This window comes from Labeo rohita, chromosome 22 (assembly GCF_022985175.1).
Source record: "Labeo rohita strain BAU-BD-2019 chromosome 22, IGBB_LRoh.1.0, whole genome shotgun sequence".
Lineage (NCBI taxonomy): Eukaryota > Metazoa > Chordata > Actinopteri > Cypriniformes > Cyprinidae > Labeo > Labeo rohita.
In genome coordinates, this window is record NC_066890.1 from 16,794 (window position 1) to 141,361 (window position 124,568).

The 124,568-nt window shown below is 37.7% G+C and overlaps 1 protein-coding gene, 3 long non-coding RNA genes and 1 pseudogene across 5 annotated transcripts; 1 reads left to right on the forward strand and 4 right to left on the reverse strand.

The window, feature by feature from the left end:
• Positions 1–300: 300 nt before the first annotated feature.
• LOC127153700 (uncharacterized) lies at positions 301–2,687 on the reverse strand. Its single transcript, XR_007825317.1, has 9 exons — positions 2,602–2,687; positions 2,343–2,462; positions 2,207–2,254; positions 2,034–2,117; positions 1,827–1,892; positions 1,024–1,368; positions 754–814; positions 457–507; positions 301–378 (listed from the first exon to the last, which is right to left on the reverse strand). It is a non-coding gene; the product is annotated as an uncharacterized LOC127153700 (long non-coding RNA).
• A 42-nt stretch (positions 2,688–2,729) lies between these two features.
• On the reverse strand, positions 2,730–3,939 carry LOC127153702 (uncharacterized). The gene is made up of 3 exons (XR_007825320.1): positions 3,903–3,939; positions 3,505–3,687; positions 2,730–2,855 (listed from the first exon to the last, which is right to left on the reverse strand). It is a non-coding gene; the product is annotated as an uncharacterized LOC127153702 (long non-coding RNA).
• A 36,790-nt stretch (positions 3,940–40,729) lies between these two features.
• Positions 40,730–44,105, reverse strand: LOC127154145 (uncharacterized; annotated as a pseudogene).
• A 5,820-nt stretch (positions 44,106–49,925) lies between these two features.
• Positions 49,926–115,325, reverse strand: LOC127154146 (protein NLRC5). Its single transcript, XM_051095554.1, has 23 exons — positions 115,261–115,325; positions 110,554–110,724; positions 109,688–109,861; positions 105,301–105,471; positions 102,818–102,991; positions 102,494–102,664; positions 102,084–102,257; positions 96,467–96,640; positions 96,096–96,266; positions 95,403–95,576; positions 94,233–94,406; positions 93,423–93,593; positions 92,420–92,593; positions 89,905–90,078; positions 89,095–89,265; positions 68,979–69,164; positions 68,138–68,311; positions 67,292–67,465; positions 54,534–54,707; positions 53,557–53,745; positions 52,767–52,940; positions 52,429–52,590; positions 49,926–49,956 (listed from the first exon to the last, which is right to left on the reverse strand). The coding sequence occupies exons 1-23, from the start codon at positions 115,323–115,325 to the stop codon at positions 49,926–49,928; spliced, it is 3,747 nt and encodes a 1,248-aa protein (XP_050951511.1).
• LOC127153701 (uncharacterized) lies at positions 97,338–99,747 on the forward strand. Of its 2 annotated transcripts, none has more exons than XR_007825319.1 (3): positions 97,338–97,352; positions 98,491–98,546; positions 99,706–99,746. It is a non-coding gene; the product is annotated as an uncharacterized LOC127153701 (long non-coding RNA). The 2 variants fall into 2 exon arrangements; XR_007825318.1 differs by having other exon boundaries at positions 97,340–97,352; positions 99,527–99,747.
• Positions 115,326–124,568: the final 9,243 nt, after the last annotated feature.

Here is a 124,568-nt window from a genome sequence, read left to right on the forward strand (position 1 = left end):
TCATCTGGATTTGGTAGTTCTTGTTCCTGGGTGACTAGTTGTTGGACTTGACTGTGGGAAGTGAAAAACATGTTTTAGACATTACAATGTTTTAGGCATGCATTGTTTATATATTGTCTGCATACTGGAAATCCACAGCATGGATGTTTAAATCAAAAGTATAGTTATCAATACCATACCTTGTCAGAGGAAATGTCTGAATTAACTGATAGCACCACCACTTCCTGATTATAGGCATGATAGCAATTGAAAATCTTAGTCTTTTTTTTTTTTTTTGAAAGTGTTCTTAGTCCTTTTTGCTTTACAAATAACCATAAATTGAAGCAAACTCACCGCAGCAAAATCAAATGGCTTTGAGAGCGTAACATGGAGTGCATACTAAAAAACAAAACCAAAACTTTATTAACAAATGTGGTGTTTAGCACACAGCTGTACAGCAATTATAAGACCACTTACCATCAACATGAATACCCCACAATCAATTCCTCCTAGCTGAAGAGGGGCACCCTGTAAATTATAGACAATTTACAATTAGACCATATACAATAAATACATTATATAGCTGTCATGTCCGGTAAATGTTTTTTGTTTTGTTTTGTCTTTATGTTTGTTTATAGTTTTGTTAAAAAAGTGCACTTTGTTTACTCAGTTCACCCATAGCGGGTTATTTGTGACATCTGTGCACTGCATTCTTTCTTAACACTCAACTACAGATATGAAAAGTTCACAAGCAAATAAGTTAAAAAGCTGTACCTCAAAATCTGCCAGTACAGACATGTTCCAATGGCCGGGTGAAATGTGACTTGCCAGTTTTCTAAAGGAATACAACAATAAAAAAAGGTTTATATTTACGGGCAGTCACATGTAAACAAAGATATAATTCACCATATTGCAATAAAAATGTTGGAGCTTTATGTTAGAGCCAGGGGTTTGGTTTTACCATGATTGAATTATAATTAGATAATACTGAAAACCATAACTGGCTGAAACATAAAAGTATGAGCTCAAACAGATCCACCATACATTTCATAATGCGCGACACATTTCAGTTCATGAAGTCGAATGAAAGTACTATTCCATCACTCTTCACACCTGTAAAAAAAAATACAATTTTATAGCCAGTTCATTTAAAATGTGGTAAAGACTATTACATAATAAAAGCTGGTTTGTATAAGAACACAGACATTCATTTGTGTTAGTATGAACTCCAAACACATGCATGTTATTAGTATGAACACAGAACAGTAGAACTTGAAATGTGCTATCCTCAGGTAAAAACCTGAAAATCTGAATATAACTCCCATGTTCAAAGTCTCCAGGGTTCATGGAGTCAAAAAATAAAATGTCCCTTGACTTTGGCTTGAGGATCTGTAAAAGAAAATGACATTAGAAACTGGTGATGGACAGAAGAAAATTCTTGGCCAAAGCAAAACTGGTGATACTGGACACACTGAGCTAAAATTGATTCTATTAATCTTAAAATACTTTACAATTGTAAAAAATAACTTCCTTCCATTAATGTAACTTATCATCTTGTTTTAAAACATAGTATGATGATGTGCAGCAAACCTGACCTCAAAATAACTTTTAAAGTTTGGATAATAGGCTACCAACAAACATACACCCTACAACATGAAAAGTCTGGTTTGTTTCCTGAAACTTAGGATTTCAGCTGAAATTTTTAGATTGCCAAAATTTCAGTGCATCCTTGAGAACTGGACCAATCGAGAGCCCGTAATGCACACTTGTGTAATTATGGCCATAACAACCAAAAAGTATGATTACATTATGCATAGCAGGCTAACATACGGAAAAATGTAACTTACACATATAATCCAGTGCCCTGACTCCAATGAGGGAAGTAAAATAAAGTCCTTGGTTGCAGCATCATCCTGTGAGATGAGAATCATGGTGAACCACAGTTATGATGATTAATATCCTATATATGATTATTGATTTCTTGCACTAACTATTCATATTGCAAAATAAGCAAATCATTAAAATGTGTGCCACAAATTTTAAAGGATACTAACAGGTAAAGCTGGCCAAGGATCATTGTTATATGGGGGCAACCATGTGGCCACCACATAACTGTTGACGGCAAACACATCTTTGCCCTGAAAAGATAGAAACACAGTGCAGTGTGACGTTAAACATATTTCATAACCCCTGAAATACTAAACAGAACAAAAGCTATCAAACTGACCTGTGAAGCTGCAAGTGCAGCTATGAGCTGAAAGCACTGATTAGCAATCTGGTAAAAAGAATGGATGAATATTAGTAAAGTTGCATTCATATCAACCCTGCCAACAGCAAAATAATGCCTATCAATGGACATCTACCATTGCCTCTAACTCATCAAAGGCCAAAGACCAAAAGTCACTTCTCTTTAATGTTTGGGCTGGGCTCAGCTGAAGTAAATCCTCACTTGGATCTTTGGCTCTATCCAAGACATAAGCCAGCTGATAAAATGAAATAAACATTGTTATATAATTCATACAAATATGAACAGTAATCCAGATAAAAATACTCATGACAATCATTGCAATATGAATAAATACAGTGTGTGCAAGTCACCCTGACTTGCTGCCGGACACGTACTCTTTTTGTTGACGATGCTGGAGGTGGTTCTGGTGCTGCTGATGCTGGGGATGGTGTTGGTGCTGCTGATGCTGGGGATGGAGGTGGTGCTGCTGATGCTGATGCTGAGGATGGTGGTTGTCCAGATGCTAAATTTTTACACATTTTAAAATGTGTAATAAGACTGTCACGTCTAATTACTGTTGATGTACAGTAACAGCAGTGAAAATGTGGTGATTGCCTGCACTTTAGACCACACTTGATGATGATAAAATCTAAAACGTAGAAAGAATAAAATTAGCACAATTGTCTTGTTTACATGTTTAATACAATGTATTGCCTATGCTGAAGTTTTGTGGTGAAACACCTTGCTCAAGAGCACAACAACATTAAGATCCTTTTTTTTAAATATATATTTTTACCACACTCCCACCAAACGCTAAGGACAGAGTGGGTGAAGGTTTTGTTCTGTCCAAGCAGAACACATGAAATTCTACCAAATAAAGCCCTGATTTAAAAACTATTAGCTGGAACAAATGCCTGACAGACTCTACATCAGCCCTTGCAGGCTGATTGCCACATAAAGAGTATTTATATACTTGTTTTTAATACTTATATATATACATATACATGATAATGATTCAATAATGATTCAGTTTAATACTTATATATATACACATACATATAATGATTCAAATTAAGTAATGTAATACAGAAATCTATAAAAACTAAAAAAACTTAAGTTAAGTATGTGAAATTAAGAATTCCCAAAGGTTTCACAACAGGAGAACACATTATTTGAACAATATATTTTAGTTTTAAATGCTAGAAAGAAATGACTATGCAAAAACTTTAAGGTTCAACAAGCATGATGTGTTTCTCACACCCACAGTACTATAATTAAAATAATTCACAAACACATACCTTCTTCTTGAACTGCATTTCGCATGTGATTAGCTACATGATTTCGGAGCTCATGTAAATGGTTGTAAACCGATTTACAGTAGGTACAGTGGTATTTTTGGCAGCACACTGTGCATCTCTGGATCGACAGGAGGGGATCCTGTCCTCGCAAAAGTATTGTCTGATGCATCTGTGCAGGTTAATCTGAAATTAAATAAAAAAAAACTATGATTATATAACAACACTACACAAGCTAAAATGTAGCATGGCGGATGGGAGAAAAACGATTAACGTTACTGTTTCAGGGTGTCAAAACATAACAATAGCAGTAATAGTCATCTCGAGACAGCGATAAATGTAAGATATAGATTTTATATACATTCAAAGTAAAGTTTATCTTTAAAGTACAGTGTTCTTACCGTGCGATACAGGTACATCAGTTCGAACGGACTCTACCTTTTTTTTTTTTTTTTTTTTTTTATTGAAGAACATGTAAACAACATTATTACAGAAAAACAGGCATAAAAAACAGAAGCTCCAAAGATGTTTAAAGAACAAAAATAAAACAAAACAAAAGGGAAGACATTCACAGGACGCCAAATACAGATTCGTAATAACTTACAATAGAAGTAGCTTTTACATTTTTCACAATTTTAAGAGACTTCATTAAAAAAGTAAGTTCGTTAGAAAAAACCTTGTATAAAGGAGGAGATTTTGACAATCTACATTTATGAATGAAAAATTTGCCATTCAGGATGATAAAATTTACAAAATTATGAATATTTTTATCATCATTTTCAAAATAACAAATAATTTCTTTCACATTCAGTGTTATCATTAGATTAATTTTAACTGAAAAAGCAGAAAAACAGTCTTTCCAAAAGGATTGTACATTCTGACAATCAACAAACAAATGACATAAAGATTCCTCACAGCTGTTACAAAAAGAACATTCTTTCCCAATATCCATAAAGTTAGAGAGCAACATATTGGTTGGGTATATTTTGTGTAAAATCTTTAAGTGAATTTCTCTTACCTTATTTGAAATACAAAACTTATAAGGAAGCAGCCATGCTTTTCTCCAATTAACATCCATAAGTATGGAATTCCAAAAAAATTTTCCTCTTGGTATAACTCTCTTTTTTTCATTAAAAACTAGTCTTATATCTTTGTTAGTACATTTTTTATCAAATACATTTTTACCATTTATAAGGAAATTACAATCTTTATTGTCAACTTTATAGTAAGTCAAGTGGCTGCACATTAAATTAATAAGCCCAGAGGGAATAGCTTTGATTACTACAGAAAACTCTTTAAATTTTATTGGAAAGTTAAACTTAGACAAAAAAGAATCATAAGAGTAAATTCTTAAAGATGAATCAAATAAATCACTCAAGTATATTAATCCGTAATCCAACCAATTCTCCAAAAATAAACTCTTGCCTTTAACTGTAATCAATTCGTTATTCCAAATTTTCATTCTGTGAGGAGAAAAATTATGCACAAAGCACAATTTCCAAGCCAACAGTGCTTGCTCATGGAATTTAGACAATTTTATGGGTAATTTAGAAGGCAAAAAATTACAAGTCAAAAGAAAATCAAGACCTCCCACCATCTTAAAAATATTATGTGGAATAAAAAACCATATTGAATCAGGATCAATCACACACTTTTTGATCCAATTAATTTTGAAAGTATTATTCATGTCTGTATAATCTAGCATTTCGAAACCTCCTTCAGATTTCTTCCCAGCTAGTAAATTTTTTTTAAGATGGTGGTGTTTATTTTTCCAACAAAAGTTAACCAATAATCTATTAATTTCTTTACACGTACAATCTTGAACAAATAAAGACAGACTAGGAAAAATGAATCTAGATAGACCTTCTACCTTTGTTAATAAGATTCTGCCTAAAATAGACAAATCTCTTCTTAACCAATTGTCAAAAATCATTTTTGTTTTCTTAATCTTATTAAAATTAAGCTGCTGCCTAACTGACAAGTTTTTTGATATATAAATTCCTAAATATTTAATACATTCTTTTACTGGAATGTTAAACATTTCTTGTTCAGAAGAATCATGCACTGGAAGAATTTCACACTTTGTAATATTTAAGTGGAGACCTGAGGCATCAGAAAATGTTTGAACTAATTTAATTGCATTCTTAATTTGATTCTTATCTTTCAGAAATAAAGTTGTATCATCAGCCAATTGTGATATTTTTATTTCTCTATTAAATAATGTTATACCGTGTAAATTTGGATTTTTAACAACACTAATTGATAATAGTTCCACAACAATCAAAAACAAAAATGGGGAAATAGGGCAACCCTGCCTTACTCCTCTATTAATGAGGAGAACGGACTCTACCTGCGCGGCGGTGCGTCTGGACCTGTGACGTCTCAAGCCCCGCCCACTAGATCGAGCGAGGGGGAGCTGGAGCTCCAGCGAGGGGGAGCTGGAGCTCTAGCTCCTCCCATTTGGCTCTGCAGCGAGTGTGTTTAAATTTTGGCGCATGCGCAAAAGCGGTATTGTGACATTCGCACACAATCGCTCATGTATTTTAATGAAATGCGTTTTAGTTCATTGATGATGAGAGCACATATGGACAAACAGTTACATGAAGTGTTTTGTCCCCCCTCAATAACTCTATAATGCATTCCTTTTTGAACAGGTTATATATTCATCTCTACTTTTTCTCCCCAGAAAACTGAATTGAAACAATTAATATAGTTAAGCAAAAATTAATTTTGTTATATGATTTACAATAAGCAGTATCTTTTAGGCATATATGCTTAATAAACTTGCATAAATTCAATATACACTGGTCAATATATACAAATGGTCAAAACATAGAGTACCATATATAATTTTGATATATATTGTTAACATATATGGTCATATCATATAATACAATATACCATTTTAATATATATTGTAAACATATATGGTCATAACATGCAATACCATATAAAAGTTACCCATATATATATACTTTCAATATATGTTTATATACAAATTGTACTATGGGAAATTCATGTTATAAACATATATCAACATATATCCAGAAGATGGATATATGTGATAATAATATATTGCCCTATATTTAACATATATGAGAGTAGCACTTCTGATATAGGGTCATACATTACATCCGTATGGGCTGAATATACATTGACACTTAAAACCACTTAAAAACTGATTTACTCGTGCATTATTTATCATACATTATAGTGCTATATAGCATTTAAATACGTTTTTTTCATAAAGAAAGTATTGTGGATAATTACAAATTTATACGTTATTGAATTAGTTTGTGTAGTATAATTACATCATTTTATTAGATGTATTATATGTATGTTGCTTTTTATAAAAATGTAAAACATTTTTGATCAGGCATTACCGCTGGGATCCTAAAGGGGATAATACTCTCTACATTTTACAATATATGAATCAATACAGCCATATATGGTCCATCCATATGGCTATATAATGTAAAATATAATGAATGTCATGCAAAAATCTGATTTGGAGTTTTGTTAATCAACCTCTCTGTAAACCTATGCATGAGTTTGCTTAACTCATAAAAAAATACTTTGTTTCAATAAACATACATGCAATAATGTAATACAGTTTTGTTTGTATATCAATGTATTTTAATAGAAAATATATTTCAATGTATCAGAAACTTCCTCATATATTTAAAAATATATAGCAATATATGGATGGACAACCTATTGCTATATATTGATTCATCTAATGTATTGCAATATAAATTCTAGTATATTGCAATATATTTTTGTTTCGTAAGGGTAATGAAAAGTCTCTAATACACTTTGTTTAAAAATTCTCAATGGTTTTGCAAAACAACACCCTTTTTACCTTGCCAAAATCAGCTCTGCAAAAATCATCTCATTCTAAAGGGTTGTTCCTTTAAAATGCAAATAAGCTCTGCTCACCCCGCCCCTCTCTTCTCGCTGTGGAAAGACGGTCTTGTTTACATTAGCCACATTTAGCCACGTTTAGCCGCTAAACTTCCTAACTACCACGTCATAAGGAAAGGCGATCGCAAAGATTCATAAAAAAACGCTTATACTCACTTCTGCTGTAAGTGAAGCTGGATCATGAATGATTTGCGCGAACAAAGACGGATATATGTAGATCGGGAGGCGCATTCCCTTCACAAACAAAGGTAATCTACTGCATCTTCAGCGGCTCAGATGTCGGGAGTAACTGACGACCACTATGTTTATTATTACATCCAGCAACACAACACACCAATCGCTTAATCGGAGACATTCTTGTCTAACTTACATCCCTGGCATCAAAACATGGAAAGTTACTGGACTGTTACAGCTGGTCTAAGGTAAGAGCTCATGTCAATCAACTATGGTGGGAGCGGCATCTGTTGGTGTGACGGCACACCGACTGGCATCTGAGAACGGCTCGATTTGAAAAAGGGGATATTATTTTTACAGATTAATTAAAAACCACTGCATGGATTTTTATCATTATAGGGTAAATTTGTACATACACTGCCAACACACATTACTGTTCAAACAACATGAAAAAGTGAACTTAGCATCCGATGACCCCTTTAATATAAAATTAAACAGAATAACAATGTGTATAAAATGTAAGAGAGATCATGAAAATGTATTAAGTAACATGGACATTTCACATTGTAGATTTGCTTTATATCTTGTGATACATTTAAGTGCTGCACTTGACAATCACATTTAAACATTTGAATCATTATGGATGAGTTTAATACAAATATTATTCAACTGAAGAGCCAGACAGACTCATCTGAGCTTCTTCCTCCTCTGTTCCAGCTTTAAATAATACAAAAATATAATTTGCTTGAATAAAGCAACATTAATCATTCAATATCACATGTTTCTAACACACATGCTGCATTATTTCTTTGTAGTCTGAGTCTCTTCACCTGTATGAATCACGTTCACACATTTATCACACATTTCTTTCTCCTCATAGACACAGTAGTGAAGCTCTTCTGTGGATCCTCACCTGATGTTTACTGCTCCTCTCAAGACGACTTCAAATTATGATATACAGCAATTATAATTTTTTGGTGATTGAACTACAGGTATTTTTTGTGATTTAACTCTATCACGGATTCTTCGTGATGAGACGGCCGGTGATTGATCTCTATCTACACTGTAAGGTGGAACAGAAGAGAAGATAATCAAAGTTCAGTGGAACAAAGTACAAATTAGTTACTATTTCAATCACATTTTGACTAAAAAAAAATTACAAAATCCTGTAACCAGATTACTGTTACAATTACTGACTCTACCTGATTTGAATACATATTTATTAGTGATCAACCGTGATTTTTTATTACCGATACCGATTATTTGCATAATTATGTGCCCGATAACCAATATGCAAAACCAATGTTTATTTACTATTTTTAAAAGTAAATCAGTGACTGAGTGAAGTAAGTCCATACTTCACTTTGGTTTCGCCTCCTTTCAGTCATCTTAAAGTGTTGAAAATTAGTCTTTTATGTTAAATTTAATCTTCATATTACAACAATAAACTCACTTTGTTGTCACATAGGTGTTTTAAACAAGTGAATCTTGTTAAAAGTTACATCTGGTGCCCATCAGAGCATCAACCCGGTGAGTGAACGTAGAGCCCTGCATTTCAGCCGGACTTTTTTTTTACGTCCCTAGGGCCGGGCTTCGGGCCAATTTTCAGGTCATAGCTCAGACCCGGGCCGGGCTTCGGGTCTGTTTTAAGACTTTTCCTTATTTTTATATTTTTGACATCCACAATTTATGGTGATGAAAAAAATTCCGCGCTGGTGGAAACAACACGAGACTTCGCTTTCACTTTTGAGACCGGCTCGGAAGGCATTTTGTCTCCATCAGCAGCAGCAGCAGGGAGCGCGCCTTCAGCGCAGCGGGAAGGGATCCGCGTTCAAGTGCACGCAATAGGCTAAAGCTTGCTGTAAAGCACCGCAAAAGTAATTACCATGAATGTGTCGAGGGGAAAAATAGTAAGGAGATTTTTGAATGTTTTATTAATAAACTAGTGTTTTCTGAATCAGTGATTTTAGGGTGAATTTGCCGATCCGGACTCGCCATCTTCTCTTTGGACGCGCCTTCAGAGAGAAAAGCATCATTACAGATTACATAATGAAAGCGTTTTTTCGTTTTTGATTTATTTCATTTCGTTAAGTAATAAATGAGCTAAGTAATAAAGTGAAGTGAGCTTTCTATAGGTATATTTATCATGGCTGTGAGCTTTGTATTCGCTGAGTTTCGGTTTATTTTTGTGAAGCGCTCCTGTTGAGACAACAGAAAGGGCATAATGATTGTTTTATAAAAGCACCGTTTGCCACGTTTTGTTGATATTGTGAGTGCACACAAATAGAAGTAGACCCTTTACAGTTCCGAATGATGTATTGCTCTATCTTTACAAGCAAAAATGACGGAATAATTAAATTGTTTCCACTGAAAGAAATGTGATTAGTGATCGCGCTGGCGCCCCCTGTCCTGTAAGCAGCTTTAGCTTCCACTCTCCGCACAAACCATTGGGTATGTGCATAATAGCTCACATTTATCCAAGTTTAACACTGAAACTAAAATTGCTTTATACTTTATACTTTATACTGCTTTATACCTCTTTTAGGCCTATAGATATGGCATGCAGTTTTAGCTTAAAATTTTCTAAGCGTTACTCGTCGTAATTGCATTTTTACTAGTAACAATTCAATTAGAGAGCTCTATAATTAAATTCTTACTAGTAACAATGGCAATTAGAGAGCTCTACAAGTGTATTCTAACTAGTAAAAACGAAATATATTCATTAGATGCTAAACAGATTCACAATTACACCCATTTCCCTTTCTAAATCCCGCCTGCAGTGATGCACTTCAAAATAAAAGCCCCTTAATTAATAGCATTTTTATTGTGTTAGAATGACCATAAAACTGATATAACAGCTTGGATATGTTTTGTTTTTGAAAAATAATATTTAATCACTAGATTAATTTACATATTTATAGTTTTTAAATACTTAAAAGCAAAGAAGACACACAAATGTTCTCTTTAAAAAAGCTAATATTGGTCAAAATGTCTGGTAATTATGAAGTTTCCCAGACAAAATTTCATATCATTTTTTTTTTTTCAAACATTGGAAAAGAAATAAATTTCAGTTTTTACTAGTAAGAATTCTAATTAGAGAGCGCTCTAATTCAAATTTTACTAGTAATAATTCCATTTAGAGAGCTCTCTAATTCAATTGTTACTAGTAAGAACTGGTTTAGAGAGCTCTTTAATTTAATTACAGATCTCTGCGATTAAACATATCTTTAATGCGTTTTTTACTAGTAAAAATTTAATTATAGATCTCTGTAATTGCATTTTTACTATTAAGAATTAAATTAGAGAGCTCTCTATTCGGAATTGTTACTAGTAAAAATGTAATTGAAGAGCTCTCTAATTGAAATTATTACTAGTAAAAACTGATTTAAAGAGTTCTCTAATTGGAATTGTTACTAGTAAAAATTGATTTAGAGAGCTCTCTAACTGGAATTATTACTAGTAAGAATTCAATTGTAGGGATCTCTAATTGTAAATGCAATTACGACAAGTAACACTTTAAGCTAAAATGGCTTGCCATATATAGATTTATTTATGCCAAGTCGTGATGATTTGAGAAGGCAAAGTTGATTAAACAGACTATGATCAGTTATCCGCTGGTCACTTAGTCATTACTTTAAACAACAAAAACGTATATTTAACAAACATAAAATGCTCCAAACGTTTTTCTAAAATAACTTAGTGCCTATATATGAGGACCGTGCAGGGCTCTAAGTGAACGGCAAAATAAAAGCGATTTCACGAGACGAATGATGAGCATAGACAACAGAGAGTTAGTTAGCTTAGTAAAGCTAGCTTTAGGTTTGATATTCGCCGATATTCCTCTAGGCTGATTCAGGGACCGTATGCAAATTTACCTCTCAGTACAAAACGAAGTCCAATAATTAATACAATTTGCCTTGTGGGCAAACTGACTGAATATATTTAGCCAATGTACAGTACACAAATAATTTTTGAAAAAATAAAAAAACATTAATGAATCAAAGTGGGGTATTTCATGTTTTAAAGGTGGTACTACATCTGTAGTTACATGTTTCAATAGCTGTAGTACATTTCTAGTGGCCAGACTGACTTACTACAGGTCAAATTTTGCCAATATCACCCTTACTGTACATACAGTAAATAATTATTCTTATTAAAAAAATTACTTTAATGCACCAAAAAGGTTTTTTCATGTTTCAAAGGTTGTAGTACATTTGCAGTTCCCACTCAGTCGTACACTACGACGTTACGTCAATACTGACGTATTTGTGGTCTCACTTGGGAGCCCAATTACCTCTGAGCTTAAGAAAACAGGCCAATGAACATTGGCAAGTGGAATTTGCATGCCAAGCCACTCCCCCGTACACATGGGTATATAAGGTGGCAGCGTGCATCCATGTTTCAAAGGTTGTAGTACATTTGTAGTTACAAGACTGATTTACTACAGGTCATATTTTGCCAATATCACCATTACTGTACATACAGTAAATAATTATTCTTAGAAAAAATTACTGTAATTCACCAAAAGGCTTTTTTTCATGTTTCAAAGGTTGTAGTACATTTCTAGTTACAAGACTGACTTACTACAGGTCATATTTTGCCAATATCACTCTTACTGTACATACAGTAAATAGCTGTTATTGGAAAAAAAAATACTGTAATTCACCAAAAGGGTTTTTTCATCTTTCAAAGGTTGTAGTACATCTCAAGTGGGCAGACAGACTTACTACAGGTCAAATTTTGCCAATATCACCCTTACTGTACATACAGTAAATAACTATTCTTAGGAAAAAAATACTGTTTTAAAATTAAGCTCAACACGTAACCTTCCCAACGCCCTGTAAGCCAGATAACGGCCCACCAGGGGTGCCAGGTATCTGAAGCAACCGTTGGGGGGCGGAGCACAATGACGAATTTTAAGCCATTATGGAAACTGGGTAAAATAAAATATCTGTTAAGATACAAGGGGAAACACGACCGACTCCCTGTCGGAGCACAATCACGGACTACTCCGTCCTAATCCGGACTGCGGGGCAATGGAGGACCCAGAGTTCCCTGAAGGGAACAACTAGGAGAAAGCGCACGTATACGTAAGGAATGGCGCAGCAAGCCGACACCGAGCCGTCCTCCCGCAAATTACCTGAAGTTGCATAATGCATGGGAGGAACGGTTCAGCACAGGAAAAAGAATTCTGTGCAAGTGATGGGTGTCGCCTGGCCTGCAGCTTCTAATATGTCTGCTAGAGAGGCGATGTGCACAACACCCAGGAGGAGTAACTCTTTGTAGAGTGGACTCGACTCTTAGGGGATACAGCTCACCTGTGCCAAGGTGAGGCAACTACCACCCAATGGGCCAACCTCTGCTCGAGGGCAGCATTCCCCAACTGCTTGGAGGATCTAAGTTCCGGGTGCGGTCCACGTAAACATGCATGGCACAAACGGGACACAGCAACGTTAAGGCCAGGTCTGCCTCCTCCAGGGGCAGTGCTGGCAGGTTCCTCACCCAAACTCGGAGGTGAGAGCCGAGTTCGGGTGAGAACCTTGGACACATAACCGGGCCGTGATCTTAAGGTCACGTGAGAATAGCCAGCACAAAATTCAAGGCACGATACATTGGTTGAGAATGCGTGCAGGTCCCTATCCTCTTGATAGAAGTGAGCGTGATCAGGAGCCAGGTCAGAATGACCAGGATTTTAGCTCGACTGAATTAATCAGCTCAAGGGAAGCTCCGCGTAGGCCTAGAAGGGCGACGGGGAGATCCTCAAGATGGGATGAGGTGCGGCCTAGGAGGACTGTGTGCCAGCTCATCCCTGCCGTTCCACTCAGAACAAAAGAGATGGCGGGCGAGTTGCAGCATGCGACGGGAGCGTAGACCACCTTGGTAGTAGGTGTACGATACCATGGCTATGGTGATCTTCTGGACTAGCGTGCGCTTGTCCCGCAGCATTGGTAGGAACCGGCGGAGGACAAAGCACTGCTAGCAACTCTAGGCCACTATTGTCGCTGCAGTCGAGGTCCTGTTCAGGAGCCCGAGGCTGCTTGCCTGTTGCACTGCTGCCCATAGGAATGCAGGGTGTGGGCAGAGCTGAGAAGGTGGCTACACTGAGGGGGACGCCAACCCGAAGTGTGCCACAATACCATGCCCATCTCAGCATCAATGTGTGGCCAGTGCTGAAGCGATCTCATATGGAGCAGCCGAACGGCCAAACCACGGCTACGGCTGCCATATGCCCCAGGAACCTCAGAAAGTTTAAATGGACCGCTGTCACGTGCCTGAAAGAATCAGGGAGTTCAGCACCGACCTCTTTCGCTGACATGTCTCGACCGGACCCAACTCCGTACTAAAAAAAGAGAGAGCTTGTTTTTATTTATTCTTTAGCACTCACTCTTCTCTCAGTCGACCCGAAGTCCCAGCGGCTGAGGTGCGAAGGCACCAAGTCCCTGTATTCGTCTCCAACAAATCTCACGAGTGAAGTATTTCCAGGTGCCTGTGCCCGCAAGTTTGTAAAGTGCACGGAAATGGATCACTTTGAAAAGCAGGGAGCCAAGGGGAGATCTGTTCCGATACGTCTGACCCCTGAGGCAGACCAAAAACTGCGACAGGTAATCGACATAACAGCACACGTCCACGTCCTTTATTTATATAGCACATTTCATACACAAAGGTAATTCAAAGTGCTTTACATAAAAGAAAGTAGAATAATCATAAAAACAATAATAAAAAACAATAATTCACAAAGAGGCAGTAAAATAATCATAAAAACAATAATCACAAAAAAAAAAAATAAAAAAATTTAAAATTATTTAAAAATTTATTTAAAATAAAATTTAAGACAGTTAAAAATGGAAAAGGATTAAACAGTGCAAGTAGTTCGGACGTAGCACAGTGCTCATTCATTAAATGCACAGCTAAACAGATGAGTTTTGACTCTAGATTTAAATGTAGCTAATGTTTTAGCACATTTGATCTCTTCTGGAAGCTGATTCCAACTGCGGGCAGCATAATGGCTAAAAGCGGATTCCCCTTGTTTTGTGTGAACCCTTGGTATTTCTAACTGACTCGATCCTAATGATCTGAGTGGTCTGTTAGGTTTATATTCAGTGATGTATTTCATATCTGCAATGTATTTAGGTCCTAGGCCATTGAGTGATTTATAAATGAGTAAAAGTGCTTTTAAATCAATTCTAAAAGTAACTGGAAGCCAGTGTAGGGACCTGAGGACTGGTGTGATATGCTCAGATTTTCTGGTTCTAGCCAGAATCCTGGCAGCTGCGTTCTGGATGAGCTGCAGCTGTCTAATGGTTTTCTTGGGAAGGCCAGTGAGGAGACCATTACAATAATCCACCCTGCTTGTGATAAAGGCATGAACAAGTTTCTCCAAGTCTTGACTGGAAACAAAACATCTAATTCTTGCAATGTTTTTGAGATGATAGTATGCTGATTTAGTTACTGCTTTAACATGACTACTGAAACTAAGGTCTGACTCCAGAATCACACCAAGATTCCTGACTTGTTTTTTAGTTGTTTGACCCCTAGATTCAAGGTATGCATTCACTCTTTGCTTCCGAATGCAATGACTTTAGTTTTCTCCTTGTTTAACTGAAGGATGTTCTGGCACATCCAACTGTTAATTTCATCAATGCATTGGCAGAGGGAATCAATGGGGCTGTAGTCATTTGGCGATAAGACTAGGTAAATCTGGGTATCATCAGCATAGCTGTGATAGGCAATTTGGTTCTTTCTCATTATTTGACTTAGTGGGAGCATATACAGGCTAAACAAGAGTGGCGCTAGAATTGAGCCTTGAGGGACTCCACATGTCATGGACGTCCACTTAGACTTATGCTCTCCTATATTCACATAATAACCTCTCCCTTCTAAGTATGACCTGAACCAACTGAGAGCCATCCCAGAAAGCCCGACCCAGTTTTCCAGTCTCTCTAGAAGAATGTTATGATCGACAGTGTCAAAAGCAGCACTAAGATCTAGTAATACCAGCACTGATATTTTGCCAGAATCAGAATTTAGGCGAATATCATTTATTATCTTAACGAGCGCCGTCTCTGTGCTGTGATGCGGTCGGAAACCAGATTGAAAATTGTCCAGGTATCCATTTGAGTTTAAGTAGTTGTTCAACTGATTGAAAACTACCTTTTCAATAATCTTGCCTATAAAAGGAAGATTAGATATTGGTCTATAGTTACTCAATATGGTGTTATCAAGATTGCTCTTTTTCAGAAGGGGCTTAACAACTGCAGTTTTCAGGGAGTTTGGAAAAGTCCCAGAAAGAAGTGAGGTATTTACCACTTATACTAAACAGTTTAACTGTTTAACTGTTTATACTAAACAGTTAAACAAACTTTTGAAAAAAGATGGGAAGTGGGAAGTGTGTCAAGGTTGCAGGTTGAGGATTTAAGGTGCTGAACTATTTCTTCCAAAGTTTGCAATCAATTTTGCACACACAGTGACTTCTTTTTGAAATTGCGGATGAATCTGTGTGACCTCTGCATAACTTGAGGATGTGCTAATCACCTTTCTGATATTATTGATCTTCTCAGAAAAGAAGGAAGCAAACTCATTGCATTTGCTGTCGGAGAGCATTTCACTGGGAACCTGACTTGGGGGGTTTGTCAGTCTTTCAACGGTAGCAAAAAGAGTTTGAGTGTTGTTTAGGTTGCTGTTTATAAGGTTTGAGAAGAACTTCTGTCTTGCTGTGGCTAGTTCCACATTGAAAGCATGAAGGCTGTCTTTATAGATGCTATAGTGAATTTCAAGTTTCGTCTTCCGCCACATCCACCCAGCTTTTCTGCATTGTCTTTTCATACTCTGTACTGCCGTTGATTTTCTCCAAGATGATTTTTGTCTGCCAGTCGTCTTATTGACTTTCACTGGTGCAATGTCATCAATGACATTCTTAACTTTTGAGTTAAAGGACTCCAGGAGAAGATCAATAGAGTCTGCAGAAATGCTTGGCATTGAAGATACAGCCTTCATAAACAGCACACTAGTGTTTTCGTTAATGCATCTCTTTCTGACAGAGACGGATCTAGATTCAGTGGTAGCAGAGATCAATATATCAAAGAAAATACAGGTGATCAGATGTGCTACGTCCTTAATGACAATGGATGAAATGTTTAGACCCTTACTAATGAGTAAATCAAGAGTGTGTCCATGTGTGGGTCCATGCACATGCTTGAATCAGGTCAAAAGTGTTTAAAACGGTTATTATTTCTTTTGTGGTTGTGATTTCTGCATTTTCTATGTGAATATTAAAATCCCCTGCAATAGCAAAACAGTCAAACTCTGAGGAAATCATTGATAAAAGTTCTGTGAACTCTTCAACAAAGGCTGGAGAGTATTTTGGAGGCCTGTAAATAATGATAAATAGAATTCGTGGAGCACCTTTCAGCACAATCCCTAGATATTCAAAAGAAAGGTACTGACCAAATGACACTTGCTTACATTGATAGACATCTTTAAATAGAGCAGCTACACCTCCACCTCTCCTAACAGCTCTGCAGACACTCATGAAAGTAAAGTTAGGACGGGCTGTTTCATTGAGGACTGTTGCACTGCAGCTGTCTTCAAGCCATGTTTCAATTAGAAACGTAAAATCCAGGTTGTCTGTGGTTATTAAGTCATTGATCAGAAATTATTTATTTTTTAGTGAGCGAATGTTTAAAAATGCTAACTTGATGCCATTACTTTTTGTCTCTAGAGCAGTCTTAGTTTGATACCTAATAGGCCGCAGATTAGATGGGTCAGCTGTACAGTAAACATACAGTAAATACAGTAAATGTTATGTAAACATTCCTGAGTGTTGTTGCTATCGGACCCGACACATATCACAGAGTTGTTATCAGTTGTTTTTGGTTTACCTACAGCAGATGGAGGAGGGTTTGGGCCCTGGCGTTGTGGCAGCGGACGGAGAGCTCTTGAAGGAGGAGGAGGGCGAGCTGGGCCCACAGGCTTTGGTGGTTGTGGTGCCTGCCGTTTTTTAGTTGATATTTGGGGGCTTGCAGCAAAAGAGTGGGAGAGTCTGGTTCCAGCATATACTAGTTCCTCCATTTTCTGTGAAAAGCTTAGAAGTGGAGATGCTGGAGAGAGGGATAAGGTGTCTGGTGAGCGGGGCTCTGGCTCTGGTGTTTCCGGTGGCTGAAATATGCTGTCTTGGCTTTCCTGGCTGTTTATCAGAAAGTCGTCCTTCAGCGCTGAGTCTTGGAGCTGTTGTGGTACGTCACAGTCTGTCTGTGATGAGCTCTGTGGGCAGTGCTCAGCCGGGATGGTGTCCATGAGCAGTGCTTGTTGTGGCTGTGTGGCGTTGTCAGTGTCCTTGTGGGATGTGTCGACCACATGACGACTCTGAAGCTGATGTGAAGTCCTGTGGTCACTCATACTTGTCCAGGTGTGTGAGTGCCGTTCATGTTGGGTGGACTGGCACACTCTACTGAAGGATGACGGAGTGAAAAATAGATGTTGTCCTTTAGCACTCTTGCACCAAGTTTGTTTGGGTGGAGGCCATCCAGTTTAAACAGTTGTATATGGCCCCAGAAAAGATTGAAGTTGTCAATGAAGCTGACACCTTTTAAACTGCAGGTTCTTTGTAGCCATGTATTCAGCCCGAGCAACCGTGAAAAAAATGTTAGTTCCCCTTGCTGGGAGTGGTCCACTGATGATCGGCTGAATTTCAAGTCTTCAAAGTGTTTCGATGAGTTCACTGAAGTCCTTCTTTAGGAGTTCTGACTGCTCTTTCCGAATATCATTCTTCCCCACATGGATGATGATTCGATTTGCAGTCTTGTGCTTCATTAGGATGTTCCGAAGTTCCCTGTTCACATCAGAGACGGTTGCTTGAGGAAAGCAGCATGTAGTTGTAGTCCTGCTACTGATATTTCTGATAATGGAGTCACACACTATCAGAGTCCTGGGCTCGGCTGCGCTCTGTAAACTGCTGGCAGTGGGAGGCAAAGAGTCTCCTTTTTCGTAGTATTATTCCAGTTACGAAAAGTTTTTAATTTAGTGTTTGTGCCAAAAATGTGTTGTTTGAGCACTGTGCTGATCTGCTGAGGTTAAAATCTTAGAAAAGTCTGAGAAAAGTATATACACGGAGCAAAGCGCGGAGCAGTAAGCAAAAGCGTCCGAACAGTAGCAAAGCTGTAAGGGCACTCTGTTCCCTTAGGCCACAAAAATGGACATCATCTGACCGAGGAACTGCGCCGAGACTTTTCAGTCACCGTATACAGGTCTTGCATCAACCTCGAGTCAGACCTACCCTCGTGCACGTTAGAATTATGGCCAGAAATAATGCAGGAGGGCCATAGCGTGCAGGGCGGAAGCGGCATGACCTGCAGCGCTGCGAGCCCAACTTTACAGCCAGGGCTGGCAGACACTTATAGGCTAATGCGGGCCAGGCCACCCCCACCCGCGAGGGAAGTGCGGGGGAAGAGCTGAGCACGTAGCTGAGCTCTTCATGAACCTCCGGGAGGAAAGGCACCTGGGGGGGAGGGTGCAGCAGGAGCCGCATCCAACGTCAGAAACCAATCGTCAGTCCGCAAAAAACCCAGGGGAAGGCAGGGAACCCAACCTCCAGCCTGGCGGTCAAGGCTGCCCGAGGGAACATAGCCGTCAACTTAGCCTCAGACTTCGACTGTGCAGCTACCACAACAGGGAGCTGCTCAGCAGAATCTTTGGCGTCAGAAGACGATAGCCCCTTCACTGATGCGGCGATAGACATCTTAACTTCCTCATGAGCACTAAACGAGACGTAAGGTTTGTGCTAGGACGGACCATACATCAGCATTCAGAAACTCGACGGTAGTACGCTGAGAGGAGCCGAACCTCCATTGGGACTGACCCGGCGGAGCAATCCAGACTATAATCCTCAGGTCTCCCATGCTTCTAGCCAATGCAGCCTCAGGAGTCTAGCGACCCGTGAAACTGGAAAAGGGTAGAACACAAAGGGGGCTTACATATTAAATCTAAGCTGTGACCGAGCATAATAATGGGTATGTCCACGCAGCGCGGTCATAACCCATCCACAAACGCCATCTCAACGTGCATTTGTTTATATCCCAGACCTGTGAGACAGCAATTGTGACCGTCATGAGGAAATAAGGAAACTATCGCTCCCTAAAAGCACACGATCAGAGATGCGTCTTGAAAAAGACACTCTCAATGATCGTGTATGCTGTAGAAAATTGCTCTTTTAGGCTTGATTGCCCAGGGGAGGACCGCAGCACTCATCTGAGCATAGTAGGGTGATCTCTCCGCTGAAATGCAAAGAAGGGATGTTCCACACAGCCGAGAAACTCCTGCAGCGATGGAAAGTTTTCTTTCTTCTTTGTAGAAGCAGCTCACAAAGCAATCGGCTCCGAAGCAAAAATCTGAATAAGTGGATGCACGCTGCCACCTTATATACCCATGTGTACGGGGGAGTGGCTTGGCATGCAAATTCCACTTTCCAATGTTCATTGGCCTGTTTTCTTAAGCTCAGAGGTGATTGGGCTTCCGAAGTGAGACCACAAATACGTCAGTATTGACATAACGTTGTAGTGTACGACTGAGTGGGAACTACAAATGTACTACAACCTTTGAAACATGAAAAAACCTTTTTGGTGAATTACAGTAATTTTTTAATAAGAATAATTATTTACTGTATGTACAGTAAGGGTGATATTGGCAAAATTTCACCTGTAGTAAGTCAGTCTGGCCACTAGAGATGTACTACAACCTTTGAAAGATGAAAAAACCCTTTTGGTGAATTACAGTATTTTTTTTTCTAAGAATAATTATTTACTGTATGTACAGTAATGATGATATTGGCAAAATTTCACGTGTAGTAATTCAGTCTGGCCACTAGAGATGTACTACAACCTTTGGAAGATGAAAAAACCCTTTTGGTGAATTACAGTAATTTTTTCTAAGAATAGTTATTTACTGTATGTACAGTAATGGTGATATTGGCAAAATTTGACCTGTAGTAAGTCATTCTGGCCACAAGACATGTACTACAACCTTTGAAACATGAAAAATTCTTTTTGGTGAATTACAGTATTTTTTTTTCTAAGAATAATTATTTACTGTATGTACAGCAAGTGTGATATTGGCAAAATATGACCTGTAGTAAGTCAGTCTTGTAACTAGAAATGTACTACAACCTTTGAAACATGAAAAAACCCTTTTGGTGAATTACAGTAATTTTTTTCTAAGATTAATAATTTACTGTATGTACAGTAAGGGTAATGTTGGCAAAATATATCCTTTGGTAAGCCTGTCTTGTAACTACAAATAGGGCTGTGACGGTGACAGATTCTTTTCACCGCAGTGGTAATGGACCAACTACCGCTGGTGACGCGGTGTTGATATATATCATTCATATATCATCAAAAACGTGCGTGTTTATTTCAGCCTACAAAACACTAAAGTAAATATCAAAGAAATTATGCATTTAAATAAGAAAGTAGCCAAAATAAGAACGGTAAATATTAAACAAACATTTGTTGCATAAATTCGTAACAACCTCGCCCAACCCTTGTCCAATGGCTCATCAAAATGACCGGCCCGAGTCCAACTAGAGCCGAGTCTTTTCTCTCTCTTTCCTATTACACTGTTGCATCCATTAAAATAGCTCAGTTTTGTTTTTAACAGGACCGTGTTTGTATTTATTTTCATTTCTTTATAAAGTTAATTTAGAAATGTGTTTGGAACATTTTTGTTCGTTAAATTAAGATTTTTGCCCTAACGAAATTAAGACCAAGCGGCCAGAGGCAGGCAGTGAGTTAATCACAGCCTATGTTTGATTAATTTTGCCTTCTCAAATCATCACGACTTGCCTAAAATACAATCTTCAAGCATATTCACAGTGTTATTTTAAACGTTTACCTTAGATAAATGCACGCCATTTTGTGTATACAGTCGTTTATTGGAGAGGGGAAGCTAAATGCTTTGCAGGACATGGAGGCGCCAGCGCAATCACTTGAAAAGAATTTAAACACACCGTAATCTTTGCTCATAAAGGTAAGCATGATATATCATGCGGAACTGTAAAGAGTGTAATATTATTTGTGTGCACTCACAATATTAACAAAATGTTGTGCTTTTGTAAAAATAAAGAAAACAAACAAGATGCGCTTTCTGATGTCTCGGTGTTGAACTGGAGCACTGCACAAAAATGAAACGTAAGTCAGCAAAGCTTTAAATTATTACTATACTACTTTAAAACTAAAAAAAAAAAAAAAAATCGAAAACAAAAACTCTTTCATTATAAAATCCGTGGAGATGCATTTCTCTCTAAAGTCGTGTCCAATAAGCAGATAGCGAGTCCAGATCGTCATCTTAGCCACACTGGCTCAGAAAACACTAGTTTATTATTAATTCATTCAGGTCCTTATTTCCCTCCGACACATTCATAGTAATTACTTTTACTAAAGTTTTGCAAGCTTTTTTTTTTTTTTTTATTCAAACAGATGAAAATATACAATCACCTTCAGGATAACATTAACAATGTAAAGAAGATAGAAATAAGAAGAGGAGAAATAAATTACAATAAGGGGGTATGTTGCTTAGAATAAGGAAAAAACAATCACCTTCAGGATAACATATAAAAATAAAATAATAATAATAATAATAATAATAATAATAATAATAATAGTTAAAAAATAATAATAATAATAATAATATAAGAGCAATGAAGGAAAGCTATCTAAACCTAATCAGAGTTAATAGAAATATTTTTTTTCATATATTTCCAAAAACCTGACACATTTATTATTGCTAGTCACACAAAAAGTTGTGAGCAGTGAGTCAATCTCAATCAGAAAATGTGAAAGAGTGGGAATTGAGCCCATAAATTTTTGCTTATGTATGAAGAATTTGCCAAACAAAATAAAAAAGTTTAAAATATATTCTTTAGGTTTGTTGGCAGAATCAGAGTAATAACAGATAATATCTTTTAAATTAAAGGATTGCGCACAGACAAGGGGTTTGTTTAAATGAGAATACAAATCAAACCAAAACTTCTGAACAAATTCACAAGAAAAAAATAAATGTATTAAGGTTTCATCTTCGTTGCCACAAAATGTGCAGGTACTAGGAATATCAAGATATTTGGAAACAGTTGAGTTAACAGGATATATTTTATGCAGAATTTTAAAGTGGACTTCTTTGGTCTTATTAGGAAGAAAATATTTGTGAGGCAACAACCATGTTCTTCTCCAATCTATATTATTAATTAAGGCAGCCCAATGGGATCTTCCTCGAGGAACAATTCGGTCTCTCTTCTGAAATATCTGGCAAACATGTTTATTATTACATTTCTTGTCATAAATGTCAATGCCACCCAACAACAAAACCGATTCCTGTATATCTTTGTTGGTGTATAAAATATGGCCTTTAACCAGATGCATTAAACCGGTGGGAATAGCTTTAAGAACAGTGTTGTATTCTTTGAAAGGAACAGGAAAGTCATGGACAGTCATGAAACGTTCATACGACAAGACATTACCAAAATCGTCAAATAAAGAAAAAACATAAATTAATCCTCTATTAAACCAATTAGTGAAAAAAAGAGATTTATTTCTAACAGTTATATCCATATTATTCCACAAGAGAGTTTTATGTGGTGAAAAGTTGTGAACGTAACACAACTTCCATGCAAGAAGAACCTGCTGATGAAAATTTGCTAATTTAACTGGGAGTTTATTATACCTATAATTACATTTTAAGATAAAGGGGAGGCCTCCGATTTTATTAAAGATATAATTAGGAATAAAGAACCATACAGAATTTGGACTTATTAAACACCTTCTTAGCCAATTTATTTTAACACGTAAACCGTATTATGAAAGTTTATAGCTTCAAGTCCTCCATCACTTCTACAATTAGATATCACTGCTTTTTTAAGTTTATGAGACCTGTTTTTCCAGATAAAATCGAAGAAAAGTTTATTGATACCTTTAATAGTACAATCATTGACATATAATGAGAGTGAAGGATAGACAAAGTGCGAAAGACCTTCTGCTTTAGAGAGGAGAACCCTACCATAAAGAGAGAGGTCTCTTTGTAACCAAAGATTAAAAATATTTTGAGTCTTCTTTATTCTGCTAGAAAAATTAAGTTGCTGTCTAACTATTAAATTTTTTGACACATAAATACCCAAAAATTTTATTGTGTCTTTTTCTGGAATAAATTGACAAATTTATGCAGTGACATTGTTGTGTCTGGTCTGAGCTGGGAATACCATCAGACTGTGACCACACCCCGGACTCATTCACATTTATGCAGTGACACTTATCTCACATTTGGACAAATTTATTCCGTGTTTAGTTTTCTTTAACCCTGAGAGCAGCCCTTCTTGGATATCATTCGAAAATTGTTTAATTATCTGAATGGCTTTTTGACAAAGCCTTGACTTTTATCCTTTATAAATGGATCCGCTCGTCCCTCGTCTCAGACATTGTCTCACATTTAATCAAATTTAGCTCTGAAGCAAAAATTTTTAATTATCTGAATGGCTTTACAAAGTTGACTTTTATCAAAAATGGTGTCATCAATTCCTTTTAAATTTCCCTTTAAATTTGTGCATAATATTTAAAGATAATAATTCAGTAACCAAAATGAATAAAAAAGGGGAAATCGGGCATCCCTGTCTGACCCCACGTCTTATAGAAAATCTTTGTGAGGTGAACATATTAACTATGACAGAGCTGGTAATTCCTTTATAAAACATTTCAATTATATTGATAAAGGAAGACCCGAAACCAAACAATTTGAGAGATTGCAGAAGAAATTCATGCTCAATGGTGTCAAAGGCCTTATAAAAGTCTAAAAAAGTATAACAGCTTTAGATTTCACAAAGTCAGCATAATCCAATAAATCAAAAATAAGTCTTATATTATTACTAATGTGTCTTCCTTTAACAAAACCCGACTGTGTTTCTGAAATAATATGACTAAGCTTAAATTTTAATCTATTTGCATAAACCAAGGCCAAGATCTTGTAATCAACTGTGAGAAGTGTAATTGGTCTCCAGTTATCTATTAAGAGAGCATCTTTTTCAGGTTTTGGGATAAGGGAAATAATACCGTTTCATTGATGAAGTCATTTCTCTCTGAACAATACATTCATTATACATGTAAAGTAAAGGGGATTGTATTAAATCCCAGAAATGAATGTAAAATTCAATGGAAAATCCATCAACACCGGGGGATTTCCTTCTTTTCATAGAAAATAGAGCAGATTTAATTTCTTCAATTGTCAAAGAGGCCTCACAAATATCTTTAAAATCATTATCAATGACAGGTATGTGATTCTTAATTGTTTCAAAGAAATTCTCACAATTATCCATATTGAATTCAGAAGTATAAAGGTCATTATAAAAGGCAGTAACAAAAGTAGAAATTAATTTTGGATCAGTGCATTTGACACCATTAATATTCAGAGCTGTCAAAGAATTTTTTCTGCAATTCCTTTTTTCTAAAGCAAAAAAGTAACTGGAATTGGTCTCTCCTTCCTCAAGCCATTTGGCTCTAGATCTAATAAAAACCCCTCTAGCCAAATCCAAATAAGCTTGATTAATTTGAAGATTTAACTCCTTTAAGTGCAATTCTTCTTCCTCAGTTAGTGGTTTTTGCAATAAAATATTTATTTTATTTAAGAGTTCCTTTATTTTTTTATTCTTTAAGGCTTTAAGATCTTTACTTCTTCTAATAGCAATCTGCCTAGCCTTATATTTAAAAAATTCCCATTTTACTTTATAACTGTCTTCAGTTTTTTTAGAGAATATACCCGAAAATAAGCTTTTAACACTATTATTAAAGGAAGCATCTTTTAAGAGTGAATTATTAAATTTCCAATAACCACGTAACCTTGGAATTTGATCATTTTTACTAGATAATTTTAAACTTATTTGTTTATGATCTGACAGAGGAGCAAATGAGTGAGAAATATCTTTTACAAATTAAAGAGCCAAGGAAAAGAGCAAAAAAAGGTCAATTCTTGATTGGGAGGATCTATTTCTATTGGACCAAGTAAATTTGTGTAAATCAGGGTGAAAAAAACGCCATGTATCAGTAAGAGAAAACTCCAAAACTTTACATCCATTTCACATGAATGTGTTTCCTGAAGGAGGATTATATCGGACTCACTGCTCTTACAGAACAAAAAAACTGCTTTCCTTTTTACAGCATCACGTAAATCCCTTACGTTTAAAGAAACAACAGAAAACGAGTTAAACACATTAAACACCAAAAACGATCTAATACCTCTTAAATCTGAACAGATAAATTTCTAAATTGAGATAGGAACAATATATAACCGAACATAATCGTTTAGCACAGAATATAATCTTTAACCTTGCATGTTACTCTAATTACGCAAAAAGAAATGAATGTCAGTTTAAATACAGAACATCATTAACTGTGACACTAAAGCATTTAACTTTGTGAGTTCAACAGGAGGAACCAAAAGTGATTCATAATTGCTTACTTTTCCACTAGTGAAGTAAGAGTAGACAATAGTCAGTTAGACCTCCTTCAAGTGTAGGCCAATCACAAAGTCAAGTGATGTCATCAAAGCCATGAAAAATGTCCACAAAGATAATATGGTTAAGAACCATTAACATTAGCCATGGGACAAGTCTATCTCACATCAACGTAATTGAATCTTTTCCCGTCAATTAATGTGAAGGATCCGCGAAAGGACGCTTTTTTGCCCTCATCTCTGGCTTTTTTTAACAAGGGGCCAAAGTTTCTCTCTGGCGATCCTATCTTCTGGTGAGAGTGCTTCGGTGAGCCGTAACTTGTTGTCGAGAAGGAATTTACAGCCTCTGGCAGCTTGCAAAACTGTGTCGCGAAAACGACAGAGTGCAAACAAGATAATGATGGATCTGTGGGAACCATCACCACTTTTCGGCCCAAGACGATGTGCAATATCAACGGCACCCCCAAGGTCATCGCTGATGCCAGGCACTACGTTGCTAAGGACATCAATCACAACTTTCCGAACATCTTCTCCATCCTTCTCTCTGACGCCGTGTAATTTTAATGTCCATTTCCAGCTGTAACGCTTGCTTTCTCCAATTTCGGCCTTCAGGGTTTTATTTGCGTTTTGGAGCTCCTGAATCTCCGTGGCCACAACTCTAAGAGACTCCTTATGCGTTGCTACCTCAGTAACAAGCTGAGTAACCGTAGACGACAAAGTCTCAATCTGCTTAGCCGTTGATCCAGTTGTTATTTCAATTGCTGAAATTTTCTGAAACATCTGGTCGTATTTTCCAGAGAGCTCACGAATGGCCGTAAGAATTTCCGTTGAGGAGTCATTACTGTCCATTGGATCTCTTTTCGCTTTTTTTTGTCGCAGGTTTTAAGGGAGTTGCAAGTAGAGGAATCGCAAGAAGATCATTCATATCTGGGCGTGAATCGAAACCAGTTGTTAAGATATAATCTGTTATCAGGGTTATATAATCGTCCTATTTCAAATTTCCTGATGACACCACCAAAAAAGCGTCCACCTATCACGCCGCCATCTTCACCTCCCTAAAAGTTTTGCAAGCTTTAGTCTATAGAGCTTGGGAGTTTACGTCACTGCGCGTTGCATTCTGGGTCGTCGCCGCCATGTTATAGGACACGCTAAATAACGTACAATGACAATAAATACAAATCACTAGAGGAAAAAACGACTGTATTTGCGTTAATATTTTTAAGAGCTGCTTGCAACTGCTTAGAATAAATGTACCAATAATTGGATTAATTGCGTTCATTGGAGCACTCAGTCGTGTGGCCACAACACACAAACACTCACAGAAATCACACGGCCGCCTTCTATTGTACCACACACAGGACCGAATTAATTTCCCGTTTGCAGTTTTTAATAACTAGGTGGCACTTATATATCTGTCAGATAAAATAAACACACCATATCTTGATCTCTGCCAGTTGATCTTGTAAGTGGCGCCCTGCACATTTTATGTGTATCTGTTCTATTCAAAAGTAAGTGAAACTTGAAATATTCCGCCCTGATTACAGTTCGGAGACTGTAATCGTATATGTTCCATTCAGTGAGTATTAAAGTGCGCAAGACATGAATTTAAATTGCATTTATTTACAATTATGTCACGCTTTCTAGTAGTCTGTGTAAAGACGCAGGTGGTGGCGTAGCGCAAATCCATGAATGAATATTCCTAAGTATTCGCTGATGTATTTAATCATATCGCCCTAATTTCATTAAGGGATGAAGTGCAATAAGTTTGACTAGACTTAAATTGAACAAATACACGATTTTTTACAAAGAGCTGCTGAACATTAAATCAGATGAGTTGCTTTATAAACAAGGAGCGTGATCTCAACGAGTCACATCACAGATTAAATTACATTTCCAAACGTGTCATTCATAGCGTGAGCAATTACAAAATCATGTGGATCGGAAATTATGAATCTGTAATAAATAATAAATACCAGCGACAAAGCCAGATTTTGAAGTTGTGTATTTTCATTGAGCTGCTTTCGCCATTGTGTTGTTTCAAGCTGAAAAGCATAAAATTGCGCTTCATTTTAGATCCGTTCTCCACTCCGGTCATGACAGCAGATCTCCATTCTAATGTGTTTTTAAATGTACAATATAAATTTTAACATCTACCTCCACTATTACCCAGTCTAGACTGTAGTGCCCGTGTCCGAAAGTCCCAGAATGCCGCACGTTGCTGACGTCACGCTCTCGTTCTCTATTGTGTGCGTATGAACGCGGATCTCTTCCAGCAGCTGTGAAGGCACTTTCGCTCGCTGCTGTTGCCGGCGGGGACACTAAACTAAATAATTGTTGTAGAAACACTATATTTTATGCTTGTTATAGATTGTGTGACATCACGTGCAGTACCGCCGGTGGCAACTGACCACAGCGGTGGCAACCGTCGACCGCGGTGGTGCAGTTGTCATTGCGACCATCACAGCCCTAACTACAAACGTACTACAAACTTTGAAACATGGAAAAAAACTTGTGGAAAATTACTATATTGAAATAATTATGTACTGTACATACAGTAAGGAAGATATTGGCTAATATCTAATCTGTAGTTTACTCTATGAGTAACACAAGCTTCACAGTTTGACAGTGTTTTATTTTAAATGTTGAAAGTCACTTTAAAGTGCCCCTATTATGCCTTTTCAAATATGTCCTTTTTTATGCAGTGTGTCATGTAGCTGTATGTGAACATAAACTATCTGCAAAGCCGACAGTGCACGATAAAAAAAAGTTATTGTCTATAAAAAAAAAAAAAAAGAGTCGGTTCACATTTGCCTAAAGGAGTCGTCAGGAATTCGAATCTTTTTCTGTTAAGGCCACGCGTCACGAAGTAACACATTTGCTTAATGCCCGCCCACGTTCTACATCGCGAACAACTTGTCCGCCAACAAACAGTAGAATTCCAATGTGGTTTACCTCACATGGAAATTTACAGGTACATTATACAGAAGACGCTGTATCATAGCTGTGAGTAAAACTGTTTTATATTCACTTCCAAAAGATGATGAATCTACAAAGATTGTATTTTCTGGCGATCGTTCAAAATACATAGTTGTGTATGTTATGTTGTGTAACAACCCTGCACATGTCTTGCTAACCGGCTAAATCACGCTTTTGTAGTTCTGTTGTTCAGCTGTGGACCCACTGTAGTCTGACAATTTGTGATTGATGCAGCTTGACTGTCTGTCTGTCTCATTAGTTTAAGTAATGATAAAGGATGGCGTACGAAGCGCTTTCACACCGAATGCGGAAAGCGCTGTGCTATAAAAACCCATTCGTTTCAATGTCTTGTCTGACCAATCACAGCAGTGAGGGCTCACGGAAAGGAGGGGTTTTAGAGAGACTGATTCTTCAAACTGCTTCGCACCAGTCGTTTAGGAATCATTCAGAAATGGGGTAAAATTAAATCTATTTTTGGAGAAAACTGAAGTGTTTTTTGACCTTGCATACATGTAAACCTGTTTTGAGAGTCTATTAAAACAATATTATCAACCTTTAAAATGGCATAACAGGGGCACTTTAATTAAAATATATTGGACGTTTTATACCCAGTAGGTGGAATTTTCAGATTCGCTGAGACAGCACCAAAAGCTTTCTCCGGTTAAATTTGCTGCTACAGTACATTTAGCCGGTTTTTAAATAATATTTTCATGTCGATATACAATTGTTGCATATTGTTAAAACTAATCATGGTAGTGGTATCTTTGTAGGACTGTTGATTCTATGGAACAGTGGCACGCGAAAGCGAATGTCCGGCGAATATCAAACCTAAAACTAACTTTACCGAGCTGAGATAATTAAATTCAGTGCTTTTATTTTCAACATGCTCTCATTCATGGCTGTATTATTACATTCATGCAAAGTTGCGTTTATTGGGACAGGACTTGACGGATTATCTTACGTGACTGTGAGTTCGTCTCTATTTCTTATGACGGTGACTTCGACTTCACGAGGCTAATGATGAGCAAATAGACAAAAGAGAGAGAATTAAATTCAGCACTTTCATTTCCAACATGTGCTCATTCATGGCTGTATATTATTTAATTCGGGCAAAGTAATGTTTATTGGGTAGGACTTTAATTATTTTATGTGACTGTAAGTCCGTCTCTATTTCTTAAAGCCAAGGTGCATAAATTAGTTACATATGGGGCATTTATGTATCACATCTAATATGACCATTAATGGCTATATTAAATAAAGTTTACTAATTACAGCAAAGCAAGAAAGTAGGCTACACTGTTAAAAATAAATGTAATTTTACATGTAAATGTCAGTATTTTTTTTTTACAGTATTTGACCTTTTTTCATTATACGATGAAATACCTGTTGTTTTACAGATATTTTCTGTATTTTAAAGTTCCACCATTAAATGTACAGATAATTGCTTGTATTTTGATATTACATACATTTTCTGTTTTTTAAAAGGACATTTTCTGTATTTTTACGGAGTAATGTGTAATTTAATTGTCATGTAATAATTACAGATTATTCCTGTAAAAATAAGAAAAAATGTAATCACATATAATTTAGTCAAAGTGTTTTTATTACCATTGAAGGTCGTTAAATATGTGAAGGTTAATGTGAGGTTTTAAGGTCAAATAATAGTATTTGTACAGTAGCCTACATGTACTCTTAATTGTTTTAAAATACTTTTACTACTCTTTTAACCTTGTCTTGCAAATATCCTCATTTTAATCAAATTTGGTGTTGTTTTCTGTCATGGTAGGTTTAAAGAGTGTGTGTACGCGCGTGCACAATCCGCTCATTCATTTGAACGCAGATTTAAATTTGCTGCTAGTTTAGCTCTGCCCACCACAGTTGGCTGAGTTGTTTCTGTATTGGACAACAAGGATGGAAAGGTGCGCGGGAATAATTTGAATTTATTTCAGGCCATCCATTTGGAAATGTGTGAGGAAATAAGGCGCACTTTCTTCAGTGAGCCTGTTTCACCAACTACAACAAATGCTACAGCAGACATCATGCCAACCACTGAGGTAAGTCTTTCATACAACATGTAAACAATATTTTTATAGTGTAGCATTTGTGTTATTTAGTTTTGAAGCTAACATTAGCATTTCTAAACAAGTTTTAGTAAACTTGTTATTCGTATCAAAATCTATTCGAGTGTATATAACATTGAAGTCTTTGCTTATCCGGAAGTACCCGCCAATTTTTCAAACAGTTTTTAGAGTTAAAAATAATTGGGTCTGTCATTCAGAAACATGGCTTTTCTTATTACTGCTATTGTAGTGACACACATCTTTCCCTTTCATTCCAGCTGGATTTTCTGACGGTTACTGCTCGCATCTCTGCCTCCTGAACAGAAATGCCTTGCTAAATCTGTGGAATGACCATCAACTCAACCTTGCCAAGACAGAACTGCTCATGTTTTCAGCCATCCCAACCTTGGTATTACAGTGGACACATATGAACTTCACTGACCACATCGCAGTGGCCCGATCCTGCAGATTTGCCATTATAAGGCATGCAACAGAACTCCTTGTCCAAGCTCTTATTTTCTCTAAACGGGACTACTGTCCTGCTGTCTTAGCAGACCTTCCAGCATGTACTACTAAGCCTCTGCAACTAATCCAGCATATGGCACTGAGTGCAGTCTTTAATGAGCTGATGAGAGTGCATGTCACACAAATCATCACTTGCACTGGTTGCCAGTAGCCATTCATGTCACATCCCAAACAGGTACAAATTCACTTTCACAGACCTTTACTTTGACTTTTTTTCGCTGTTGTAATAAACTGCCTAACTCTGCCCATTTTCAAGAAATGGCTAAAATCTTTTTTTTTTTTTTTTTGTTTTTCATGAACGCTTGACCAATTAAAGGGATAGTTCACCCAAAAATCAAAACGAGCCTATGATTTACTCAACCTCAATCCATTGTATGTTTACATGACTTTCTTCTTTCAGACAAACACAATTGGAGCTATATCAATAAACATCCTGACTCTTTTAGGCTTTAAATTGGCAGTGAATGGCTGCTATGAGTTTGCTCAAAGCTAAAAGTGCATCCATCCATCATAAACATACTCAACATAGCTCCGGTGGATTAATAAAGGCCTTCTGAAACGAAGCATATTTTACACCTTATAAAGTAAAATAACTAATGTTCAGGTCAAACAGCCATACAGAGTCAACTTAAACATGACTTGCATGATGTAGGATTGTAGCTTAGCATGTCATGTTGTAGCATTTTGCTGATGCAAGTTTTTTTTTTTTTTTCTTCATTTTTTTACTTTAAAAAGTGTAAAATATGCTTCGCTTCAGAAGGGCTTTATTAACCCCCTGGAACTATGTAGAGTACGTTTATGAAGGATGAATGCACTTTTAAGCTTCAAGCTCATGGCAGCCATTTACTGTCATTATAAAGTCTGGAAGAGCCAGGGTGTTTATTGATATAGCTCGGATTGTGTTTGTCTGAAAGAAGAAAGTCATAGAAACTTTATACTATCCCATTAATTATCCCTTTAATACTAACACGTTCTGTTTATTAAAAAAACTGCTATGTCTACTGTGTTAGACTAACTGGGACTTTGTATGTTGCTTTGGATAAAATGTCATTTTAAATGTATACAGGTATACAGCAGTTGTCTCTTGTATCTAGGTATTTTTGCATGTTCTAAATTATGTACTAAACGTGTTTCCTATAATTTTATTATTCATTTAACTTGACATGCAATGCTTCTGTACAATGACTAATACTGTGACTGTAGAATATGTTGTTAATTTTACAGAAATTGGCTGAAAATGTTGCTGTTGTTTTTATGTATTTCTAAGTACTGTGCTGTTTTCTCTACTGTCCAAACATTTTAAACTGTAATATTTCTGGAAAATGAATGATTAAAATGTATATCTACAGACATTGTCTTTGTATTACGAATTTACAACATTTTTGTTCAACATTTCTTGATTATTGTAGTTAATAATATCTGTTTTTTAACAAAATGATTCCAGGTAGACATAAAATAACTTCTAAATACCTTTTAATTTTTCTGTAAAAAGAAGGATTTTAGTCCTTTAAAAAAATGTGTTTACTGCATTTTTATAAATTATTTCTTAGTTATTGTACATGGACAAACGGTAGTTTAAAAGTAAATTACTGTAGATGGACACATCAGTTCTATAAAATAACTAATTAAAACCTTAAATTTATGGCAATTAACCTGAAAGTTGATTGTTTTTCTATGTAATTTAACATAATTTGTGTATATTATCAACAAAAATATACTGTAATTTAATGAGTTTTGACCATAAAGTTTATTCTGTATTTTTACAATTTTTGCAATTTTTTAATTTTGAGAAATGGTGATTTTCTGTAATTTAACATATCTCTGGAATCCCTGCTGCCAGTCTTTTTACAGGTTTTTGTTTTACAGTGTATGCTTTACCTTTGCACACCATTGTCCTGGTGTCTCCCCTCAGGTACACTGCATGCACGCAATTCTCAAAACACCCACAAGATGGCTTTATCGGTTTATCGGTGAACCCGATATTACACAACCGATAACCGATTATGGTAAAATGCTTAAATGTCGGGGAAAATATCAGTAAATTGATATATCGGTCGATCTGTAATATTTACAAATCAGTATTTGTGTTAATAATTAAATATAATTTAGAACATGAATTCCATTCTGTTTGCGTTTCTATTGAGTTAATATAAAGTGAAACACATACTAACGAGTGTACGCCACATATAATAAATGACTGGGAACAAATACAAATGTGATTTTGCCTAAAACAAAAACCTTTCAGTTAAATGTTCCACTAGTTAAAGCTGTTTGTCCTCTAGTTTAAACATGTTTGTATTGGTCTCAGTAAATAACTGACATTATTGCACAGCTCCTGGAATACTCGATTCTGATTGGTCAGTCGTGACTAGAGGTCGACCGATGTATCGGTTTTGCCGATTAATCGGCACCGATAGTTGATTGGCGGAGCTATCGGTTATCGGCAAAAATCCATGCCGATAGTTTTTCCGGGTCGGGTCCGTTGCTGGAGCGGCTCAGAATTTCCTCATTATACAACAAAGTCCATAGAGTCTTTGTTATACAGCAAGGGAACAGCCTCTAGTGGCAGAAATCATTGACAGCACGTGCCATTTGTTTAGACACATGACACTGCGCGCTGCACAGAGCGGGACACTTCAAAGGCGGATTTAAAACGTTGACAATGAAACGCTGTGTACAGTATACTGTAGTGCATGTTTTCATGTCATTACAAAGTGATGAATTGGTTGACTAGATGCTGCATTAGTGGAGAAAAGACGGCAGTATACTTTTGCCCGTTTGGTGATCAAATAAAGTCTTGTAGACCGCTGCTTGAACTGAATTCGATGCGTCCAGTGTGTGTGATACCGGATAGCTGCGAGTTCTTCTAGATGGCGCTGAACTTTTACCCATTGTGTGACTAATTATTTTAATATAGATAACCACAAATGTTCTAGAATAGAAGCAGTTAAATTGTGAAAGTACACAATATCCATATGTATGGAGTAGGGGTGGAGCCGAATACGGTATTTGGAAAAGCACAAATAGCGTGTTTTTTTACAAATACTTATTTCGAACAAATACTTTAAAAAAAAATTGTATTCAGGAACAAGAAAAACTTTATATCAAAAAGCTGCGTTTCCTCATGAGACCGCAGTGCATGCCGGCATGAGTGAGTGACATTCAAGAGTCGGGGGAGTGGGGGCAGGGCTCAAAATATATTTGGAAGCATTTGTGTGAGTGCGACAAATTGTTGTGGTGCGACTTGTTTTTATTTCTTTACAAAACTTTCGCTAGCCTAACTACTGCCCAGATTGCTGTAAGCTGATACAGTGAAAGTTTCGACGTTCTCTCCAACATTACATAACTAACTAAACCTGATCTTTACATTCTTAACTTTAATGCAGATTTTAGATATTAGCCGTCAATCAGTCCCTGTCACTGACACTGCGCTCCGCTGAAACTCGGAACCGGCCGTTTTTTCCTCTCTTAACCAACCTCTGTTACGGATTTGCACAAACTACATTGCAATTAGGGGTGTGTGATATGACGATTTTTGATTGTGGACAATTAAAATGTCTCCACAATCTGCTTTTGAAGAAATATACTATATTTCGTGCTACAGCGCACATTCTGTCAGACGCAATTCTGGCGCCTCCGTCTCAATATACTGTACAACGCGGCATACATTCACATCAAATGATAACTCCACTCACGCAGGGGCGTTATTTCCACTGGGGACACACTTTTCAAAATCCCGTTTGTGTCCCACCACTTTCAAATTGCTTTGTTAAATTAATGTCTTGTATTGTAGAATGCACGCTCAGCACCGCAGAGAGTTTAGCGCCATCGTTAAAACCAAACCGAAAGTAAAACGCGCGCGCGCGGATTCAAAAGCAATTTTAATACCCCACGTTTAGAGAGCGGCTCCCCAGTTAACCTTAGCATAGCTTCCAGTCACTCATTAACTTAGTTGAAACTCCTCACATGGATTTGGGAAACCAAACAGAAAAGAGTGTGGCTACTGCTGAGCCATCTCTTGGTCCACCAGCCAAAAAAAGTGTGTAGAAGTGTAACGCAAAAAAACTGGAATACTGTATTATACTGTATTTACTCGAATACAAATACAAATACTTTTCCCCCCCTCAACAAATACAAATACAGATACAAATACTGGCTGCTTTGCACACCCCTAGTATGCAGTTTCAATACTGTGTACCTTGTATAGATATTTAAAGATGGCCATCTTTAGCTTGATTGTTGATGTAATGGTAACACTTTACAACGAGTCCATTTGTAACATTAAGATTGATAAAAAGCTGTAGAATAGAAGTATTTTTTCCTTAAGTGTGTTAATTTCAACATTTACTGATATATTAAAAAAAATGTTAGTTGTTTTTGTTAATATTAATGAACAATTAACTAATGATAATGATCAATATAGAACTAATCATAATATTTTTTATTAATTTACAAAGTATGGTTTAGTAGGCTACTTTTTTTTTTAATTGTAGAGTACTATTTATTTTCCGTTCAGTATCCACTTTAAAAACTATCGGTCAATTAATCGGTATCGGCCAGTGTGGTCCAACCTAGTTATCGGTATCGGTAAAATCCAATATCGGTCGACCTCTAGTCGTGACATTCTGAGGTGTGTTATTCCCTGATAACAACTGTTGTCATATCAATAACACACAGTACAGGTATTTGAGTTCGGCTTTTCTTTTACTTCTCTCGTATCACACCACCGCGCTCTCACTCGATTCATTCAAACACAACTGCTATTAGCTTGTGTCTCAGTTACTGACTGTATTTACCGTCAAACAAAACTGAAGGAGAGTCATGCTGATAATTGTTGTTAAAGTTGTTAATTGATAAGAAGTGTTTAACTGAATCCAAATATCCTCATTCACTATTTCCTACATTAAACCACTAATACAGTTCAGTTGAAGGAGTGAATGAAAATGAGTGAATGCGGACACTGAGTGCACTGTCCACTCAAAAGCGTCCTATATGAGGATGATTTCTGACACATGGTTTGTCTTTTTACAAGGTCTTGTCCTCAATTTTATTTATGTGGTGAAAAGATAAGTAATTAATGGTACAACCCCAGATAGCACACGTCCGTTCTGTTAAAGATCACTTCATCTGGAACATCTGCTGTGTATAAACAGTTTTATATACATTCATACAGCGACTGAACATTATGTCTTAATGGTCCATCTTGTCTGAACTTCCAGGTTCACAGCCGTTTGTTAAGAACTGCTTTTCTTTGTGGAAGCTTTGCATTTAAATGCTAAAACATATTTCATCATAAATCAATAATTTGTGTCTAATTATTCACTTATACTGTAAAAAAAAAAAAAAAAAAAAAAAAAAAAAAAAAATTTGTTGAGTCAGCTTAAAATAATTTGTTACCCTGCTGCCTTAAAATTTTAAGTTCAGTCAACTAAAATAAGTTTATTTAACTTGAAATGTTAAGTTGTACTAAGTAACAACTTAGATATTTGTGTTTGCTAAACTTAACAGATTACTTAGTATAAGTCACTTAGTATAATTTAACATTTCAAGTTGAATAAACTTTTTTTTGAGTTGACTGAACTTCAAATTTTAAGGCAGCCAGGTTGCAAATTATTTTAAGTTGACTCAGCAAAGTGTTTTTTGCAGTGTATGTGGCAAGAAACCATATAAAAAAATAGGATAATGAACATTTAGCCGGTTGTTATCACAGAATAAGCCCCTTCAGGATGATACGAGTCCTGATAAATCTGTTGGGTTGATTCTGTGGTAACAACTGGACGTCCTGGATAGCTGGATGTACATTATACCCAGTGTGCGATTCTTGGAAAAACCAGAGGGCGTGATGTTTTGAAATGTTTTTATTCATAAACAAATCGCAAAGCACAGTGGACCTTTATATTTTTGTATATATAAAACTGTATCTTGCAACTATTTTACAGTAATTTTGAACTTTTATAAGAAAGAAAAAATTAATTACTCAAAGGGAGCAGTATTAACTGTATAGCTGTGCTGTACAGTGCTGTGAACATAAAAAAACATAAATAGGATATGCGTTTTTGTCAGACTAAGAAAACAGTCTGCTTTGATGACACACTTTTTTTCTGCTTTCCGGTGCAAGGATCATCTGCGGCGTGTAGCTCCTCTTTCACCCACATCTCCACAAATATTTGCGCAGGGAATGAGGAAACCCCTGCTCTGTTTACTGAAATAAACAGTAGGCTGTTCAGCATGGAGACATTCATTCTGTTTCTACCATCATTGAGAATATGGTTCATTGCATGAATCCTCATTTTCACTCGACTGTTGAAATTGTTAGTGTGGAGACAGTAGTGAGCACTTTGCACAGATTCTCTCTGATGACACCATGACATTTAAATTCATGGAATTCCTTAAGGCGTTTGGGACTTGATGTGGCCTCAACAGCAAGAGTCTTGTGTATCTTAAGAAGCTCATCTTTATCAGACAATTTGACCGAGCAGCTGCAGCAGAAATAATTCCGTCGTCATCCAACCTGCGCTCAGTGCTGTTGGCCAGAGAAACGAAAAATCGTTCACAAAATACCTCTGCCTTTAGATGGTCTCCGTCACTTGGTTGAGACACTTTTACATCCTTGTATGGAAATGGAAACGTTCAAATTCGTCATTCATGCATTTTGCGTTCACACCATCGGCTTGTCTCATAGAGCGCAGTGTTCTCAGTGCAATGCCCACCTCAAAATTAGGACTGACCACTGTGACATCTCTTATCTGAAGAAACAGGGATAAGGCCTGCAGGGTCTCTGGAGCATCTTTTACCAACGGCGCCAAAAAAAACCCAGGCCCTCTCCGTGGCAGATCTTGATTGGTCTTTGCTTTCAAAGAGTTTCACCAATGCTGGATAGGTTTCCCAAAGAGCTGTCACAGGACGAGGACAGCCAGCACAAGTCAAACGCTTCTCCTATCCTGTGAGTGTGTATCCCCAAGTCGGAAGCCGCAGACTCAAGCTCTCTTGTATTTTTGGGGCTTTGAGAGAAAAATGAGTACAGAGAGGCAACGAACATCTGAAAATGACTTGCATCTGTAATGTGTTTTACAGCATCATGGACGGCAAGTTCTAACTTGTGATTTATTTCACGAGTTCCCACTTACAAATAATAAACAGAGTAAAAGTTATGCGTGTTTGGCGTGCTGTCCGGGAGAGGGCTCCGAGCTCGGTAATCATTCCCGAACCCGGGGCACTCCCCCTGCCTAGGAAGAGGGGTACGAGCTCGGCATTTGGCCCGAACCCAATAAGCGCTCCCCCCGGGCTGAAGGTGAGGAGACGGGGAGGAGGAGGGATGCTGAAAAGACTAGAGATGAAGGAGGTAAGAATGCTTGGCTATTTATGGGGATTCTCTCTTGTGCTTATCGGATAGAGAGAGCGATTGCTGATGGTGAATTGGCTGTGTTAATTATCTGCTCGTGCTCCTCCCGAAATTTGTTAATAAAACATCACTTCACGAGTTCCCACTTACAAATAATAAACAGAGTAAAAGTTAATGTGTGTTTGGCATGCTGTCCGGGAGAGGGCTCCGAGCTCGGTAATCATTCCCGAACCCGGGGCACTCCCCCTGCCTAGGGAGAGGGGTACGAGCTCTGCATTTGGTCTGAACCCAATAAGCGCTCCCCCAGAAGGCTAATAAAATCGCAGGACAGCAGCCAGTTAACCCCCAAAAATTGCTAGCTTGGGCTGAAGGGATGCTGGACGTTAGTTATAGTAGCGGAAATGGGAAAAATACGGGAGGAGCTCCTGCGGGCACTGCTGGGGTATAATATAGAAAAGCTCCTGCGGTAGCAGGCACTGCTGCGGCGGTGGGGGACTAAGGATAAAGCTCCTGCGGGAGCGGGCACTGCTGCGGCAGTAGGAAGATAAGGGAGAGGCTCCTGCGGGAGCGGGCACTGCTGCGGCAGTGGGGGACTGAGAATAAAGCTCCTGCGGGAGCGGGTGCTGCTGCGGCAGTGGGGGACTGAGAATAAAGCTTCTGCGGGAGCGGGCACTGCTGCAGCAGTAGGGAGGTAAGGGAGAGGTTCCAGCGGGAGCGGGCACTGCTGCGGCAGTAGGGGGATAAGGGAGAGGCTCCAGTGGGAGCGGGCACTGCTGCGGAAGTGGGGGACTGAGAATAAAGCTCCTGCGGGAGGTTGCTGTGGAGGATATGGGGATCAAAATAGGCTGAAATGGACTGGCATTAAACGGGTTGGCCGACTAGGGTTTGGTGGGCTTTCTTGATAAGGGAGCGATCTGACCGGATATAGATCTTGAAAGCTTCTGATGACCAGCGGCCGAGTGCTTGGAGAGAAGCAGGACAGACTTAAGGTGTTTTTGGAACCAGAAGCGAGTGGCGGGGCGGTTGGAGTCGTCTGTAAAAAGGGGGTTGGAAGGGAGTTTGGATTGGGATTTCCTGAGCTGGAGGAAAGCTAGGAGGTTTTGGAATGGTTGGATGGGCGACTGGAGGTTAAAAATATAAATGAAGTGGCCTTTCTTTGTTTGGTCTGTCTTACTTTGTTTTATGAAGTAAGAGATGGTTTCACTGTCTAGCACTGCTAGATCGGAGATAGAGTGGTGGATGGCTGGGTTGAAGCCAGATGTAATGGCGAGCTCAGAGCATCTGAGGAAACCGAAGAAAGCCAGGATAAACATGGCGTCTAATGTGCGGACAGTGTGGATGGAATGGTAACCTTTACGGAGGGTGGAGATGCATTTAGTCAACATTTTTAAAGTGATAGGTTGTCTGGGGTCTGGGCGGTTGGGCTGGGTTTTTTGGATACCTTTGATGAGAAGGGAGGTCTGTGAATTGGTTATATGGGGTGAAGGCGAGCCATATAACAGTTTGAGGAAAAACTGGATTCCGCTTAGGTATCCTTTAATGGAGCTGGCTTGGAGTTTTTTGTTGGTGTTGAGATGGAAGATGAATGAGGTGACGGCGAGCAGGGAAAAATCGGGGAAAGGTAAGTTATAGGCAGAGTGGAATGTTTTGAAACATTTCCGTGCTGTAAGGTAGGATTGGAGTGTCCTAGGGGAGACAGCTTGAAGAATGGAATTGATGGAGGCTTCGAGGAGAGGTCTCAGAGGGTGGTTTACGGGAATATCAGTTCTGAATAAGGAGGAACTGGGGTTGGGAGTGGGTCCGCCTCTGGTGCCAGCAATCTGAATTTCTGGAAGGCAAAACGAGAGAGAGAGTCAGCAATTAGATTTTTTGACCCGGGAATGTGTTTTGCGGTTATAATGGTCACAAGCCGAAATCCAAATCAAGCGTCTTAACAAAGGCATTAGTGCGGGGGAATGGGAACGACCTTTGTTAATGCAGTGCATGATAGCTTCGTTGTCGCAGTGGACGACGATGCTGGTGGCGGACCACTCTTTGCCCCATAGGGAGGCTGCGGCCACTAACGGATAAAGCTGGAATAGCGCTGAGGACGATAGCTGTTGAGGCAAATCTGCCAGCTGGGGGGGCCAGGTAGAAGCGAACCAGCGGCCTCGGAGAAAACCTCCAAAACCGACGGAGGGGGCGGCGTCAGTATATAATTGGATATCAATTGGGGAAGAAACCAGGTTGCTGTAAAAGAAGGATAAGCCGTTCCATTGTTTGAGGAAGGAAATCCATAGACTGAGCTCGTTGCGGCACGAGTCAGTTATGGAAATGCGGTCCTCTAGTGCGTGGGGGGAGGATGCGAGGGAGAGGAGGTGGGAGATGAAGGGGCGGCCTTGCGGGATGATACGCATTGCGAAATTTAGATGGCCTAGAACGGATAACAGCTCGCGTTTGGAACAGAGTTGGTTAACAGGGTGGAGGCTACCAGAATCGACCTGTCAATTTTTTCTTTGGGTAGGGATGCCAGGAATTTCTGGCAAACCAAGCTGATGCCCAAGAATTCGATGGAAGTGCTAGGGCCCTCGGTTTTGTCTTGGGCGAGGGGAACCCCGAGCTCTGAAAAAAGCTTTTGGGTTGTCAAGAAGTGTGCGGCTGGGAGTCTGGGGGCGAGATAATTAAGAAATCGTCTAAAAGGTGGATCAGATAGGGAATGTTGTAATTGTTGGAGAGGATCCAGCACATTGCCTCTGACAACGTGTCGAAAATTTTAGGGCTGCTTCGGCAACCGAATGTGAGGTGGACGACGAAGTAGAATTTATTCTTCCAGCGGATGCCGAATAAGTGCCAAAAATCAGGGTGGATGGGCATTACTTTGAAGGAGGAAGTAATGTCGACTTTGGCCAGCCAAGCGCCGCGACCTGCGTCTTTACTCAGGGTGATGGCTTGGTCAACGTCATGGTAGTGGAGAGAGAATTCTTCGAGCGGGATGAGGCTGTTAATGCTCGGGAACGGGGAATTGTGTGGGGATGACAGATCGATTATGAGGCGTTTTTTTGCCTGAGAATTTCCTGGTGGCTACACCGATGGGGCTGACCCGGAAATGTGGAAGGGAGGGACGGCGTAGGGGCCGATCATGAAATTTGCGTCTATTTCTTTTTTGATTAGGAGGTCAACCGTTTCGGGTTCGGTGAGAGCGGACTGGAGATTTGGGCAGATGAGACTTTGGGAGGGGAGACTTTCGACACCAGGGTGGAAGCCGTGTGCGAGACCTGAAAGAACATAATCTGTAAAAAGAGAGTCAGGGTGGTGAAGCAATTCTGCAGACAAACGAGAAACATTTACAGGGGTCGATAAATAATTTTTAGAATTTTTATTTGCAGCTTTTTGGACGGGACAAATCAGGCGGGCGTGAGCGCCGCCACAAAAGTTGCATACGTGCATGAACCGGCAGCGCTGTCTTGTGCACCTGCCACTGTTAAAGACCTGGCTGTCGGTGGAAGGTGGGCGGCGGCGAAATGTGGGAGTGGGAGTTGCTGGGGTATCCATGAGGCGCGGGACATAGCTGGTGGATTTCGGTTGGGATGAATCGGGGCAGGGAGGAATGGATGGATTGATGAAAGGGCAGCTGGGGGTGGAGTGAGAAAAAGAGCGGCATACTGCGCAGGAGATGTTGCGGCAGCCCAGGAACACTCTGTTATGGAGCTCGGTGTCCAGAGCCCCCCAGTATGGACACTGGTTTCACTGGGCTATGCGGATGGCGCATTTGGCGGAAAACAGCTTGTGGTAGGTATAAAAGTGGGAACCCCCATATGTCGTGAGATAGTCACTGAGCTCGCATCTCCTGTGGGGAAAAGTGGCGCAGATGACTTCTGAGAAGCGGGTGAAAGCAATGGTGAATTCGGCAAATGACAAAATACGTGACTGGTTGTGCGCTGAATTTTTGAGGGTGACTGAAAATTTGCCGCAATTGATTTGGCGATCGGCGGGTGAGGGTGAAATTGGAGACAAAAGGGAAAAAAGATCCACATCTACACCTGCGAGAATTTGGGTCCTGACGGAGTTGGGTACGGGGGGTGGTTCCAGCGCTAGAGCGTTTGGAGGGACTGGAAAGGGCGCGGCTGAGGCTAGTGAAAAGGGAGAGCGGGTTTGAGGAAAAAAGGTGGGACTGCTGGTGGGGGCATGCCCGCGCTGTGGGCGTTTTGTGGGACGGAAGAAAAAGAAGGGAAAGAGGGGGAATGGCGGGAATCGGAGCCTGCGTTGTTAGGGGCAGGCTTGCGCTAAGGACAGCTTCTGGGGCGGAAAAAAGGGAAGGGAGGAGAGGGGGAATGGCGGGCATCGGAGCGTGCGTGATAAGAGGTAGACTCACGCTAGGGACGGCTCCTGGGGCGGAGGAAAGGGAAGGGAAGAGGGGGGGTATGGGGGGCACTGGTGCTTGTGCCATTAGCGGGGGAATGCTCGTACTATTATTAGACGGCGGTGCTGCGGGCCATGGGTAGGGGAGGGGGTTGGGAGAATAGCGGGGCAAAAGCTGCGAACGTGATTTTTCCGCCAGCGGGGGCGGGCTTGCGCCGCTGCGGCGGCTTGTGGAGGCGAAGACCGAAGAAGATTGAGGGGGAGGGCGGTGGCTGGCAACCGCGACCTTCGGGCTTAGCCCAGGCTCGCTGACGGTCTTTCGCTGCGTCCAGACGGCCGGGAAGCCATCCTCGGAGGAGTGGTGGTTTGCTCGGGCCGTGAGTAGGGAGCGCTGCGGCCCGTGCATGCTCTGCCCGAGGCCCTGGAGGGAGGAGTGGGATTTGGATTCTCCCCCGCTTGAAGAGAAGCGTAGAGCGCCTGGCGGAGTCCGGCTACGGTCCATTTCCCCTTGGCTGGGGCGGAGGAGAGGGCTGAATCGTACGAAGACGCTGGGGAAGATGGCTGGCGCTTGGAAGGTGGTGGTGATGGCGTGCTTCGGCACCTAGAAGTGTGAGTGGCGGTGGCGCGGGAAGGCCTGCGGCCCCGCATGCAACCGCGGGCTCGATTGGAGGATCCTGCGGAGCGCTGGTGGCCTGAGAGGCGGCCTGGTCGGCGGCCTGGACAGAGGCTGGAGGAGCAGCAGGATCCTCGAAATCCAAGGAGTATTCCTCAATTTCGATCTCAGACATTCTTTGAGGCTATTGGAAGTACCAATGCTGAAAAGACTAGAGATGAAGGAGGTAAGAATGCTTGGCTATTTATGGGGATTCTCTCTTGTGCTTATCGGATAGAGAGAGCGATTGCTGATGGTGAATTGGCCGTGTTAATTATCTGCTCGTGCTCCTCCCGAAATTTGTTAATAAAACATCACATAGTAAATGACGGGGAGGTCGGGGTTCATCTTTTCACGCAGGAGCATGACCGCTCCTCTGTATCGGCCCATCATAGAAGCAGCCCCATCAGTTGCAAAGCCAACAAGCCGCAAGCGCACCATGTCTTCAGAGATGTCCTGCGCATCAAGACTTTTTAACAGGAGGTCACAGATGGCTGCCCCAGTGCATGACTGCAGTTCAACAAGTTGAAAGAAGTAGTTGCAGATTTCACCTTCATAGGGAATTCTATCAGGCATGTTTTATTTGACACAGTTGTGCTCTCATCAATGAGAAAACTGAATTTATCAGATGACTTTTTGATGAAGTCCACTAACTGAGCTGTCATTGTTTCTCCAATAAACATGAGCATATTACGACAAGCCTTGTCAGAATGAAGCATGTTTCCCAGGTTTACACCGTTGAGCTGTTGCAGTTCTACCAGCCGTGGATTTTAAATGAGAGGTTGTTTTGGCGGATCATATAAACTGTTCACATGCAATTCTCAGTCGCTTTTAAACTCTTCTCATTATGTTTTCTCCACAGCGCTGCACTGCTTTTTCAATTGCGGTCTCTTGTCTTTTCAGCGAACTTTCTATGCATTTCACATGGGACTGGCACTTTGCATTTTTTTGTCATTTATTTTTTTTCGTCTAATTTGCTTTTATGCCGCTAAAGAATGCAGAATCAATGTGAAGCCTCTCTTTTGTATATGGCCCTATATCTCCAATGTCAGAGCAAGCTGTACACTGAATTGACCCCTCTGTGGTAACAGAAATTCCCCCATCCCCCTGGCATATCGCACCATGATTATACCTTAAGCCAGGCTCACTCTACAGGATTTTTAGCCTGATTTTGCCCTGATTTTCCCCTCCTGAGAATCGGAGCAAAAATCCTGTTGAGCACCTCGATTGGTCCTGATGTTCGGTGCAGATTATCTGGTAATGCGAGGCGTTTACAGATCGAATCTTGCACCTCCCAATCTGCTCTCACACAAATCAGGGCCACCCCGATTAATATCAAATATGTTTGATATTTAGGATTTTAAATTGGGATAATGACGTCTATATGATTACATCACTACTTTCACAACAGCCAACGCGCAACTGCAAAACAGCTGCTGCTGTCTGTTGGATAGTGGAGATAGGGGAACCTGCTTTTTTGAGTTTTTGTAGAGTAACACTGTCTGTATAATGTGTCATACCACAACAGTAAGGAGTACGAGAAGCCCTGGGGTGAAATTGTCTCCGTTTTGAACATCCCGGGTGAGTGCAGAAAGCTGCTAGCATGCTAGCTAACATATGTAAACACTGCAGAAATGACGATCTGTTGCATAAAGCTGGGTACACACCACACAAGTCCGGGTGATTTTGGGCTGATTTCTTCCCTTCCGACAATACTAGGTAATGTCCAATTATCTTGGCGGTTCTAAAGTTTATCTTACCAGATTTTTCTGTGGTGTGAAGAGTGACTGAATCTGCTCGGAAGAACGTCAGAGGTGGCCCGATTGCGAATCGTAAATATTTATGATGTTGAATACCTTTGGACTTCACCCAAACCCTTTTCTTTTTTTTCCAGTAAATTTCATGTTAAAATCATTCCAAACACTTCTTCCTGTCTATCCTCCATGTTTATTCTCAAGTGTTTTTTTAACAAGATGAAATTACATGTATATGACAATATGCATTATACATGATACAAACCACAAACATGACACATGATATAAACAAGTACAGGTCCTTCTCAAAAAATTAGCATATTGTGATAAAGTTCATTATTTTCTGTAATGTACTGATAAACATTAGACTTTCATATATTTTAGATTCATTACACACAACTGAAGTAGTTCAAGCCTTTTATTGTTTTAATATTGATGATTTTGGCATACAGCTCATGAAAACCCCAAATTCCTATCTCAAAAAATTAGCATATTTCATCCGACCAATAAAAGAAAAGTGTTTTTAATACAAAAAAAGTCAACCTTCAAATAATTATGTTCAGTTATGCACTCAATACTTGGTCGGGAATCCTTTTGCAGAAATGACTGCTTCAATGCGGCGTGGCATGGAGGCAATCAGCCTGTGGCACTGCTGAGGTGTTATGGAGGCCCAGGATGCTTCGATAGCGGCCTTAAGCTCATCCAGAGTGATGGGTCTTGCGTCTCTCAACTTTCTCTTCACAATATCCCACAGATTCTCTATAGGGTTCAGGTCAGGAGAGTTGGCAGGCCAATTGAGCACAGTAATACCATGGTCAGTAAACCATTTACCAGTGGTTTTGGCACTGTGAGCAGGTGCCAGGTCGTGCTGAAAAATGAAATCTTCATCTCCATAAAGCTTTTCAGCAGATGGAAGCATGAAGTGCTCCAAAATCTCCTGATAGATAGCTGCATTGACCCTGCCCTTGATAAAACACAGTGGACCAACACCAGCAGCTGACATGGCACCCCAGACCATCACTGACTGTGGGTACTTGACACTGGACTTCAGGCATTTTGGCATTTCCCTCTCCCCAGTCTTCCTTCAGACTCTAGCACCTTGATTTCCGAATGACATGCAAAATTTGCTTTCATCCAAAAAAAGTACTTTGGACCACTGAGCACCAGTCCAGTGCCGCTGTTTCTGGTTTAAAAGTGGCTTGCCCTGGAGAATGCGGCACCTGTAGCTCATTTCCTGCACACGCCTGTACACGGTGGCTCTGGATGTTTCTACTCCAGACTCAGTCCACTGCTTCCGCAGGTCCCCCAATGTCTGGAATCGGTCCTTCTCCACAATCTTCCTCAGGGTCCGGTCACCTCTTCTCGTTGTGCAGCGTTTTCTGCCACACTTTTTCCTTCCCACAACTTCCCACTGAGGTGCCTTGATACAGCACTCTGGGAACAGCCTATTCGTTCAGAAATTTCTTTCTGTGTCTTACCCTCTTGCTTGAGGGTGTCAATGATGGCCTTCTGGACAGCAGTCAGGTCGGCAGTCTTACCCATGATTGCGGTTTTGAGTAATGAACCAGGCTGGGAGTTTTTAAAAGCCTCAGGAATCTTTTGCAGGTGTTTAGAGTTAATTAGTTGATTCAGATGATTAGGTTAATAGCTCGTTTAGAGAACCTTTTCATGATATGCTAATTTTTTGAGATAGGAATTTTGGGTTTTCATGAGCTGTATGCCAAAATCATCAATATTAAAACAATAAAAGGCTTGAACTACTTTAGTTGTGTGTAATGAATCTAAAATATATGAAAGTCTAATGTTTATCAGTACATTACAGAAAATAATGAACTTTATCACAATATGCTAATTTTTTGAGAAGGACCTGTATACACTAGAGGGGCGGTATAATTTTTTATATAAAAATGTTAAAGATTTTTTTTTTTTTTCATAGAAATTTGTATAGCATCAATATAATGCTCCATTTCCTTCCTAAAAGAAAAAAAAAAAAAACAACCCTGCGGTAGAACTTACATTCGTTATGAAATGTAAAAATGTAAATGTAAAAAAATAAGATTTATCATGTAGACGTGACTTTTATTTGCTATTCTGCAGGAAATAAATAATACAATACATATTTCCATAACAAAACAAAATGATGATCAATACAAAAAGGCAATGCCAAAATAAATGTACCACTGATTCAGGGCAACTGACATAAAAGGAGCAACTATAATCAATATCAGATTTAAATGATACTTCCTTAACCTTGTTTATTATTACAGACAGTATTAATTAGGTATTAACCAAACCTTTTTCCAAACAATATTGTCTGTCAATTGATTCCAATATGAATAAACATAAGGCTAAGACAAACTGTCTCACTGAAAATTAGCTGTTATAGAACTGTTGTGTGATGTTTATTCTCAAATCTCGAGAGATTTTGTGAGATCTCTCATGTTCACAGTCGGGACTCCGGGTGAAAATCTGTTGGTGTGTGGTGTGCTGTCTTTGTGAAATCATGGCACACCACACACTATAGGAGCAAAACGGTTAAATCTAGGATTTTTTGTCCTTTATGTTTGTAGTCTTTCACATTTTAAAGATGTGTGAACCCAGCATAAAATCCCACCGGCATGATAATCTTAATAATATCATGTGTGTAATGGGCCACGATTTTCAAATCTTGTAGTGTGTGCGTGTTTAAGATTTTAGGGAAGATAATCTGCAAAGATTAATGATACTGACCTTTTTAAGGGGACTCAAGATGGCGCCGACCAGTGCAGTGGCTTGCCATCGCTCCTCTCTGTTTTTTAGTTTGTTTGTGTTTTATGTTTTCTTCTACGTTTTAATTCATTCATGTCAGTCACTGAGGATTTATGACTCCACTACCCTGCTGCAAATTCGATCTCAAGTTGTATACTTGGCGATCAGTAATGTGAACAAGTGTGCTTTTCCTTATCACACACTGCCGCCGTATCTACGGCGCTCTCCGACTGGATGTGTGTGCTGCAGGCGTAAGCGCCGGCGCCGGCGACGACGAGGGAGACGTGCTGGCGCTCATGTAAGGCAGAGATTCCGGCGGGGGTCTTCTGTCGAGGTGCAGTTTGCAGATGATACCGGCAACATGGATCGGGCTGCGGATCTTCGGGGCTGGCGATGTTCTTTCTTTCTGCCTGTGCATCCAGATGGAGGTTCGTCAGGGCTGCAGTTTCTCCATGATACGAAGATTTCATCACACCGAAGAGGTGTATGCCTGAGCAATTTGAGCTGCCCTAAGACGGTAAAGTTGGGCGCTATCACAGCAGCCCCCACGGTCTTGCACACGCTACAGATGGCGCTTGTAAATGCGCGCTCGATCCTAAATAAGACCTTTATACTAAATGATTTTATACTGTACAATGCTTTGGATTTCCTTTTTATCACTGAGACTTGGATAAATGGGGATGAGTGGAGTCCCTGTGTGGATATCTGCCCACCTGACTATATTTTAAATAATACCCCGAGACAAGTGGGTCGTGGTGGGGGTTTAGCTACTGTTAGTAAGCAGCAGTATAAATGCCACCGCTTATCGTCCACATGTTACTCGAGTTTTGAGGTTCAGCTCTTAAGGCTTGAGTTTCACAAGCCTGTTTTGGCAATTGTTGTTTATCGACCCCCAAAGTACTCTCCAGCGTTCATTCAAGAATTTTCAGAGTTTTATCCACCATGTTATTATCGTCCGATTATATTTTACTTGTTGGGGATTTTAATATTCACATATGCTGTCCTGGGAAGCCTTAGGTAAAGGTTTTTTCAGACCTAATGGACTCGTTTAATTTTAAACAACATGTACTTGGTCCCACTCATGAGAAAGGACATACACTGGACCTTGTTTTTTCCTTAGGTGCATCTGTTTGTGATGTTGTTGTAATGGATGCCTGCCTTTCAGATCATATGCCTGTCACATTTAATTTAAAAATTTGAACGTGTGGAGCGCCAGCTTTCTGGTTTATGCTCACGTATAATTACTCAGTCTACACCGCAGGCGTTTGGTGATACTTTTAGCTCAATTTTAGATGTATCCTGGCTGGAGTCTGCATCTACTAAGGCTGACCCTGATGAATTACTTTCTGCTTTTAATTCGGTGTGTTCTGGAATTTTAGATTCTGTTGCCCCATATAAGATTAGGTCTAGTAAAGTCAACCTCCAGCCCTGGTTGAATGATCATACACGTACGCTTAGACAGCAGTGTAGGCGAGCAGAACGGGCCTGGAAAAAGGACAAACTTACGATCTCGCAGCAGATTTTAGTAGATTCACGCAAGGGATATCAGAAGGCTGTGAAGGAGGTTAAATCAGCCTTCTTTTCAAAAATTATATTGCAGCACTCAAATTCACCAAAAACCTTGTTTCAATCTATTAATAGGTTTTTGAACTCTCACACTGCGTCATTACCATCATCTACAGAATGTTGTAAAAAGTTTTTGAATATATTTTCAGGAAAAGTTAATACAATCAGAGCTAGTTTTAGTGCTTTGAAGGGCTCGACAGGAGGTATTTTAAAAAGTGTTAATAATTTTGATCAATTTGATATGGTTACTACTGAGGATATTAAACTGATCATTGACAAATTGAAATGACCCGCTGCAAGTTGGGATGTTTTGCCTTCTGACTTGTTGTCCGCGACGTATGATTATACTGGGTCTTGTATTACTGCTATTGTTAATTGCAGTCTTTATACAGGCATTTTTCCTCTTAGTTTTAAGCAGGCGGTTACTCAGCCCCTTCTTAAAAAGCCTAACCTTGATCCTTCGGATTTTAATAATTACCGCCCCATTTCTAAGCTGCCTTGTATTTCCAAAGTATTGGAAAAGGTAGTTTTAACACAGTTAAGTTCGTTTCTGGCCAATCACGAGTTGTTAGATGCTTTTCAATCTGGTTTCAGAGTAGGACACAGTACTGAATCTGCTTTACTGCGAGTTTCAAATGACATGCTACTCATTGCAGACTCAGGGACTAGAGGAGCTTTAATTATGTTAGATCTGAGTGCAGCCTTTGATTTAATTGATCACAATATTCTTATTGATCGGTTGGAACATGTAGTGGGGCTGAGAGGGACGGTTCTAAAATGGTTCTCCTCGTATCTAAAAGGGCGCTCATGTTCTGTTAGGGTTGGGGATTTTTCCTCCAAGTCAATTGTTTTGGAGTGTGGAGTACCACAAGTTTCAATATTGGGCCCTATTCTCTTTTCTTTGTTTCTTTTGCCCTTGGGCATCATTTTTAAGAAACATGGTATCTCATACCATTTATATGCAGATGACATTCAGATATATTTACCGATCAGTCCTGGAGTCCCAAGCACTAATCAATCCTTGGTACTATGTCTAAAGGAGGTGATTACCTGGTTAGAGCAAAACGGCCTGAAGTTAAATGCCAGCAAATCTGAAGTTTTGGTTTTCGGGGCAAACAATGACGACAGGGACTTAGGGGGCCTTCTTGGCTCTTGGGAAACATATGTTCAACCCAAAATAAAAAATTTAGGGGTAATTTTTGACTGTGCTCTTATGTTCGATCATCAGGTCAAAAATGTGGTAAAAAATTGCTACTACCAATTACGGACAATTGCGAAAATGAAGTCTTTTCTGTCTGTTCCTGACTTAGAAAAAGTGATTCATGCATTCATCACTTCTCGTTTGGATTATTGTAATGCTCTTTATGTTAGTATCAGTCAATCTCTTATTTCGAAGCTGCAGATGGTACAAAATGCTGCCGCAAGGCTCCTTACTGGTGTCAAGAAAAGGGAGCACATTACTCCGGTTCTAGAAAGACTTCATTGGCTTCCTGTGAAACAGCGAATTCAGTACAAGGTTTTGTTGTACGTTTATAAAGCTGTGCATGAGTTGGCCCCGGAATATATTAAGGACTTGGTGCGTATGAACTCTTGCAGAGCACAAAGGTACTCCAATTGTCTTCAATTGTTTGTACCGAGAACTCGCTTAAAAACAAAAGGGGATCGAGCTTTTTCAGTTGTTGGTCCTAGACTGTGGAATGCACTTCCCCCTGATGTAAGGTCTGCATCCTCAGTTGCGGTTTTTAAATCTTGTGTCAAAACGTATCTTTATTCTGTCGCTTTTATTTCCTGATCTTGCCATTGTATGTCATGTATTTTATGTATTTTTTTATTCTTTTATTTTATTTTAGTTTTAGTTTTGTTAATTTTTACAATCTCTTGGATGTTCAGTCCTTTGGCCTACAAAGTAGCATAAAGGGCTATATAAATAAATGAGACTTGAGACTTGAGACTTGACTAATGTGTGCACTGCAACCAGATTTCATAATCAGTTAGGATTTTAAAAATGCTGTAGTGTGAGCCCAGCTTTACATAAGTAATGTGACGTGTTGCTTGTCACAGTAAAAACACAAGAGACAGAGACATTGATCATGTGATGCTGGACGGCTGTGAGCTGAAGCTGGAATCTGCACTGATTTTACCAGCGTTTTCCTACAATCTGACCAAATCTATTTTAAACTGTAATGATTCACTATTACTGATGTCATTAATAAAGCAGGTGTTGTTGTATAAAGCTCTGACAGTGTGCTTTTGTTCTCTTTCCTCCTTTGTGTTCAACATTAAAGCTTGATGATAATTTGATAAACGTTTTTCACAAATATTAAAAAGTATATATTTGTTCACATATTAGAGGTAAATTAATCTCTTTAATATCAAGTGAAGTTTACTCACCTCAGTTTACAGTTTGAGTCTCGTAGCACATCAATGAGCTGCTGCTTTGAGTCTCCAATCTTATTGTCTCTCAGATCAAGCTCTTTTAGAAACTGCAGTGCTTTTGTGTTTGTCAAAGACTGAGTTAAAGAAGAAACATCTGTAATTCCACAGCCATAAAGACTAGAAAGAGACAAACAGAGGAAAATCATCTTACAAATAAATCATTAAGGTGAAGAATTTTTCACAAATATAATGTGAACTCAGACTCATCATGAGATTTTGAGTATAAAGTGTTTTGGTTTAAACTGTTGAAGTGATTTTAATCATTTTGATTCTTGTATGTGAATGTTACTGACCTCAATCTCTCCAGTTTACAGTGTGAATCCTTCAGTACGTCACATAAGTGATTCACTCCTGTGTTTTTTATTTGATTCCATCTCAGGTCCAGTTCTGTCAGGTGTGATGGGTTTGATTTCAGAGCTGAAGTCAGGATGAGACACTGTTCCTCTGTAATACTGCATCTACACAGACTGAAGACAGAAAGAGAAAAGACAATGAATCAGACAAGTGTCAAGTTTATGTGAGTAAATTTATCATGTGTTAACACCATACAGTGTAATAATTAAAACACTGCCAAAAAACCTTATATGACCATAAACAAGAACAGAAGAAAAAAAAAGATTAAAAAAGTAGATTAAGATATAGGATCAACCACATAACTACTTAAAAATATCATTAAAAATTGAAAATTGAGTTTAAAATTCTGTTTCTGAATTATAATTTATCTAAAGACATTTTAAGAGTATTTTATAATCAAACTTTATCAATCACTTTTTTTTTTTTTTTTTTTTGCAATTGACATTCTTTATTGTACAGTATGAATGAATGCAAGTAAATGCAAATAATAATAATAATAATAATTTGGTCCATTAACAATTAATTGGATTGCTATCATTTAAGTTATTTAGATGAAAGATCAGAAGGACTCATAAATTAGAAATACATTATGTGTATAATTAAATCATTTAAGCACTCCAATTTGCCATAAAAATAATAACTGTCAACTTTAATTTCATGGTGACTTTATGAAAGTAAACAGTAATCTTTAATCACACTGTCACTGCTGTACAGTATAATGATACTAACTCTAGTTTCTCCAGCTTGAATTGTGTGTTCATCAGTAGATCACTGAGGTTTTTCACTCCAGAGTCTTCTAGTTTATTCCATCTCAGGTTCAGTTCTCTCAGGTGTGATGGGTTTGATATCAGAGCTGAAGTCAGGATGAGACACTGTTTCTCTGTAATACTGCATCCAAAGATGAAAGAAGACTGAAGACTGAAGACAGAAAGAGAAAAGACAATGAATCAGACATGTTGTTCATGTGTGAGTTATATTGATCATTAATAAACACCATACAGTGCAATAAATAAAATGTTGCTAAAACCTGAAAACAAAACAAGTAAATAAATAATCATACAGCCATAAACTAAAACAAAAACAAAACTATGATTTGAGGATATTAGTTACATTTCAAGTCTGGAGAATCTTTAGTCAGACCAAAAAAAATAAATAAATAAATAAAACATCGTTTGTGATTTGTAATGTAATTGAGATACAGGGTCAACTATAGAATCACTTTAAAATAATATTAATGTAAAAATGGAGTTTAAATGTAACAAATAAAAAAAAATTCTGTTCATAATTCAAAATTTACTTCAAGACATTTTAAGATTGTAGTTTACAGTCAAATACAACATTTTGTGATCATATTTTGTTCTTATTGTGATGCATGTCTGAGTGAAACAGCTTTTTTTGAAGAAGAAAAATGCAGGTCAGGAATTCATTTTTGATGAGAAGCTGCATAATTGTTGTTTGATATTGCTGTGATCTCATGTGACTGACAGGTTTAACACCCTCAGGTCATCAGACCAGAGAAGAAATGTTTTTGTGAGGGGAAAGTTATTTTCATTAAAAATCACAAGGGTACATTCATTTTTGGAAATAAGTTATGTACCAGGATAAATAAATCATAATAAGCACTGAAATAGTCTACTTTGATTTTGTGATTTTAAGAAAGTAAAGAGTAATATTTAACCATGCTGTAACTGCTGTACTGTACTAACTCTAGTTTCTCCAGCTTGAATTGTGGGTTCATCAGTAGATCACTGAGGTTTTTCATTCCAGAGTCTCCTAGTACATTTACACTCAGGTCCAGTTCTCTCAGGTGTGATGGGTTTGATTTCAGAGCTGAAGTCACAGCAGAACAACCTTCAGCTGTCAATTCACAGTCACTTAACCTACATTGAGAGAAAGAGAGAAGATAAGAGAAACAGATAAAGCTAACAGAAACACTTAATACAAATTTCAAATGTTTAGATCACACAACAATTTACTTTGCAAGTATCCATTACACAAAATATATAGTATAAAATACAGATTAACTATACAAAAATATATGAATATACACAAACATATACAAATATATATTGTGCAACAAACAAGGTAACAGTCAGTGATGGTAATGGGAAGTTCGTTTTGAAAGGGTCATGAAACCCCAGACTACTTTTTTCTGAGATTTTAGCAGAGGTGTTTGTGTTTCACGTCATAGAAGACAATGTTAACATCTGTTATTTTAATTATTTAAGAAAAATGGTTCATTTTGAGGTTTTTGTGCAATTTTTGTCTTTTAGGTTAAAAATTACATCATGTTGACGTCACAGTTTGTGACACAGTTGTGATTATGACTATAGTTCTCAATGCTGCGTCAGTGCCTCATAATTATTCATGAAACTGTGTGTTCTTATCCAATGAGAAGATGCTTTTCTTAATTATTCACAACAGCATGTGTGACAGACACTTCAGACTGTGAGATTGTGTACATTAACTGTGAGAAACATTCATGGATCAAAGAAGAATGTTGGCTTTTTTTTTGTAAGAGTTTGGAACAAATGCGATTCATTCAGTGAGTGTAACCGGTTTCACAGCTCCTTGATGCAAACTATTAAAAGGCTTCTAAACACAGCAAAAGAAGTTATAAAAGTTATTAGAGGTGCTCAGACAGCAGAAGTGTGAAGAGGCTATGTTGTGGATGTGTATTGTCCCTGATGATGCTGTGGGCCCTCATGATGACCCTAGTGCTGTAAATTAGAGCTGAAGATCTTTGCCCGAACTCGATGAAACCCGATGGGTTCGGGCGGGCTCGGGCTTAGGCTTAATTTATATAATTTTACACAGGCTCGGGCTCGGGCTTGTGGTCCGGCTTGCGCGGTAAATGGGCGGTCATGTGATTCGTTTTGATTAGCGCGAGAAAGATGCGAAAATGGATGCTGAGGAAACGGAGGCTTGCCTCTGGTGTTCAGTGCTGCTGGACGCACCATCAGTGACCGCAGCATCGCGCTGAAACTACAGTGGATTCAATAATTTTCCTCCACAAAAATATGTAGCCTAATCTTGGTGAGTAAAGGTTTTTCAATTATAACTAAATATTAATTGACTCTTAAATGCATAATGTAGACAGAGTATATAGGCTAATGTTGGCATTATTCTATTACATTTCAGATGCTATTCACCGTCGCGTTAAGGCCGGATTGTGGAGAGAAGTGGCAAAGCAAATCCCGCGGAGCCTTTATCTTAATTTCGTTATTGCCAAATACCCATCATAATTCAGAATTTATCTTAATTTAATTTGTTAAGAAAGAGTCTTTTTTTATTGGCGCGTTGGCCTATTTATAGGCTAAGTGTACGCCTATAGAGTGCCAAGATGTTGACGTTACAGAGGACTTATTTTATTTCTTTGTTCCAACTTCCAAGTGGCCTATAGCCATACGTTAGTCATTAATAAATTATGTTAAAACATGTATGAATGACTCATTCGTGACAAAAGGCAAAATAGCTGTGTGCTTGCGCATATTTGAATAATGTTGGGCTGTAAACGGGTTCGGGCTTTTAAAAAGCTGTCAATCAAAATATACTTGTCGGGCTCTGGCTCTGTCGGGCCTAACTTTAAAGGCCCGATTACAGCTCTACTGCAAATATCCTGAAGTGATAGGAAGGTTACTCCACAAATGAACTGTGCACTTTTTAACAGTGTTGGTCAAGCTACTTGGAAAATGTAGTGAGCTAAGCTAACAGTTACTCTTCATTAAATGAAGCTTCACTACACTGAAGATTAGGGATGCACCGATATCACTTTTTCCAGTACTCGCCCGATACAGATACTTTTATTTTTGGTATTTGCCGATACTGATATTTTTTTATTTAACCAGTAAATTTGTAAAATATTGGGTACAGAAACTAAAATAATATGTGTAATGTTAGTTGGTTAACTTTATTTATTAAATAGATACAGTCAAACCAAAATTTATTCAGATACCTTTTCTCACATTATCAGACAACATTTTTCACATTATCATAAACTGTGTCCTGCACCCACTAGTTAAAAAAAACAAAAAAAAAAAAAAAAAAAAAAACTAAAGGTTAAAAAAAAAATAGGTGGTGTCGTTTTATTTTTACACTTAATTATGCCCATTAAAATGTGTTTTGTTACTTTCACTGTTCAATTCTTTTTTTTTTTTTTTTGCTCTATGGTACATCTTTAATTTAATAGCATTAAACTGCATTTTGTTGTAAAAATGCAGGGAACCACTCGACATGAATCTCATGTTTTCAGAAATAAAAAGTAGCGTTTTTTTTTTTTTTTTTTTTTTCATCTGAAACATGCTGCTATTTGGGCTATAATCTAAAGAGACTCAAATTTACAAACACTCATGAAGCAAGCAAAACATGCGCAACGCGCTCAAGTAAAGCACAGCGTAGCGCATTTCACAGACTGCTATAGTTTCTAGAGGTCGACCGATATTGGATTTTACCGATACCGATAACTAGGTTGGACCACACTGGCCGATACCGATTAATTGACCGATAGTTTTTAAAGTGGATACTGAACGGAAAATAAATAGTACTCTACAATTAAAAAAAAAAGTAGCCTACTAAACCATACTTTGTAAATTAATAAAAAATATTATGATTAGTTCTATATTGATCATTATCATTAGTTAATTGTTCATTAATATTAACAAAAACAACTAACATTTTTTTTTAATATATCAGTAAATGTTGAAATTAACACACTTAAGGAAAAAATACTTCTATTCTACAGCTTTTTATCAATCTTAATGTTACAAATGGACTCATGTTGTAAAGTGTTACCATTACATCAACAATCAAGCTAAAGATGGCCATCTTTAAATATCTATACAAGGTACACAGTATTGAAACTGCATACTAGGGGTGTGCAAAGCAGCCAGTATTTGTATCTGTATTTGTATTTGTTGAGGGGGGAAAAGTATTTGTATTTGTATTCGAGTAAATACAGTATAATACAGTATTCCAGTTTTTTTGCGTTACACTTCTACACACTTTTTTTGGCTGGTGGACCAAGAGATGGCTCAGCAGTAGCCACACTCTTTTCTGTTTGGTTTCCCAAATCCATGTGAGGAGTTTCAACTAAGTTAATGAGTGACTGGAAGCTATGCTAAGGTTAACTGGGGAGCCGCTCTCTAAACGTGGGGTATTAAAATTGCTTTTGAATCCGCGCGCGCGTTTTACTTTCGGTTTGGTTTTAACGATGGCGCTAAACTCTCTGCGGTGCTGAGCGTGCATTCTACAATACAAGACATTAATTTAACAAAGCAATTTGAAAGTGGTGGGACACAAACGGGATTTTGAAAAGTGTGTCCCCAGTGGAAATAACGCCCTGCGTGAGTGGAGTTATCATTTGATGTGAATGTATGCCGCGTTGTACAGTATATTGAGACGGAGGCGCCAGAATTGCGTCTGACAGAATGTGCGCTGTAGCACGAAATATAGTATATTTCTTCAAAAGCAGATTGTGGAGACATTTTAATTGTCCACAATCAAAAATCGTCATATCACACACCCCTAATTGCAATGTAGTTTGTGCAAATCCGTAACAGAGGTTGGTTAAGAGAGGAAAAAACGGCCGGTTCCGAGTTTCAGCGGAGCGCAGTGTCAGTGACAGGGACTGATTGACGGCTAATATCTAAAATCTGCATTAAAGTTAAGAATGTAAAGATCAGGTTTAGTTAGTTATGTAATGTTGGAGAGAACGTCGAAACTTTCACTGTATCAGCTTACAGCAATCTGGGCAGTAGTTAGGCTAGCGAAAGTTTTGTAAAGAAATAAAAACAAGTCGCACCACAACAATTTGTCGCACTCACACAAATGCTTCCAAATATATTTTGAGCCCTGCCCCCACTCCCCCGACTCTTGAATGTCACTCACTCATGCCGGCATGCACTGCGGTCTCATGAGGAAACGCAGCTTTTTGATATAAAGTTTTTCTTGTTCCTGAATACAATTTTTTTTTAAAGTATTTGTTCGAAATAAGTATTTGTAAAAAAACACGCTATTTGTGCTTTTCCAAATACCGTATTCGGCTCCACCCCTACTCCATACATATGGATATTGTGTACTTTCACAATTTAACTGCTTCTATTCTAGAACATTTGTGGTTATCTATATTAAAATAATTAGTCACACAATGGGTAAAAGTTCAGCGCCATCTAGAAGAACTCGCAGCTATCCGGTATCACACACACTGGACGCATCGAATTCAGTTCAAGCAGCGGTCTACAAGACTTTATTTGATCACCAAACGGGCAAAAGTATACTGCCGTCTTTTCTCCACTAATGCAGCATCTAGTCAACCAATTCATCACTTTGTAATGACATGAAAACATGCACTACAGTATACTGTACACAGCGTTTCATTGTCAACGTTTTAAATCCGCCTTTGAAGTGTCCCGCTCTGTGCAGCGCGCAGTGTCATGTGTCTAAACAAATGGCACGTGCTGTCAATGATTTCTGCCACTAGAGGCTGTTCCCTTGCTGTATAACAAAGACTCTATGGACTTTGTTGTATAATGAGGAAATTCTGAGCCGCTCCAGCAACGGACCCGACCCGGAAAAACTATCGGCATGGATTTTTGCCGATAACCGATAGCTCCGCCAATCAACTATCGGTGCCGATTAATCGGCAAAACCGATACATCGGTCGACCTCTAATAGTTTCACTTTCACCGTACAGGAGTGTTTACAGTCGTACATGCTTAAGGTTTAACAATCTTTTTTAGTGAATACCCCAATACATTTTGTTTTATATTTACGAATTAGTTTTAATTTAAATGGTGCATGTGCTAAGTGAGCTAACATCAATAAAGATCACGCAACAAAAATGCGCGCTCTCTGTCTTTATCTTTGGCGTGCGCTCTCTCTCTCTCTCCCGTTAAATAACTTGTGCATTGCTTTACTTACTTGTTTTTGACACGTCCGACCGAACAACGAACATTCCAGTAACATGTAACAGTAACTACAGTAACATGGCACAAATAGTACTACATCCAAGCTGTTTTTAAAATGTATTTTTTTATATCGAACCAACTTGCTCTATGACCTCCTATGACCTAAACTGCTTATTTTTTTAGAAATTAAAAAACAAACTAAGCCCCATTGTATTTTTTTTTATTTAACACTGTATCTAAGTTGGTGTTGTGGCTTTATTGTATACAGATACATTTATATGAATTGTAACACTTCACAATAAGGTTCATTAGTTAACATTAGATAACTAGTATAGTTAACATGATCTAAGAATGATCAATTTAATAATCTTAAGAACAAGATGGCTGTGGGTGGCTTTTGCATTTGTCTGTTTTAATCTGTTTTATGTTATGTTTAATGCAACGTTCTTCATCAGTCTTAACCTATGATCGACGGTCTCTTTTAAATCTGGAAGAAATCTCAAATAAGCTACTGAATCAAGCGGTGATCAATTTGCAGTATGCCCCTCTTCCCCTGTTGATGTCGATACCTGACTATCTACGCCGTTGGCCATGCTCCCTACTGGCGAGAAGGCGCAGGAGATGACGCGGAAGAAGGGGTGGCCTAGCGGTTAAGCTAAAGCTCATCCAGCGACTCCATCGGGAGTCTCAGTTTCAACTGGGGATCCATGCGGAAGGCTTGGACGGGAATCGCTTTATCCATTGGCGCTTGCTGGAACCAGTGTACGGATGGATTATTCCTGTGTTTCCCATCGCGCCGGCGCCTCTCCCTATAGTTCGCTCACCTCGGCTTTGTCATGGAGGAGTGTGTACGGACCATCTCCGCTCGCTACCTTGGGCCAAACAATCTGCGGTTCCCTCTGAACACTCGCTTCGGCTTAGGATGGCTTTGATCAACGCCAGATCAGTAGGCAATAAAACTTTTATCATTAATGATTTTTTCTCTGCTAGTAAATTGGACTTTCTCTTTCTCACTGAGACTTGGATACCACTGGGGATCTAAGTTCCTTTTCTGAACTGCTTCCCTCAAACCGCTTGTTTTTTAATTCTCCACGCTTAACGGGGCAAGGTGGAGGTTTGGCCTCCATATATAAAAACATTTTTTCCTGTCATCCTGTTGTGTCAAAAAATTAAAAAAAAAATTATGTTCATGTCTGTTGTGCTGCTGATTCTCTTGCAAAGGAATTTTTTAACCTCTTAAATGCTTTTGATCTAACTCTTCAGGTCATTGTACCCACTCATCAGCATGCTCATACACTAGACTTAGTGTTAACTTATGGCTTTTCTCTTTGTGATCTAGAGGTGTGTGAGAATGGTTTCTCTGACCATAAGTCTGTGATGTTTACGTTGTTATCGATGTCTAATGTATCTAAGCCGATCTGTTCTGTTTGTCGGTCTCGGCTTATTACTCCAAGTACCAGGGAAGATTTTTCCTCATCTTTTAGTGAAGTGTCTTTACAAATGGATGTTTTGAACTGTGATTTAAGTGCTGAAGAGGTCCTTCTCCGGTTTAATTCCACCTGTGCACATGTTTTAAATTTAGTGGCACCTCTAAAGACACTTTATCATAAATCGAGACCTGAACCATGGTTAGATTCTACTCGCTGTTTTAGGCAAATCTGTAGACGATTTGAGCGAAAATGGAAAAAAGATAAACTCCAGGTTTCTCTGCAAATGTTTAGAGACTCATTATTCCGCTATCAGAAAGCTGTAAAAACAGCAAAATCAAGTTATTTCACTGAAATTATAAATAAGAACTGTCACAAACCAAAAATACTTGTTAATATTCTTAATGCTGTTATTAGGCCCTCTCCTAGCTCTTTTACAGAAGTGTCTTCACTATCACGTGATGATTTTCTCAAGTTTTTTAGATAAATGCTTTACGAATTGGGATAAATGGGGATAAATTTTGTCTGATCCTACGTTTCCCATTAGTTGTACTGCAGTTTTAAGTAATTTTACTCCTATTACTGAAAAGTATCTTATAGATTTAGTGGCACATCTTAAACCAACAGGCTCTTCAATAGATGTGGTTCCCCCATATTTTCTTAAACAAGTTTTGGATGTGGTGGGTCCACACCTTCTGTGTCTGATAAATCGTTGTTTAGAAACTGGAACTATACCTGATCTGCTAAAACATGCAACAGTTCGTCCTCTGCTTAAAAAACAGGGCATGGATCCTACTATTTTACCAAATTATAGGCCCATTTCCAACTTGTTGTTTCTTACAAAAATGATGGAGAAAATAGTTTTTGCAAATTTTTTTAGCTGACAATGTGATCTTTGAAGTTTTTCAGTCTGGTTTCAGAAAATATCACTCAACTGAGACTGCTTTGTTGAAGGTTTTTAATGATATACTTTTAACGTGTGATTCAGGCAACTACGCTGTTCTTGTGCTTTTAGATATTACTGCCGCATTTGATACTATTGATCATGCTGTCCTCATTGATCGATTGGAATACTGTGTAGGTATTACAGGTAGTGCATTGGAGTGGTTCAAATCCTATCTTAGTAACAGAACCTTCTCAGTGAAGATAGGAGAGTTCTCATCTAGAAATCCTGTGTTAACCTGTGGGGTTCCTCAAGGATCCGTTTTGGCTCCTATCCTTTTTTCTTTATATATGCTTCCTCTTGGTTCCATTTTTAGAAAATATGGACTGTCTTTCCACAATCATGGGGAAGACTGCTGATTTGACAGTTGTCCAAAAGACGACCATTGACACCTTGCACAAGGAGGGCAAGACACAAAAGGTCATTGCAAAAGAGGCTGGCTGTTCACAGAGCTCTGGAAAAGATGTGGTAGAAAAAAAAGTGTACAAGCAATAGGGATAACCACACCCTGGAGAGAATTGTGAAACAAAACCCATTCAAAAATGTGGGGGAAATTCTCTTGAACAACAGATGGCGTCAGAGGTGTCTCGCCTGGGCTAAAGACAAAAAGGACTGGACTGCTGCTGAGTGGTCCAAAGTTATGTTCTCTGATGAAAGTCAATTTTGCATTTCCTTTGGAAATCAGGGTCCCAGAGTCTGGAGGAAGAGAGGAGAGGCACAGAATCCACGTCGCTTGAGGTCCAGTGTAAAGTTTGCACAGTCAGTGATGGTTTGGGGTGCCATGTCATCTGCTGGTGTTGGTCCACTGTGTTTTCTGAGGTCCAAGGTCAACGCAGCTGTATACCAGGAGATTTCTAAAAATCCTTTCTTTGTATTTGTCTTAAGTAATATTCTAATTTTCTGAGATACTGAATTTGTGGTTTTCATTAGTTGTCAGTTATAATCATCAAAATTAAAAGAAATAAACACTTGAAATATATCAGTCTGTGTGGAATGAATGTATGCATTATACAAAATTCACTTCTTGAATGGAATTAGTGAAATAAATCAACTTCTTGAAGATATTCTAATTATATGACCAGCACCTGTATATATCTCACAGACTCAACCTTTTCCGCACAATGATGAGACCTGTAACATTACCCGACATCCTCTGTCGCAACCGCCTTCGAGCACCAACCTTCATCGCGGACACCGCTCTACTTGATAAGCACCAAGCTAACCACAACGGCGAAGCTTAACACCGCCTCCACCGGCGAGACTTCCAATTTCTTCCCTGGCATCCTCGTATCATTCGGCCATGCCAATATATCCTCCTCTCAAAAAAGGATGATATACGCTGTTTAATTCCGACGAACCATTCTCACAGAGGATAAACAAAACGGATCTATACAAAATATTTTGTCACCCTGCAAATTAGCCTCACTCCTAAATCCATCTCTAGCCACCAAGCCGGCCAATAGATCAAGCAAAGCCCTGAACTCGCCTCGTTCGACACCATCATATTTCCGCACAAGACCCGGCTCTCCTTGAGTGTTGGGTCACAGCGGCAGGCCTCAACGAGCCCGGATCGTGCCCCAGCGCTGTTACGGCTGCAGTGCCGCATGTAGTCAGGCCTGCCTCCACTAGCAACACAGGCCGTGTTGCAAGTAAAAGTCGCTAATAGAAATCACTCAAATTTTCTGTATTAATTTTCACTAGCATGTTAGCTGGGTTTTAAATTAAAAAAAAAAGATTGTTTTTTTGAGAATATAAGTTCAACAGTGTACCTAAATTAACAATTAAAGGTGATGATGTGCTGCTCGGCTGGCCAGCTGGTCAGTACTTTATTCTTTTTGTGTGGTTGAGAGGAAAATCATGTCTTTTCATCATGTTATCACTTTTCAAGAAAAGTTACAAAAGTTATCAAATATATGTTACATACATATTTAAAATAATACATATTTAAAATAAATTTTATAATTTTATAATTTTTAAAATAAATAAAAAATTTTAGCATTTACTGCCAAATGTCACAAACCCCTCCCAGCAGCTGAAACAAGCATGAAGTTGCTTTTGCGTGCAACACAGGCCCTCACATCTCAGTCTTTTTCCTCCTGTTACTTTTAATCCTTTTCCCTTTCAGTGGCCTTCAGCTCCCATAGCAGACGGTAGCATGAGGCTGCCTTCACTGGCTGTGCAGGCTACACAGGCTCTTCTAGATGTCCCCTCCTTATCTTTCTTCTTACCCTTCTCTTCAATTTAAAATATCAGGCTCTTTTTTCCTACTTACAACTCAGGAACGCTCAATCTAACTCCCTGGACTCTCTTTTCGTCAATGACTCTAACCACGCCCTGACGTGTTTCTGGTTCAAAGACATCTAAAACTGATCCTTGCGCAATCAGGCTTACCAACGGAAAAAAAAATTCTAGCCGCTCATTTCATATCGGGGCAGCAATTACAGCAGCTCAAAAAGGCCTCTCACAGCATCAGATACAAGCCCTCGGTCGATGGTCTTCATATGCTTTCAGAAGCTACATCCGGTCTAATCACCTCCACATAAAGGAAGCCAATCTAGCCTTGATCAGTAATAAATACATAAATAAATAAATTCCCCGCTGCTTAATTGGGCTGTCAAGGCTCTTCTTTCTGACGCAGCTAGTCAAAGCCCCTTTTCGGTTGCAGAGAGAGCCCTTTGGCCATCGTTTTGAATCTCATTTGCTCATCCAGCATCGGACGGGGCTCTCTCTTCTGGTGCAGCAGGGCCACAGCTCCCTTCGGTTGCAGTGAGAGCCCTTTATCCGAGGCATCAAACCACACCTCGCATTGAGCCGCAAGGGGGACTCTCCCTTCCGGTGCAGCAGAGCCGCAGCTCCCTTCAGACGCAGTGAGAGTCCCTCCATCACTCCCTTCAAATCTCTTTTCTTATCCAGCATCGGATTTTTCTCTCGCTCTTGTTGATTGTTCATTTTTATTCTATAAATTGTCACCATGCAGCTGTCAGATGTCAGGTGCGCTATAGACCTCCTGGGGAACAATTCCACTCATTCTCTACTACAGGAGAGGAAGAATTGTATAAACTTGTTAAATCGTCTAAAGCAACATGTATGTTAGACATTATTCCATCTAAGCTACTAAAAGAGGTGCCTCCAGATGTCATAGGTCCTCTTCTGAATATTATTAATTCATCACTGTCATTAGGATATGTCCCCAAAACCTTTAAACTGGTTGCTATTAAACCTCTCATTAAAAAACTACAACTTGACCCCAACAAATTAATAAATGACAGACAAATCTCGAATCTCCCTTTTCTGTTAAAGATATTAGAAAAGGTTGCATTCTCACAATTATGTTCCTTCCTTCAGAAAAATGGAATCTTTAAGGGTTTCAAGTCAGGTTTTAGACCGTACCATAGTACTGAGACTGCTCTTATTAGAGTTACAAATGATTTGCTCTTATCATCCGATCGTGGTTGTATCTCTCTGTTAGTGCTACTGAATCTCAGTGGACCACAACATTCTCTTGTACAGACTTGAGAATTATGTTGGCATTAGTGGTAGTGCATTGGCATGGTTCAAATCTTACTTATCTGACCGTCATCTATTCGTGGCAGTAAATGAAGAGGTATCATATCAATCACAAGTGCAGTATGGAGTATCCCAAGGCTCAGTACTAGGGCCATTACTTTTTACGCTTTACATGTTACCCTTGGGAAATATCATCAGGAAACATGGTGTTAGCTTTCACTGTTATGCTGATGATACTCAGCTCTATATTTCTTCACAGCCCGGTGAAACATATCAATTTGAAAAACTAACGGATTGTGTAGTTGAGATTAAAAAACTGGATGACGAGTAATTTCTTACTGCTAAATTCAGAAAAAACAGTTAATAATTTGGACCTAAAACCTCAGCGTGTAATAACCTAAAACACTGTCTAATACTACAGTTTAAACAGTATTCAGTCAACAGTTGTTTATTTACCTTCACACTGCAAATAAGCGGAGATGCTCCAAACTGCCTGCCACACGAGAGAGGTGGGAGGAATAATGAGGTTTGACTGACACTTTGAGGAGCCAATGGAGTTACTAGGTGTAGTGGCGTCACTTACTGGATCAGTGATCCTTTGCAGTTATATTTCCGATTTGAGCTTGAGCCTCAGAAATGCTTTGGAAAATGAAGCTTTTGTTGACACTACCACGTTACTTGATCAAAAAAAAAAAAATAGCTTTACTACTAAAAAGCTTTTTGATTCAGAAAACAGCAACGCTACCACCACACTACTGAGAAATGTAGTTAAACTAGTAGTCCAACACTGCTTTTTAAAATCACATGCTGGAGAGCTTTCCTGTTCCTGTCCTTTCTGGCTTGCTTAGTTAACGACACTTAATTTCCAGTGATATCGTCAACTTGATTGCACAGACACTATTTGAACTGAACTGAGCTGGATGATGACATCACTGAATTCAATGATAAACTTTAGCTGAAAATCGATTGTTTTCTTTTGTCTTTTTGCATTATTGACACTATTTTCCTATTTAAAACTGTAAAGCTGCTTTGACACAATCTGTATTGTTAAAAGCTCTATAGAAATAAAGGTGACTTGACTGTTTCACAAGAGGTTCTTTGTGGCGAAAGAAGGTTCTTCAGATTATGAAAAGGTAAGAAAGAGATTGTTCTTTAAAGAAACTTTGACCCTGCAGTGTCAGTTCTAGACCACAGTAACTGGGGGGAACAGGCTGGGGCCACTTGTGCTTTTTGGGGGCACACTTTTAAAAAGACTACTTTCAGTATTTTTCATTCAGTCAGTCATTTTCATGTCATGCATCACTGCAATCTCTAGAATAAGCTATAACAATTTAAACTCAAAATCATCCTAACTGCTTGAAGACTCAATTTTGTACTGTTCTGTGTTGTTTTGTTTTTTGTTTTTTTACACAATGGATTAATTAATGCGCATCAGACAGGTTTCTGTGCATAATGAAATTTTAGGATGACAAATGCCAAAAAAAAACAACAACAACAACAACAAAATAACAGACTCAGTGTGCAAGGACCTTAACTCTTTATTCCAAATTTTAAGTTTTGCTTACTGGATGGGCTCACTTAAGAAGCTGTCTGTAGGCATCATTAGATAGTATAAAGTGTTTTGGTTTAAACTGTTGAAGTGATTTTAATCATTTTGATTCTTGTATGTGAATGTTACTGACCTCAGTATCTCTAGTTTACAGTGTGAATCCTTCAGTACGTCACATAAGTGATTCACTCCTGTGTTTTTTATTTCATTCCCGTTAAAATCCAGTTCTCTCAGGTGTGATGGGTTTGATTTCAGAGCTGAAGTCAGGATGAGACACTGTGTCTCTGTAATACTAAAATCACGCAGACTGAAGACAGAAAGAGAAAAGACAATGAATCAGATCTATGATGCATCATGAACAAATGTCATACATTCACTAATAAACCAGCAAAATCATAGAAACTTCTAATATATGAATGAACAAACCAAGAGAGGAGTTTTTGAGGAGACTAGTTACAATCCAAGTCTGGACCCTCAGTCAACAAATAAGTCAATTTTACCAATTGAAATTAATATGTAGAATCAAAATAGAAACAATAGTAAAATGAATAACATTAAACAGTCGACTCTTAACTTTCTAATGGAATAAAATGATCAAATCAATGAAATCAACATTTTTTCCAAGCCATTTTAGTGTGTAGTTTACAATTTCTAACTATACAAATATACTAAATATACATTTCTTTTAATAATAATAAACAAAAAATAAATAGTGAAATATACTATGAGTCCAGTATAAATCTAACTGTCAGAAACATTTACTGTCATTTGTTAGACTGTTTTTTGTTGTCACTTCTGTTTTGTTTCACAGCAAAAATGTCAAATTTCAGCATTTACAGATACACATAAAACATTGTATTTCTGAATGTTTCTTGGAAAAATGCCAGAAAGTGCAGCGCTTGAAAAGAGCCCAGCGGACTTAAACTAAAAAGTAAACTTTAATCACTCTGTAACTGCTGTACAGTATAATGACACTAACTGTAGTTTCTCCAGCTTGCATTGTGGGTTCATCAGTAGATCACTGAGATTTTTCGCTCCAGAGTCTCCTAGTTCATTCCTGCTCAGGTTCAGTTCTCTCAGGTGTGATGGGTTTGATTTCAGAGCTGAAGTCAGGATGAGACTCTGTTCCTCTGTAATTCTGCAATAATACAGACTGAAAACAGAAAGAGAAAAGACAATGAATCAGATCTATGATGCATCATAAACAAATGTCATACATTCACTAATAAACCAGCAAAATCATGGAAACTTCTAATATATGAATGAACAAACCAAGAGAGGAGTATTTGAGGAGACTAATTACAATCCATGTCTGGACCCTCAGACAACAAATAAGTCAATTTTACCAATGGAAATTAATATGTAGAATCAATATAGAAACAATAGTAAAATTAACAACATTAAAGGGTCGACTCTTACATTTCTAATGGAATAAAATGAATAAATCAATGAAATCAACATTTTTTCCAAGCCATTTTAGTGTGTAGTTTACAATTTCTAACTATACAAATATACTAAATATACATTTCTTTTAATAATAAAAAAATAAATAAATAGTGAAATATACTATGAGTCCAGTATAAATCTAACTGTCAGAAACATTTACTGTCATTTGTTAGTTTTTTGTTGTCACTTCCGTTTTGTTTCACAGCAAAAATGTCAAATTTCAGCATTTACAGATACACATAAAACATTCTATTTCTGAATGTTTCTTGGAAAAAATGCCAGAAAGTGCAGCGCTTGAAAAGAGCCCAGCGGACTTAAACTAAAAAGTAAACTTTAATCACTCTGTCACTGCTGTACAGTATAATGACACTAACTCTAGTTTCTCCAGCTTGCATTGTGGGTTCATCAGTAGATCACTGAGATTTTTCACTGCAGAGTCTCCTAGTTCATTCTCACTCAGGTTCAGTTCTCTTAGGTGTGATGGGTTTGATTTCAGAGCTGAAGTCAGGATGAGACTCTGTTCCTCGCTGAAACCATACTGAATACTGGAACCACACAGACTGAAAACAGAAAGAGAAAGAACAATGACTTAGATCTATGACGATCAACTTACTAATGTGTTTTCCGTCATCCAGTACTTTTGCTGACAAATAAACAGCGATATTTGTGTGCAGGTAACATGGAGAAAGACTGCACATTGTTCATTTAACCCTTGTATGGTGTTTGAATCTTTGGAACCCATTTTCACTTTTTGTCAAAAGAAAAATTATACGCAAAATTGTTTTTTCAGGCTCATACTCATTGACCTTGGCTCATTTTCTGTGAAGAACATATATCAAAACAAATTTTCAATGACCACTCTGTACACCTACCTAAACACTTTTGTTACATTTAGGATGTTTGGGTCAACTGGACTCAGAGATAATAAAAGAGAAGAAATTTTAGGTCCTGTGTAACTTCACTCTGTCCCCCTATTGTCTGGGCCTGCTATTAGTATGTGTACGTGTGTTTATGTGTGTGTATGTGTAGTAGGGTTGTTTTCGTGTTGTATGCGTTCATAATAAAAGAGACTTTACACAAGGATGTAGTTGCCGTGTTTTACTTTTGGTCTCCTGCATTCTGTATTGAAAAATAACAGACACCATGAGACAGTGAAAGGAGGAATCTCTGCTTTAGTGGTGCCTCTTATCGCTACGACATTCTGCGAAAGAAAGCACCATAACAAGCATTGTCAATTTTTTTAGAATTACAATAATAATAAAAATGTAATGAAGAGAAAAGAAAATACAGAAAAATAAAACATACTATTATGAACCATTTACATACCTGTATTGAAACATAACAGACACCATCAGACAGTGAAAGGAAGAGTCAGGAAATGCATTCAAATCTCTCATGGATCATTAAAAGTAAACAGATATAACTTCAATCAATCATACATTTATAACTTCTAACACAGATGAAACTTTTAAACTCTGTTTTACCAAAGATTGCATCGTGAAATACTGAAAGTCAGCAGCATACCGCACGTGTAATAGCGGCCATTACCTGCAATCATACTCGGAATAAACGTACTCTTTACAACATTTGTAACTTGGATTACTAATCTCTGAATAAAGAAAAGTTAACAAACAAATACGTTTCACACAAAAACTCCGTAAACAATCTGTAATTAACAATATTTAACCACTTTTTCAGAGGACCTGATAAAACACCTTTAGCTATGACATTCTGCGAAAGAAAGAGGACGCCCGGAAATTACATAAGAGCTACCCTCGCGCTTACACACTACATAACCTGCGTGACAGCGCTTCACTCACGCAATCTCTCCTAATACAAATTTCAAAATAAAAGTCATGTTCATTTAGTACAATTAGTTAATAGTAATTTCAATAATATAGTGTAACAACATTACATTTGCCACATATGTGTGAATATGTGTGAGAGAGAGAGAGTCTGTGAGAGTGTGAGTGTACTGTGACGGTCGCAATTACAACCGCGCGCCACCGCGGTGGTTGCCACTGGTAGTACTGCGCGTGACGTCACACAACCTATAACAAGCATAAAATACACTGATCTATAATAGAGAACTGGATAGCTCATGACGTCATAAAAGTGAAGCCACCGCGCCGCCATATTAGTATTCCATAGAGTGCGCATACTGAATGAATAGGAAATGATACGCTTTTAATGAGAAAGCATCACATAACAAGTCAGAGTTTTTGTATCCGAAGTCTCACTGTACATTTTCACAATGCAAAGGTTCTAAGCATGTAAACATGTATTTGTTTAATGTCGGGAATTCCCTCTGCTTATTAAAATTTATGTTCATATAGCCTATTGTTGTCTCACGTGTCTTTTTTATTCAGAACAAAAAGAACTTACAAAACTGCGTCAGTGGGGGGCAGTATAACATCTTCTTAACAGTGTTAAATTACCTTTTTTTTCTTTTACAACACTCCCACTTAATTTTACACTGAAATTTAAGCACTTAAACAATTTCCATAACTAAGATCAGTACTCAACCTCACAAATAATGTCAAAAAATAATAAATCCTTCCAAACTTTCCTCATTATTTTTCTCTGTTACTTTACGTTCTATTTTCATAACATATTGAACAGTAAAGTAAGCATATTACACAGATTTAAACAGAGTAAAGCCCGATTTCTCTCCTAAGGTACTCAAACCTTTGTCTTGTCAGCGGCTTAGTCAAGATATCTGCCTTCATATCAACTGTTGGACAATACTGGACTTGTATTTGTCCATTCTGCACACAGTCACGAATGTAATGGTAGCGAATATCTATGTGTTTAGTTCTTGAATGATTGACTGGATTCTTTGTGATTGCGATGGCTCCTTGATTGTCCTCCATGATCACTGTAGGCGAGTCACTCATTCCAAGTTCAGTCAGTAATCGCTTCAGCCAGGTACCTTCTTGAGCTGCCTGGCTGAGTGCAATATACTCAGCTTCTGCTGTTGACAGTGCAACTGTTGCCTGTTTCTTGCTGAACCAACTTACTGCTCCTCCACTCAGGAAAAACATATTTCCAGTTGTTGAGCGACGGTCATCCTGATCTCCGCCCCAATCAGCATCTGAGAAACCAATCAAAGTTCCTGACTCTGACTGCTCATACTTAAGGGCAAGATTCACTGTACCCTTCAAGTATCGAAGAACTCTTTTCACAGCTGCTGTCAGATGTGCAGTGTTTGGATTTGCATTGAACTTTGACACAACACTCACTGCTTGTGCTATGTCTGGTCATATGGCCATTGCTGCATACAACAAACTACCTACCATGGACTGATAAGTACTTGGGTTCACAGGTTTACTGACACCATCATCTTTTCTTAACGTTACATTTGTATCAGCAGGGGTTGCAATGGGATTAGCATTACTCATTCCATACTTCTGGAGGATGGCTTCAATGTAATGCTTCTGATGCAGAAAGACACACTTCTTTGCTCTGTCTTGAACAACAGAGATGCCCAGGATATAGGACAGCTCCCCCATGTCCTTGTAGCGTCCTTTTAGAGCTTGTTTCAACTCATCCATGCTTTCTGTTGATTCTGTGATCAAAATCAGATCATCAACATACACAGCTAGAATCTCTAGCTCCTGTCGAGATCTCACGAACACACATGGGTCTGATGTGCTCTGTTTAAAGCCAATGTCTTTCATGAACTCTGTGAAAGCCTTGCTCCAACAGCGAGGAGACTGTTTAAGCCCATATATTGACTTTTTCAGTTTGCATACAAGATGTTCCTGTCCTGGTTTGATGTATCCCTCTGGTTGCTCCATGTAGATTTCTTCTTCCAGGTGTCCATTTAGGAACGCAGTTACTACATCCATCTGGTGTACATGTAGATTATTCTCGATCCTATTGCCTTACGATCCTTTGGTAAATCCACCAAGTCCCATGTTTCGTTTTCTAGCAGTGACTCAAATTCCAAGTCAGCCGCCTCCTGCCATTCCTTTGCATTAGGACTCATTAATGCCTCTTTTAGTGTGCTTGGCTCTCTTTGGAGGTTTCCTGATTCTGCTGCTTTCTCTAGCAGATTCACTGACTGTGAACTCGTCAGCTGGCATTTCCCATTCATCAGTATCGATGGATATTTCCTTCTCTGAACAGGATACTTCCACTTCCTGTTTCCAGCCGAAGTCAGATTCATTGAAGATGACATCTCGACGAATGAGAATCCTCCTTTTTTCTTCATCTAAGAGACGGTAGCCCTTTGCATTGTTTGTGTAACCCATGAAGCGAAGCTTCACAGCTTTCTTGTCCAGTTTTCTTCTCTCTGTGTCTGGAACATGTGCATAAGCAACACAGCCAAATACTTTCATGTGACTCATGTCCGGCTTTTTTCCATTCCATCTCTGGTAGGGTGTCGCTTTTTTCAGAACAGATGTGGGCAACCTGTTCTGTATATATGCTGCAGTTGCTACAGCCTCTGCCCAGTACATTTTTGGCAACTTAGCATGAGACAGCATACTTCTGGCTGCTTCAATCAGTGTTCTGTTTTTCCTTTCAGCAACACCATTTTGCTGAGGTGTGTGAGGTACAGTCATCTCATGGTGGATACCTTGAGCTTTCAAGTATTCTTGAAATTCACTGGATGTGTATTCTCCACCATTATCTGTTCTCAGCCTTGTGATTTTTTGTCCACACTCATTGGAGAATGTTTTTTAAATTCCTTGAATTTGCTCAGAACCTCACTTTTTTGTTTCAGGAAGTAGACCTTGCAACATCTGGAATAATCATCAATAAAAGTTACAAAGTACTTTGCTCCACCTATTGACTCAGTCTGCATGGGACCACAGACATCACTATGGATCAACTGCAACTTACGTTTGGAGCGAATCTCTCCCACTGGCTTGTGTGGTTTTCTAGACAGCTTTCCCTCCACACAGGCTTCACAGAAGGTAGCTTCTTTCTCTGCAGTAAAATCCACTCCATTTACCAGATTTTTAAGTTCCTTTAATTTGCTGGTGTGACCCAGGCGCTGATGCCACAGCCTGCCTGTTACTGATGCACTTGATGCACCATGACAAACAGGCAAACTTCCTTCAACGTTTAGCTGATATAGCCCATCAGATCTTTGTTCCCGTCCCATGGAGAGTTCCATCTTTTCCACGTATGTAGCAGGTAGACTTCTTGAACTGCACTGTATTTCCTTTTTTTCGTTGCAGCTCCCACTGAGAAAAGATTTCCGGATAACTTGGGAACATACAGCACATCATACATTGTGACATTTTTTACATCACTGACTTTGAATGTCATTTTAAGTTTGATGTTTCCAAGCCCTAGTGCATCCACAACCCTGCCGTCACCAAGTTTTACAGACTGTGGCTCTGAAAACTGTTGATAGTCCTGAAGACATTCTTTATAGCAAGTCATGTGCTTTGATGCTCCAGAGTCAATCAACCACTGAGCCTGTTGTGACATCTCATTCTGATTAGTCTCTTTAACTACAAAAGCACCCTCTGATGCCTCTTCAGTATCTTCACACATCATTTTTTTGGCCTTGTGGATTTTATTTTTTATTTTTCCTCTTGGACAGTCATGCTTTATATGACCTTCTTTTCCACATTTGTAGTATCTCCATGAGCTGGATCTGTCAGCTCCGACTGCCTTAGAATTAGGCTGTTTATTTCCACGAACTTGCATTGACATGGCTGACGCACCACCCGAGGCAGCTCCAATATCATCTACTTGCGCTCTTTTTTGTTCTTCATTTATTAACCCTTTCAGACCTGAATTTTTTTCACTGGACAAAAAAAATATTGTCCTCTTGATATTTGCTCTTCTCCAACATATAAATGAGTCTAAAAAAAAAAGATTTGTGCAAAATAATTTTTTATTAGATTTTTCTCATGTCCACTACAATGGACGCCAGGTCTGAATAAAAAAAAAAATCCACATATTTTAACCATACATAATAAGTAGAGTTTGTGCACTATAGTTGAACTAGTGTTTAAGATTTTGAACAGAATACATATTGTAAGAATGAACAATGCCATAAGAATGTGGAAAAAAAAGGTAAGATGATATGAAGTCTCAAAAAACTTGTTTTTTGGTTGAAGTGGGTGAATCTGAGTATATGTATAAATGTCTTTGTGTGTATATGTATGGGTTTATGTGTACTTGCTGATTGTTTTGATAAATATATGATTGTGTGCATTATAGCATCAAGCCATCGGTGTGTGTGGAGGGGGTGTGAGTGTGTGTTGCTGTGTATTCACTGATCTCATCCACTATGGCTGTTTCTCAATGAAACCAATGAAAAATTGACCTAAATATTATAGTCAATCTGAAGACATAAATGAAATCATATTGATATTAATTGCATTAATTAACATCAATGTTCATAAAACATTGACACTTGAATTTGTACTTCTGTATTTAGCTTTGAAATGCTTGCACAAATTTCTCAATCTGTTATACAACTAATTCATGAGGTTCTGCTAAGACCTGATGTCCATTGCGATGGACAGTAAATTTTAAAAAAATCCTGTGTTCTGCAACTCTGACAGATCTTCAAAATAACTTTAAATATTATCATTTTAGAGTCTTAATTTTACAACCGGTGCAAGTTGATGAGTCTACCATTAACATAATTCTGCATATAAAAGGTAAAATATGAGGTTCCTCCTCTTCTTGTCTAGTTGGTTAACATGTCTCTCTTTTGTGATGTCTGTAGCTCAATCAGAATAAGTTAGGAGTCAGATCTTCATTGTAATTGGTTGATCAGGGACCAATCAGTGACCAGGCATTGCTCATATTTTAAAAACATAACATTTTATTGGTTTAAACAAAAAATCATGTGATGTCCATTTCAATGGATGCAGGGTCTGAAAGGGTTAATGCTTGCTGAACAAACTGCAGTGTCAAAGTGTCCATCTTTGCTTCTAATGCAGTGACAATTGTAGCATAGCTTGATGGCAAACTACCCAGAAGAGTTACAATCTGGTCTTCCTCTTCAATTATAGCACCTATTGCTCCAAGCTTGTCAGTCAGTTCCTTCATTCGTTTTTAAATGCTCAGTTAAACTTTCTCCTTCCTTCATTTCACATCTGAAGTATTTTTTCTTTAGGAACAGTTTATTTGCAAGAGTATCTCTCTCAAAATGTCCTCTGAGCGTATCCCACGCTTCTTTTGGGGTCTGACAGCTTGTTATCAGGTACAGCTGGGGTGTACTTACATTCAACACCAACATGGAAAATGCCTTTTCTTTCCGACGTTGAAACTCAGCTTGTGCAGCAGCATTAGCTCCTGTTGCTAGGACTTCTGTTTCCATTAGCATCCCCCACAGTCCTTTCGCCTTCAGAAAATGCTCCATCGGAAATTTCCATGTTGCCCAGTTCTCAGATCCGCTCAGCTTGTCAATAAACAGTTTATCTTCCCTTGTGAACCCACAACACTGTTTATTTCCACGACACAGCTTTTTTTTTTTTTTTAGCGACGCTCTGGGCCCATAACCTATTGTTGTCTCACATGTCTTTTTTATTCAGAACAAAAAGAACTTACAAAACTGCGTCAGTGGGGGGCAGTATAACATCTTCTTAACAGTGTTAAATTACCTTTTTTTCTTTTACAACATAGCCTACATTACAGTCAGTTACATGAAGATGAACATGATAAACATCGGATGTTCAACATATATTTACAAATGACAAAGTGCTCATTCAGAAATCTGCATGAAGATTTATGTTTTGTATTCATACCTTAATTCGCCTTGTACTGTTATTCACTGTTTATGTAATTTTGTTACAGTGTTTTTTCGTACAGAAGTCCAACTGCATGTTTCAAAAATGATTTCGTTAACAGTATTCGTTTTAAAGCAGGTAATGATTTGTTTGTTAAATAAATAATTAGTTCAACATATATACCTAACATTTTACTCACATGGAAACGGCAATGTTAGTAAATCATTACAGAATTTGTGTGATCTTTAAGAGTCTAAAATAAATGTTGCTCAATCAGGCACAGTAAAAATATACACAACTCTGAGAAATAACGCTGACTATATACTGTATGAACTTAACGACATGAAGCTTTATTTCAAAGATTTGAATTTCAATACAACGAGCGATATAGTAACAGAGGCTTGTATTGTATTATTTACTTTGTATTCGAATCAATTTCAGATACTAATACCAGATATATGGTCATATTTATTATTTTCTGCATAATTAGGTACATAAAGAAATATATATTTGTGTTGGATCAGTTACCTGTGTCTGCAAGTGCGCAGCTGACACACCCACCTAAACGATTTCAATATATCGCTTATCCTGCTCAAAAAGACCATAAACATTCCAGATAACATCTTAAATAAAAATTAATTTACATACACATATCCTAAAAGCTAATCCTGTGTGAATGATACGATTCAAATCGGGTGATTTTAGGTCAGTGATTTGCATGTGAGTCAATGGTGCTCTCTGTCGGTAGGGAATAGTAAGATGGTGGATCGAACATTTCCGGTGGAACGCAACGAGCGATCCAGTCATTATATAGATCAGTGATAAAATACAGTGTTTCTGCAACAATTATTCTGCCGTGTTTAGCGCAAGTGCCTTCAAAAACTAATTACCATGAATGTGTCAGGGGAAATAAGGAGATACTTGAATGAATTATTAATAAACTAGTGTATTCTAAGCCAGTGTAGCAAAGATGACAGTCCTGACTCGCCATTTGCTCATTGGACGCACCTTTAGAGAGAAATGCGTCTCTACGGATTTTATAATGAAAGAGTTTTTATTTTTATTTGAATTTTTTTAGTTTTAAAGTAATGAAATTATAATTTAACGTTTTCTATTGATACAATTATCCAGACTCTAAAGCAAGTATTCGCTGAGTTTCGTTTCATTTTTGTGCATCGCTCCTGTTCAACACCGAGACATCAGAAAGCCCATCATGTTTTTTTGTTTGTTTGTTTTTTACAAAAGCACAACATTTTGCTGACAAAATTAATGAATAAAATTAGAACCTTTATTCCGGATGATATATTAGGCTTATCTTTATGAGCAAAGATTATGGCATATTTTAACATTTTTTGCAAGTGATGTCCTGCAAAGCGCATTTAGCTTCCACTCTCCAACAAACGATTGTATGCGCATAATGCGTGCATTTATCTAAGTTAAACGTTTAAAATAACATTGTGATATGCTTGAAGGTTTTATTTTAGTTAAGTCATGATGATTTGAGAAGGCAAAATTGATCAAACATAGGCTGTGATCAACTCACTGCCTGCCTCTGGCCGCTTGGCTGTTACTTTAAAAAGCAAAAACCTTAATTTAACAAACATAAAATGTTCCAAACATATTTCTAAATTAACTCACTGTTGACTGTCGAGCTGACTGTTGTTAATGAACGCGACCAGAGTTTGAGTTGAACAGAGAATGACTGACAGAATCAGCAGAGAAAAGAGTTTACATTAACTTTAGTGTAAGGACCCAGCTAACAAAAATACGTAACTGGCGTAACTGCAACGTAATCTGGTGAATAAAGTTTTGTCGTGTGGCAACCGGAACAGTGAAAGACCCCTATTTTTAAAGTAAAAAAATATGTAACCAAAATAAAACGTTTTAGAAACGTTGTAAAAATACCAACCTGGAACGTTTTTTTTTAAGTAGTCAAAAAAACGTAAATATCACGTTCGTCTACTACGAAAATGAAACCAGACCAAACAACTACTTTCGGGGGACGTTTTATTCAGGTGTTAAAATAACGTAATATGCACGTTGGAATAAAACGTTTTAAAAACGTCATAGAAGTACCCAAAATACAACCTTGCAAAAACTATGTTCTTAGTACTTTAAAAGTACTTAAAATTATTTCAAAGTAATACTTTCAGTTGTATTTGCTCAATTAATTAATAAAATCACGTTCGTCTACTATGAAAATGAAACTGGACCAAACGTTTTATTCAGGTGTTAAAATAACGTAATATGCACGTTGGAATAAAACGTTTTAAAAACGTAATGAAAGTACCCAAATATAACCTTGGAAAACTGAGCTGTCAGTAAAATAATTAACGCGACTCAGTGACTGAGTAACAGATAGTCTGAGCAATATCAAGGACTTAAAAGTAATATGTGAATCCTTACTTTCAGTTGTCTTTGCTCATGTAATATTACCGTATATTCAAGTCACGAGCTAACAGCTCAGTGTGTAAACCAGACTGTGGTGTAAACAAATGAAAGGTGGGAGAGAGGTATTAACACATGAACAGAAATGATTGGTTGGCTAAAAAAATATTTATTTATTTTTTACAAACGTCATGACAGTACCAAAATGCAACCGTGCCAAAACTCCCATTGTACGTGATGTTTGTTTTTAATGTGTTTTGCCATATAGCCTACTTTTATTCTACACTATGTTTATAATTTCTGGTATGTTTTTCGTTAGGTAGTTAAAAAAAAAAAAATCTAAAGCTATTATTATATTACATTATTTATATTATATTATTTATATTACCTGTTATGACTTCAAAAATTGTTTTACATTCTCTGCTAATATGCTTTTATATTCTCATTCCATTTACAGTTTGATTACCTACATTAGGCCTACACTATCCACACAATACGCTATCAAGTTTCAGGACATTTTAACTGTCATGCTGGCATCTGTACGTTGTAGTTCATGTATGTATTTATGTAAACGCTACATTTTAAACGGACACACGCTTTGAACATTCGAGTTGCATTTAAACTGGAGCGGAGAAGCAGCTTAACTGACAAGCGGCGAATCACCGTCTGTCACGCTGCTTTACGGTAAGTTTTGTCCCTAATAAGACAAAAATAATACATACAACGGTTCCTAACACTTTCTTACATGTAATAGACACGTTTCTGTTGAATATTTACTTTATAGAAATGGTTTAGTGTCTTCGGAAAAAGTCCGTTAGCAACTCAACCGTTAGGCTAACTATAAGATGTAGGCTAACTGTAGAGTTTAGCTCTTATTTCATAAAGTTTTCGCTTTTAGTCACATATTATGTGTAGATGACAGGTTTTTTTTTTTATAGTTTTGTAAATATTGCTGGCAATTTGTCAATGGATGAACGGAAGTAAACTAACGTTATTTAACCTAAAAGTATGGGCTGTACTCTTTATGGGTGACTTCACTTACATGGAGTGTGAAAATATTAACGTTAGCTAAAACGATTTCAAACACGTTTTGATAACGCTAAAAATATTGTTAAAAATGACTGTGATTTCAGGAGCGTCAGTAAGTTATGTATTATGTAAGAAGGATTTGACTTTCAAACAAACTAATGTGATATTGTATGAGGATTACTGGATTGAAATATTCTTCATATTGTTCATTTTTCTGCGTTTCACCTATATTCTAGTTTGTTTATCTCTAATAATGACTTGTATATTACATATTGTTGGCTCTGTGACAAATTGTTTATGTTTCTAACATTAGATTCTTCCATGCTGATGGCAGTACTGCAGTAGAGTTGGATCACACCTCCTGTTGAAGAGCATCTCCATTGTGCTATGAACCATCTAACTAGAAAGTAAAACCTCAAACATACATTGCCATTTATTACGTTTTTTTCAAAGTATGTATCAATTAAATATCCTTTTTTATCTTGTATGTCCTACAAGGCCATCTCGTTTAACTCACTGAGGATACTTGGTATACAGCAACCTACAGAGGGGCCTAACATAATGAGACATAACAAGACACAGATAATAATAATAATAATAATAAATAATGAGCACTGTGAATGTTTTATATTTATAACAATCATTGTTGATGTTAAAATTGTATTTCAGGGCAGTTTGTGAAGACAGATAAACAAGAGATGCTGTGTCAACCTGGACAGAAGTCAGTTTCTGATCCACCTTCCACACCAGACTTCTAATATGGATTGCTGTTTACTAGCACAGTGGTTCTCAATCCTGGTCCTGGGGGCCCCCTGCTCTGCACATTTTGCATGTCTCCCTTATTTCACACACCTGATTGAGATCATCGGCTCATTAGTTCAGTTCATGGATCTCTCTCCTAATGAGTTGATGATCTCAATCAGGTGTGTGAAATAAGGGAGACATGTAAAATGTGCAGAGCAGGGGGCCCCCAGGACCAGGATTGAGAACCACTGTACTAGCATATTATTTAAGCATAAGCATAATTTCCCCCACATTTGCTGTATAATCAATAACCGATTTGTCAAAGTATTCTTTCAGTGGTTAAGGGGATTTCACATGGTAGGCGGCAGCCCTGGTCAATGCATTGATTTCTAAAACATGAAGTGTAGATTAGACGTAGCATTGTTTTTTGGTTTTGTTCAAAGTTTATAACAGGGGTTCTCAACTCTGGCCTGCGTTATCCACTTTCCTGCACAATTCAGTTGCAACCCTAATCGAACACACCTGAACATTGTCTTCATGTTCTAATAGAAAGCTACAGCGAGGTGTGTTTGATGAAGGTTGGAGCTAAAAAGGAAAGTGGATCTCATTAGTCAGAGTTGAAAACCCCTGGTTTAGATAATTCAGTTCTTTACAACCTTGTTTCTTTTTGGGGTTGTACTGAATTCTGTGACCCACCAAATTTTGTAAACCTAGGCACTGCATTAAGCTAATCTGACCTACTACTAAACCCAACCCTATTGTTGACTATTTGTATAACCATAGTTAAAACTATGTTTTTGTAGCAAAACCATTTTTAATTTGTGGTTACCATAAAATATTTTAAATGTTTATAAACTACCCTCGGCACTAGAGTCATATAATTTGGTGGGTCACAGAATTCAGCAACTGAATGAATCAGCACTAAAAGAATGGTTTTCATTAAGACGGTCTCTTGCTGCTACCTAGTGGCATAACAATGTAATCTACAATGAAAGCACTGAATAATCACTACAAACATATTTCAAAATTTCACGTATTCCAGTATTATAAAATATTATTAATTGAACAACAATAGCCATTATAAACTGTATGTATTATATATTATTTGAACAAGTTCTAAACTGGATGCCATATACCTGTAATTTCTGCTAATAAATCTCTAACATTAGTTTTAGTGCAAACGAGTAATAAGATTGCAGTGTGATTATTATTATAACTGCAATAAAATAATTTGTAACTAGCTGAAATTGAATACATTTTACAAATGAAATGTTGCTTTTTCTGTTAAATATGCATTGAAATTTCTTGGACTTTGTATTTAAATTTGCCAGTCATTGCATAATTTTCATATGTTGTACTTTATTTGAAACCATTTTGTTTTATTGGTATATATTTATGCATTTGTCTTGTTTATTGGGTTATTTATTTATTTTTGTGAACTACCCATATCACATTACTTTTTATATTTTGTGAATAAATACGATGAGTGATAATTTTTGTGTAGTATAAATTATTAGGCCTACATATGTTAACCTAGGCTTATAAAACCGACGAGGTCAGTAATGCTACAAGGTAAGGTGAATAAGTAAGATGAAATGTAAATAAGTGCTTTTAATAGGATCAGTGATTTAACACTGTAAAGAAAACATTTTGATGGCAGCATGTGAAGCGCCAGTTTGGACGTGGTAAGTACGTTATAAATACGTTTTTTCACAACGTTTTAAAAACGACATTTGTCGTATTAAATAAGTCGGGAAAAAACGTTATTACAACCTTTTCACAATGTTTTTACAACGTTGTTGTGTTTGCTGGGTACCCACTTCTTAGGCGGCTTTGAGTATACCCACTTCTAAATCGCCTCTGATGCGCATCATACAGTTGCGTCATGCATTAGCCAAAATTATGATAGTCTACCACATCCAGTCATATGTGAATAAGTAAATATTCGGTATATAAAGCCCCAATAAAAACAGTGATGATACAGTCAAGACCGTGGTGCCGGCTTGCTTTAAAATATATTTGATGATGCGCCAGCGCCGGTGTTACGGTTTAACTGGTAACTGGTGAACAACTTCCTGGTTCAGGTCCTCCGCACCAGATGTGATGGAACGACAGTGGCAGATTCGCCGGTTCTGAAAGCACAAACCGACCTGATATAAAGCTGTCTAATAAACGCACACTTGCTCATTACATGATTTTGGTATTCTTGTAAAGATTAAAAAATTATTGGTATGATGGCCCGTAGCGGCGGAAAAAAAAAAAAAAAAAAAAAAAGCTTGTTTGGCATGGGTTTTGAACAAGCACAAAATACAGTCGCACTGTGAGACGTCATTAACGAACGCATTGAGCTATCGAACTGCGCTAGTCAAGAACCAGCATAAACCAGCATCAAAACCTACCTAACCAGCATTCCAGCTTCAAAACATACCTACCAGCATATGCTGCTTTTTCCACCAGGATGAACACAAGTCACAATGTAACACGTTAAGTGCAGCATTAATTTGCAGCTTTTCGACTACAGAAAAGGCCATTATATTTATATACTGATATAATCGAATAAAATACCACCTATTGAACGCAAATAACAACCCAGAAAACACAAAACGTTTTTACAACTTTTCACAACGTTGTATTTTGGTTGCAATTAGGTAATGTTGTAGTACAACGTTTTAAAAACGTTTTAAAAACATTTTTTTTAATAAAAAAATATGTAACCAAAATAAAACGTTTTTAAAAACGTTGTAAAAATACCAACCTGGAACGTTTTCTTTAAGTAGTCAAAAAAACGTAAATATCACGTTCGTCTACTACGAAAATGAAACCAGACCAAACTACAACTTTCAGGGGACGTTTTATTCAGGTGTTAAAATAACGTAATATGCACGTTGGAATAAGACGTTTTAAAAACGTCATAAAATAACCCAAAATACAACCTTGCAAAACTGTTGTGTTTGTGTAAAAATATCAGTAAAATAAGTGATATTTTAACATTAACTCGATTTAGTGACTGAGTAGCAGATAGTCTGAGCAATATCAAAAGGACTTAAAAGTAACATGTGAATCCTTACTTTCAGTTGTCTTTGCTCATTTAATAATACCGTATATTCATATATCACGAGCTAACAGCTCAGTGTGTAAATCAGTCTATATGGAAAGGTGGGAGAGAGGTATTAACAGATGAACAGAAATGATTGGTTGGTTAAAAAAATATTTATTTATTTTTTACAAACGTCATGACAGTATGCAACCGTGCCAAAACTCCCCTTGTACGTGATGTTTGTTTTTAATGTGTTTTGCTATAGATAGACTACTTTTATTCTACACTTTGTTTACAATTTCTGGTATGTTTTTCGTTAGGTAGTTAAATAAGTAAATAAATAAAAATTCTAAAGCTATTATTATATTATATTATTATAACCTATTATAAACTGACTTAAAAAATTCTTTTACATTCTCTGCTAATATGATTTTATATTCTCATTCCATTTACAGTTTGATTACCTACATTAGGCCTACACTATCCACTTACGTTATCAAGTTTCAAGACATTTTATCTGTCATTCTGACATCTGTATGTTTTACTTCATGTATGTATTATTTTAAACGGACACGCGCTTTGAACATTCGAGTTGCATTTAAACTGGAGCGGAGAGAGAGTTACCATGGAAACGGGGAAGCAGCTTAACTGACAAGCGGCGATTCTCCGTCTGTCACACTGTTTTACGGTAAGTTTTGTCCCTAATAAGACAAAAATAATGCATACAACGGTTCCTAACACTTTCTTACATGTAATAGACACGTTTCTGTTGAATATTTACTTTATAGAAATGGTTTAGTGTCTTCGGGAAAAGTCCGTTAGCATCTCAACCGTTAGGCTAACTATAAGATGTAGGCTAACTAAGTTATAGAGTTTAGCTCTTATTTCATAAAGTTTTCGCTTTTAGTCACATAGTATGTGTAGATGACAGTTTTTTTTTTTTTTTTTTTTTTTTATAGTTTTGTAAATATTGCTGGCAATTTGTCAGTGGATGAACGGAAGTAAACTATTTAACCTAATATTTTTTTTATTTTTTATTATTTTTTTTGTATTGCAGAATTTGTAAAGAAATGTACAAGAACAGGGAATTAGACATTGCTAGTTCTTACAATGAACAATCATAGAGAAAAAGAAAGAAAAATTATATTCTGGATTTGCGTACATCAAATTATGGTACTATCCATACAGAAAAGAAAAGTATAGAAAAATAAATAATAAATTAATTAATAAATAAATAAAAAATTACCTTCGTTTAGAAAAATTGTCATAATGCAACAATAATTTAGCACTCTTTTTGTTACTTGTGAGTCTAAGAGATGAAATGAGAGAATCAAGTTCAGCAAGAAAAAGGGGAAAAGACAGAGGACATTTTAGCCATTTTTGCTTATGAATGAAGAATTTTGCATTTAATATAAACAAATTAACCAGATATTCAACAGATAATAGTTTTGGATTTTCATAATAAAAAATAACATCTTTGAGGATGAAGGTATGGGTCACATTTGTAAGGCTGAAAACATAAGTGCTTATATCAACCCATAATTTGTTAGTTACACCACAATCAAAAAATAAATGGGCAGCTGTTTCCTCAACAAAACCACAAAACGAGCAAGACTCATCAATATCAGAATATTTAGAAATAGACAAATTAACGGGATAAATTTTATGAAGAATTTTATAATGAATCACCTTAACTTTATTAGATAAACAAAATTTATTTGGCAAAAGCCAGGCCTTTCTCCAATTAACATTTGTTATAAAAGAGCCCCAGTAGAATTTTCCTCTTGGAGTAAACTTTTTTCTTTGTCTAAAATATTTTGCGAATATGTCTGTTATTGCATTTCCGGTCTAAAATATCGATACCACCCAAACATAAAGCTGGATAAACACGATTGCCTTTACTGAATTTAAGGTGATTTCTAACTAACTGGGTTAAGCTAGCTGGGATAGCTTTCATCAAGTTAATATATTTCTTTGGTGGGACGGGAAAGTTATGGAGATTCAGAAATTGTTTGTAAGTTAAAATATTACCACAATCATCAAATACAGAAAGAATACAATTCAAGTTGTTACTGAACCATCTAGGGAAAAAAAGAGACTTATTTCTAACAGTAATATCAGCATTATTCCAAAGGAGTGCTTTGTGAGGGGAGTAACCATGGACAAAACACAACTTCCATGACAGAAGACATTGCTGATGGAAGTTAGATAAGGAAATGTGTAACTTGTCAGGCAAAAAATTACACTTTAGTAAAAAAGATAAGCCACCAAGTTGGTCAAATATCTTATTTGGAATAAAAAACCATAGTGATATTGGATTCATAAGGCATCTTTTCAACCAATTTACTTTAAAGGTCTTTACAGTATCTGCGAAGTCCAAAAAATCAAGGCCACCTTCGCTTCTGGAATTAGCAAGTACTTCTCTTTTTAATTTGTGAGGTCTATTTTTCCAAATGAAATCCAAAAATATTTTAACTAATTCTTCGTATAGCTTTATCGTTCACAAACAAAGAAAGAGCAGAATATACAAAGTGAGAGAGCCCTTCAACCTTACATAAAAGAACTCTACCGTACAGTGAAAGATCTCTCTGAAGCCAGATGTTAAAAATATGTTTTGTTTTTATAATTTTATCAGAAAAGTTAAAATAATGTCTACTAAATGAATTTTTAGTGATATGAATTCCTAAATATTTTACATTTTTTTTTAAACTGGGATACCTCCTAGGAATATATCATCCGTATCATGAACTGCTATAATTTCGCATTTCGAAATATTAAGTTTTAAACCCGAGGCATGTGAAAATTGCTCAACCAATTCCAGAGCATTTGGTACAGTAACTGAATTTTGTTCTCCAAAAACAGCGTAGTGTCATCTGCAAGCTGTGCAATTTTGATCTCCCTTTCAAATATTGAAATTCCTTTTAAATTTTTTACTTGAGTAATTCTTAAACAAAGTAACTCTGTGGCTAAAAGAAATAAAAATGGGGAGATTGGACAGCCTTGTCTGACTCCACGATATATGTTAAACCTCTTAGAGGTGTCAAAGTTAACAATCACTGAGCTGTTGATATCCTTGTAAAACATGGTGTTACGAATCTGGTCGGTGTCCTGCGGTCCGCTCACCACCAGATGTCGCTCTCACTCTGTTTACACACACGACTGTTGCACTACACCCTGGACTACATTCCCCATCAGCCATTGCACCTCGCCCGCGTCCAATCAGAGACCCTATAAAAGCCCCGTTCTTCCTGTCACTCACCGCCGAGTACTGGATTGTGAATTGTTCATTCGTACAAAGCGTTTCTCCGTGTTCCCTGTGTCTTGTTTCCTGGTTTTGCCTCGTTGTTATTGTTTAGTCGGTCTATCGGAACTTGCGCCTGTCTGACCATTCTCCTGCCTCGCCCATACGGATTACGTTCGCCGCTGGATTGACCCTCGCCTGCTTTAAGGATTACTCTTGTCTCGCCGTCCATAAACCTGTCTGCTGTTGTTTGACCCTGCCTGCCTGACCATGTCTATGCCTCATCGTCTAAATAAAAGTATGCATATGGATCCGCTCGTCTCTCCTCTCGCTCCCTCCGTTACACATGGTTACAGTATCTATAAATGCTTTACCAAATCCAAATAATTCTAGTGTACGAAAAAGAAATTTGTGTTCAATGGAGTCAAAAGGTTTATGAAAGTCAAGGAAGAGTATGAGACCATCTGAATGAATTAGATCTGAATAATCCAGCAAGTCCAGAACTAATCTTATGTTGTTAGATATGTGACGGCCTTTCATAAAACCAGATTGAAATTCTGAAATAATATTGTCTAAACCATAACTTAATCTTTTGGCATATACGGAGGCTAATATTTTATAGTCTAATGTTAACAAAGTAATAGGTCGCCAATTATCGATTACTAGAGAATCCTTATCTGGTTTAGGTATAAGAGAGATGACTCCCCGTTTCATAGTAGCAGTCTGACTGATGCATTCCTTATACATGTAAAATAAAGGCAATTTAATAAACTCCCAAAAATAGAGATAAAATTCAACAAGCTACAAGGTAAGGTGAAATGTAAATAAGTGCTTTTAGGATCAATAGTCAGATTTAACACTGTAAAGAAAACATTTTGATGGCAGCATGTAAAGTTTGGACGTGGTAAGTACGTTATAAATACGGTTTTTTCACAACGTTGCAAAAACGTTTTTACAACGTCTCCTTCCAACGTATTAAAAACGTTATAAAAACGTTTTTGCAACGTTGTGAAAAAACGTATTTATAAAGTTTAAAAAACCCAACATTTGTTGTATTAAATACGTCTGAAAAAAACGTTATTACAACCTTTTTACAACATGAAAAAAACGTTTTTATAACGTTGTGTTTGCTGGGAAGTTAACATGTTTATAAAGTAACATTTCTCAGCAGCGTTTCCACTAGAATTTAACGTTTTATGTCATTCACTACAATCAAGAAATCAAATCAGAAGTCTCCGAAGTATTTCTACGAGAAAAACGGCAAAAAAAAATGTGGAAATAACATCAAGTTTTTATACTGATTAAAGGAGACATCAGCTAGTCTCTGAAGAAAATGTACCATGTTTTTACTATAGTAAATAAAGTTTAATGATAGCGTTTGTAATTAAACCACAGTAGCCACAAATTTACAGTTGTCTGAGACTCCATGAAAGGTATTTTAACATCATAAACCATAAAATGTAATATACTTTTGCTTTAATATTAGTTTTCTTAACAAGTAAACACAGGTCACAAGTTAACACGGGCATATTTTCTTGATTCAGCCAGTTACATAATCATGCCGAGAGTAAAATCCTACTTGAACTTCGAAATCCGTGACTAAATTAGCGCAGTTTCATAGCTCAATGCGTTTGTTAATGTCGTCCCACAGTAGGACTGCTTTTTGCACGTGTTCGAAACCCATGCCAAACAAGCTTTTTTTTTATTATTTCCCCCACTACGGGCCATCATACCAATAATTTGTAATCTTTACAAGAATACCAAAATCATGTAATGAGCAAGTGCGCGTTTATTAGACAGCTTAATATCAGGTCAGTTTGTGCTTTCAGAACCGGCGAATCTGCCACTGTCGTTCCATCACATCTGGTGCGGAGGACCTGAACCAGGAAGTTGGTCACCAGATAACACGGTCACCAGTTAAACCATAACACCGGCACAGACGCACCAGACACAATGCCCAGAACAACGTACTGACGAAACACGCTCTGTAGAAGTTTGTCCGTTTAGGGCTACTATAGAAACATGGCGGCACTAAATGGCGACTATCATGTAAGGGGACCCGCGGTGTATGTATATATAAATTGCTCTTTCTAAGGTTATAAAATCACAACAGCTTATTATGTAAGGTCTTTACACACCTCTGAAAACATAGTTTTGTATGTTACATTGCATTTCTGCCAATAAATTATCCTAAATATTACACACTGCACCTTTAAGTAAATAAACACAATTCTAATATAAACATATGCATTTTCATTTTATATATACAATATTCCCATCTTCAGCCAGTGTGAAAAATCTCATTGCTGTGGTGTTGAGTGTAGCTGTTGGTGAAATGTACTCACTTCAGGATCTTCAGCTCACACACAGGATTCTTCAGTCCCTCACAGATCTCTTTGACTCCTGAATCCAGCAGACGACTGTTGTTCAGGTTCATCTCTTTCAGGATGGTTTTGGAGGAGAGAACAGTAGCTAGAACTGAACAACTTTTCTCTGTCAGCTTACAGTTATTCAGCCTGAACACAAAAACAGCATTACAGTCATTACCACTTTCATCAAGTATATTTATTACAATTATATTGCATATTGTTAGTGTTGGCAGTATGGTTCTATTCAGGACAAAACTCCACATGCCTGTCCATGCAGCTATAGTTGGACAGAGCGGGGAGGACAGCAAGTCAAACCCCATGGGCTACAAAACAGACCCAGAAAATGCCTACATAATTACAATTTACATGAGTTGTAGAAAATATAAATACATGGTAGAGAATATCTGCAATGTAGTGAACTGATACAGAAAGAAAGAAAAGTCAGATTAGATTACAGGTTGAGTTGGGTGGAGTTGGGGTTGGAGGAGGGAGTTTGATTGTGAGCAGTGATGTGATAGAAGAGATGCTGAAAGAATGGAATTAAATGGACCGCTGTAATAAGTGTCAAGACTGGATTGGTACACGACAGGAACAGCTGACTATCAGCTGATGTGAGCTTGACTGACGTGTTCTGCCTGAACTAACGCAACGCTTGATTATTATTATTCAGCACATATTCAACACACATCAGATCAACAGCTCTTCATATCTGATTACACATTTGACTGACAGTCTTTAATAATGAATAATCAAAGAGGTTTCAATGTATAAATCATGTTCACTCACATTATTTTCTCCAGTTTGCTATGAGAGTCCATCAAAAGAGCAGAGAGTTTCTCCCCATCCAGATCTCCTAATTTATCTCCACTCAGATCCAGTTCTTTCAGTAGTAATGGACTTTTACCCAGAACTCCAGTGAGATACTCACACGCTTTCTCTGCAGCAGGACTTTTCAAAAACCTACAGGAAGCAGATGAGGATTTCAGATCATTTACATGTTTGGATTACTTTTGCCACAAATTGTGTTGTCTATTGAATTTCCCTGAACTGCTATTTAATTCCAGTTCATGTCATTCCTATTCAATAGAGATGTGACCAGATCAGATGTGCGGATCTCGCAAGATCTCGTGACGATATCCACCTGAAACATTTTGCAGTGTTTACAATAGAACTGCACGCTTAATCCATAAAATACTGAGATCTTGATTCAAACACCCATGCGATCTTATTCCTGAATGACAAGATTTAGCTGTGTCTATTAGGACTGTTTCACATCGCGGGTGTCAGTGGAGCGTGAGAAGCACGTTTTGTCGCTGCCCATGTTAATGAATCAGAGGGTCGGGGTAAATGTGAACGCAGAAAGAGCAACACAAACAGTCTTTTCACCACATTATAATCATTACATGTGTTACAGACTGTTGTAAAGGCTCCTTTAAGAGAGAGCTTTTATTCTGACATTGTACGTCACACTCCAAGCTGAGCAGTCTCATTAGTTACACCGCTGTTGCCAGCTGAAGTTTATATCTGTTGAGTTGATCGCTGAAAGGACATTTACGCCAGTTCATTCGCGTCATTTCCTGCAGCTGTTACTTTGAGGTGTTAGTGATTGACCTGCAAGTAAGCCTGTTTGTTCTAATTTTGTGTTTATTGAGATCGGTAGTGAGTTATTTATAACTGCGTCATTCAGACATATATAGACATGCCAGTAGCCGTTGTTTCTGTTAGTCTAGTTTAATAATGCAGCTCTAGGTGTCACTATTTCCTCTTCATCGAGATATATATTACCATCTTAAGTTTTAGTAATTTTTTGCTCAAGCGAATCTTGATATTTTCAAGCTATTTATGCGAAACGAGCGATCACGTTTTAACCCTTTAACTGTCACCGTCCACCCTGTGGGACGCCTAAGTTTATTTCACCATATTACAAATAAATCCTAATGGAATCATGACAAACTATACATCGTTGGAAAGGTCTAAGACTCCTAAATAGATATTTTACCATATTTTTGTGTTACAAATTATGTGTGAAAAGTAATAGATTAATATATGTTGAGTGCAACTTAAAAAAATCTCCATCAAAACATGAGTTCTGACCTTTGTCACAAACGACTTTCTTTGTTGCCTTTTTCCCTCTCACGCTTTAGATATCATAAGAAATTATATATTAGTTCAAAACTTAAAATCTCAAAATTCATCCTTTGAAAGGCATTTTAAAATCAGACGTTGCATTACCACAGAAAATGTACATCAAAATCATATTACAAAATGTTTTTATTCATGAATTATAAAAATGTAGGTCTGGATAGTGCATTTTTATGTCTGTGTTCAAAAATGGGAGTGACAGTTAAAGGGTTAATGTGCCGTGATTACACCCATATATGGAGTGATTCATTATGTCAGATAATTACTTATGGTTTAAAACCGTTAACTTTGGTTTATTCTCCTTACTTGAGTTGTATATTACATTGGGAATATTATTAATCAGGATCTAGTATGTTTGAGCTGCCTTTATGTACCCGTGGATGTGTATTATTGTATATGCTTAATTATTGTTAATTATTTATTATATCCCTTTGTATTTCTTGTGCTCCAGACTAATCCCTCTACTAGCTGGAATTGCTAATCTCATATTAATACAACATTCAAACCAAACACCGGTCTCTTCATCCTTTTTACTATTGTGCTCTAACCAGCACCCAGGGGGTTCACTCATCTTATTACAAATACAAACCTGACAGTCAAGAGTCTCTCCAACACAGACATTTAAATAACAGAAGTACTGGGACAAAAGTTTATAGTTTGGGTATAAACATATATTGTCTACAGTAGCAATCAAAACAAAAGTATCTTAACACTTGTATGTATTGTAACGCTTATCCTCTTCCGCCAGGAGGTGGCGACAACTGGCCGTTTAAAAAAAAAAGTATGTCATTGAATCATTCATTCAGGAGATTTATCCAGAATCGTGAAGCTCTTGTTTAAATGTTGTTTATTACTGCTTATGATTCATTAAAACGGAAGCTTAATTTAATAAAGTTCAAAATGCAACTATATTTTATGCATTTTGTCTTTTTCAGCTGAATAAAAGACTAGTTTCACTATATATTTCATCATTGAGGATTTCTTAAGAAAAGTTTAAAAATCTCGTCTCGTCTCGTTCTCCTGAACCCAGCCTCGTGGGAGTTGTGTCTCGTCACACCTCTACTATTCAACAATGGTGCATTTGACCCTTCTATCTATTTTCATTAATCTGATTTCACATCTGTGGTTCATTTTTAAATACTTTAAGTTTTTTTCTCACCTGATGGTCTTTAATGAACAGAGTTCATCCTGTAGTAAATCATTGAGCTGCCTCACTCCTGATTGTCCAGGATCATTTCCTGTGAGATCCAGCTCTATCAGGTGTGAAGGGTTTGATCTCAAAGCTGAAGCCAGAGCTTTATAACCTTCTTCAGTGATACTGCAGTCTGAAAGTCTATTAAAAAAAGATGTTATTCTTCCTTATAAACAAGACTGTCATACAAGTACATGTTTTAGAAAAAATAAAAAAGATGTACTAACAAAGATGTTAAAAAAAAAAAAAAAAAATAGCCATTCAACGAGTTTCTGTTTTTATAACATATATGCTATAAGCATAGGTGAGGATTTATGTTTCTGCTGGTGGATTCTGGCAGTAGTTTCATATTTAAAAAATGGTTCTGCTATTTTTTCTATTTACAAAATGGAAATTTATGTATGAAAGTTACTCAGTAACTTGTTTATTGTATATTTGGGACCGTGCAGATATTTGGAAAAACAGGATTTTTGTTTGTGAGATACAGTAACTCCTACAGCACAATGAATATTGCATTAAAAAAAAAACAGTCATCAGTTAAACCATAACACCGGCACAGACGCACCAGACACAACGCCCAGAACAACGTACTGACGAAACACGCTCTGTAGAAGTTTGTCCGTTTAGGGCTACTATAGAAACATGGCGGCACTAAATGGCGACTTTCATGTAAGGGGACCCGCGGTGTATGTAGATATAAATTGCTCGTTCTAAGGTTATAAAATCATAACAGCTTATTATGCAAGGTCTTTACACACCTCTGAAAACATAGTTTTGTATGTTACATTGCATTTCTGCCAATAAATTATCCTAAATATTACACACTGCACCTTTAAGTAAATAAACACAATTCTAATATAAACATATGCATTTTCATTTTATGTATACAATATTCCCATCATCAGCCAGTGTGAAGCCAAAAATCTCATTGCTGTGGTGTTGAGTGTAGCTGTTGGTGAAATGTACTCACTTCAGGATCTTCAGCTCACACACAGGATTCTTCAGTCCCTCACAGATCTCTTTGACTCCTGAATCCAGCAGACGACTGTTGTTCAGGTTCATCTCTTTCAGGATGGTTTTGGAGGAGAGAACAGTAGCTAGAACTGAACAACTTTTCTCTGTCAGCTTACAGTTATTCAGCCTGAACACAAAAACAGCATTACAGTCATTACCACTTTCGTCAAGTATATTTATTACAATTATATTGCATATTGTTAGTGTTGGCAGTATGGTTCTGTTCAGGACAAAACTCCACATGCCTGTCCATGCAGCTATAGTTGGACAGAGCCGGGAGGACAGCAAGTCAAACCCCATGGGCTACAAAACAGACCCAGAAAATGCCTACATAATTACAATTTACATGAGTTGTAGAAAATATAAAAACATGGTAGAGAATATCTGCAATGTAGTGAACTGATACAGAAAGAAAGAAAAGTCAGATTAGATTTCAGGTTGAGTTGGGTGGAGTTGGGGTTGGAGGAGGGAGTTTGATTGTGAGCAGTGATGTGATAGAAGAGATGCTGAAAGAATGTAATTAAATGGACCGCTGTAATAAGTGTCAAGACTGGATTGGTACACGACAGGAACAGCTGACTATCAGCTGATGTGAGCTTGACTGACGTGTTCTGCCTGAACTAACGCAACGCTTGATTATTATTATTCAGCACATATTCAACACACATCAGATCAACAGCTCTTCATATCTGATTACACATTTGACTGACAGTCTTTAATAATGAATAATCAAAGAGGTTTCAATGTATAAATCATGTTCACTCACATTATTTTCTCCAGTTTGCTATGAGAGTCCATCAAAAGAGCAGAGAGTTTCTCCCCATCCAGATCTCCTAATTTATCTCCACTCAGATCCAGTTCTTTCAGTAGTAATGGACTTTTACCCAGAACTCCAGTGAGATACTCACACGCTTTCTCTGCAGCAGGACTTTTCAAAAACCTACAGGAAGCAGATGAGGATTTCAGATCATTTACATGTTTGGATTACTTTTGCCACAAATTGTGTTGTCTATTGAATTTCCCTGAACTGCTATTTAATTCCAGTTCATGTCATTCCTATTCAATAGAGATGTGACCAGATCAGATGTGCGGATCTCGCGAGATCTCGTGACGATATCCCCCTGAAACATTTCGCAGTGTTTACAATAGAACTGCACGCTTAATCCATAAAATACTGAGATCTTGATTCAAACACCCATGCGATCTTATTCCTGAATGACAAAATTTAGCTGTGTCTATTAGGACTGTTTCACATCGCGGGTGTCAGTGGAGCGTGAGAAGCACGTTTTGTCGCTGCCCATGTTAATGAATCAGAGGCTCTGGGTAAATGTGAACGCAGAAAGAGCAACACAAACAGTCTTGTCACCACATTATAATCATTACATGTGTTACAGACATTTAAATAACAGAAGTACTGGGACAAAAGTTTATAGTTTGGGTATAAACATATATTGTCTACAGTAGCAATCAAAACAAAAGTATCTTAACACTTGTATGTATTGTAACGCTTATCCTCTTCCGCCAGGAGGTGGTGACAACTGGCCGTTTAAAAAAAAAAGTATGTCATTGAATCATTCATTCAGGAGATTTATCCAGATTCGTGAAGCTCTTGTTTAAATGTTGTTTATTACTGCTTATGATTCATTAAAACGGAAGCTTAATTTAATAAAGTTCAAAATGCAACTATATTTTATGCATTTTGTCTTTTTCAGCTGAATAAAAGACTAGTTTCACTATATATTTCATCATTGAGGATTTCTTAAGAAAAGTTTAAAAATCTCATCTCGTCTCGTTCTCGTGAACCCAGCCTCGTGGGAGTTGTGTCTCGTCACACCTCTACTATTCAACAATGGTGCATTTGACCCTTCTATCTATTTTCATAAATCTGATTTCACATCTGTGGTTCATTTTTAAATACTTTAAGTTTTTTTCTCACCTGATGGTCTTTAATGAACAGAGTTCATTCTGTAGTAAATCATTGAGCTCCCTCACTCCTGATTGTCCAGGATCATTTCCTGTGAGATCCAGCTCTATCAGGTGTGAAGGGTTTGATCTCAGAGCTGAAGCCAGAGCTTTATAACCTTCTTCAGTGATACTGCAGTCTGAAAGTCTATTAAAAAAAGATGTTATTCTTCCTTATAAACAAGACTGTCATACAAGTACATGTTTTAGAGAAAATAAAAAAGATGTACTAACAAAGATGTTTAAAAAAAAAAAAAAAAAAAAATAGCCATTCAGCGGGTTTCTGTTTTTATAACATATATGCTATAGGCATAGGTGAGGATTTATGTTTCTGCTGGTGGATTCTGGCAGTAGTTTCATAATTAAAAAATGGTTCTGCTATTTTTTCTATTTACAAAATGGAAATTTATGTATGAAAGTTACTGAGTAACTTGTTTATTGTACATTTGGGACCGTGCAGATATTTGGAAAAACAGGATTTTTGTTTGTGTGATACAGTAACTCCTACAGCACAATGAATATTGCATTAAAAAAAAAAAAAAAAACACTTCAGTTTTTGCAATCTGCATTGTGGATTTTCCAACAGACAACAGATACTCATTTTTCCTGAGTTTCCTAATTTATTCCCACTCAATAATGTTAATATTAATGCATGTCAAACACTCACCTCAGTGTGTTGAGTTGACAGTGTTTATCCTGCAGCAGAGCAGCGATCTGATTCACTTGTGTGTCTCCTAGTTCATGTTCACTCAGATTCAGCTCTCTCAGGAGTAACGGGTTTTTACCCACAATTCCAGTCACATACTGACAGGCTTCATCTGCAGCAGGACCCAAAAATCTGCAGAAGAGAAGATGAAGCAGGAATTAATTCAGTTCTCACCTTTTATACAATCATCAATATAAAATATTATTTAAATGCCCAAGTTGTTTTTCTTTAAGTTTGATGCAGTAACAGGCTGTTCAACATATTATACAAGTATAAAAAGCTCAAAGCTCACTTATATATAATTTATTTTGCATCATTTCATCATCTCTCACCTCAGTGTCTTGAGTTGACAGTTTGGATCCTGTAGTAAATCATTGAGCTCCTTCACTCCTGATTGTCCAGGATCATTTCCTGTGAGATCCAGCTCTATCAGGTGTGAAGGGTTTGATCTCAGAGCTGAAGCCAGAGCTTTATAACCTTCTTCATTGATACTGCAGTCTGAAAGTCTATAGAAAGACAAAAATTAATTAATTAATTAAAACACACACACACACACACACACACACACACAAAAACTTCAATAACATTTATTAAACCATTAGGATATTAACATTTCCCATCATCTCAAAACAGCAATCTGTTTGTCACTGTTTTATAAATGTATCTACACCAATTTCACATTACTGATCCATTCCTTGTGACACAGTGCCAGTTTACAGACCAGCTGGAGCATTTACATTCATGTTGGCTTGAGAAAGCCGGACCAGAAAGTTTTAAAAAGTTTGAAAATTGTAAACCGTTTAAGAAGTTTGAAAAGTTTAAAAAGTTTAAAAAAGTTTGAATTTTAAGAAGTTTAAGAAGTTTAGAAGCTTTATAGCTAGATAGATAGATAGATAGATAGATAGATAGAAGTGTTTCTAGTATGATTATTATGTTTCTAACATGATTAGCAAGGTTGCTAGCATGTTTCTAACATGATTATCAAGTTGCTAACGTGTTTCTAACATGATTAGCAAGTTGCTAGCATGTTTCTAACATGATTAGCAAGTTGCTAGCATGTTTCTAGCATGATTAACAAGTTGCTAGCATGTTTCTAGCATGATTAGCAAGTTGCTAGCATGTTTCTAGCATGATTAACAAAGTTGCTAGCATGTTTCTAGCATGATTAAAGTTGCAAGCATGATTAGCAAGTTTCTAGCATGATTCTAGCATGATTAAGTTGCTAGCATTTTCTAGCATGATTAGCAAGTTGCTAGCATGTTTCTAGCATGATTAGCAAAGTTTCTGTTTCTAGCATGATTAGCAAAGTTAGCATGTTTCTAGCATGATTAGCATGTTGTTTCTAGCATGATTAGCAAGTCGCTAGCATGTTTCTAGCATGATTAGCAAGTTGCTAGCATGTTTCTAGCATGATTAGCATGTTTCTAGCATGATTAGCAAGTTGCTAGCATGTTTCTAGCATGATTAGCAAAGTGCTAGCATGTTTCTAGCATGATTAGCATGTTTCTAGCATGATTAGCTAGCATGACTAGCATGTTTCTAGCATGATTAAGAGTTGCTAGCATGATTAGCATGTTTCTAGCATGATTAGCAAGTCGCTAGCATGTTTCTAGCATGATTAGCAAAGTCGCTAGCATGTTTCTAGCATGATTAGCAAGTTGCTAGCATGTTTCTAGCATGATTAGCATGTTTCTAGCATGATTAGCATGTTTCTAGCATGATTAGCAAGTTCACTAGCATGTTTCTAGCATGATTAGCAAGTTGCTAGCATGTTTCTAGCATGATTAGCATGTTTCTAGCATGATTAGCAAAGTCGCTAGCATGTTTCTAGCATGATTAGCAAAGTCGCTAGCATGTTTCTAGCATGATTAGCAAAGTTGCTAGCATGTTTCTAGCATGATTAGCATGTTTCTAGCATGATTAGCAAGTTGCTAGCATGTTTCTAGCATGATTAGCAAGTTTTCTAGCATGTTTCTAGCATGATTAGCAAAGTTTCTAGCATGTTTCTAGCATGATTAGCAAGTTGCTAGCATGTTTCTAGCATGATTAGCAAAAGTCGCTAGCATGTTTCTAGCATGATTAGCAAAGTCGCTAGCATGTTTCTAGCATGATTAGCAAGTTTAGCATGTTTCTAGCATGATTATGCAAAGTTGCTAGCATGTTTCTAGCATGATTAGCAAAGTTGCTAGCATGTTTCTAGCATGATTAGCAAAGTTTCTAGCATGTTTCTAGCATGATTAGCAAGTTAGCTAGCATGTTTCATGATTAGCAAAGTGATTAGCATGTTTCTAGCATGATTGTTTTTTCTATGTTTGATTGATTAGCAAAGTCGCTAGCATGTTTCTAGCATGATTAGCAAGTTGCTAGCATGTTTCTAGCATGATTAGCATGTTTTCTAGCATGATTAGCAAAGTCGCTAGCATGTTTCTAGCATGATTAGCAAAGTCGCTAGCATGTTTCTAGCATGATTAGCATGTTTTCTAGCATGATTCTAGCATGATTAGCATGTTGCTTAGCAAATTCTAGCATGTTTCTAGCATGATTAGCATGTTTCTAGCATGATTTCTAGCATGTTTCTAGCATGTTTCTAGCATGTTTCTAGCATGATTAGTATGTTTCTAGCATGATTAGCATGTTTCTAGCATGATTAGCAAAGTCACTAGCATGTTTCTAGCATGATTAGCAAAGTCGCTAGCATGTTTCTAGCATGATTAGCAAAGTCGCTAGCATGTTTCTAGCATGATTAGCAAAGTCGCTAGCATGTTTCTAGCATGATTAGCAAAGTTGCTAGCATGTTTCTAGCATGATTAGCAAAGTTGCTAGCATGTTTCTAGCATGATTAGCAAGTTTCTAGCATGTTTCTAGCATGATTAGCAAAGTCGCTAGCATGTTTCTAGCATGATTAGCAAAGTTGCTAGCATGTTTCTAGCATGATTAGCAAAGTTGCTAGTTTTCTAGCATGATTATTAGCAGTTGTTTCATGATTAGCATGTTTCTAGCATGATTAGCATGATAAGCATGCATGATTAGCATGTTAGATAGCATGTTAGCATGTTTCTAGCATGATTAGCAAGTTTAGAGCATGTTTCTAGCATGATTAGCAAGTCGCTAGCATGTTTCTAGCATGATTAGCAAAGTCGTAGCATGTTTCTAGCATGATTAGCAAAGTTGCATGATTAGCATGATTAGATTAGCAAGTCGCTAGCATGTTTCTAGCATGATGATTAGCAAAGTTTCTAGCATGTTTCTAGCATGATTAGCAAAGTCGCTAGCATGTTTCTAGCATGATTAGCAAAGTTTCTAGCATGTTTCTAGCATGATTAGCAAGTTGCTAGCATGTTTCTAGCATGATTAGCAAAGTCGCTAGCATGTTTCTAGCATGATTAGCAAAGTCGCTAGCATGTTTCTAGCATGATTAGCAAGTCGCTAGCATGTTTCTAGCATGATTAGCAAAGTCGCTAGCATGTTTCTAGCATGATTAGCAAAGTCGCTAGCATGTTTCTAGCATGATTAGCAAAGTTGCTAGCATGTTTCTAGCATGATTAGCATGTTTTCTAGCATGATTAGCAAGTCGCTAGCATGTTTCTAGCATGATTAGCAAGTTGCTAGCATGTTTCTAGCATGATTAGCATGTTTCGCTAGCATGAAGCATTTTCTAGCATGATTAGCAAAGTTAAAAGCATGTTTCTAGCATGATTAGCAAAGTTTCTAGCATGTTTCTAGCATGATTAGCAAGTTTTAAAAATGTTTCTAGCATGATTAGCAAACCTAGCATGAATAGTTAGCAGCATTTTCTAGCATGATTAGCAAAGTTTAGCATGTTTCTAGCATGATTAGCAAGTTTTAAGCATGTTTCTAGCATGATTAGCAAAGTCTGTAGCATGTTTCTAGCATGATAGCATGATTAGCATAGCTAGCATGTTTCTAGCATGATTAGCATGATTAGCATGTTTCTAGCATGATTAGCAAGTTATTAGCATGTTTCTAGCATGATTAGCAAAAGTCGCTAGCATGTTTCTAGCATGATTAGCAAGTTCTAGCATGTTTCTAGCATGATTAGCATGTTTGTTTCTAGCATGATTAGCAAAGTCTAGCATGTTTCTAGCATGATTAGCAAGTTGCTAGCATGTTTCTAGCATGATTAGCAAAGTTGCTAGCATGTTTCTAGCATGATTAGCAAAGTCGCTAGCATGTTTCTAGCATGATTAGCAAGTCGCTAGCATGTTTCTAGCATGATTAGCAAAGTTTCTAGCATGTTTCATAGCATGATTAGCATGATTAGTTTTAGCATGTTTCTAGCATGATTAGCAAGTCGCTAGCATGTTTCTAGCATGATTAGCAAAGTCACTAGCATATTTCTAGCATGATTAGCAAAGTCGCTAGCATATTTCTAGCATGAATAGCAAGTCGCTTGCATGTTTCTAGCATGATTAGCAAGTCGCTAGCATGTTTCTAGCATGATTAGCAAGTTTCTAGCATGATTAGCAAAGTCGCTAGCATGTTTCTAGCATGATTAGCAAGTTTCTAGCATGTTTCTAGCATGATTAGCAAAGTTTTTTAGCATGTTTCTAGCATGATTAGCATGTTGTTTCTAGCATGATTAGGAAGTCGCTAGCATGTTTCTAGCATGATTAGCAAAGTTGCTAGCATGTTTCTAGCATGATTAGCAAAGTCGCTAGCATGTTTCTAGCATGATTAGCAAAGTTGCATGTTTCTAGCATGTTTCTAGCATGATTAGCATGTTTCGCTAGCATGTTTCTAGCATGATTAGCAAGTCGCTAGCATGTTTCTAGCATGATTAGCAAAGTCGCTAGCATGTTTCTAGCATGATTAGCAAAGTTGCTAGCATGTTTCTAGCATGATTAGCAAAGTTGCTAGCATGTTTCTAGCATGATTAGCATGTTTCTAGCATGATTAGCATGTTTCTAGCATGATTAGCAAAGTTGCTAGCATGTTTCTAGCATGATTAGCATGTTTTCTAGCATGATTAGCAAGTCGCTAGCATGTTTCTAGCATGATTAGCAAAGTCGCTAGCATGTTTCTAGCATGATTAGCAAAGTCGCTAGCATGTTTCTAGCATGATTAGCATGTTTCTAGCATGATTAGCAAGTCGCTAGCATGTTTCTAGCATGATTAACAAAGTCGCTAGCATGTTTCTAGCATGATTAGCAAAGTTGCTAGCATGTTTCTAGCATGATTAGCAAAGTCGCTAGCATGTTTCTAGCATGATTAGCAAGTTGCTAGCATGTTTCTAGCATGATTAGCATGTTTTCTAGCATGATTAGCAAGATTAGCTAGCATGTTTCTAGCATGATTAGCAAAGTCGCTAGCATGTTTCTAGCATGATTAGCAAGTCGCTAGCATGTTTCTAGCATGATTAGCATGTTTCTAGCATGATTAGCATGTTTTCTAGCATGATTAGCAAAGTCACTAGCATGTTTCTAGCATGATTAGCAAAGTCGCTAGCATGTTTCTAGCATGATTAGCAAGTCGCTAGCATGTTTCTAGCATGATTAGCATGTTTCTAGCATGACTAGCATGTTTCTAGCATGATTAACAAAGTCACTAGCATGTTTCTAGCATGATTAGCAAGTTGCTAGCATGTTTCTAACATGATTAGCAAGTCGCTAGCATGTTTCTGCTAGCATGTTTCTAGCATGATTAGCAAGTCGCTAGCTAGCTAGCATGTTTCTAGCATGATTAGCAAGTTGCTAACATGTTTGTAGCATGATTAGCATGTTTCTAGCATGATTAGCAAAGTCGCTAGCATGTTTCTAGCATGATTAGCAAGTTGCTAGCATGTTTGTAGCATGATTAGCATGTTTCTAGCATGATTAGCAAAGTCACTAGCATGTTTCTAGCATGATTAGCAAAGTCACTAACATGTTTCTAGCATGATTAGCAAAGTCGCTAGCATGTTTCTAGCATGATTAGCAAAGTCATACTTACTTCAGCTTTTCCAGTCTACACTGTACATTTTCAAACAGAGTCAAGATGATCTTCATTCCTGGGTTTCCTAGTTTATTCTCACTCAGATTCAGCTCTGTCAGATTTGAAGGGTTTGAATTTAGAGCTGCAGCCAGAACATGACAACCTCCTTCTGTGATACAGTTGTTATTCAGACTGCATAAAGAGAAAACACAATTCAGTTTTAATATTAATATTTATTAAATCTTAATATTTAATCTTAATATTTTAATATGTCTTAACTGACAGCTGACAAATATTGGTGATGATGATGACAATCACATTACAAAACTTACATATGGTTTTCAGTCAGCAATCTCTTATACAAGACACATAAAAATCACCCAGCAGCAAGAATTTAAAAGTGTCTTTGTAACAATGAAAAAACATACTTCAGTGTGTTGAGTTGACAGTGTTTATCCTGCAGTAGAGCAGCGATCTGATTCACTCGTGTGTCTCCTAGTTCATGTTCACTCAGATTCAGTTCTCTCAGGAGTAACGGGTTTTTACCCACAATTCCAGTCACATACTGACAGGCTTCATCTGCAGCAGGACCCAAAAATCTGCAGAAAAGAAGATGAAGTAAACTTTTTTATAAATAAACTTGGTGAAAAGCAACATCTGTCTCTGAAACACTGTGAGGGATGGATTTGCAAAATGTATTAATGAAATATTTATAATACTGCATATAATTTATTTTGCATTATAGCATATACCTCAGTGTCTTGAGTTGACAGTTTGGATCCTGTAGTAAGTCACTGAGCTCATTTACTCCTGATTGTCCATGATCATTTCCTGTGAGATCCAGCTCTATCAGGTGTGAAGAGTTTGATCTCAGAGCTGAAGCCAGAGCTTTATAACCTTCTTCAGTGATACTGCAGTCTGAAAGCCTACAAAAAAAGGTTTTTATAATATATATATATATATACAGTCAGGTCCATATATATTTGGACACTGACACACTTTTCATAATTTCGACTCTGTATGCCACTAGAATAGTTTTAAAATAATACAATCAAGATTAAATTGAAGTGCAGACTTTAAGCTTTAATTCAAGGGGTTGAACAAAAATATAACATAAAATGCTAAGGAATTACAACCATTTTTATACACAGACCCCCCATTTTCAGGGGCTCAAAAGTAATTGGACAAATAAATATAATCATAAATAAAATGTTCATTTTTAATATTTTGTTGAGAATCCTTTGCAGGCAATGACTGTCTTAAGTCTGGAACTCATGGACATCACAATAGACTGGGTTTCCTCCTTTGTGGTGCTTTGCCAGGCCTTTACTGCAGCTGACTTCAGTTGTTGTTGGTTTGTGGGTCTTTCTGCCTTTAGTTTTGTCTTCAGCAAGTGAAATGCATGCTCAGTCAATTTGAAATCATAAGATTGACTTGGCCATTTCAGAATATTCCACTTTTTTACCTTTAAAAACTCCTTGGTGGCTTTTGCTGTATGTTTTAGGTCATCGTCCATTTGTACTATGAAGAGCCGCCCAAACAACTTTGCTTCATTTAACTGAATCTGGGCAGACAGTATATCCCTATACACTTCAGAATTCTTCCGGCTGCTTCTGTCTTCTGTCACATCATCACTAAACACCGGTAACCCAGTGCCACTGGAAGCCATGCATGCTCATGCCATTACACTGCTCCACCATGTTCCACAGATGATGATGTTGTAGGCTTTGGATCATGAGCTGTTCCAAGCCTTCTCCATACTTTTTTCTTCCCATCATTCTGGTACACGTTGATTTTAATTTCAGCAGTCCAAAAAATGCTTTTCCAGAAGTGGTCTGGATTTTTTAAATGTTTTTTGACAAAGTCTGGCCTTGTTTGCACCTTGTGGTAAACCCTCTCTATTTTGCTCTTGTGAAGTCTTCTCTTAATTGTAGACTTTGACAGTGACACGCTTCCTCCTGGAGAGTGTTCTTCACTTGGCTGGATGTTGTAAAACTTCTTTATTACCATGGAGAGGATCATCCAATCATCCACTATACTGTCGTCCTTTGTGAACGTCCAGGCCTTTTTATGTTGCTGAGCTCACCAGTGTGTTCTTTTTCTTCTCAGAATTCACCAAACTGTTGATTTGGCCACTCCTAATGTTCCTGCTATCTCTCTGATGCATTTCTTTTGTTTTTGAAGCCTAACAATTGTCTGTTTTACTTGCATGCAGAGCTCCTTTGACTGCATGATGGGTTCAGAGCAACAGCTTCCAAATGCAAATGGCACACTTAGAATCATCTCCAAACCTTTTACCTGGTTAATTGATGTAGAAAAAATGAAGGAATAGCCCACAACTGTCCATGAAACAGCTTTTGAGTCAACTGTCCAATTACTTATGGTCCCTTGAAAAAGGGGGGAGGTACATATTAAAGAGCTGTAATTCCTTAATCTTTCTACCAATTTGATGAGACTGCCCTAAAAATTAAAGCTCAGAGTGTGCACTTTAATCCCATATTCATTGTATAACTGTAACTTGAATATGTTTTGGTCAACAGCTAAAATAATAAAAATTGTGTCAGTGTCCAAATATATATGGACCTGACTGTATATATATATATATATATATATATATATATATATATATATATATATATATATATATATATATATATATATATATATATATATATATACACACATACATACATACATACATACATGTATATAACACAAGTTATATAATTATTATTATTACTACTACAAAAAGGTTTAATAGAAGAATTATAATCTTCTTCTGATCAGAGAGAAAAAAAAATTGTCATCTCACAGAAGCATGTCTTTCCGATTAAAACGAGTCAATGCTTCACTACATTCACCTGAGTTTCTCCAATGTGCATTTTGGATTTTCTAATCCGTTCTAATTATTTTACATTATAAAATTAATAAATGCAGTACATGACCTCTTCAAGTTTCAATTATCAAAAACTCAACAGGTGTGAAAGTCTTTCATCTAAATGATCCACAACATACAAACATCCTCAAAATGTTTAAAACACAGGAAAATTAAAGTTTTGATATGGCCTAATATAGGTCCACTCTTTAACCACACTAAAATGTTGTGGTAAGACTTGGAATGTAGAGTTCATGTTGGAATTAAAGCCTACAAATTTCACTGAGCTGAAGCAGTTCTGTCCTCAATTCTGTGGCATCTGAATTCTAACTAAACACTAGGGATTGGCACAAAACTTACCTCAGTATCTCTAATTTGCAATTTATATTCTTCAGTCCAGTGCAGAGCTGCTTTACTCCTGAATCCTGCAGATTATTATTGCTCATGTTCAGCTCTTTCAGACTGGTATCTGATCCAAGAACTGTAGCCAGAGCTGAACAGCTTTTGTCTGTTAAGCCACAATCATTTAGCCTACAAGAGAAATAAATCAAATCACAGAGTTGGATACATGTAATATTTGTCAAATACAAATTATTTTTACATGAATAGTAAATATACTGCATATATATATATATATATATATATATATATATATATACAATGTTGCTCAATCAGGCACATTAAAAATACACACATCATAACGCTGAGAAATAACGCTGACTACATACTGTATCAACTTAAAGACATGAAGCTTGATAGTAACAGAGGCTATTGTATTATTTACTGTGTATTCGAATCAATTTCAGATACTAATACCAGATATATGGTCATATTATTTCCTGCATAATTAGGTGCATAAAGAAATATATATTTGTGTTGGATCAGTTACCTGTGTGCAGCTGACACACCCACCCAAACGATTTCAATATATCGCATATCCTGCTCGAAAAGACCATAAACATTCCAGATAACATCTTATATAAAAAATAATTTACATACACATATCCTAAAAACTAATCCTGTGTGAATGATACGCTTTAAATCGGGTGATTTTAGGTCAGTGATTTGCATGTGAGTCAATGGTGCTCTCAGTGGGTAGGGAATAGTAAGATGGCGGATCGAACACTTCCGGTGGCTTCACTGCCTAACGGCAGTTTAGAACGCACTGAGTGATCCAGTCATTATATAGATCAGTGGTTCAGACTGAAGCTGTGTCTGAAATCGCTCACTCATTCACTAATCCCTATATAGTGAATGGCCGTTGAGTGGACTATATCAGAAGGAGTGAACAAAATGAAGTGAACGAATTCGGACGGTGACGTATAACGTTACACTTCGCATGAGACTTGGAGCTGTTCCGAAAAACATCTTTTTCACATGTACTTTTATATTACATGTAACGTTATCTTATTTTAGAAAATAATTGTTTTGTAATGCTTATGTGTTCATAATCATTACTATTAAAATACTGTCAAAAAAAAAAAATACATTAATTACATGTTAATTAATAATTAATAATTTTATGTATTTATTGTTTGTAGTATCTTGAAACTCTCACTAGCTGCGTAACATTCCAATGGTCGTAGAGCGCCCTCAGGCGACCGTTAATGTCACATCAGAATGAATACGCTACCAACGAACATTTTTAAATATCCACCAAATTATCATTTTTTTGTAAATAAACAAAGATGCCAGCTCATAAAATTAGTAAAAAATTAAACTGAGTTAATGCCTATATAATATATTTTGATATGAATAATTCATGAAATAAACATTAAAGCAGAAATAATAAAGATGTAAATGGCATCTCTCATTCAAAATTGTTCGCTCCCCCTCTCTCTTCCAGCTCATCGGTTCTCCACATTGGATTGTGGGTTATAGTGCTTCAGCGAGTGTACATCGGTTGTACACTCGAAAACAGAATGCATTGTGGGTAAAAAGTAGTGAAGGAATGTAGGGAAGAAAGTCATTCACTCAGAATTCGGACATCACTACAAAATGGCTGACACCAGATATAGAGCACTATATAGTGGATAGGGAGCGGTTTCGGACAGCTAAAAACAAACCACAGTGAACATGGACAAAGAAGCTGATGAGACCGCTTTGGTTGGCTCTTTATGTTGTTGGTGCAACTGAAACTTTATGTATTATGTTGTTGGTGCAACTGGCACTTTATGTTGAACTCTTTATTGTTTTGGCCAAGGTTATTGAGAGTTGGACTGAAATTAATTTTATTTTTTTAAACCAGCTGTTGGTAAATCAAGAAAGTCTGTTATGGCCTCTGAAGCAACAGAGATGTTGTCTACAGTAATAGTCAGGGTTTCCAATGTTCTGAATGTACTTGAAAGTATTGTGTTTTACTTAAACAGAAGGTTTACAGAAGGTCTACCTACCTATAGGGTACCTGATTTTCTGAAATGTAGGCTACTATATTTCTAAATATCCTATTGCTACACTTAATGGCAATATTGCACTGGTCTGTTGGACTTGGTTGAACAAAAATAAACAATATTTAGTTGCCTAAGCTTATGTATTCAGTCATTATTCAATGGTATACTAAAAATCCATATGAAAAAAACGTACTTCTCACTGTTCTCAGGTCAAATATTTATATGCGATTAAAATGCGATTAATTTTGATTAATTAATTACAAAGCCTCTAATTAATTAGATTATTTTTTTTAATCGAGTCCCGGCCCTAATATATATATATATATATATATATATAAAATATAGGGATGAGCGAGTACAGCATTATCTGTATCTGTATCTGTATCTGTTAACCATATGAATTATCTGTATCTGTATCTGTACTCGGAGTGGGCGGGGCCTAACCCAGAAGTGGGTTAAAAAACTGGTTAGAACCAGCTGATGGTAAAAAAAAAACCTCTGATGACTGCCAGAGAGAGCGAGAGAGAGAGAGAGTGTGTGTGTGTGTGTGTGTAGCTAATTAATTTGTAATATAGTTTTTTTTATACCACTATTTCGAACCAGCAGAAGGTTTAAAAAAAAAAAAAAAAAAAAAAAACTCAGATGAACGGCAGAGAGAGGGAGAGAGAGTGTGTGTGTGTGTAATTAATTTGTAATACCACTACTTCCTTTTTTTATTTATTTATTTATTTATGAAATACAGAAAGAAATTGTCAGACACTCAGTGCGTGAAGTAAAAAAAAACTGGTCAGAGCCAGCTGACGGTTTAAAAAAGAAAAATAAAATTCTCCGACAGGCAGAGACGCGAGTCGCTTTTACCAAGCACCACGTCTAAACAAACCCCACGTTTACCAAAACTCTACTGGTTAAAAAGTAAGGCCGCGATCACACCGAACGCGTTTTTGCAGCGAGAGGCGCCTCTTTTGAATTGTTTTCTATTGGCAGTGAGCGTTATGCGCGCTGTTTATGCGCCGCGGGCGCTTCGCGTTCTAACCGCCTGCTGCGCCTCGCGTTTTTGCCGGAGTGCTCTGAGCGCCTGAAGTTGAAAAAAAAGCAACTCTGAGCGGAAAAACGCCCGACGTCATCGCGGTTTTATTCACTGTCCAATCGAATTAATGGAGAGGTGGGCTTTCCATTCTGGTGACGAAAGTTTTACTGTTGCCTAAAAAGTCCGGAGACTGCAGTGATGGAGGAAAAAACTTTTGGTGTCTATCGCGGGTTACCCAGAGCTGTATTTTTTAAGGTTTTTGCTGTTATGACAGTTTACTAAACAGCTAAAACCCAAAGATTTTAGAGCGCTCGCGCTATAATCCTTTGATTAGATTGACAGGACGGCAGATTTGATGGTTGCCTAGCAACATAAAAAACCGCAACGCACTGCTCTTTTTTTAAAAGTCACCAAAAGAATGCAGTGCGGTGCGCATCGCGTTTTCAGAACTAAAAAACGCGTTCGGTGTGATCAGGGCCTTATCTGTATGTGTGTAGGGGAGGGGCGCTGTGACTAGCCTATCACAGAACGCAGACACAGTGAACTACCCAATGAGAATTTTTATTCAATCCGAGCACAGATATTGACTCGTATTACTCGTATGATACTCGTACTCCGCAAAAGTGCTTTATCCGTACCGGATACTCGTTTCAGCCGAGTATCCGGCTCAACTCTAATAAATATATATATATATATATATATATATATATATGTATATATATATATATATATATATATGTATATATATGTATATATATGTGTATATATATATATATATATATATATATATATATATATATATATATATATATACACATATATATACATATATATACATATATATATATATATATATATATATGGGATGTCACAATGGGATGTCACAATGAATAAACTTTATTCAGCAGTATCTTAGTAAATGAGACTGCATGATTCAACTAGAGTAAAGGTTGGATGGGAAATTTGCATTTCGCAGTTACAAGATTATTTTGAATCCTCCATGTGAATATAGGAAAACATTATGATGGAAGTATGACATTATAATAGAAAGATTATAATATATAGGAAATTTTATTTGCAGTATGCTTAGATAAGCATAGGTAGTAAATTGCTCTTTTGCTGCAACGAAGAACTGCTGTTGTCAACCATTTTTTTGGCCTTAAACAAACATGGTTTGTTGAACATAAAAACAGAGTGATAACACAATTGGAATTAGAATTAATAAAAGTTCTCTTGAGTGTTCAAGAGTGTTCTCTTTATGGATTTGCAAACTGTATTAATAAAATATTTATAATACTGCATATAATTTATTTTGCATTATAGCATATACCTCAGTGTCTTGAGTTGACAGTTTGGATCCTGTAGTAAGTCACTGAGCTCATTTACTCCTGATTGTCCAGGATCATTTCCTGTGAGATCCAGCTCTATCAGGTGTGAAGAGTTTGATCTCAGAGCTGAAGCCAGAGCTTTATAACCTTCTTCAGTGATACTGCAGTCTGAAAGCCTACAAAAAAAGGTTTTTATAATATATAAATATATATATAAATATATATATATATATATATATATATATATATATATATATATATATATATATTTATATATATTTATATATATATATATATATATATATATATATATTTATATATATATATACATACATACATGTATATAACACAAGTTATATAATTATTATTATTACTACTACAAAAAGGTTTAATAGAAGAATTATAATCTTCTTCTGATCAGAGAGAAAAAAAATTGTCATCTCACAGAAGCAAGTCTTTCCGATTAAAACGAGTCAATGCTTCACTACATTCACCTGAGTTTCTCCAATGTGCATTTTGGATTTTCTAATCCGTTGTAATTATTTTATATTATAAAATTAATAGATGCAGTACATGACCTCTTCAAGTTTCAATTATCAAAAACTCAACAGGTGTGAAAGTCTTTCATCTAAATGATCCACAACATACAAACATCCTCAAAATGTTTAAAACACAGGAAAATTAAAGTTTTGATATGGCCTAATATAGGTCCACTCTTTAACCACACTAAAATGTTGTGGTAAGACTTGGAATGTAGAGTTCATGTTGGAATTAAAGCCTACAAATTTCACTGAGCTGAAGCAGTTCTGTCCTCAATTCTGTGGCATCTGAATTCTAACTAAACACTAGGGATTGTCACAAAACTTACCTCAGTATCTCTAATTTGCAATTTATATTCTTCAGTCCAGTGCAGAGCTGCTTCACTCCTGAATCCTGCAGATTATTATTGCTCATGTTCAGCTCTTTCAGACTGGTATCTGATCCAAGAACTGTAGCCAGAGCTGAACAGCTTTTGTCTGTTAAGTCACAATCATTTAGCCTACAAGAGAAATAAATCAAATCACAGAGTTGGATACATGTAATATTTGTCAAATACAAATTATTTTTACATGAATAGTAAATATACTGCATATATATATATATATATATATATATATATATATATATATATATATATATATATATATATATATATATATATATTAGGGTCGGGACTTTAAGGTGTTAATTTAGATTAATTAATTACACAAAAATAACGTGTTCAATTTTTTAACGCATTTTAATCGCACTTATTTTTGCACCGCGGAACGTTTCTCACTGGATGAGTTTCGGCGGGCCGATTATACTGGAGCACCAACTAGCGTTCAGACCACTGATCTATAATAGAGAACTGGATAGTTCATGACGTCATGAAAGTGAAGCCACCGCGCCGCCATATTAGTATTCCCTAGTATGCGCATACATTCTATTGAATGAATAGGAAATTATACGATTTTAATGAGAAAGCATCACATAACAAGTCAGCATTTTTATATCCGAAGTCTCACTGTACATTTTCACAATGCAAAGGTCCTAAGCATGTAAACGGTTATTTTTTTAATGTCGGGAATTCCCTCTGCTTATTAAAAATTTACGTTCATATAGCCTACATTTCAGTCAGTTACATTAGATCAACATGATAAACATCGGACGTTCAACATATGTTTACAAATGACAAAGTGCTTATTCAGAAACCTGCATGAAGATTTATGTTTTGTATTCATATACATTAATTCGCCTTGTACAGTTATTCACTGTTCATGTAATGTTGTTACATAGTGTTTTTATTCGTACAGAAGTCGAACTGCATGTTTCAACAATGATTTCGTTAACAGTATTTGTTTTAAAGCAGGTAATGATTTGTTCGTTAAATAAATTATTAGTTCAACATATATACCTAACATTTTACACACATGGAAAAGGCAATGTTAGTAAATCATTACAGAAATTGCGTGATCTTTAAAATAAATCTCTGAAATAAATGTTGCTCAATCAGGCACATTAAAAATATACACATCATAACGCTGAGAAATAACGCTGACTACATACTGTATCAACTTAAAGACATGAAGCTTAATAGTAACAGAGGCTATTGTATTATTTACTAATCCTGTGTGAATGATACGCTTCAAATCGGGTGATTTAGGTCAGTGATTTGCATGTGAGTCAATGGTGCTCTCAGTGGGTAGGGAATAGTAAGATGGCGGATCGAACACTTCCGGTGGCTTCACTGCCTAACGGCAGTTTAGAACGCACTGAGTGATCCAGTCATTATATAGATCAGTGGTTCAGACTGAAGCTGTGTCCGAAATCGCTCACTCATTCACTAATCCCTATATAGTGAATGGCCATTGAGTGGACTATATCAGAAGGAGTGAACAAAATGAAGTGAACGAATTTGGACGGTGATGTATAACGTTACACTTCGCATGAGACTTGGAGCTGTTCCGAAAAACATCTTTTTCACATGTACTTTTATATTACATGTAACGTTATCTTATTTTAGAAAATAATTGTTTTGTAATGCTTATGTGTTCATAATCATTACTATTAAAATACTGTCAACAAAAATAAACATACATTAATTACATGTTAATTAATAATTATTAATTTTATGTATTTATTGTTTGTAGTATCTTGAAACTCTCACTAGCTGCGTAACATTCCAATGGTCGTAGAGCGCCCTCAGGCGACCGTTAATGTCACATCAGAATGAATACGCTACCAACAAACATTTTTAAATATCCACCAAATTATCATTTTTTGTAAATAAACAAAGATGCCAGCTCATAAAATTAGTAAAAAATTAAACTGAGTTAATGCCTATATAATATATTTTGATATGAATAATTCATGAAATAAACATTAAAGCAGAAATAATAAAGATGTAAATGGCATCCCTCATTCAAAATTGTTCGCTCCCGCTCTCTCTTCCAGCTCATCGGTTCTCCACATTGGATTGTGGGTTATAGTGCTTCAGCGAGTGTACATCGGTTGTACACTCGAAAACAGAATGCATTGTGGGTAAAAAGTAGTGAACGAATGTAGGGAAGAAAGTCATTCACTCAGAATTCGGACATCACTACAAAATGGCTGACACCAGATATAGAGCACTATATAGTGGATAGGGAGCGGTTTCGGACAGCTAAAAACAAACCACAGTGAACATGGACAAAGAAGCTGATGAGACCGCTTTGGTTGGCTCTTTATGTTGTTGGTGCAACTGAAACTTTATGTTGAACTCTTTATTGTTTTGGCCAAGGTTATTGAGAGTTGGGCTGAAATTAATTTTATTTTTTTAAACCAGCTGTTGGTAAATCAAAAAAGTCTGTTATGGCCTCTGAAGCAACAGAGATGTTGTCTACAGTAATAGTCAGGGTTTCCAATGTTCTGAATGTACTTGAAAGTTTTGTGTTTTACTTAAACAGTTTACAGAAGGTCTACCTACCTATAGGGTACCTGATTTTCTGAAATGTAGGCTACTATATTTCTAAATATCCTATTGCTACACTTAATGGCAATATTGCACTGGTAAACAATATTTAGCAACAAAATAAACAATATTTAGTTGCTTAAGCTTATGTATTCAGTCATTATTCAATGGTATACTAAAAATCCATATGAAAAAACGTACTTCTCACTGTTCTCAGGTCAAATATTTATATGCGATTAAAATGCGATTAATTTCGATTAATTAATTACAAAGCCTCTAATTAATTAGATTATTTTTTTTTAATCGAGTCCCGGCCCTAATATATATATATATATATATATATATATATATGGGATGTCACAATGAATAAACTTTATTCAGCAGTATCTTAGTAAATGAGACTGCATGATTCAACTAGAGTAAAGGTTGGATGGGAAATTTGCATTTCGCAGTTACAAGATTATTTTGAATCCTCCATGTGAATATAGGAAAACATTATGATGGAAGTATGACATTATAATAGAAAGATTATAATATATAGGAAATTTTATTTGCAGTATGCTTAGATAAGCATAGGTAGTAAATTGCTCTTTTGTTGCAACAAAGAACTGCTGTTGTCAACCAGTTTTTTGGCCTTAAACAAACATGGTTTGTTGAACATAAAAAGCAGAGTGATAACACAATTGGAATTAGAATTAATAAAAGTTCTCTTGAGTTTTCAAGTTTCAGGAGATTTCTGGAACAGTGCCTCAAAGAATGGAAGCAACAAGAGAAGAAAAAGCAAAGACACAGCAGCAAGAAGAAGAAGAGACGATGGATTTGGTATAGTGAGGGTTACATTTAAAACATTATTCAGAAGAAACATAACTGAATTATTCTCTGACAAAGAAGAATTAAAGAAACAGACAAAGGTTCTAAAACAGCGCTACTGGTCACTCCATCTTGTTTGATGGTAATTTTCTAGGGTTAGGTTAAACAAAATAATGCTAAGGAAAATATATTTATGGAAGACCAAAATAAATTAAATCAAACATGTTGTCATCACTGGGGTAATGAGATATAAAGGTTATCGGCCATGGATCCAAGAATTATGCAGATATCTCTCATTTACTTTAGGTAACAACTAAAAGAAATTAACAATATTTGAAGAGCACAAAGAATAAAGGCATTTGAGAAATTACGGTTGGCTATCTCAATTGCACCATGCCTAGGCTCCAATATTCTAAAACATTTAATTATTAGAGCTTGTGAAAAAACATTTAAACAAGTGACTGGGGAGAGATACGGTGCCCTTGTTCTACAGCTGTTAACAACAACAAAGATGTGTGGAATTCCACTGATAAAACTATGTTCCCAATTTAGAGCAGCACACAAGAATGTGATGGCTAAAAGAGTGTGAATGTGTGTGAATGATGGCCAGTGTGTGAATGGAGTGAAAGAACATAAGGCAAGTTATTTATTTGCCAAAACAGCTGTTTTCTAAATTTTAATAATATCTGGATTTTAATATGTGGGCCCACAGGGCAGATTATGCCCAATAAAAATAACAACCATAGATGAATTTGAGTTACTGTTGTGGCAAAAAAAAGTGCCACATGTGCGCAGCATAATAGCATGGAAAAGCAGATCAAACGAACTTAATCAAACTTTCTTTTCAGCATATCAAGATGAAGCTGATGCTTGTCAAAAGTATAAAATGTTGCTTTATAACTGATAACCTGAGGAAAAGTGGGTTGAATGCTTTCAAGATGCCGTACTGATAACAAAGAAATAATGGAGTCAAATTAGCCAATTGTGAAGAATAACTTGAGAAGGAGAAAATGTAAATCATATGATAAAAAGCCAATTTGTATAAGACAGAAAATGAGATGGTATTAAATATTACTGGTAATAAATGCATGTAAACGCATGTTAAAAAAAACAAACAAAAAACAAAAAAAAAACAAAAACAAAAACAAAACAAAGGGCAGGAGAGCATTGAGCCTGTCAAGATTTCACCCCAGTCACACACACAACCACACACCCGGAGGATCCACCCAATCGATCTAGTTCACCTGAGTACTGACTGTGCACCTGATTCCAGTCAGTCAGCGTCTGGTCTACAGATCACTACCCTGTTTCTCGGATCCTCCTGGACTTATGGACTGTGTCTTTTTCCCTTGCTCCATTGCTGTGTTCAACGCTGTGTGCTGGACTGCTCAGATAAGACCTTTGCTCATTCTCACCACTGCATTCTGTTTAACGATCTGTCTAATAAACATCCAACTCCTGTTTTATACTTACCTCCGTCTCTGCCTTCGTCTGTGTGTGACAGAAGACCAGACCGCCAACATTATGAACACGGAAGAAGCACCCGCACCCACCCCCACCCCAAATCCACTCACCGAACTCATCAGCGCTTTTCAGGCGGCCATTTCACCACCACCGCCGCCATCTGCCTCAGGAAGTCCCATGGCTTTACCCACCTTATTCGCTAGAGAGACGGCTGAATGTAGCGGTTTCCTGCTTCAAGTACAGCTCTACATCCGTATGCAACCACAACATTTCCCCACCGAGGATTCTAAGGTAGCATTTCTCACTTCCCTTCTCACCGGAAAGGTGCTTCAATGGGCCAAAGCAATATGGAATGCCGATAATCCCATTGTTACTTCTTTTGAACAATTCACCAGTCATTTTTCTGAAGTGTTCAGTACAACCAACAGTGTGTTAACCGTCTCTGATCAACTGTTCCGGCTACAGCAAGGATCTTCTTCGGTGCATGAGTACACCATCCATTTCCGAACGCTGGCGGCGGCTAGCGGATGGAACGAAATCGCGCTGCTGGGAGCCTTTCGACAAGGCCTCAACCCGGACATTCGAGCAGCAATGGCGTTGTATGACGACTCCATCGGGTTGGAGGCCTTTTTGCAACGTACAGCTCGGGTGTCCCAGCGTCTAGCCGCCTGCCAGCCACCCGAAACCGCTCCTCAGTCCGCTATGGTGGCAGCTTGTTCTCCGGTACCAGAACCCATGCAACTCGATTCCTCAAAACTTTTCCGAATAAAACGTCAACGTCGCCTCACTTCGGGATTATGTCTCTACTGTGGAGCCCCTGGACATTTCCTCCGAAGCTGTCCCGTTAGACCCCCAAGTCCAGTGGTGAGTACTGTTCAAACTGATATAGAAACTGACTATGATTCCAGTGACGTTGTATACTGCTGAACGCTCCCTATGTGTTTCTGCTCTCCTGGACTCAGGCGCGTCAGGAAACTTCATCTCACAAACCTGTTTAGAGCAACTGCAGCTATCACGTCGACGTCATCATACCGAATATGCAGTAAAGACCATTCAAGGAAAACCACTTGGATGTGGGCGGATTCGATTCACAAGTCCATTCATCACTCTTCAGGTTGGATTATTTCATCAGGAACGCATCAAACTTCTGGTACTGGAGAATTCCACTGTAGATGTCATCCTCGGACGGCCCTGGCTTCACCTTCACCATCCTGAACTCCGCTGGGATCCGTGTGACGTCATCAGCTGGAGTAAGCACTGTTTCAAGCATTGTATATCTCGTCTACCACCCCCTGTCTCTGTCTCATTGCCTCTAGCATCCACAAGGATAGAAAGTCCTGAGGTGGAAACCACGGTTGAGATCCCAGCGGAGTACTTGGATTACCAGGACGTCTTCAGCAAGCAAGCTGCCACCCAACTTCCTCCACATCGGCCATGGGACTGTGCCATCGATCTGCTACCTGGGCCTCAACTACCCAAGGGACGGGTCTATACACTGTCCAACCTGGAGCGCCAGGCGATGGAGGAATATGTTAAGGAGGCTCTCGCTCAAGGATTCATCCGACCTTCCACCTCACCGGCCGCCTCCAGTTTCTTCTTCGTGGGTAAGAAGGATGGAGGTCTCCGTCCATGTATTGATTACCGCCAACTAAACTCTCAGATCATTCAACAGCCATACCCACTTCCCCTTGTCCCTGCCACCCTCGAGGAACTCTGTGGAGCTCGCATCTTCACCAAGCTGGACCTGCGGAGTGCATACAACCTCGTTCGTGTTTGTGCGGGAGACGAGTGGAAGACGGCTTTCATCACACCAACTGGCCACTACAAATACCTCGTTATGCCGTACGGTTTGTCCATCAGTCCCTCCGTCTTCCAAACCTTTATGAACGAGGTGTTCCGGGAATTCCTACATCAGTTTGTAGTAGTCTATATTGATGATATTCTGATTTATTCCCAGAACCAGGCCGAACATCGCCAGCATGTCCGTCAGGTCCTACAAGTCCTACGTCAACACCATCTGTACCTGAAGCTTGAGAAGTGTGAGTTCCACCAACCCGAGGTCCAGTTCCTGGGCTATAACATCAGCCCCGAGGGTGTGCAGATGAATAACGACAAGGTGCTCGCTATCCAGAAGTGGCCACAACCCAACACCATCAAAGAACTGCAGAGATTTCTCAGATTTACCAACTTCTATCGCCGGTTTATCAAGGACTACAGCACCATCACCTCTCCCCTGACCTCCCTCCTGCGGGGTCACCCCAAGGGCCTCAACTGGAACCCCGCTGCCCACGAGAGCTTTCTACAGCTCAAAGAGATCTTCAGCACTGCCCCTCTCCTACGACATCCAGATCCTGAACGTCCCTTCGTAGTTGAGGTAGATGCGTCTACCATCGGCGTCGGGGCAGTGCTGTCGCAAGCGGCCGGTGACTCGTCTCTCCTCCATCCCTGTGCCTACTTCTCCAAGAAACTGTCTCCGGCGGAGCAGAATTATGACGTAGGCAATCGAGAGCTCCTGTCCATCAAGCTCGCCTTGGAGGAGTGGCGTCACTGGCTGGAAGGGGCTAAACATCCGTTCCTGATCATCACGGACCACAAAAATCTGCAGTATCTCCGAGAGGCGAAGCGTCTTAATCCCCGCCAAGCTAGATGGGCTCTATTCTTCACCCGTTTTCAGTTCAAGATTACCTACCGACCTGGATCCAAGAATATCCCTGCTGATGCTCTTTCTCGTCAATTTTCTGAGGATCCCGTCTCCGAATCCGAACCCATCATTCCACACAACCTGATCGTTAGCCCCATCCAGTGGGACATCGACACCTGGATCCAAGAAGCCACCCTCCAAGAGCCTGCTCCACCGGAATGTCCAGAAGGCAAGATCTACGTGCCCCGCTCCCAACGTCAACGCCTTCTGGACACAGTTTACCAATCTCCGGGCTCTGGACACCCAGGTAGCAGAAGGACCCTCTCGCTCATTCAATCTCGTTACTGGTGGTCCAGTATGAACCGTGATGTCATTAGGTACGTCCAAAGCTGCTCAGTCTGTGCCACCTCTAACACTCCTCGTCATCTTCCCACAGGAAAGTTGATGCCACTCCCCATCCCGGAATGACCCTGGTCCCACCTCGGGATAGACTTTGTGACAGATCTCCCGGACTCAGAAGGCAATACCTGCGTGCTGGTAACAGTAGACAGATTCTCCAAGGTCTGCAAATTTATACCTTTGCGGGGTTTGCCCACGGCAATGGACACTGCTGAGATGCTGTTCCAGCACATATTGCGTCACTTCGGTCTCCCCGAGGAGATTGTGTCGGACCAGGGGCCCCAGTTCATATCACATGTTTGGAAGGCATTCTTCAAGTCACTTGGTGTTTCTGTCCATCTCTCTTCAGGTTACCATCCGCAGACAAATGGCCAGACTGAGAGGAAGATCCAGGAGCTTGGACGTTACCTCCGGTCATACTGTTCTGAGGACCAACACAGCTGGAGCAGGTTCCTCCCGTGGGCCGAGTACGCACAGAACTCTCTACGCCAAGATATCACCGGCTTAACACCTTTCCAGTGCGTACTCGGTTTTCAGCCACCGCTGTTCCCCTGGACGGAGGAACCAACACATGTTCCAGCTGTAGACTACTGGTTTCGAGAGAGCGAGAGTGAGCTCATCGTCACCTCCAACGCGCCATCCATCGTCATAAGGACTTCGCTGATGCTCGTAGAAGAGATACCCCCATTTACCATCCTGGAGATAAGGTATGGCTCTCTACGAGGGACATCCGGTTGAAGCTACCTTGCCGCAAGCTGAGTCCCCGCTACATTGGTCCGTTCGAGGTCCTGAGGCAGATCATTGAAGTGACATATCAGCTTCAGCTCCCACCCAGGTACAGAATTCACCCCACCTTTCACGTGTCACCTCTAAAACCATATTTCCCTTCTGCCACAGGAATCACCGGAGCTGAAGCTGATCCCCCTCCTCCTGAAATCCTGGATCAACCATCTGTCTACTCCGTGCATGAGATCCTGGATTCCCGACGTCGGGGTGGTCACCTGGAATATCTGGTCGACTGGGAGGGGTATGGGCCAGAGGAACGATCCTGGGTGGCTAGAAACGACATCCTGGACCCCCAGCTGCTGACCGACTTCCACCGGCGCCAACCAGAACGTCCTGCCCCTCGTGGTCGAGGTCGCCCTCGACGTCAGAGAGGGGCGTCGGAAGCCACCCCTGGAGGAGGGGGTAATGTCAGGATTTCACTCCAGTCACACACGCAACCACACACCCTGACCACATCCCCGGAGGATCCACCCAATCGATCTAGTTCACGTGAGTACTGACTGTGCACCTGATTCCAATCACCACACCCCTATATATACACTGGAACCACGCAGTCAGTCAGCGTCTGGTCTACAGATCACTACCCCGTTTCTCAGATCCTCCTGGACTTATGGACTGTGTCTTTCTCCCTTGCTCCATTGCTGTGTTCAACGCTGTGTGCTGGACTGCTCAGATGCATTCTGTTTAACAATCTGTCTAATAAACATCCAACTCCTGTTTTATACTTACCTCCGTCTCTGCCTTCGTCTGTGTGTGACAGAGCCCACATACTGTACGATCTCCACAGGTGACACAGAGAAGGACAGTGTATGATGAAATTCATGTTGTCACTAACAAAATAGTTAAAGTCTCATTTACAGAGAACAGCGGCTTAATTCCAGGAAGGTTTGCTCCAACAATAAGAACCAGGGAGGATGTGTTAAGATCTCAGAGGAGGACTGTTCACTGGTCAGCAAAATGGTTGCAGAGTGGCATCGGAGACCACACCTCTAGTTCTAAACTATACCAACCAGTTATAAAATGACAATCCTACCATGCCAACAGGGCAAGACCATAGCAACCAATCACTGATGAAGATGGAATGAATGATAAACGGCTAACAGGATGACCAAACTCTTCAGACGGAGAAGATGTGGGCCAATGTATTAGGGAAAAAATGAAAATAAAAGAAAAAGAGAAAAAGAGAAAATTGAAGCAGAGAGTAAATGGACACAAAGAGACTTCAAAAAGTGATGGTGCTCTAATCCAGAATGCTGAGCAAATAATTCAGTTAATCACTGCAATGATGCTACCTAAGCAAAAACAAGAAGGCAGCAGACTAAGGAAAAGGTAACTAAGGTGACAAAGTATATCTAAAAATGAATAATGAAGAAGAGCGCATTACTAAAAACTCCTGAAAAAGATCAATAAGGAAATGTGTCAAGAGTGAAGAGACTCCCACAAGTGAGAAAAATGGACATAACAGCATGGACCAATACCATCACATGCTTAGTCCACCTAATGATACAAGTCAAAGGACAACGGCTACCTGATTTTCCCACAATTAACTTTTTAGTCTTTGAACGACACCACAAGTCAACAGAGTAAAATCTACCAATATTGTAGAAACAGTGACTATAACATCCAAAATGATGAGGACATTTGTAAAGGTGATGAATTCTTTGAAAAAGCTCAAAATAATGAAGTGTACCAATGGACAACTTTTACTACAAGAAATTGATTGCTGTGCTGCAAATCCCATTTAAACAAAGTGATAGGCTTATCTAAAATATGCTAAATTTAATAGAAACTTTTGTCATTTAAGAGATTATACAAGGCCATATTGCTCAAATGAATATCTGGGATTTCTGAAAAAAAAAAAAAAAAATTGTTGGACATTATATTTGAGCAAATTCAAAGGAAAATGTAATGTCACTTTGTATAAAAACTATAAAAAAGAGCTCTAGATCAAGGAATAAAGGAATTCAAATAGAGCCAGAAAAATTGTAAAAATCAAACTATAGCTTTAAATTCTAAAGAAATTTTGAAGATCAGTCCTGAACAAAAGCAGATTTCTTTTGAATTTGTGGAAAAGAATGATTATTGCCTCCTTCATCAATTAGAAGAAAATAATAAATTACCATAAGGCAGTAAAGAACAAAACAAATTGACCTAGAAATAAAAGGGCATATAAACAAGACCTTAATGTGTAACTTGAATTCTAAGCAAATTTAAGGCAAAAGATGAATCAATAAGTATCTGGATCACACGAAACTAGAATGGATGAATTATATAAATCAACAAAGATTTATAAATGATATAGATGATGCTTTAACTGCATTAGGAGAACACGCACACAAAACAACTAGAATAACTTGACAAAATAAACAAACTCCTAATTGGTTATAAATTGAAGAAATGTATATGAAGATGTTACACTTATATACCAAATAATACACTATCAAGAGAAAAAATTTAATAAAGTTATGATTAGAATAAAAAAATAAGAACTAATATTATGGCAAAAGGCTGGAAGAGACAAACAGGATTAGTGTGCTTTGAAACTTGGAGCATAGGAGCATAGTTTGTTAAACTGGAAATGTTCTTAAGAGTTATCGTATTGATAAGAGATTTATTATTTTGTCTTGAAGTAATTAGTTATTAATGGAATAGTAAAAACAATGGAAATGTTAAAATACATAGATAATAATCAAACCATGACAGAAAAGAATAAAGTAAGTGACTATTATCAAGCTGAATAAACCAAATTTAAACATAGGATAAAAATTCCAGACCGATTCAAGTAAGGACAATGAAGATAAACCATACACTGTGAAACTTAATCACTCCCCAAGAGTGACCCTTTACCAATACACAAAATATATAGGTTAAAACATCTTATACGTTGTTTCATTTTGAAACTGTGTGATGTATTCTATATGTTGATATTTCCAATATTTTCAAAAAGTTAAGGAATCTGAATCTTTTACTCCCTTCTGCCTCTAGTACAATGAAGAATGGTGAGGGGAGATGTTTGGTTCTGATGTCCCCTGGAGTGTGGTTTCATAATTAAGTCATTGATAATGAATTTGTGTGACTTATTTTAGTCACAAAAGTATAAGAACTGAGAATCCTGTATTGTGAAACTACATTCTGGAAAAAGTCAGTAAGGTGGGACTTAAGTAAGTCCCAGAGGGGGGAGATGTAGAATATTTTCATTAATTTGGAATCAATATAAAACATAGAATTATGCCTATACATAAGAGGATATTATTCTACTATTATCATCTGACTATGTGTATTAACTGCAGTGAGCTTAGAGCAAAAAGAGCTTGAAAAACACTCATGTATGGAACAAACCTGTTTAGGAGCTAGAAATACATGACAGCTATTGATCAACCTTCAGGAACTCATGTATGGTAAAAAAAAAAAAAAAAAAAAAAATACTTGTCCAAAAATACAACAGTACATATATGGAATGATTCAGGATGTATATATGTGTGCTTGAGACGAAACTCTGGAGTGGTGTTCGAACATTACTCAGCCTTTTGTTAACTTGTTAATAAAGGTCTATCTGGCTTCAAAACCTCTTCACAGCAATTCATTTTGAGCAAGGAAAATTCTACAACAAAGGCACCCCAGGGTAAAAGGCGCCTTTGATATTATTTTCCTCTAGACTACTAGATGGCAGAAAAATGTGGCGTAGCACTTTCCAAAACATCCGCTTTTCAACAAATATGTGCAAAACTGTCTGATCCTTGATGCGATCACAGGCGGCAACGCAAAGTCGATTCTATGCTTACTTGATCTAATATTTGATGTTTTTAAAAATGTCGTATGTAAATGGGAATTGCAAAAAGTATTCAATATATCTTGAGACAAAGGTCTTCTTAATGATTTTCAGTTTTGTTTAAAATAATTAAAACAGCAGTTTTTAAATAACAATAGAATATGTAAAAGTATGGTATTTGGGCTAAATAATAATAAAATATCATTCGTTGTTACTACTGCAAATCTATAATAAATTATTATGTGATCTCCTTCAATGCTTTCAGAATCTTTACATTTCAAAATTATTTTGTTGCTGTATTTTAAAATATGTCTTAACATTAACATAATTTAATGGAAGTATATTTATTGAACAAAAAATAATTGTACTCATCAAAATAAGCAAATGGTACAAACTAAGAAAACAGTACAAACTTTGCTGAAGTGATTGTTTTGAACAAGTATTAACTTATACATTATTATAGTGAAAAGCACATTTTATTTTCTTATGTTGTGCCTTTAGCACCATTGTACTCTATATCTCCTTTATAGCAGAAGTTTAAGCTGAACTGCATATTGGTATAGAAACAGAGATGGGCATAAATACTTAGAAATGTATTTAAAATAAAAATACAAAATACTGAGTGGAAAAATGTATTTAAATACAAATACAAAATACTGTGTAAAAATATAGCTGCAAGCAGCAATTGCGGGGCCAAGCACAACAGAGGCAGAATGAGGATCGACTTGAATTCCATAACTTTTTGCCAGCATCGTCTGAAGATGATCTGGATAAATTTTTGTGACAATCGGTGCAACGGCCTAGGACGAGTTCGAAAAAGTAGGTTTTACGAACAATTGAGATTAGCGAAAAAACTAAACCTTACGATTTTTGAATTTTGGTGTCCATTCGACTCGGCATAAGCCAAGGAATCAGAGGAAAAAATAATTTTTGTTGTGTGGCTTACGGTTCAAATGTTATTAGCATAAATCTTTTGAAAGTTTGGACAAGTGGTGGCGCTACAGAGTTTGAGTTAGAGACTCCAAACTTGCTATGGTTAATGTTGGAACTGTCCTCTATCAGTGTGCAAAATTATACAACTTTCCCGCAAGCGGTTCTATGGGCTGCCATAGACTTGCGGCGGAAGAGGAAGAAGAAGAAGTGGAATAAATATAGCTGCAAGCAGCAATTGCGGGGCCAAGCACAACAGAGGCAGAATGAGGAGCTAAGCATGGCAAGGAGCAACAGACCAACTGTAACAATGAGTAACTAAAGGAAATTTCATTATTAATGTTTAATGAATGGTGTATTACTTCTGACCAGCAGGTGGCGCTGTTACCAAATTTATGTGGCGTGGTCAGGGTGTGGTGACAATAGCACATATAAAATTTGGTGTCAATATGTCAAGGCTTTACAGAGATACAGCCTCAGATGTAGTTTGGCATCTTTACAGCAAATTCGTTGATGCGCTAAACGAAAATGGTTTCGTGTATCGACACGAAATTCATAACTTTTTGCCAGCATGGTCTGAAGATGATCTGACTCAAATTTGGTGAAGATCGG

What these genes read in the sequence shown, in the direction of transcription:
- LOC127154146 (XM_051095554.1), bottom strand. Translation starts at nt 115,325, where the DNA reads ATGGAGCAAGGGAAAAAGACACAGTCCATAAGTCCAGGAGGATCCGAG. An exon ending in TGTCAACTCAAGACACTGAG is followed by an intron (nt 102,665 to 102,817) that starts GTATATGCTATA and finishes TCTTTTCTGCAG; the next exon opens with ATTTTTGGGTCCTGCTGCAG. An exon ending in TTCAAGCTGGAGAAACTAGA is followed by an intron (nt 52,941 to 53,556) that starts GTTAGTATCATT and finishes TTCTGTCTTCAG; the next exon opens with TCTGTGTAGATGCAGTATTA.